At 30.9% G+C, this 144,179-nt stretch overlaps 3 protein-coding genes and 1 long non-coding RNA gene across 10 annotated transcripts in view; all 4 read right to left on the bottom strand.

The window, feature by feature from the left end:
• The window catches only part of LOC139528559 (uncharacterized), a 25,839-nt gene extending 5,701 nt beyond the window's left edge, over nt 1–20,138 (bottom strand). The window contains exons 1-17 of the mRNA XM_071324593.1: nt 19,954–20,138; nt 18,063–18,139; nt 16,396–16,529; nt 15,635–15,715; nt 13,689–13,829; nt 12,451–12,560; nt 11,468–11,568; nt 11,074–11,168; nt 9,584–9,696; nt 8,386–8,510; nt 8,022–8,108; nt 7,474–7,646; nt 6,962–7,057; nt 6,083–6,211; nt 5,110–5,259; nt 3,952–4,042; nt 811–911 (exon numbers count right to left, since the gene is read on the bottom strand). Coding sequence (XP_071180694.1) covers nt 811–911; nt 3,952–4,042; nt 5,110–5,259; nt 6,083–6,211; nt 6,962–7,057; nt 7,474–7,646; nt 8,022–8,108; nt 8,386–8,510; nt 9,584–9,696; nt 11,074–11,168; nt 11,468–11,568; nt 12,451–12,560; nt 13,689–13,829; nt 15,635–15,715; nt 16,396–16,529; nt 18,063–18,139; nt 19,954–20,075 — 1,926 coding nt within the window. The 5' untranslated portion in view covers nt 20,076–20,138. The remainder of the gene's footprint in view (nt 1–810; nt 912–3,951; nt 4,043–5,109; nt 5,260–6,082; nt 6,212–6,961; nt 7,058–7,473; nt 7,647–8,021; nt 8,109–8,385; nt 8,511–9,583; nt 9,697–11,073; nt 11,169–11,467; nt 11,569–12,450; nt 12,561–13,688; nt 13,830–15,634; nt 15,716–16,395; nt 16,530–18,062; nt 18,140–19,953) is intronic.
• A 17,254-nt stretch (nt 20,139–37,392) lies between these two features.
• Nucleotides 37,393–112,252, bottom strand: LOC139528558 (uncharacterized). Of its 7 annotated transcripts, none has more exons than XR_011665625.1 (8): nt 45,988–46,139; nt 42,652–42,746; nt 40,990–41,310; nt 40,581–40,699; nt 40,163–40,343; nt 39,434–39,523; nt 37,908–38,639; nt 37,393–37,857 (listed from the first exon to the last, which is right to left on the bottom strand). XR_011665625.1 is itself a non-coding variant. In XM_071324588.1 (8 exons), the coding sequence occupies exons 1-8, from the start codon at nt 112,165–112,167 to the stop codon at nt 38,503–38,505; spliced, it is 1,098 nt and encodes a 365-aa protein (XP_071180689.1). In that variant the 5' UTR covers nt 112,168–112,252; the 3' UTR covers nt 37,393–38,502. The 7 variants fall into 7 exon arrangements, 5 of the variants coding, with proteins under 5 accessions (XP_071180689.1, XP_071180691.1, XP_071180692.1 ...); XR_011665627.1 differs by lacking the exon at nt 45,988–46,139 and adding an exon at nt 44,309–44,536; XM_071324588.1 differs by lacking the exons at nt 40,581–40,699; nt 40,990–41,310; nt 42,652–42,746; nt 45,988–46,139 and adding exons at nt 108,641–108,759; nt 109,570–109,893; nt 110,600–110,680; nt 111,008–111,082; nt 112,077–112,252 and having other exon boundaries at nt 37,393–38,639.
• On the bottom strand, nt 84,706–86,550 carry LOC139526831 (uncharacterized). The gene is made up of 3 exons (XR_011665193.1): nt 86,370–86,550; nt 85,943–86,035; nt 84,706–85,187 (listed from the first exon to the last, which is right to left on the bottom strand). It is a non-coding gene; the product is annotated as an uncharacterized lncRNA (long non-coding RNA).
• Nucleotides 112,253–132,418: 20,166 nt separating the features above from the next.
• LOC139528556 (uncharacterized) lies at nt 132,419–139,510 on the bottom strand. Its single transcript, XM_071324587.1, has 7 exons — nt 139,386–139,510; nt 137,943–138,029; nt 137,155–137,481; nt 135,791–135,909; nt 135,380–135,560; nt 134,945–135,037; nt 132,419–133,407 (listed from the first exon to the last, which is right to left on the bottom strand). Exons 2-7 carry the CDS (start codon nt 138,004–138,006, stop codon nt 133,262–133,264), a joined length of 930 nt encoding a protein of 309 aa, XP_071180688.1. The 5' UTR covers nt 138,007–138,029; nt 139,386–139,510; the 3' UTR covers nt 132,419–133,261.
• Between the last annotated feature and the right edge of the window lie 4,669 nt (nt 139,511–144,179).

The raw sequence follows: 144,179 nt of genomic DNA, 5'->3' as shown, positions 1-144,179 counted from the left end.
AATTTTAGTAGGTGGATAATGAATTAGTGACCATTCAAATTCGTCACCGATGTTTAGAGTGTATCATTTTTAATGCGAATTGCAAGTAAAAGTAATTTTCAAAATTGAGAGTTATCTGACGATCAAATGTCAATCATCCAAAGTGACTGATTAATATTTCGAAATTTGTGAAATAGGATCAACATGGTAAATATAAAATAGAAAATGTGGTATGATTGCCAATGAGACAACTCTCCACAAGAGACCAAAATGACACAAAATTTAACAACTATAATTAACCTACATACATAATGGGGCGAGGTTAAACATGTAAGCGGGATCCTAACCCTCCCCTAACCTAGGACAGTGATATAACAGTACAACATAAGAACGAAATATAAAAATCAGTTGCAAAAGGCGGATGGACAAAAACACAATTGGAAGTTAACGCAATTTATTTTCTGTAATTGTGGGGATTTTGTTTCGTTTTGTTTTTGACAGACTTTCATTTTCTTGTCAAATATTTTTGTTTTGCACAAATAATGTTGGCTCTTCTGTCGTGTTTGCAGTCTACTGTTTTGTCAAAAGGTGAAGTCTGTATACCTTCTTTTAAAATAAATAATCTTATTTCACCCTAAAACATACACTATAACGTTTGTCTGTATTTGTTGTGTTTTAGTTTGTAACCCGGATTTCTTTTTCCTCAATCGATAATTGAATTTTTGACAGCAGTATACTATATAGTTGTCTCAATTTGTGGCTATATAACTGGCTTTTACTAACACTTTTTTATACCCAAAAAAGCTAATTAAAACGTTGCATGTTGCTTACATATATATTGTCAGCCACTAAGAACCAGTTAGATCCATATTTGTTTCCATCTATTGCTTTTATATGTTTGGAATAAAACACATTGTTCACAATAATATTATCTGTAAAACAAAGAAGGAGCAAATTTAAAGAAGAAATTAGTGTAGATGTAACATAAAATAAAATGTACCTGTATGTAAAGAAAATGGCATGCATTCACAAATAAAATAAAAAAACAGTTAAAATGATGTGGAAGAAACGAAAAGTCTTAAAGTAACATTTGATGCACATTATCGCTATTGTTCCGCCGTCACTTGACACAGCAAAGGTTCCTATAATATTTTGATTGCGAAATAGAAAATTTGACGCTACAAAGGAAAATTGGTTGTTGTATGACGTCAAATTTAGGTCAAGTGTCGCATATTCTAAAGCAGCAATAAGGTCTCTTTAAAGACGTTGATTAATGTTACAATAGTTTTCGAGATCGGGACCAATATACTTGCATAGTGCAAAACGCTACAGAAATGTTTGTTGTACTTTCCTTATCAATTGCTTTTGACTGCATTACTAAAGTTTAACTTTCAAATCATTGCTATCCATCAAGTTAAATAAAATAGAGAATGGAAAATGAGAATGTGTCAAAGAGACAACAACCCGACCATAGAAAAGACAACAGCAGAAGGTCACCAACAGGTCGAAATTCCCGCACCCGGAGGCGTCCTTCAGCTGGGTCCTAAATAAATATATACTAGTTAAGTGATAATGAACGCCATACTAAATTTCAAATTGTACACAAGAAACTAAAATTTAAAATAATACAAGACTAACAAAGGCCAGAGGTTACTGACTTGGGACAGGCGCAAAAATGCGGCGGGGTTAAACATGTTTATGAGATCTCAATCCTCCCCCTATACCTCTAGCCAATGTAGAAAAGTAAATGCATAACAATACGCACATTGAAATTCAGTTCAAGAGAAGTCCGAGTGTGATGTCAGAAGATGTAACCAAAGAAAATAAACAAAATGACAATAGTACATAAATAACAACAGACTACTAGCAGTTAACTGACATGCCAGCTCCAGACCTCAATTAAACTGATTGAAAGATTATGATTTCATCATATGAATATCAGGCACAATCCTTTCCGTTAGGGGTTAGTATTATACCATCATAACATATATGAGAAAAAAATAACCCGTGTTATGCCAACAACTGGTTTTTGAATAAATGTGTTTAGTTTCTATGCAAAGACCCTATAATTGAATCAATATTAACGCCAACATATGCAATCTTTAATGACCTGACAACAGTATCGTAACTATATCCCTTCTTGATAAGTCTATTTAAAGGTTTTGTTAGTTTCCGAGGTGAATACTGACACTTTTGTGCTTTGTAAAGAATATTTCCATAAAAAATTGGATGTGAAATACCTGAACGTATAAGAAGTCTACATGTTGAGCTATGTTTACGAATGATGTCCTTATACCGACGATAAAATTTAGTAAATGTTTTGACTAGTTTGTGATATCGAAAACCCTGGTGTAATAATTTTTCAGTAATACATACATTTCTCTCGTTAAAATCTAAAACATTGTTACATACACGGGCGAATCGTTCAAGTTGAGATATATAAACAACGTGACAAGGGAACGTCACCATCTAAAAATGAATAATTAAGGATAGGAAATAAAAATTATCTCTTTCATCATAAATTTTAGTATTAAGCTTTCCGTTAGTGATATAGATATCAAAATCGAGGAAAGGGCAGTGGTCATTGTTAGTATTAGCTTTATTTAAAGTGAGTTCAACAGGATAAATTTCTTTAGTACACATACTGAAATTGTCATTATTGAGAGCCAAAATATCATCCAAATATCTAAAAGTATTATTAAATTTGTTTATCAGATGTTGTTTCGTTGGGTTTTTGCTGATTTTTGTCATAAATTGTAACTCCTAGCAATTCAAAAACAGGTCCGAAATACGTGGTGCACAGCTAGTCCCCACTGGAATTCCGATAACCTGACGATATACGGAATCTCCAAAGCGAACAAAAATGTTATCTACTAAAAATTCAAGGGCAGATATAGTATCAAAGAATGTCCAATTGACATAGTTTTTTTGTTTATTGCTACTAAATATGACCTAAAGAGTTTGAACATATATATTCACATTCCGACTTTTTAAATGCCCATTTAATAAGGTGTGTGAATTTTTTCTTAATGAGAATGTGCGGCAATGTGGTATATAGGGTAGAAAAATCAAAACTTTGAACAGATTCAAAATCACCAATATAAGCATGCAATTTATCAAGTACTTCCAACGAGTTCTTGACACTCCAAAAGTCATTAATTCCACTATTTTCGAAGACCTTTTTTGAACAATTTATTATCAGGTTTTTGATTGTACCAAGTGTACTGGTAAGAAGAATTGATAATTTAGTAGTGGAACAATGGTTTGAAGACGAAATAAATCTATATTTGTAAGGTGTTTTGTGTAGTTTCGGAAGCCAATACATAGTTGGGACTTTCATTGTATTTGGTTCTGCTTTCAAAGCAGTAGCTAAAAGTTTATGTTTGTTACAGATGTCGTTTTCTGAAAATGGACTCAGTTGGAATGTTTGTGAATTGTTGATTTCTTATTTCAAAACCTCAATGTCAAGTTTACTTCAAACAATAATAATTTTATTGGAAGCTTTATCGGCCGGGACAAAAACAAATTCCTTGGCTAGTTCTTTTAGTTTATGTTTGATACGAGAAATAGGTTTATTGTGGTTATTGTTAATAGTAAAATGTTCTTTAAAATGTTGAATACGTATATCATTTATGTTCATTACTAAATTAAAAAAAGAGTCCAAAGATGTTTTTACAGCTTTTTTCCGTTTTATCCATTTCAAACAGTAAGTACGGAGTAGGTCGTGGATGGTATTACGACACTCATTCCAATTGATAATTGACGGGGGACAATATTTAGGTCCTTTACTGAGGCATGATTTTAACTCTAGGTCTTGAACGATGTTAAGATCTGCTGTTATAAAATGGGAAATGGGTCCATAAATGTATTCGGAATTAATACAATTACATAAAGTAGGTGTATTTCCACTGATATTTACATCTTTACACAAAATATGTTAACTACTAATAATTGTAAATCCATTTTTCTTACTTTCTGGATTACCAGGGCTACTAGTACTGTTCAGTATTGAGGCAAGTTCTGGATACCTTTTTGTCCATAACTCATTTTGATATGGTACTCTCTGAAATTGTATATAAATAAATTGATATTGTAACACTTATAACATCTTGTTAAACAATGAACCGAAAATGATAACAATGATGTTTACAATACGTGTTTCTATAAACACTTCAATCTGAAAAAAATTAATCCTTCGTCGTGCACAGAATAACGTATGTTATGTTTGCTCAATTGAATTGGGAAACATTCAAATATAAACGTGAAGTAAAAAGTGTTCGGTTTAAAAACAGTGCTAAAAATAAATATAATTTTCCGTTGCCATAGTGACATTTTTGTAAACAAGCTAGACCAAATCAGATGATAGCTATGTGAATTTCCCATTACTTTACTGTACGATATTATTACAAACGCAAATGTGAAACCAGACATTCGATATAGGCATTCAAAAGGAGCCATTAACTACATGGTAATATTTAAGACATAATGTCTTTACTATTACGTTGTTACACTTAAAAAACTTTAAAAATGTGGTTCCTATCCCAATAAGGCAAAGTTAACCTTAGTTGGATTATATTATTATCTTCAGTGCCCTTAAGTTATTAAGCTCCTTGAGTTTTCCAGTATTCATACACATTCGCTTTCACCTATGCCATTAAGTCTGTTGAAGCGTTTTTTACGCAATATGGAATTTTATAAGACTGGCATACAAGTGAGAAGTTTAGTGTCTTTTTCATTTTTAGCCATGGCGTTGTCAGTTTATTTAGATTTATGAGTTTGACTGTCCCTTTGGTATCTTTCGTCCCTCTTTTAACTAGCTATAAAACCAGGTTCGATCCACGTTTTTCTACATAAGAAAATGTTTTAGTAAAGTCAGTTATATGACAGTTCTTATCCATTCGTTTGATGTGTTTATGGTTTTGATTTTACCATTTCCGTTTTGAATTTTCCTCGGAGTTCAGTATTTCTGTGATTCTACATTTTATCATAACTTGCTATGGTCTCTGGAGCAATTTATCGAACCCCTTTGACTACACATTGGAAGCGTTTAATTTTTACTTACATTAATAATTAGTCAGGTAATGATATTAACGATAATGGTGGTACAAAATGTACAATCTCAAAAGTTACCTTGAGCAATACCAATAATGTACGTCGTGTATGTCCTCCTCCAAATTTCCCTCTGGAATCAAACTGCATAGAATACTTGGAAGCATTATAGAATATGTTTGACCTGACTATAGTGTCTCGTCCTCCTCCGATGTTACAGTGAACGTCATTCTAATATATATAATATATATATCAAAATAATAATTAACGCAATGCATCACATGAGAAATTGTATGTAAGAAAATATTCCTTTCCTATGAACGAACACGGTTTCTATATAAATGTCCCTTTTTCGCATAAAAATATCACATAATTATTGAAAAAAAATTGGGACAGTTATAGATACTGAACGACTGAGATAGACAATATGATCATGGACCAGAAAGTTGAAAATTAATACTTAATAATTGATTTATTAATATTAAATAGATTTTGATTTAAATGTTTTTCATTAAAAAAAACATACATTATCATTCTCCTTACTGCTTTATCAATAATTCCAGGTCCAAAGGATATATGAACTATAATTATTCACTAAAACTCTTTTACTTCTTTAAAATTTAGTTCTTGATCTCAAAACTTAAATTATCTTTACTTCTTGACTGTATGTATGGTAATGTCTAAAATATCGTCCATTTCTTCTATATCTTTTTTGCATCAATACTGACATATTCATGTATCACATATCAGGATATAACAATGGATTATTTGCAATGACACTTCTTATTTGCATTAAACATAAACATATCAAACACCTTTCTGAGGTTGTGGATGAGGGTCTACAACATATTGAAAAGTAGGTAAAAATATGAATAGAGAAATAGAGAATAAAGAATATTATACAAAAATTATTAAGAATGGAGAAAAATGGCGTACAAAAATAAAGATTACAGAAACGAAGGACCCTCATGTATACCCTCCCTTATACATTTTGTATAACCAAACCCTTTTATTTTTCTTGTTTACTTTTGCAATATTGATTAATAATACTTGCATTAACAAAAACATTGTGTTCAATATGTACTCCAGATAACTGGTCATCCAACATTATCCCTCGGGTGTCAGCGCCAGGTATTGTACCTTTTGTACCATGGATGTAATTGGACCTTATCTGGTTTCCTCTCTGCATCAGATACAAATAAAGGGATTATTCCATTTAGCATACATGAAATAAAGGCCACGGCGATGTATGTTATTAACAGTGGTTACGTTTCGTATGCCGTAATTATTAACTCTCATCAGTACTCTATGCAAGTGTTTTTTAGATTCAATATATACAATAACCTTTATGTACTATATTGGTTTACATTCTCCATCTGAAGGCTTTTGTATAGCTGACTATGCATTATGAATGTTACTCATTGTTGAAGGCCGTACGGTGTACTGTAATTGTTAATGTCTATGTCACGGTGGTATTTAGTTGGTGATAATCTCATTGACAATCAAATCACATCTTCTTATATTTAAAACTTACTATTCGCAAATAATAAGAAATTAACCCACCATTCGTAAATACATGAATATACTGTCACCTCATATACAAGCTGTGGACCACGAAAAACATTTTTACCAAATAGAAAATGCTGACTTTTATTTTGAAATTGAATACATGAGTTTGCAAGTCACGAAATATTCACTATAACGACCCGTTCCCTGCAAGTTTACATGTATTTTTTTTTCATTAACTATCCAAGTGTGTCAATGTTGACAGACCTATGCAGAAAGAAATACACTGTACGTATACAAATACTTTCATATCAGCTTAGGGCACGACATCTATGGCTTGTCAGTTAATTTTAGATTAATGAGTTTTACTGTCCCTCTGGTGTCTTTCAGTCCTCTTCTTCTTAAAAGAAAAAATGGAAGTACTAACCCATGTCCATTCCCGGCCTGCCATAAAAGCACCACAATCACTGGCTGTAGTACACATCTTAAAGAGGTGGTTATATTCAAACGTATGGTCATTTCCCTGAAATATCGAAACAAGCAAAATATCCTTTAACTTTTTTTTCAAAAACGTGAATTATCTTTCATGCCGCATCCATATTGATGAGTATAGAATAAAAGCACATGCAGTTAGTTGTCTCTACTTTGGTTTTAACTACATGTATGTTCGCTAAATCATTGTAAGTAAAAGTAAAATAACAAAATAACGAACTACAAGGGGAATTTAAAACGGAAAGTGTCGATATCGCAGATGTTGCTAATTTGTTATCATATTTAAATTTCATAATTGTTCTTTTCAAGAAATTTGTATAATTATACGTCAGACAATTGTTAATGGAATATGCATTGAATGCATGGTAAAGAGATATATTTTCCCAACCTTTAATTTGAACGAGAGATACAAACTTCAGCACACACGCAAATAATACGTATACGTACCGCCCAGTGAATTCCTGTGTAGGATCCTGTGTCAAAAGTATTATGATGAATATGTATACCAACTCCTCTAAGGTTGACACCGTCACTTCCGACATAACCGACTCTTCCAAACTTTGATATGACATTATTTGAGATCACATGACCTGATGGTGTCAATGTTTTGCGAATTCCACCTATTAAAAATCCAGAAATATATATAAGTTTGATTTACTGCTATTCTGGACTTTATGAAGTTGTTACCAAAATATTGTATTCTTATAAAATCTGAAACCCTTAAGGGGTTACTAAACACTTCGTCTAAAACAGATTTAGCCCGTTTAATTTTCATTATTTCTTTTTACAAAATAGGAACTTTGACCTGTTCACAAAAATATAAAATATAAAATTTTCAAGAATTTCGAACCTCATAATGAATGATTTATTAGGTATATAGCAGTTTAACAAACACTTTCTTGATCATTAAGAAGATTGATTTCTCTTTACTGATAGAATCTGATTAAAATGTTCAGTTGGTTTTCAAGAGTTAACTCCCTTATGACTTTTCTAACCTGATATATCGATCCCACCATCTGTGTTCTTAATCTCACATCGGTCAATCTTTACTTGTTTACCATCAGCTACTATACCATATGAGCCTGTAATTACATGTAAAACGAGTAATGAAATTATACATTACACAAGTTTTACTCTGACTAAAAATGCAACTTATCTGTCATTCCACAATGCGACCGTTTAACTCTCAAAATTGAAATCAAAATGCCATAGCCATTTTTGGAAGATAACCTTACCTCATTTAAGTTTTTAAATGTTAATGATTGGATTTATAAAAAAAACCCACTTATGACATAATTTGAAATAAATAACTAACCCTGCAAATGTACATGTATGTACATTTCCTTGTACAATATTTACCTAAGTTTTGAATCTTTAATTCAGAAAACACTACATTTTCAACCCTTTTCGCTTCTATTCCGTGTTTTCGACAGGCTTCAACCGTAAATCCTTTTAATAGTATGTTTGAAGAATAATCGCTTATTCTGCAAAACAAACAACAACACAGATCTATAAGTTTATGATCTACAAGTTCAACGATTGACGAAAACAAACTTAAGACTGTCACAACAGCAGGTTTTTGTACGATTTATACTGCATTTTTTTACTACTGAATAAAAGTAAGGGGTAAATTCAATAAGACAGCAACGATACAGAGAGAGGACCAAATATATCCTAGATACATATAACATGATTTTTTTTTGTATAACAAAAATGAAAAAAAACCTGGATTAAGACAAATAAGATTAGTGCCGCATAAGGTTAACATGAATGGAAGCTGTAATTACACAAATGAAGGTGATTATGGTACAATATTAATATATAAGAAGATGTGGTGTAATTGACAATGATACAACTGTCAACCAAAGTTAAAATGAATTGGATGTAGTTTAAGCATTTAAAAGCAACAAGGAGAAAAGTCCATACCGAATAGTCGGTTATTAAAGGCCATGACAATATGAAACAATGCATTCGGGGAAAACATACAGGCTTATAATTTATAACTGAAAAATTTACGAAAACCAAATTGGTAATAATGAATCAACGACAACAACTGAACAACAGGCACCTAACTTGGGACAGGCACATAAGGAATGTGGCGAGGTGAACATGTTTGTGATAGCTCAATCCGCCATCGAACATCAGACAGTGGTGTTACCGCACAACATACGAACACACTATAAAAGTCAACAAATCAATATACATGTAAAACTTTTACTGAAAACATTAGATATTCTGTCGGTGTTCTGCGTTTATAATAGGTATAGGAACACCACATTATCTCTATTTAATTCAGTTTGTCTAGCTTTTTGATTAATCAGTTTTGTTATAGTAGTATTCTTATTACTTTATAGGCTTGATATATGTTAAGTCAGTACAAGAATTCTAATGATAGCATTGCCACAACATAAAAGTAAAAGTCGCATTATATATAATAATTTACAAGTCTTTATGGTACGGTGAAAGTGTTTAAACAAATGGCCGATGATTTCTTTACATAAAAAACGTAAAACACCTTTTATTTTTCCTTCTGGACTATTTTATAGTTATTACTTACTTGATACATGTATTAATTATTGATGTCTGTATGACGTCACCAAACACATACTTAGAAGTTTTGTATGGCCATACGTATAGTATCTGGTTTATCCTATCCACAAAAAATTCACCCTATACAAAGAATGAAATACAATCATACAGAATTAATTGTTGAATCCGTGTTATTAGATATCATGAGAAATCAGATTTGTTTATTTTTCCACGATCTAAGGGTATTACCTACAATATTACCTAGGGTTTTCATTACCCACGTTTAAAATTCATGCAATATTTTTTTTACATTTTCTCTTTCTCTAGTTGTAAAATTATCTGCCTTCTTCGACTCAAGATTTTCTAGCGAAATGTACTATTGTAAGTTGTAAGAATTTAATTGTAGGTTGAAAAACCCAGTAATTTTCAGACAGGAATGTGTTTTTTTCTCTCCAAACTTGTAATGATATACAATTTATTCTTCAATATAACGTACATTAGTTTCCATTTCATGTACTTTTGACTCCGAAAAGTATCTTTAAACCGAATTAATTTCAAAAGCCAATTCAGTATATTGGGACGACAAGCAATCATGAATATTTTTAATGTTGGCATTGACAGACTGTATATATGTTCATATCAAACCATTCAACGCCCTTTTACGAAAGAGCTGGTATATAAGGTCTGCCCAAAGTTTATTCAATCTTTAATCTATCTAATGTATGCGCTGAGTTTTGAACCAGATCTTTTACAAGTAAACATGTAGTATATTGGCATCTTATAAAAAAATCAAGAATGTGTCCATAGTACACGGATGGCCCAATCGCACTGTCACTGTCTATGTTAAGTGGACCGTGAAACTGTGTCAAACTAGTAAGATTATATCATAAGGAACGTGTGTAATAAGTTTTAAGTTGATAGGACTTCAACTTTCTATAAAACTGCCTTGACCGAAAACGTTAACCAAAAACTATAACCTGAATCGGCACAGAAAAACGAACGGACGCACAGACCAGAAAATATAATGCCCATAAATGAGACATACACCAACAGTACCATGTCTTTGATAACTGTAATGTCTATTTAATATACAAACATCGTTGTAGCATCGGAGCAATTTTAGCTTAATTTATAAGGTGTTTGGTATTTTGATGTCTCTTGGTTGCTGTTCCTTTGACGCATGCCCAACATCTTGTTTTTAGCATTGACGTAACTTATTTACATGCATGCATTTTGATTACTGAATGCAGTTAGTTATGGACAGAAAGTCATGGTAAATCAAATCTATTTGATTTTCGTTAATTTTTTGTACTAATATTAGGTCGTTAGTTTCTTCGTTTGAATTGTAAATACATTATCATTTCGGGGCCTTTTATAGCTGACTATGCGGTATGGACTTTGCTCATTGTTGAAGGCCGTACGGTGACCTATAATTGTTAAGTTATGTGACATATGGTCTCTTGTGGAGAGTTGTCTCATTGGCCATCATACCACATCTTCTTTTTTATTTATACTTACAGGTGAATCAAGTTCATATAATACGTTTATAAATCTGAAGTGTCCTCCTTGTTTGTGGTAACCACCATCGGTAGGATTTGCATGATTATAATATCCTAAAAAATAAGACAATAATATACACTGCTAGGCTGTTTTTTGTTGTTTTTTTGCTTACTAAAGGCACTAGTTCGACCTTCAACAATGAGAAAAAATACAGTTTATTGTTTCCAAAATAGTTTGAAAGCCTAAAATATACAGATCATGAGAAACTACGTGTATGAACTTTGACTTCGTAGATACGAAATGGACATTTCTGTAAGTGTTATTTGCTAACGTTGTGTGTACACGATATAAACAACCATTGGCTAATTTGACTAAATTGGGAAGACATCTTTCAATAAACATATATCCTTACCTTTTCTTATTCCATACATAACTTTGTCCGAAACTACGACAGATTTCTTTTCCGCGTCCAGCTCTGTAACTTTGTAACTTCTATCAGCCCAACCCCAATACCTGTAAAACAAATATGTGCATATATTTTTTGCAACAAAACATAGTCTTAATGTGCCCTTAATCTATACAACATAAAAAGACTAATGCATAATAATAACTTAAAATTATGATTGTTATCTCTGAAATAAGCATGCAATTGGAATGAATATGACGATTTTTGAATATAAAAACACATAGCATAATATTTGATAATTATATACATGTACAAATCAATTAAGATTAACTTATGTCACGTTATGGATGAATATTAGTAACGTTATACACTCTAATGTAGTTAGTTCTATACTTTGTCAGCCAGTTTAAGTTGCAGACAGTTGAAGGGTCTTACTCTATTTGAGACATCAACCCAACCCAACGACACAAATAGGACAAGCTCCAAATGATCGCGAGTCACGTAAGGCTGTTGATTTTAACTAAAGTTTGCCTAATGCAATGTGCGTATTTTTTTAGTTCCCAGTTTTCCGTTCCGTTATTTGTAAGCTATGGAGTTTGTTTTTAGATTCTTTTTCTCATTGCGGTAAATAAAAGTTGAAAATACCATTAAAAATTAGAATATCATTTGATTTGCATGCGAACAATTTGAATAATCTAAATTAAGTACGGTCTTTGGACTAAGCTTACATATTAAACACGTGTAAGTATTAGTATCACAAGGGGCTGAACGGAATAGCCAAGCCATGTATTACCTTTAGAATACATGTAATCTTTGTTTTTTCCTTTCAACTTGAGTAACTATTAAATTGCGTCCTTTCCCACCCTTTTCATATTCTTCTTTTTTTTCAATTAAAGAAATGAAAGATTATTTTAAGAACTTTTAAAGGTGATCATCTTTTGATAAATATCTGAGTACATGAACATGCACGATTGTTGAATGCCTCTTACCAGAATCCGTGAGCCCATATATCTGTCTCGTTCTTCCATGTCTTTGGTCTGTCTGACACGTATGTGAACGATTTACCATCTCCACCTGGAGTGTCAATGTTGATATAACCCTAAAGCATAAACATGTTTGATGAAAATACTGTGTCATAGAAAACATAAAACAAGTATTGTCCGTTCATTACACATTACATCTCTTAGCTTACATATTTTTCGAAAGTGTTTTGTCAACACTTAACCGTATATTTGATTGACAATCTGACGACATACATGTACAAATAGAAACTCACACATGCCAAATCGTATGCCAAAAACAGTTACCATATTATTATGATTATATTATCATTGTTATTGTTATTGTCGTCCGGAACATGCATGAAATATTTGCCACTGGACATTAAATAACGAACAATCAATCATTTATTGTTATTGTGGCTGTTGATATTTGTTGAATCATTATTCTGTTGTATTGATACTATTGATTTGTTGATGTTAACCTAGTATAGTTACACATAATACACAAGTAAAACGTGTGAAGGTTCCAAAGATGACACAATAATTCACAAGTCGATAAAAAAAGCACGACACAATGCCAATCAGAAACGTAAAAAAGTTCTAGCAACGATACTTAAAACTTTAGTCAAAAAATCTGAAGCAAGACGACACCCACCACAAATTCGGAATGAGCATAGGTGCTCTTGCAAAGCACGTATTAATCACGCATATTTTAGATGATTTTCACATTGTATGTCCTAAATAGTACAAAAATTATCTAAACAGCAAGATATTAATGTTAATTATCATCCGTGATGTTGATTCTTATTTAATGAACATTTTCTGTGACTATTTTTTTTTCAAAAGGAGAATACAATATTGAAACGACCTGAAGTCAGCGAGATAAGTCATATCACATTGTGCTCTGCAAAAAGAAACAAAACTAACCCAAACTGTTCATTTATTCGCATACATTTTCCCCTTATATCAACAAACAAACAAACAAACAAACAAAGGAGAATACAGTATTCAGACGAGCTTAACTCAGCGAGATAAATCATATGTCATTGTGCTGAGCGAAAACAGACAAAAACAACAAAAAACAAAAAACAGAAACAGAAAACACATCAAAGACACCAATCTAACTTAAAGCCAAAACATACTCAAGTTTTCTTCGTAAACAAAACATGAAACAGTTATTACGTCCATGAAGTAAATCATAGTAATATAAAGAACTAATATTATACCTCGTTAGGATATCTTGCCAGCCTGCCGGGTATATCGTTCTCAAACATCTCAAAAAATGACGTTCGTCTAAAGTAATACCCAAAAGTTGATATTTCTCCCAGATCAGTAATACCGACATCAGGTAAGTAAACTTGAAGCACCTGTAATTAAAGTAAATAATGTAGACCATTTTACGTTGTAGGAGATCCCTAATTTACATGTCCATTTCTGGTGTCGTATCATCACAACCAAACTATCGACATAAGGCTTACACATGACGCTTTCTTTATAATTGGATCAATGTTGAACAGTTAATGTGCATGGTTCCCTTTACCATGCATGTTTCCCTTTACCATGCATTTTAATGTATACAAAGATATCAATTGTCGTCACCAATGATAAATGAAGATCGGTGCACATTAATAAATTATAGTATGCCACATGCAGATCGCGGCACAATTATAAATAGTGTATATTTATATATATATGCCCTATGAGGATAATGGAATATTTAGAAATAGTATGCAACAGGCAGATCGTGGTACAATTAGAAATAGTTAGCCTATATAGATCGAATAACATTTAGAAATAGTATATATATGCCCTATGCAAATAGCGGACCATTGAGAAATAGTATGCCCTATGCAGATAGCGGACCATTTAGAAATAGTATGCTCTATGCAGATAGCAGACCATTTAGAAATAGCATGCCCTATGCAGATAGCGAGACAATAAGAAATAGTATGCCATATGAAGATCGAGGCACAATTAGAAATAGAACGTCAAATTAAAAAAAAAATCTTCAGAGAACAATTGTAGGGCTTTCCACCTCGATAGTAAAAATGAAATTTAAAAAACGATGTTAGAAAATGTCACTCCGTGTTGCTGTAATATGGTAAATCAAACTGATATAATAAAAAAAAAAAAGATTTATAGGTGTATGCAGTAGACTTAATTGTTTTATAATGAACCAGAAATAATTTTTAGTAAAGGTCAAAATCTAGAACGTCAAGTTGACCTTTGACCTTGACCTCAATTTTGAGGTCATAGATCAGTGATCTCAAATCAAAAGACCCCAGGTCAATCACTAGTATGGTTGTGGAGAAATACGGATTTCAAATACATAAGGGGAGAAAACTCCTAATAGGGTTACCAAAACGCTGTGACTTAAATAGGTTGAAGTTGCACATTTTTATAAACAGTTATTTGGCAAACACATCATATCATTTACTGTAACAGTTTCTTTAGAATAACGATAACACACAAAATTCAAAATTTATAACATGACCTCGACCTTTGACCTTGACCTCAATTTCCTTCAAATGAACCAAGGACGTCATATCAAAAGACCGTAGACCTCCACAACTTATAACGTATGAATTGATCCAACATATCGCCTATCCTAAATTTTCAAAGGGAAATACCTCCCATAAGATGTCTTCGATTACTCCAGTCGCAATGAACCAAATCATTCTTAAGAGTAGACAAACAATTTGGTGAAAACAGTTTGTTAAAATCTTTTACGGTTTTAGAGATATAGCAATAACAAGAAAAAAATGGACGCAGGGAGATTACTCCTAAAAGAATTAGTGTTCGGTCACACAGGGTGAGTTTTGAAACCCCCATTACTGTACGACATCATTGGCCAAAAATCCATTCGATATGTTGTAAGACAAAAAAGCATCTCAGACGGCAGAAGAAGAAAAAAATAATCAGAAGAAAAACATAAGGTCTTTCCACGAAAAGTGGAAAGACCTAATTATGTTAATACGCAAACTAAAAAATTAAAAAGCCAAATCGTCACAAATCGAAGAAACCTCTTGAAGTAATCAAAATGGTAGCCAATTACATTCAACTTTAATCTGACATGTACATTTTTGTACATGTATTTGTATTGTTAAACGAATCCTTTTGTTTAGGTGTTTGTTATTTAAGTCTAGAAATGAAATTAGTAAAACGTTCTTACGTTTGGTTTTGCTACATCTTGTAGGTTTACAGAATCAGTTACTGGTTTGAATGCATACCAAGGTATTCTTGCTCCACCAGTCTGAAATATAAATGATTAAATGGCACCTCGTCTTGCAGTATTTCCGGTTATATTCCGATGATAATCGGTTCATAGCTTAAGATGAACTTTTCCAATAACCATTATAATGAGAAAGATATAATTTATTTAACAGTATACAACTGTTAAGTAAAATTGACGTTACATCATACATCTGTTAAATCATATAAAAGTTTGCATTACAGCAGATTTCAGTCAGTATGTAGCTAATGGTAATATCTTTGGTTAGCTTGCTTGTTAGCTGAACCGTGAAGTCATTGTTAGGTAAGGTAAACTTTCCTCCTTTAATAGTAGACAAGCCCAACAGATGAAAAATCTATCTCTCTGTAGGACTAAGCTACTTTAAAAGGAGGGTAGTATACCTTACCTAACAATGACTTCACGGTTCAGCTAACAAGCAAGCTAATCAAAGATATTACCCTTAGCTACATACTGACTGAAATCTGCTGTAAGGGTTCCTGTATCATAGGTTTACATACTTTCCCACTTGACCTTGCACTGTGATGTAACCGGAGTTCTAACGAGAGTTCGTGTAGTAAAGGCCACCGTTCATTTAATAAAAAGAAAGGTTTTGTAGATCTTTAAAGTAATCAGAAAAAAAAGAGAAAAAAAGGCCGTTACTGGAAAATTATATTATATGTGAATGTAAAAGGCGTACTTACAATGCGTACGTTGTCGGCTTTGTATGCTCTGATAGTAAGTGTTCTTTTTCCGGTATTTGTGATGACCAATGTCGACTTCAAGTCAAAATAGCAAGTATCGCCACATGTTCCGCACATTAATTCTATTACAATATCTGCGAAAATTATTAACGCATATTTTTATTTGCATATTAAACATCTTTTAATAAAAACCAACATTAAGAAATGTATACGTGAAATTTGTAAAAAAGAAAAGAAAAGAAAAAAGCGCATGCAATACATACACATTGTAAATGTATACTTTTAATAGCATACCATTCGTACATGTTCTCAATAGAGTCTTATTTAAGGTATATTCATGGTATATCGCCATCTTGGATTGTACTATCGCAGTATATGTTCAGTCTAATTACTTGCACACATCTGCAAATTTGTAGACAGGTGTGCAATTTTCTTGGTAAGATTGTTTATTTGTGTGACGTCAACTTGCTGATTTATTGAATTAATCGAAATATTCAAACAACTACCCAACATTTGTGTTTTAGAATAATTTTTTCCCCAACTAAGCCATTGAAGGGGGAGATAACTCTTTTAGTACAAACATTATACTGGACTGATAGGGATTTTTTAAAATTCGTAATTTTAGCACGAAAATATTGAGTTCGATGGCACCATATTTTCTTAAAACATATTATAAAACCTATCTTCTCAACAAAAAAAAATCAAAATTCTATCTCATAAATTTCTTTTTATACAAAATCATGTGTTATTTTATGATCCTTATAAGCAAATTTAGACAATTCGACGACTCGTAGCATGAAAAATAGCACGGAGACCTATCCTTTTTATGATATTTTGAAAAGAGCATACTAGTAGTTTGGCAAAGTATAAGAAAATTATTTCTGGGGAATCATATACCTATGATATACCTTAAATGGTTTGCAAATCATATACATGTATATGAAAAAATAAATTTGGAGCAGAAATGGTGAAAGTGTCAATTAAGAGACAACAACGCGACCAAAGAGCATATAACAGTCGAATACCACCAATGCGTATTCAATGCTGCGAGAAATTCCCGCACCCGAATGGGTGCTTCTGCTCGCCTCTAAACAAAAATGTATGTATATATACTAATTCATTGATTATGGATGTCATACTAAACTCCCAAATATATATAAAAAAAATCAAATATTATACAAGATTAACAAAGACCAGAGGCTCCTGACTTGGGACAGGCGCAGACAAGCGACGAGGTTATTTTTTTTTATATATCTCAACCCTCTCCCTATACCTCTAGCCATTGTAGAAGGGCACAGATTCACAACAATACGCAGGGTAAAATTCAGTTCAAAAAGTATAGCATGTATATGTGTTGTAGATTGAAAAGAAATGAACGTTTATTTAGGAAAAAAATGAAAAAAGCCCTTGTACCCAGTTCAAAGATAAGCAAATTTATCCAGACAAAGGTCCCTTTAAATGAGATTCCGAATGTTCTGTTTGAGAAAAAAAATGCATGACTTCATTAACAGAAGTTACAGTCTTACATATTTTGCTTATTTAGTACAGGGCAAGTTGAAAATGAGATACATGTTTTATCAAATGTTCCTCAAAACCCAAAATTAGATATAACTATAACTTCCTTAACCGTTACCTATGCTATGTTTGTGATTCTCTTAAATACTTACTTTTATCTCTGTTGTCGGCACTGTTTATATGCCCGAGAGCACGTGGAATAGTTTTAAGTGGATACCGTTCACTCAAACTACAAAATATCAAGAATCAAATACTAGCTGTAGTAACAATTGATAGTTCAAGTACGGCGGTTTAAAGTCATTGTCTATAAATTGTACTTAAATGTATGTGTAAAGGTCCAAATATGTGTGTAATACTTTATTGAAAACTTTTTACACATACATGCAAGATCTACATCGACTAGAGTTTAACCCAAATGATTTTGATATACAAAGTATCTTCTGTTTTTATCATTTTCAAATAATAGTAGTGCAATAACTGGTCACAAATACTAGTAGTGCAATAGCTGGTCACAAATACTAGTAGTGCAATAGCTGGTCACAAATACTAGTAATGCAATAGCTGGTCACACATACTAGTAGTTCAATAGCTGTTCACAAATACTAGTAGTGCAATAGCTGGTCCCAAATACTAGTAGTGCAATAGCTGGTCACAAATAGTTTATATTACGTTGAATTGAGTGACGTTTTTTTTTGCCTACGTGAAAAGTAAAATAACAGAAACTGAACTTCGAGTGAAATTCAAAAACAAAAATCTCTAATCAAATGACAAAAACAAAATCTCAAACACATCAAACTAAATATAATTCATATTCCTGACTTGCCACATGCATTTTATTTATGTAGACAATGGTGGATAAAACCTAGTGTAAAAGCTAGCCTAATCGCTAGCTAAACCTCTCACTTGTATGTCAGTCGTATCAAATTCCATTATATTGACAAAAATATGTAGACGAGAACAAATAAACAGTATATATATATTTTATAGTTTATATTTATTTATAGGGATTGGGGAAAGAGTGTTGCTTCTTATGTTAATCCCTTTCCATTTTGTGGGTGCGAGTGTGGCGTTGTAGCGGCATTAGCATGTTCTTTTTCGAAAATCTACAAGGGTGTCTTTAGCGTGCAAGATATGTGGCTCGCTCTAAACACGGGTCAGCCATTTATCGCCCCCTTCCGACGGACTATCACCGTTTCCTCAAGACCATACTTGGAAATGGTATCAAGGGAGAGCCGAAAATTCAGTCCCTAAAATGTTCATCCAAGAACGGGAATCGATTGTGTTTGTAGTCCGATGCACTAACCACTACGCCACGGCTCTAATTATATACATTATATATACTGTAGGTACAGACAATACAGTTCTATTATTGAGTTTTGCTGACGAGAACACTCCGCTGCCTGCACCAGGAAAAGAGTGTAAAATTGGATAGAGCGGGAAACAAAATTTAGCCTTGTAAAAGTAACAATTTTCCCCCAAAGATGTGTAACCAGGACTTGATAAAGCGTCGTTTCCTCTCTACATAGGGATTCAGATTCGATCCCCTATTATTATCGTTTATCAAGTTCGTCGTCACCATTAAAACCAAGGATGTAATACGCTTTCCAATGATACAATATTTATAAAATTTTATATAAAGTGATTGTAAGGAATAAGGACACTGGTACCAGATAGGATCAATGAATTTTGGTTAGGGGTGCACAAACTTAATTTTTTAAGGTAAAATTAGCGAAAATTTAACATTCTTCATAAAACTTAGGACAATCGTTGCTTTGCAAAATATAAGGAGGCGCACGTCCACAACGCTCCGGCAGGATACGAATTATACGAAAGGATCAACCCATATAGAATTGTCGTGCTTACTATTACCATTGATAACTATTTACTATTGAAGATACAATTTTTCACTATAATAATACAAAAATATTAAAAAAAATATGTGACCGATTGTTCACCCTTAGCATGACTGTGTTAATGACTACATTTGTACGTGTTAACATAAGCAAAACAAAGCAATCAATCATAAAAATGTATTTTTCTTACCCTGTGTATCTGTCTGATCCACATGGACTGACGTAAATATGCACAAAATAAACCCACGCTTGTGAATAATGAGCAGTGAACGTGGCGACAATTAATATAAACGCAGAAATATTCCAATTCATGTTTTGTTTTAAAGGTTATACTTGCAGACAACGACGATACGCGTGTGCTTGTTTACGATATTGTTTTCATACTATTATAGATAACAAAATGCTTACGCTAAGCCGTGGGGTACAATTAAGGTTACAAGAGCGCAATTATTCGTAATGCATTTTCCATAGGGTACCACTAGTGCTCCGTATTTTTTTTTTTTTTTGCGAAGACTACACAAACTAGGGAAAAACGGGTAGCAGTTCCTGTTACAAGAAATGCCAGTGTTCCATTACAACCAAAAATATATATAGGGTCATGCGGCTCAAATTGACTTCAAATGCAGTTGAAAAAGATCGTCTACTTTTTTCGCTTAATGAAAAAAGCACATTTTTAATGGCTCCGACGTGCAGAAATGGAAGATATTTTCTATTATACTTCGTAAAATGTGAATATGATTTTCGGCAATTTTTCAACCTAATTGGATAAGCTTTCGATTAAATTAAATTCCAATACTGTATCAACCAATCATAAGTCGTATAGGATTCTATTCTGAGTACCATGGGGTAAATAAAAACTTTCCGGTAAAATGTAAACAAATAATTGCGCTCTTGTATCCTATTAACCTTTTTGGTATACGATTCTTCTTTTCACTTATCAACCTTGAATTGGAAATTCCGAAAGTTCATTTGATTAGGGACTTTCCGTTATATGAATTCCCCTCGATGTTCAATATTTTATGATTTTACTTTTTTTTTTAGCTCCCTTGCCCCAATGGGTCAAGTGAGCTTTTCCCATCACTTGACGTCCGTCGTCCGTCGTCGTTAACTTTTACAAAAATCTTCTCCTCTGAAACTACGGACCAAACTTAACCAAACTTGGCCAAAATCATCACTAGGGTATCTAGTTGGGAAATTGAATCCGGTGACCCGGCCAACAAACCAAAATGGCCGCCATGGCTAAAAATAGAACATAGGGGTAAAATGTAGATTTTGGCTTATAACTCTGAAACCAAAGCATTCAGAGCAAATCTTACGGAGTAAAATTTTTTATCAGGTCAAGATCTATCTGCCCTGAAATTTTCTGATGAATCGGACAAATGGTTGATGGGTTGCTGCCCCTGAATTGGTAATTTTAAGGAAATTTTGCTGTTTTTGATTATTATCTTGAATATTATTATAGATAGAGATAAACTGTGAAGAAGCAATAATGATCAGCAAAGTAAGATCTACAAATAAGTCAACATGAACAACATGGTCAGTTGACCTCTTAGGGAGTTAGTGCCCTTTATAATAATTTTTTACCAATTTTTCGTAAATTTTTGTTATCTTTTACAAAAATCTTCTCCTCTGAAACTACTGGGTCTAATTTAATCAAACTTAACCACAATCATTGTTAGGGTATCTAGATGGCTGCCATGGCTAAAAATAGAACACAGGGGGTAAAATGTAGATTTTGGCTCATAACTCTGAAACCAAAGCATTTAGAGCAAATCTGATAAGGGGTTAGAGTGTTTATCAAGTCAATATCTAAAGAATTAGAAACAATTTAGAAAGAATTTAGAACAACTAGTCTATAGCTACACGTTCAATAGTCAAAATCTACATAGCACTACGTAGATGCTACGATATTGAACGTAGCCCAGGACTAAATTTTGTATATACTACATGTATAAGCCATAAAATGTGTCCTCTTTACACACAGATATACCCATTTCGTTATGAGAGAAACTAAATGTACATCTGCCTGTAACATAATCACTAAAATACGAATTTAGCCAGAAAGAGCAATTTGACGCCTCTCAAAAGTATATATGACGGAATCGTAACCAAAGTCGTAGTTCAATTGGAAGTAAATCCTGCCACAACAATTTGTAGCATTAAAAATCTTTTTGATTTTGGAAAAAAATATGCATCACATTTAAGTTTTTATCAACAGAGAAATTATACAATGAGAATAAGATTCATCTTTATGACGTACACGAACAAACGACAACCACAAAACTGCAGGCGCATAAAGAATGTGGCGAGGTTAAACATATATTGATGCTACCAGTCCCAAATTATAGCCAATAATAACAAATAACACACCATGAATTTCAGAATAAAATATCAATCAGTACACCTCCAATGGATTTAGTCTAAGATAATGTATATTCAGTGAGTTTAAGAGAATTGTATAATGACAACTATAAAATAACTCTTTTAGAAAATCTATAAGATTTTTCTCTCTTGTTTTTCATAATGAATGCAACTTGAGTACTGTTACGTTACAGAAGTCATATTAAAAAAAAATAGAATTGTGTACACGAGAAGATAAAATAAATAAACATGTAAAAAAATATTCCTCTTACCCTTCATTGTGATCTGATCCTGTAGAACTAACATAAATATAAACCGTTTGCAGATTTTCAAATTCGCAAAGTATTGCCGTTGCTTTGATAAGCAAAAAAATCAAAAAGTTGATGTGATTCATATCAATAGAGTTGTTTCAGTTTGAAAACATAAGACCCTGCATGTACATATGCTATAAGATTTAGTCCTTTAAGTCGTACATGTATCTTTAAACAATTTCGGTTTGTTTTATATGTTTTAAAAACCTTTTTTTACATTTCTTATTTTTTTCTTAAAAAAATGTTTGGGTTTGAACTGTATTTAAACCAATGTCACACAGTACAATGTATAACATATGTTGAACTTTAATAGCAAAACTGTTGATTCAATACTGAATATAAATTTGATTTGAACTCTTTTTTTTCTGCGTTTTTTTGCAATTACAATAGTTCAAAATTACCTTATACATGTAGTAACCTTCACTCGTTGAAAAATTATGACCTCTAGTAGAATCTTGAATTTGAATCGGGAACTGTAGGAATAACTACTGCTGTAGAACAGTCTGTAGAACGTTCTATAGAACATTTTGTGGAATACTCAATTGATCAGTTTGTAGAACAGTTTATAGAACATTCTACAGAACAGTTCTCCACATTTCTTTACAACCAATTCTGACAGATTTCACTATTCTACCCTAGGACGTTTTCTGACAGATATACTCTTGGACGTATTCTGGCAATTTTACCATAGGACTTTTTCTGACAGTTATAATGTAGAACTTAATATTCTGACAACATTTAACTAGAAACATTTCTTACAATCTTATTTTAGATTTTATTCTGATGTTTTACCAAAGATCTTATCTTCAAAGTACTACTTTATTACAGAATCTTGCTGTTAAACCCTAGGATATATTCTGACAGTCTCAAACTTGATGTCATTCTAAAAGTGCACCTAAAGATCTTATGCTGAACAATCCTGTTTGTTACAAGTTTGGCCGGCTAGGTTCTTCAACTTTTAAGGACAGACCTACCACAGAACAGATTCTGACATCTCTACTCATGATCTTATTATAATGAAACTTTAAATATTAAAGGTTTTGACAGTTCTACCATTTGACTTTATCCTACAATTCTACCAATAGACGTTTTCTGACAATTTTAACCCTGGATTCAGACAGTTCTTATCTTGACTTCTTTTACAAATTATGACTTGGGTAGTTGTCTCATTGTCTGACATACCACATCTTCTTACAGCAGTGTATTTTTAAAAGTTCTCCGTAAGATCTTATCATTTAAGGATATAACAAATGATAACGGTGACATATTAAAACTTATTCTGACAATTATAACGGTTCCATAACTTATTCTGACAGTTATACCTCATACCAGGATTTATCTAACGAAAACAAATCCAAGGTTAATATGATGATAGGTAAGCGTTTAGATAAAGATCATAATAAATGGCAATTAGGTAATCTGCTCCTAAATCATGTTAATGAAACCGATGAAAACAAGTATTATACCTTACATATAACAGTTCTATGTGATAACACGTTATCATATCACGTGACATGGAATCATTTAGTCAATTTTCATTTAATTGCAAGGAAGGACGATTAACCCTAAAAATTTACACCAGCGTTGAATAACCCTAATAATATTATTCGACGGTGTATAACGTTTTGAGTTTTATGTTTTACTCGAGTTACCTCCCATGAAAATGACGTCACAGACGTAAATAAACAAAATAAACAGGAAGCCATCGAGAGACAAGAAAATAAGGCTTTGAAAATGCATCTTCTAACAACGATATATATATATATATATCTGTTATCAATATTTTACAAAAAGATTCTACTTTTGTTGTAATATGAGGCAGGCATTTCCTGTGGATGGGGACGAAGTCTGTTTGATTTTTTTTTAATTCAAATATGTTAATAAAAGAAACGAAAATACCGGTACGTTTCCGATATTGGTTCTGTTGTTAGGGATTTAGTTGTGACGTTATTTAAGTTATGATGTTATATTTAATGCAAACAAAGAAACGCTGTTATCCAGGTAATGTTTTTTTTTCATATCAAACAATTATTTAAAATGATGGGGTGTTAGATTCCTTCCTATATTTGTTGATATGTTGATAAATATACATGTTATTCAAAGTCTCATGCAAACAAGACCATGAAACGGAAGTAGATCTGAAAGTTAACAATTCTAATGCAATTTGGATGTAACAATTCTTTTCATTGGCTAAAAGTTGCCGTCAAATCCACAGTTGACCAGGCGTAACTAAGGAGGGACCCGCTATTTTGAATTGATGAGTCAACAAATGTTCGATTACTGCTATATAATCGAAAATAGAATAACACCTACCTCGAATTCGCCGTTTTAATGTAATTTTATCCGAATTTGAAGCGTACAGGTAACATAATAACTTCCAGCTTGTAAGTTTTCATTTAATTGCAAGGAAGGACGATTAACCCTAAAAATTTACACCAGCGTTGAATAACCCTAATAATATAATTCGACGGTGTATAACGTTTTGAGTTTTATTTTTTACTCGAGTTACCTCCCATGAAAATGACGTCACAGACGTAAATAAACAAAATAAACAGGAAGCCATCGAGAGACAAGAAAATAAGGCTTTGAAAATGCATCTTCTAACAACGATATATATATCTGTTATCAATATTTTACAAAAAGATTCTACTTTTGTTGTAATATGAGGCAGGAATTTCCTGTGGATGGGGACGAAGTCTGTTTGATTTTTTTTTTAATTCAAATATGTTAATAAAAGAAACGAAAATACCGGTACGTTTCCGATATTGGTTCTGTTGTTAGGGATTTAGTTGTGACGTTATTTAAGTTATGACGTCATATTTAATGCAAACAAAGAAACGCTGTTATCCAGGTAATGTTTTTTTTCATATCAAACAATTATTTAAAATGATGGGGTGTTAGATTCCTTCCTATATTTGTTGATATGTTGATAAATATACATGTTATTCAAAGTCTCATGCAAATAAGACCATGAAATGGAAGTAGATCTGAAAAAAAAGTTAACGATTCTAATGCAATTTGGATGTAACAATTTTTTTCATTGGCTAAAAGTTGCCGTCAAATCCACAGTTGACCAGGCGTAACTAAGGAGGGACCCGCTATTTTGAATTGATGAATCAACAAATGTTCGATTACTGCTTTATAATCGAAAATAGAATAACACCTACCTCGAATTCGCCGTTTTAATGTAATTTTATCCGAATTTGAAGCGTACAGGTAACGTAATAACTTCCAGCTTGTAAGTTTTCATTTGTATGACGTCACGTTTAGCCAAAACGTCTTTGTGCCAAAATCATTCATGAAGTTTCGCGGATTTTTTTTTTTGGACAAATTTAGACATTTTTTCAAGTTTTATCGTATTTTTTTTGTAATGCATTAGAATCGGAATAACAGTACTGTAGTTGAAGAGTTGCCACCGTCAATTTTAATTTGCCAGTAAAACTGCATTTGCGACCGTCAAATCTACAATTGACGGTGGCAACTCTTCAACTACAGTACTGTTATTCCTTAATTGTGAGGTCATTAGTAGAATGAAAAAATCTGGAAAATTTTCCCGATTTTTTTTTTATATTGATTTTTCTTCCGTATAAATTGGGGACTTCGTCCCCATATAAACAAGAATTTCTTCCGTAATTGGGAACTTCGTCCCCATATAAACAAGAATTGCTATAATGTATATATGATCTAGATTTTATTCTGACAGTTCTATCCGCAACCTTACTCTCAAAGTTCTATTGTATTACAGGGTACAGGATGTGACAGTTTTATCTTAAAAAGAAATCTGACAGTCCTATCATCCTACTTATATGGTGAAAGTTTTCCCTAGGACTTATTCTGAAAGTTCTACCTAAGATTATATTATGAAAGTTCTACCCTTAATCATATTTTAAAAGTTCTATTATATTACAGATTCTGACAGGTACATGTATGTTTTAAAACTTATTCTAAGATTCTCATGAAAAGTTTTATATTATTTGTTTTCTTAAGCAAATGTATGTCACTTTATTGTAGAGATGAATTACAAAATTATTTGTTTCGAAACCATTCCACTGTATATGGTTTAGTATAATTGATGTAATATTCTAAGTTTAACTGATGGAGAAAATTATTGTTTCTGCTTGTTTTATAAATTGACCATAAACCCACTTATTCATGATATGGTATCAATATTTCTGACCTGACACTACGTACTTTTTATTGATTAATTCATTAGAATTTAATATGCAATGTTTCGGGTTCTTTCGGGAATAATCCCAGGTAAACCCTCATCAGAGGTCGACCTTTATATATTTATTTCGTATCTAGTATCATAGATAGATCTGTGTCTGTTTCATAACAGTTTTTTTTTCAAATTTACTACACGTGCATATAGGTCTACGTTGTAGCTAGTCTTTTTACAGACTAAAGAAACTGACTAAGTAGATCAGCACCTTTGGTTAATTATCCATATATATAATGAAAAGACTTATTGTCTTTATTCACGTGATCTAATCTATCATAAATCTACACGAGATCTAATAGAGATAGTAGTTATCAGTGCTATACTGTGGAATTCAACAGCAGACTGTCGTGTATGTTTTAACACCTATTTGATAATATACAAATGTCTCCATGTTTAACAATTGAAGAGGTTTGTGTAGATGGGTACAGATGCGCATTAGTTTTTCCATAGGCCGTAATGGTAACGTTTTCTTCTGTTGCTCAGTCCATATCGTTAACTTGGATATGTGTGATGGCTCGTTTCGAAGCTGAGACATTTTGACATATGTGGTTAAATTTTCGGGGTACGAAGTGAGATTACTTTTTCCGTAAATTAGCAAACCCCGAGTATCCTTTTGTGATGCGGCTCCTCATGGTAAATAATCCCATTTTTAACACAAAAAGTTCTTTGAAAATTTAATACTTTGAACACATTTAATAGCTCCATAGATTTTACACATTTATTCTGTGTTCCCCTACTTTCTAAATTAACTCAAATGGTTAAGCTCAGTCACTTGTTTATCATAGAAAAGTGTCAAATATCACTACACAGAGAATTTTTGTTTACACGTGACTTTTGAGTTCCTCATTTCAAGGCGCATTAGGGATCTTGTCCCAGATACCATGTCGGGTCTATACATGAATATAACAGGAACCATTCGGTTTTCCTTGTACGTGATCACTTGAAAGTAAACGGCATCACGTCTTTTTACATCTGTTTCACAGATTGTATACTAAAGCCTCCCGTGGTGGGGTATTGTGAATCAATGTCTTTGGCTTAATGATTAATTATCATGTTGCCAATATTCTTATTGTTTTTTAAATCACTATCTGGTTTGGATTTAGATAGTTTTTTTTTCATCTATTTTTGGCAATCGGATCTTTCCAGATTATATACCAAAATCTTTGTTAATACCGTGTAAAGATATTCAAAAATATTTCAGTCATTTGTTTTCTAATCTTTGGTTTGTTTGATAGTTGCTATATGCATCTATGCTAACTTAGTCTAACTGTTTCGTTAGGGTGAAATGTGCAAGACATGTATACTTTAGACCGTATATGTACGCTTTACTCATTAGTACATGTTGCTATTGTTTCTAAGAATTCTCGTACCTTCCGAAGGAATGAAAACAGTGTACTATTTCAAATAGTTGTTCACTTTGTTCACTTTGTTCACTTTCTTCATTAAATTTATTAAATCCATCAATTCTCATTCTTAAGTGGAATTTAATATTATTTTATAGCATATTTCTCTGTTTTATGTCTATAATTATGGTCAAATATAGCAATATCAGATATTTCCAGGGAGGCAACTCTGCCCATTGAAACGCCAACGATCTGTTGCTAGTATATTAATAGTATAACTTTCGTTGTAAAACCATAGACAGATTAATAATTGAAATGTTAAACTCCATTTGTAAACATTACGTATTTACGAAAAAAGAAGGTTTGGTATGGTTACCAATGAGACAACTTTCCGTTAACGTTCAAACGAAATAGATGTAAGCAACTATATGCAACCATACGACTTTTAGCAATAAGTTACGTTATGGCTATTCTATAAATTTAATCCTACATCACAAAGCATATTAAGTTCTTTTTAACATTCATATATTACGAATCGAATACGTTGCCTTTCTAAGATAAAGAATGTATAGTTATATATATTTATTCAACAGTTTGTATCACAAAAATATTTGATCTTTAATTAATATCATATGTTACATGATGCATTGTATAACATGTTCGAACTTTGACAACAAGTTAATGAACTTTTGACTCGGTACTGAAAATAACTGATATGTGAACTCGATTTTTTTGCGTTTTTTCTTTCCTTTTCTTCTTTTTTTTATGAAGGTTGCTAGCTTATCAACATATTTTTATTAAGAAATTAATTCACGTATGTCAAACCCTATTTCGTGGCGGTTATTTTTTGTTATCATTGGTAAAAGCCGGAGTGCTCAGACAGAACAAACTACCTGTGGTAGGAACACTGACTAACAATCCGTGTCAATTCAGAGTTGTAATTAGTCGAGAGTGCCTACATGATTCGAATTCGCAACCTAATTAGTGTTGGCTTCTTGAATATTGACGGATATTTGTTTCAGTTTACTAATAATTGTATTATTTAAAGCATATATAACCGAAGAAATGCAAGTTTTCCATGTTTTAAATGTTTTATTACTGCACATGATATATTTCCATTAACCTTTTGCGACAGTTGGTTCATGTCTGTCATATTTGTTTTTTGCAATTGTTGCGATAGTGATAAGTTTTTTGCGAAAGTTGGTTCATGTCTGTCATTAATAGTTTCGTTATGATTAGGTCGTTTGTTTTCTCGATTTAAATGTTTCATACTTTTGCTGTCAGATCTTTTATAGCAGACTATACCTACAGCCACTTCAATAAAACTAAAATGGATAGTAGTTGCGTTGGCAATCATAGACGATTTTGCTGATGTTTATCTTGGAATAGCTATCAACAGACAGTGATTGTCCTTTTTAGGTTTTAACAAGAACATATAATATTGAAATGATTTAGTTGTCCATGATGTGTCAAAAACATCGAGGAAATTAAAAAAAACCACTCTAATGTTCAAAACGTATTCTAAGAATACAAAGGCGCATCGTCGTATCTATCGGGTTTAAACTAGAATGGTTTATATGATGTGAAGCATTTTGTGTTCCATACATGTCTGTAACAGATTTAACTGGATTTATCTCCATCAGGGACGTTTAAACTACATATTAGAAAGCCAAAAACGCTTGTTTGAAATATTATTATGAGCTGTACGATTACGATTATCATGTAGGAATATTAATATTTAGGAAAATAGATACTTGGCCTCATTGTTTCAAACACTTAAGTTTCATTATATAAATTAAGTATAGTTCTGGTTTTGGTTTTATATTATCTATTATCATTTTTTTTCTCTAAAATATGCGATTCAGACATACATGTAATTTACTATATTTTAAAATTGAGAATGGAAATGGGGAATGTGTCACAGACACAATAACCCGACCATAGGACAGCAGAAGGTCACCAATAGGTCTTCAATGCAGCGAGAAACTCCCGCACTCGGATGCGTCCTTCAGCTGGCCCCTAATTAACTACAATTAAATCATACAAGACTAACAAAGGTCAGAGGCTCCTGAATTGGGACAGGCGCAAAATTGCAATGTTAACAATTCACACTGATTGAGCTTTATTTCATTTACAAACTTTAATATAAATACATGTATATGATACAGTAAGAGTTCAATGATCTGGTTTATGCTAAAACAAAAATTGACCAACATGATTGTGTTAAACAAGTAGGTAACGTTATAAGTTAAAATACAGAATAAATAAAATGGGTGATAAGTTTTTTTCATTGATGATAAATGATGTCCTGTTGTATTAAAACGCACTAGAACACACCCGCGAAATCGCAGACATTTAGAGCTTGGTTGAAAATATTTAATGCGGGGTTCACACATTGTCGATTATTGTTCCAGTTTGATATCAGACAGCAATACGAAACGAAAAGGGAAAAAGTCTGATTACTATCCTCAATTATCTTGAATGTCCTATCATTGTTTGAACGCAGTCGTTTAAGTTCGTAACAGATTCCTACGGGTCGGGAAGGGTCCGAATAGTTCGACGAAGCACCCCGACAGTTAGGTGCGTCCCGTAACATTCGGGGAAACTCAGCCGATTGAGTCTAGTCGGATTACAATCGTGCCTATGTCGTGACAGATTCTGATGTATCGTATTACAATCGTAACAATGTTCTGTGTATTCTGAACGGTGTCCTGTGGAACGGGAATGATCTGGAGAAATTTTTCATTGCTGTTTTTCTGCCGTTTGAGTCCAGATTGCATCCAGATCTTGTCGATTGCGAACCGTTTTTGCCGAAACCGTTCAGGAAGAGTCCCGTTATTAATACAAAATTCGTCAATAATACCCACGTCAGAGTCCCGACAATTACAGAATACAATACGACTGAGACCAGACAAAGCCGTTTGGAATGCGATAGAGCGGACCGTGATAGGATTACGTTCCGGCAGTACCAGCTGATCCCGATTATGCCGACAGTTTTCGAACGGATAACTTCCGTCAGCGTCGGTTCACTGTCTGGTCACTGTCTGATCTCTGTCGGATTACATTCGGTAGAATCGGGACGCAGTCGTAACAGACTCGGTCGAAATTTACCTGGCGAAAAATACAAATTGAACTAGAAGCGGATTGAAAACGGGATAATCGGGAAGAATTCGCTTGGAAACGGTTGAATATCGACGCTTCCTGATCAATATATGATTGTTGTCGTGATTAAATTATTTGTTTTACAAATTTTAATAAAATTTTGAATTTCCATCCACGATTCACAGGATCTTGATCAGTTTTTGACAAATTTTAATCGGGGAATGGTCCTGTCAAGGACGCGGCAGTAAAAATCGTGAATGTGTGACATCAGCTTAAAGCTGTTGTAGAGTGAAATTTTGTAAAAAAAATTAGCATGGTCTAGAGAATTTCAGAACAGGTATCAAAAGTCATAGGTACTTTAAGCCCTCTCTCTTTTGTCCAAAGTCCCGTTATTTTTTTGTCTTCTGTTAAATTCAATTATTGTCGCGTTTATGTATACTATGAACATACTTATATTATGAATAAAGTGTATTTGCTATAAACTATCAATTCTTGTTTCTTCTCTAAGCCGATCGCGCTATATTATATAGAGAGTCACTATATAATTTAGTAGTACAATCATAGTATACATGCAAATAAACGCGAAATTAATTGTCCTGTCCCAGATAACTTATATTAATTATAAGACGAAGATGTGGTATGATTGCCAATGAAACAACTCTCTACAACAGATCAACATGACACAGAAATAAACAACTATAGGTCACCATACGGCGTTCAACAATGAGCAAATCCCATACCGCATAGTCATCTACAAAAGGCCCCGAAATAACAATTTAAAACAATTCAAACTAAAAGACTATTGGCCTGATTTATATAAAAAAAAATAAAGACAAGAGTAGAATACCGCTGTTCAAAACCCATAAATCGTTAAAAAAACGAATCGCAAACTAAAACTGAGGGAAACACATCAAATATAAGAGGAGAACAGAAACACAATATTAAAATGTAACACACACAGAAACAAACTATAATATGCCAATGGCCATTTTCCTGACTTAGTACAGAACATTTTAAGAAAACAAATTTGGTTGAACCTGGTTTCGTGGCATGCCAAACCCCCCGTTTTCATGGCAATGTTAAATATAACATTAAATGACAACATTACATGACAGGACAACAATACAAATAAATGGGAGAACATATAGAACAGAGAAACACACGAATAACAAAATGGACGAAAAACAAATATGTGACACATAAACAAACGACAACCACTGAATTATAGGCTCCTGACTTGGGACAGGCACATACATACATAATGTGGCCGGGTTAAACATGTTAGCGGGATCCTAACCCTCCCCTAACCTGGGACAGTGGTAAAACAGAACAACTTAAGAACTCTGAAGTTTACGACCGGAAGTCTTGTCTATGACTTAAAAGTCGGTCTGATGACGGAAACAATATCCGGACGCCATTATTTTCCTTTTCTCCCGAAATAACCTAAACAGAATAATTATAAGAATGGATGAAAAATACCACTGTGTAATGTGCATTGTATAAAACACAGAGGCATGATGATTAATTATTTGTGGAAGCAAGAGAAGTGACACACAAAATGAGGACTTTTAAGTTTGAAAGTATCGACTCAGATCACCTGCACCTGGTAATTTAAACGACTGATTACACAACAGATATTTTGTGAACATATTAATTAAACCAGGTTATATACGAATGAACTGTTTAACACAATATGTCTCGATGATGTACATTAGTGCATAATGCCTGACCGATTTATAAATATAGATATGTAAATTATAAGGGGAAACATATTAGTCATATATTTATTAAAATATATTCCTTTTGACGACTGAGTTTTATATATATACATGTATGAGTCATGAACTTTTGGCCGACGATAAATTGCATGCATACATAGATAGTCTCATATTTTGCGATGTGACCTCCTTCAGTCTTTAATTTTTGAGAAAACAAAGTTGCAAATGACAAGTTTGTATATAGTCAGAATGCAGAATTTTTTGCAGATGCTCAATTTTGTAAGAAAGGATTGCAGAAAACTTTTTTAACGGGTACATGTTGTGATCAAAGTTAACCCTGCTGTATTCGTATTCTTAAGACTACAAAACTCAATATATATATATTAGGTTTTTCAATTTGACATAAACAATTGCAAGACAGGCGTTTCATCTAGTTTAGTTTCTCGAAAATACCAAATATGTTTGCGTCTAGAATTATTTTTTTAAAATAAGCCTATTCAGGGGAGTACAAATTTTATGCTGGACATATAGGGAAATAATCTTTTTTTTTTGCAGCAAGAAAACAAGTTTGGTGAAACCAATTTTTCTTTTTATTTTCTTAAAATATATATTATAAAACCTATTTTTTCATATTTTAATTCAAAATTCTGTCTCACATATTTCTTTTTATGCACAAAAATGCGTTTTTTCATGAACAATCTTAGCAAATTTTGGCAACATTGAACGACTCGTACTTTAAAAAATGAGCGGTAACCCATACCTTTTATAATGTTTTTCTTTAAAACACATAGTAAAATCTCAATTTTGACTATGTATAAGAAAATTCTATCATTTCTAATTCATACCTCTCAACTACCTTAAACACCAGTGAGTAACATTTCAATGTATTTTGATGTTTTTCGTAGATCTGTTATCCGTGCACATTAGTTAATATTACGAAAATAAACGATAGGAAGTGGGAATTAACCTCAAGTTTCAATTTTTGAACATGACTTTAAACTACATTTAGACCTTTACTGACGTCAACAACAATTATCTATGGGTTTTTGTGGATTTTGTATCATATGACATGTATCGTCTTGAATTGTTACACTTTGCAGGTGCACCTGTTCTAATAATAACATAAAATTACATATATAACCTACCCGATATGTGAAAAAATATGTTTTAATCTTTTTGAATAAATCATTTAAGGAATGACTGTAATATTTTTTCTGTCTATGAAGAAATAACATAAAAAAATTTGGTGCACACTTAATGACGCGCGTAGCGGGTTATTTGACAGTGTTCAACACATTTTTATGTTATTTCGAATAGACAGACAAAAATATTACAGTCATTTCTTATAATTTACTTTTCAATTCAATTTTAAACCGTAGAAAACCATGAAGAAACGTTGATGACGTCACGGTCACATCGCTAAATTATATATATGGGCTGATAACAAAATAACGTCAACCAATAAAAAGACGCGTTACATCCAAAATTAAATTATATACAAGTATTCTATAAATATTTGTTGGACAATTGTTTATCTTTCTAACCGTTTAATGGTTAAAAGTCACATTCCCAGAACGACATGCGTTTGAAATCTGATCTCAGGAACTGCATTGTTTTTGCAAAAACCTATTTTCATATTAATCTAGAAAATATATCAGGTATGATAATAAAATGTTATAGTTCCATTAGTGTAGTTGTGGATAAAACATCTTTTTATTTCGACGACGACAGTCGGCCTGTCGTCTGACAGTTCTGTTTTGTGAAATATACAGATAAAGTATAGCATGTTATAGTTCCATTAGTGTAGTTGTGGATAAAACATCTTTTTATTTCGACGACGACAGTCGGCCTGTCGTCTGACAGTTCTGTTTTGTGAAATATACAGATAAAGTATAGCAAATCCAGAAAGCATGTGTTCTAAAGCATATATTTTTTAAAAGAAAAAAAAATCACTGTTACTACACACGAAGACTTATCGTTGAAAAAGTTATATAATAGTTGAAATCAAAGTGGCAATCAATAAAGCTTAAATTAGCTGTAACCAGATTCAGTCAAAAATACATAATATCGAAAAGCATACAATGAATGAATTGTAGAATCACACAACCATTCTTGTGTCTTCGGATCTAAGACAATGAAAACCTGTCTGTTGTGAATTATTGAACAAATACATCCTGATGTTGACCGTACCACCCATAGTCGCCGTCACTTAAAATTGGCACCATGTTTTTGTCAAAAATTTTCTTAAATATCGACCGCGTTTACAAAAGATCATGTTTTTCAATAAGCGGAATCAAATATCATTCCAAAAATCATCTACCTTTTATTGTGTTTGCACTGTATAATTCTGACCTTCACATAATCATAGATTATTTTGTATGGTGGAATCCGACATTGTTATTACCGGAAGTGTTGCCGTGGAGTTCCACGTGCTCTCCATTGTTCTAGTGTCTCTCGGAACTTTTCGTCATCTTTACATAAACAGCGAGGGAAATTGTATCATCAATGACAAGGATATTACCGGAGAGTAACAAATGTTATGGAATAAGGGACCCCATAGAAACCAAGATGGCGGTTATACAATGTAAATAATCTTACAAAAAGTGAAGGTCAGGATTATACAGTGCAAACACAATAAAAGGTAGGACAGTAGTGGATATTTGGACAGCAATTTACTTCCGCTAAATGAAAAACATCATCTTGAGTAAACGCGGCTGATATTTAAAATTGTTTTGACAAAAAACATGGTGCCAGTTTTACGTGACGGCGACTACATGTAGTGACGATTTCATACACTAAGGTTGCAGATTGTTGTTCGTTTTAGAAGCGCACTTCCATATATAGATGCTATTACAATTGGTGTGTTTGCAACATATTAATTGAGTTACGAGGTATGTTTCTATTAAACACTATTGAAGCTAACAGTTCTCGTTACAATAGTCATATTCAGTATTCTAAACAGTTCGAACATTACACTACATCCATCTTTATGCTTATACAAGTACAAATTAGGAGATTAATATCATTCTATGAGGTCACACTCGGGGAAATAGAACAGGAATATGATGTAGGCAATTGGAACATAAATAAAGGCAACAGTAGTATATACCGGTGTTTGAATATTCATAAATCGACTGAGAAAAAATCCGGGTTAAAAACTAAAACTGAGGGAACACATCAAATATAAAAGAAGTTATGTGACACAATAGAAACACAACATTAAAATGTAACACACACAGAAACGAACTATACTACAACAATGGCCATTTTCCTGATATTTTAAGAATAAAATGGTGAGTTGAACCTGGTTTTGTTTATGCCAAACCTCCCGCTTTTATGGCAATGTTAAATAGAATATTTAAACATTACATGACAGGACTACAGTTAATAAATGGGAAAACACATAGGACAGAGAAACACACAAATAATAGATAACAGAAGGTACCAGGTTTAAAAATTATTACGCCAGACTTGCGCTTCGTCCAAACAAGACTAACCAGTGACGCTCTGATGAAAAAAGTTCGAAAGCCAAAACCAGTACAAAATTGAGGAAAGAAAAAAGAAATTCAAAGTCATAGGTCATGAATAAACGGACAACACTATTGTTAAAACAGAAAAAAAAGACCAACATACACACAACAGTACACAACACACTTAATTGAAAACTAAAAAAAAATGAGAAAGGAAATGGGGAATGTGTCAAAGCGACAACAACTCGACCATAGAGTATACAACAACAAAAGGCCACCAATGGGTCTTCAATATAAAGGGAAACTCCCGCACCTGGAGGCGTCCTTCAGCTGGCCCCTTAAAAAGAATGTATACTAGTACAGTGATAATGGACGTCATACTCAACTCAGAATTATGCACAAGAAACTAAAATTGTAAATCATACAAGACTAACAAAGACCAGAGGCTCCTGACTTGGGACAGGCGCAAAATTGCGGCGGGGTTTAACATGTCTATAAGATCTCAACCCTCCCCCTATGCCTCTAGCCAATGTAGAAAAGTAAAGACTACGTAGCACGAACCCCGACCAAAAACTTTGGGTGATCTAAGGTGCCCCGGAAAGAAATGGCAGATCCTGTTCCACCTTTGCAACTTTCGTTATGCTTATGTTAGTACAAAACCTGTAAAATTCCAATTCAATAGGTCACAATCGGGATAAAAAAACTCTATTTTATAAGTTCCATCATGTCATATTTCATCTTAAGTTCCTACGCATGTATTCATCCCTGATTTTCAAATGTTTGGAATGCAGAAAAGCATGTAAGCCGACTATGCTGTATGGGCTTTGCTCATTTTTGAAGGCCGTATGGCAACCTATAGTTGGTAATTTCTGTGTCATTTGGTATCTTGTGGAGAGTTGTCTCATTGGCAATCATACCACATCATTTTTTTTGCGTGCGAAATTGATAAAATTGAAAATTATTCGGTAAATTTAACTTCATTAGACACGGATAAAATATCTGGTACAAACAACAAAATATCTGGACTTGTATTTTTCTAAAGATTAAATGGTCACTCAGTATTAATAATTTAGATTAAAGCAAATTAAACACTAGCCTGGTGTATTGTTAAGTATTCATTTAAAACAGATTAACAAACATATTGAGCAATAACACAATCATACACATTCAAAACTATATGTTCGTCTTATCAAACCGACGTGCCCTACATAATGCTAATGACGCCTAGGCAATGGCTCACAGATTTCGTGTTTGTTGATTGCGTTCAATAGGACAATAACACTTTGAAATACACATATACAATAAATAATACTAACACATGATTTACAACATGATCAACCTAAAAGCTTACTTTATATTCACACTCATTTTTATAACATTTATAAAACGTTTAGCTGCACGTGAAATATGAAATAATACTTGGCATACTGAATATGAAATATTAAAAAATGATATCATTCAATGAAATGGTATGTCAAAAATGCATAGTGTGTCAGTGAATATATTATAAACAAAAGTAAAAATTTGAACTTTTTCGAAAGTATGAACTGGTATTTTGTAAAAAAAACTTGTAATGTGTTCTATTATGCAAATAAATGCTGTTACTTTTACATTAACTAGCTGTGCTTCTATTGTCTTATAAAATAAAGGCTATGAAGGATTTGAGTTTTCTCGTTAATTGTTTTACATTGTCTTATCGGGGTCTTTTATAGCTGACTATGTGGTATGGGCTTTGTTTATTGTTGAAGGCCGTACGGTGACCTTATAGTTGTTTATGTCTGTGTCATTTTGGTTTCTTGTGGACAGTTGTCTCATTGGCAATCATACCACATCTTCTTTTTATATTGGTTTTAAAATTAGGTCATTCTTTACTACCTTGAACACAAAACACAAAAGTTAACGCCACGTCTGCATGCAGTGCTGGATGCAATGAGGAATGCAATCATGCAATGATGAACAATTTTCCGCGACAATAATGAATATCATATTAGATTTAATTAATAGCAGACATTTTACATAGCAATACATTTGTACAGTGTTGATATGGTAAAAAGTTGTTTCAATTAATAAACAAATCGCCTGTTCTTTTGTATTATTGCACCCATCGTTGATGACTACATTGAGGAATTAATTGTGACTGTGATGTACTAATACAAGCATTGTGACATCAAAAATGTACGGCAAAATGGTCCCGATAACAATAAAGTATTAACTACACATTTAATATTGGTAATCTTTCCTTTTCTTGTTTCTTTGTGTCTCCATTTAATAGGGGATCTTGATTGATATTTGCACTTTGTTTCGTCTTTCCATTGGTCCAACATCGTCTAATAAACAGAACCTCGCGTCCTATCATAAAGAAAGGGGAACAAATGAATTCAAATTGTTTAAGCACTTGTTTTTATATAACTGTAACAATTGCAAATATTCTAGTGTTTCACGTAAATTTTAAAAGGAAAAACCATTTAATATAAATGTAATTGTTTTTTTCACACCTTTAATACAATTACCAGCACGATAAATTCAGTAATTGCATTTACAGTTCATATTTTAATCGTTTTTAGAGATATTCGTATATCGCCGATGTCAGAATAAAAAAGGTAATGATTAAGACTATTCGTTGACATATTTTAATCATTTCATTCTGTGACATTCTGCTGTTGTTTCGCTTTAGACAGAGAGCTCAGTATTGATTATTCGAGACAATGAATAGTAAATGCATTGAAAGCAAGTACCACGCAACACTTACATGACTTAGGACTTATAAAAAGGAACATTTGCTGTAATTGCATATATAACAACTATTACAGGTCCCTGTACCGCATTCAGCAGTAAGCAAAGCCCATTATGCATAGTCAGCACTAGAAGGCTCCAGGATGTCAGCGGATCTCACCCCCTCCTAAACTGAGACAGCGGTGATATTAGTACAACATAAGACGAACTTTTAAATCAGTTGAACGAAGTTCAACTCATCTAGTGGGTACTAATGCAAATACACATAGCAGAAACATAGTGGAATTGGATGGGTACCTGTACATCTCGGCTTTATGCTCTTTCATGCAAATATGCACTGACTAGACAGTTGCTATATTTTAAATCGTAATGTAAGATTTGAACTGACATCAACCGTATTAAAAACTTACTTTTGGCCAAGATTATGCAAATTAAAATCATAACAACCACAGCACATCCGATGGATATGGTAATCATTGCCAGCGTGCCTTCTTCTTTTTCTAAACATTTAAAACAAAATATTAATAAAGATAAAAAGGAGATATTCTGAATTCCAAAGTTCAAAGACCTTTGGAGAAAGACTTTACGGAAGAAATATAGAACACACAAAACAGGAGTTAAACTTTTATATGCGAATATTTGCAAAACAATTTTAGCAAAACGCGAGTTCCACATTATATTCACATGAAGGAAATACCACAATAACTATTTGTGCCCGTTTACATGCTGAGTTTTTGACTGTGTTAACATTTACTCTTTGCATTAAAAGTTCAAAGCTGGTTCTGGTAAAAAATCAGTAAAACATCTCACAACTATTTTTTAGAAAACTATTACCTGTGTACACTTTGAGGTAGAAAGGAAGAATCTTGAATGATCAGATTTAATTTGTTTTGTGAAATTAAGATACATCAACACAAATTTTGAGTATGCTCTCTCTCCTCACTGGCATGATCAGAAAGTTTCAATCTGTTTTATATGACGGATTTTAAACTGTATGATGAAGTCCTGTTTTCAAAGCATATTATTTTTGCCAAAGTTTTGCAATTAATCATTACAAAATATGAACAACTATGAATGCAAGACACAAAAGAAGGAACAGATACATTCTAACAAATATAAAGACATTAGATGTGTCTTACCATGACATATATCTATGTGTTCGTCAAAAATGGAAACATTACGATACACAAGGTTGCAAAGTATCTGCAGTCTCCCTTCACAACCGACACTGTCAACAGGAAAATTGTAAATCACTTTAACATCATTATGATATGTGTACCATTGTATTACAGAAATAGTTGCATCATTGATAAACCGACCCTGAAAAAAGGAGGAAGTCTCTTTATAGTCAGATTGTATATGACAATCTTTTAAAGTACAAGCAGTAAATCTCAGGTACCAGAACCATTTAAATATAAATTAATATTATTTTAATACGATGTATGCTAGCATAAGGCAATGCAATGTTTTTTAAATATTGTTTCACTGAATGAAAACTGTTTTTGGAATACAATTGAAATACAAAAACATTAGTATCAAATAGTTTTTCCTACTCACCTGAAACCATGCTGAGCAGCTCGGAACAGGGTTCACCTTATCTAGCATAATTTCTATTCCCATGCTGTCGTTGTTGATGTACTTTTTATCTTTTATTAGTTGTGTAATAGATGGTAAAGCTGAAAGGGATGTGTACAACAATTTACATTCATTGTATTTCCTAAATTCAATATTTAAAAAAACATATATGGGATAATCACTATTTCAACAATGGCAAAGGCCTATATAGTTGTTTTGTATATTTAGAGTCCATTCTAACAGCTCAATAGTATTGAGTCGAACTATTGTTTTATATGTGTGACGTTTACAAATGCATGCAAATTAGAATCCCTTTACTTACAGTACTAACTCGAAAGAAATACATGATGTTGTTAAACTCAGAAAATTATATACACCATTAAAAACTTACACATAATATGATTTCGTTTGACAAACAGATTCTTAGTGCAACCATTAAATCCACAGGTACACGTGTAGTTGTAGTTTAAATCTGATTCGCTAATATTGTGAATTAACAACTCAAAATCATTACTGGTATTTTGCGTTAACATTTCATATTTATTTGGATATTTGCAGTCACCATCCATACAAAGCATGTCGTAGTTTCGGCCTCCTGTCCATTGTCGTACTTTCAAGTTTGAATCAATGTCGACCTTTGTGCTATTTATGAAACACCGTAAAATTATGTCTTTTCCAAAGCTTACTGGCAAGGTTGTTAAATTCCATGAGGCTGAAAAAATATTTCATTTTTGATAAAGTAGAATTTTATCATAAATTCTAAACAAGAATATAAATGTATTTAATAACATGAATACACTGACTATATTCAGACAACAACTTTTCTCTAACATGTAACACTTTTGAATAATTTAGACGCAAGAGGGAAGATCACACGTTGAATACCATTATACATTTTATACTTGAATGAAGCATTGAATTGATATAACATACAATATGAAATAAAGGGTCAATTTAGATAATAAAAACTCCCCCGTACAATCAATTTGAAAAGTTGTAGATACATCTATTTCATATTGAATGCAATAAAAAAGAAATGTTATCCCTGGATTTACGAGTCCGACTGATTTACACTGAATTGGTATAGAAAATCAATCAAAATTTAAAATTATTTAAGGTGGTACCTAATACCTTTACTATAATTAATTGACTCGTTTAATTTTCATAAAATTTTGACAAAAGATTTACTTTGACCCTTTGAAAAAAATATAAAAAGTCAAAAATCAAATTACTTTCTTGGAAAACAAATGATTTGATATATAGTCGTTAAACAAACGATAATTTTAATCATTGATAAGATTAATATTTCCTTAACAATACAACGTGATTAAGACGTTTAGGTGATTTTACAGAGTGACCTCCCTGTAGTGTTAGGTACCACCTTAAACTTATGTTTGTGTCACGGAGGTTAACGGAATGTACATCACGGCACAATGATTGATGGAGTTACAATACACTATCATGTTATATACAACAACTATTCAGAAATTACTTATTACATTGTGTAAATAAATATATTTGGTGTATTTACTGTCTTCTGGTTAAAATTATTATTATGGTAACACGCCAACTCTGACGTTGTGTATTCATACGCCAACATGCGTGTACGTTGTTATTGTTAATATAAATAATTTGAAAAGTTCTTTGAGCCTTATTTTTGATAATAATTTATTTATAGTGAATGGCAATAATTTATTGTGAATTCGCGGATTATTAAATGTGAAGAGTCAAACATTAATTTTATGGTTTAATAAATTCAAAATAAATTATTGCCATTCATTAATTAAGTCATTCTACAGGTTATAATCATTTTTATTTTCGTCTAGGTTAAATAAAACAATTACACCATCAATCCATTCTTAAAACGGATGTATCTAAAAAATATTTCATTTTGAAACCAATATGAATAAAAAACGTGGTTTTGTTTCGTATCCCTTACACATGGTACAGGTCACGCTCATTTTGATGATGGAACGTACTAAAACAAAACCAATCTGCACCTTTTGATAAAGTCATCATTTTAAGTATGCAAAATATAATATAATTTTCTTACCAGACGTACAATTAGATGCTGTGCATGCTTTACCCACAACTAATACAATGAAAGCAATATAAACCAACATTCTATTCATAATGACTTTATACAATCTACAAGAAAAAACAAATTTCGTTAATGATAATTGAGTGATATGTTTAGCAATTCTTGTTATATCAAAATGATTTGTATTGTTTTTTTTCTTGTATTGAAATATTATAACAATAGTGCAAATGATATTCGATCTTTGTATCAAAAGTATTAAAACAAAAGCAGAATACTTATCAAGATGACCTTTATTTGATTTTCATAATTGCAATCTCATTCATGTTTTCTTTTAAATTTTGGGGCACACCCGTTTATCTGTTACATTAATTCAATTTATAAAGGTGCACATCAAAAATCAAACCACAAACAAAAGAAGAAACACTATCTTGTCACTTTCTTTTTATGAAAAGAACTAATTTATCTAATGTTATTATTACAATGAAATGTTTGTTGTGTATACCTTTATTTTTGATCTGATAGATTTTGATTGTCCTTTCGCTACAAAATAAAAAATAAAACAACACTTATCTAGATAACCTGTAATTTTTCACTATATCAATCTCATTTATTATTTTTATTTTGGGTTCACCCACAATTTGATACATTTATTCAATTGATTATGTTACAAATCAAACAACAAACAAAAGAAAACAATATCTTGTCACCGTCTTACAACTTGATATGACAGTAAACCTAAATCAATAGTCTTAACCCAATCCTTCGCTCATGCATTAACTTTATAACAACGATTAGTGAATTTAAAGGGGCACCCGAGCTATAAATGTATACCTTTGAACATTTGTTTCTTTTAAATGTTTGCAGTCAAGTGGTTTAATCATACATCAACCTCCACAAGCATTTAAATGATAATGAAACCACAATTTCCAATAAGCGCTTTTTAAACAAATTGCCAACGGTTAAAAAATTTAGTAGTTTACGCTTGCGGTTTGTCAAGATATACAAGAATTTGATATGCTTCAGCACAGGTATGAATCCCTAAAAGTACGACATGTTAACTAGAATGATCTGCCCCAAACTAAGTCTTAAAAATAAAAAAAACAAAATAAAAGCCAGACGATTTGGTATAATTTTTGATTGTAAGAAAGACAATCCTCACTTTGGAAAAATAAACTCATTATAGATACCAGGATAAACAGTTTGTATTTGCGCCAGACGAGCATGTCATCTTCAAAAGACTCATCAGTTAAGTTCGAATCCAAAATCCATAAAAGTACGAAGTTGAAGTGCATCGAGAACAAATTATTCCTAAATGTTTGCCAAAATGACAAGTAAGGTTGGTACTATTCAGTGCAGTATCCAACCTCCACTTACAAAATAAATGTGTTTTGTCTGTTTAATTGCTCCTGTAACCACGGACACCATATATTATTAACAGACAATACCTTACTATATTTTGAATTAAAAAAAAAAATAACAAGAACCCACTATTTTTCTTTTTATAGGTAGGTAAACACGCGTATTTTTTTGAGATGTCCACAAAAACCCAGACGGATATCATCAATGTTTTCGAGGAATATATATAAAATTTAATGAACAAAATGTTCATATATTAGACCTACTAACGTTTGCATTATGATCATTTTATTGTCGTTAGTTTAAAGCTTACCTCTGTAATCATATGTTCTGTATACAATTTATAAGTCAATCTTAATAAATGAAGCTAATTATCATTTCCGACGAACAGTTTGTAATATGTTTTGTGTCCTTATATCTTCAACGTGCCAAGTTAACTAAGTGAGGATGCAACATGCATGTAAATATAAAACTTTATATTTTTTGTCTATTTTTATACAATGACTAACGGGGCTTCACCATATCTTTATGCCGACTTAAAAAAAAAGGTTCAATAAGATTCTATAATTCATGTTCGAACTAGTGCAATTTAATAATTCTTTAAAGATATTATTGAAATATTGAATCTGTTTCACTAATTGATAAACTGTTAAATTACCATTGTCAATTCAGGGTCAATAATATCATATGCAAATTTTGACACTTCATAGACAAAAACATAACAATAATTTGATTAAACATGTATAGTTATATTTACATGGCCACTTTATCAGTTTATCAAATACCATATCTAGAACCAACATATACGTATGTAATTTTCAAAATACCAATTTTATTCATTCATTCATTCATTCATATTTGACCTCAATTATGAGCGCACCTTTTTATTTGTTATAGCACTGTTACCTTGATCCAATTTATAGAATATAAACCACAAAAACAAATATTCATTATCTTGTCTGTGAATAAAAACGATATTAAAGACATCAATAATCTACCTATAACCGTGAATTATACACGTATTTAACAGTTATATCAACTAATTTAAATAGGTATGCTAGCGTTAAATTTCTACCGATAGCCTTTAAAGTAATACATTGTGGTTGTATTAACTAATGTCTTATTTGATATTCAATAATTTCTAACTAAATATGACATTACACTGATACTCACGCCACAACTAGGTGACAATGTCACAAATGAGACAGTGATAAATATTTAAATAAAATGTTAAATGTTGCAGATTGTTCTAGTATAAAATTATAACCAACATTGTAATATGTTCGTTAAAATATGTAAGAAGATGCTATTCTCAACATTCCTGAACACAAAAAAAAAAGATCACTCACTTATATTAACTTATTTGTTGATGCTTTAGCAATGTGATTGTTATCGTCGTGTTGACAATATAAAAAAAATGAAAGTAATACTTTATCAATTGTATGCTCCTAAAATCAGTATTGTGTTTATGATTATGTATTCCATCTGTTTTGAAATGGCAAATTATTTCTTTTTTTTTTGTTTTGTTTAAATCTTGATAAATAAATTTCAGAAAGACATTTCACGCAATACTCATATTTCGGATATAAAATTGGAAAGGAAATTTATCACTTGCAAGTATCAATTACATACATTGAGTGCTGGTTAAAGTCTGTACAAATTATATTATTATGCAAAAATGTTGTTATTCGTTTAATTGTACGTGTTAAACACCTTCTTCAATAACCTCTGATGTATCATGGTGACAGTGCTTCCTTTATGCAGCTAACTGGATTATATCATCGAACTGCAACAATGTACTGGCAAATGCAGCATCGCAAACAATAATAATTAAAAAGGCAAAACAGAAATACTAATACTATAGAGCACAAGATACATGTATTTATTATCAGTCGATTTCCTTTAACGACTATATTTATCTTGTAGGTGATTTGTCTAACTTGTAACAATGATTATGCTTATCGTGCTTTTATATACTAAGTTATACATTACCACAGCAAATATACTGATGTGGTGGCACCTTCCGTTTAATCTAGTCACAAATCTTATCAATGAGGATGTTAAATGTAGGTATGTTTACAAAGAATGAAACGTTTTTTCTTATATTTTAACTATGACTAATTTGGAAATTTACAACTTCAATATTTAAAGTCTCACGCACTATAGTACACCGATCCATTCACTATCAGAAGATAACATATTTTTATATGGATGACATTAGTATTGTCAGTTTTAAACATGCATCAATGCATTTAATTTTGATATTTAAAAGTCATGCATATAACAGGATAAAACACAAGAATTTTTACTCAAGATAAGATGTACAAAGTTGATAATTACTGTAAAGACAGTATCCCGAAACGAGTAACATAATTAAAAAAATATGTACTGAATTTGATCAACTTTTTTTTTGTGAGAATTTTGAACTAAATCCATATATAGTGTTTATGTTTTTGCTACTAAATTTATTAATGCAGTCTTGTACTTCATTTTAGATTATCTATATATAGATTTCCATGCAACTTATGATTTGAACCTTACACGTCCGTATCTCCTTATACAATTCGTTTCCGCTGCGATGAAGCAATTAAGAAAAGAAAATACATTGACAGTCGCACTCGTTCCTAAAAATAGCCTTCATAAGTTTACCGAACTTCAAATTTCATAAATCCGTAAACTGTAGGTTAATCCAGAAAACACGAATTGCTCACGACATTAACTGATGAGTCTTATAAGAAGGACCTACTGTCGTGAAACACTACACTCAGTGATACGTTTGTACTTATTCTGCTTGCAGATTTTTCATCTTAAGAGTATTATCTTCAAATATTATTAACTATTATTGACTTGGTTGACTTTTCTGATTTTTTTGAAATCTACACTTTTACTCTGCACTTTGTTTATCATAAGTATGTTTTTTAAACTATAAAGGCACACCGCTTCACCTTTATAGTATTTGTTTATGTTCACACAAACTGTTTGTAATGTTTGTAATATTTACCCAGTGTAAGTGCAGTTATCTAATATTGTAAACAAACTATAATGCTTTTATCTGTTGTAAAGCCAACTGCATTAAATACTTCAATACACCACCAAATAACGAGACGTGTATTTTCCGTCGTTTTTTAGAAGATAATTTAAATTGACAACGAAATAATATCTTTCAATCCTGGTAATTATGATGAGCTTAGCATATCGACTATTCTAAAATATTTGAATATAACTCTATACACAAGGGAATGGGTTCGGGTCATAAACGGTAAAGGCAACAGTTACAGTAGTATACCGCTGTTCAAAATTCATAAATCGATAGAGAAAAAACAAATCCGGGTTACCAACTAAAACGGGGGGAAACATATCAAATATAAAAGAACTACGACACAACAGAGATAGAAAAAAATAAAATCACAAAAATACTGAACTCAGAGGAAAGTCAATTCGGAAAGTCCATAATCACATGGCAAAATCAAATAACAAAACGCATTAAAAACAAACGGACAAGAACTGTCATATTCCTGACTTGGTACAGGCATTTTCAATTGTAGAAAATGGTGGATTGAACCTGGTTTTATAGCTAGCTAAACCTCTCACTTGTATGACAGTCGTATCATATTCCATTATATTGTCACCGATGCGTGAACAAAACAAACAGACACAATACTAGTAGTTACAAATGTCAAAAATAGGGGTACAGCAGTCAACAATGTGCTATCATCTTAATCACTATAAAACAACAAATGTAACGAAGAAGCACAAAAAGGGCATACATCAAATTAACATCCTCATTTTGATTATATTATACGATTAAATTATACGATTCTATTTGTCTATGTAACATTCATCCATCAAGGAAGGAGGGTTTTGAGTACTGGTATAAAATTGCGCGTTTGAAATTCGCACAGGTAGACATGAAATAATTTTGACGTTCAAAGTATGAGGGGATGCATAAATACAGTCATGCAAAATAGATATAACAAAAACTGACTAAACAGTATACTGTAATAATAAATAAAATAGTAGTGTGGTTCAAAGTATGACGGGATACATAAGTACAGAGTCACGTCAAATGTATATCACAAACAAAGTGGGTTAACAGTAAAAGTACTATTAATAAATAAAATAATGTTGTCATTCAAAGTATGACAAGATACATAGGTACAGAGTCACATCATAAAATAATTTTGTCGTTCAAAGTATGATGGGATACATAAGCACAGAGTTACGTCAAAAAGGACATCTAAAAAAACAGACTTAACAGTAAAAGTAATATTAATAAAGACAAATAAAAGAATAATATAACACGTTATTAAGATGAAAAACAACGTCAGTACGCAAAATCTATACTTCAAGACCATCGTGTATTATTTGTGAAGTTGATACGGAATATTTATCAACAAGTTCTGGGTACCTTCCGATGAACTTTGTTTTAGAAAAAGAAGGACGAGACGTTCTTTGACATACCCCTGGTTCATCAAATTTCTGCTCAGACATTGGTGACGTTTTACAAAGTCTGAGTAGGAGCTGCAAGCTCTTGAATACCGAATAAGTTGGGAAAAGTATATTCAATATGCAGGTGAAGTTGGTATATTGCTACTAAGGTGGGGGGAATTGATAATTTCAAAATCAAAATTGTCTCGTTTGTCATAGATTCTGGTACTAAGATGACTGTGTATGTCAAATTTGAGGTATAAGTCTAAAAATGAGGCGGAGGAAGCCGTGTCTGTTGTCTCTTTAATTTCTAGTTCTGATGGATATATTAATGGAACCCAATCAGAAAAGTTCGGATTGTTAATGGAAAGAACATTATCAATATATCTGAAAGTGAAATTAAATAACCTGGCTTCTTTGATCTTCTTGTTTTTGACAAGTTTCTGCAGGAACTCCGATTCATATGAAAATAAGAAGAGGTCAGCAAGGAGAGGCGCGCAGTTCGTTCCCATAGGAATGCCGACAATTTGTTGAAAAAGTCTACCTTCAAACTCAACAAATATGTTGTCGATAAGAAACTCCAGCATACTAACCACTTGTTCTTTTGTGTAGCATGTTTTACCTTTTTGTTTGTCACTATTAACGAAATATGCCTTATGAAATTCCAAAGTAATACATTTATAGCGTATGCTACCATTTTTATGTTGAAAGGCATTGTGGATTATTTCTTTTAGGCGATTTTTCAATTTCACATGGGGAATGGTGGTATACAGGGTGGAAAAATGAAAAGTTTTGATAGAACTTACTTCAGAAAAAGACCGAGATTTGAAATTGTCTAGAAGTTCTTTAGAGGTTTTAAGAATCCACATATGGTTAATACCACTACGCGAGTAAACAGTTTCACAGTATTTCTGAAGACCCTCTTTAACTGCGGATAGAATTTTAGTCAATCTTATGGACAATTCTTTAGTAGAACATGAAGACGAGCCAGCAATATACCGTTGTTTGTACGGAATTTTATAAACAAGGTAACTCCTCCGATTTGGTGTTCCCAGTAATGTTTATTGAAGCCATGAAGGACTTATGATTTGCTAAAATCTCATCCTTGTCAAATGATATGTCTTCGTATGTTGGATTACCTGAGTGCTCCTTTATACCCAATTCTTTTACAAGACATTTGTAGTAATACTATTTACATACAAAGACAATATTATTTGAAGCTTTGTCCGCAGGAACAACAACATACTTATCATGAAGAGATGATAGACATTTCATGGCCTCTTTGTTTCTGAAAACGGACTTTGGTCGATCGTTCACACAGTTCAACTTTCGGATTTTTTAATGTTTGTATATTTAAGATTTTCAAGAATCAAGTGAAATAGGTAAATTTTAAAATCATATGATTGCAAAAAAGGTTTTTAATCAAATTGAAACTAACAAATGGAAACCTCCTTATCCAAGTGAGACAAGAAAAATAAGTGTCATTTCGTATCGTTACACTAGTTAACAATTTGACTTAATTATTCATATTTCAATCGGTTGGTCGGATTTTCCTTTGTAAACGAAATTGTCATATGTAACCTACTCTCAGCCCATATCTGCCCTTTTATCTAAATCAATATGGTGTTGTACAAGCATGCCTAAGTATACACACGTTAAAAATTACAGAGTATTATTATTCGTATCAGAAAAATTATAAAAAAAAACTTAAATTTGTAACAAGACCATCTTTAGCGTTCCAGATAGGGAAGGCAAAATAAGCGAATCTGTTTGCGCACCATTTAATTATTAACTGTTATTTTTTTTACGATCAGTATCACGCATTAGGTGACCAAAATTGTCTATTTGTGTTTAAATTATTGCATGATATATTTTACACAGTCATGTGTTTGGAGAATGACCTAATATGTTCCGACATTGGAAAATGGTCTGGACTGACATTTATTGTATCTTACATTCTAGTAATGCCTGTTTTAGGATTCAAATAACCACACGCGCATTTATATCAGAAGAAGCTTATGAACCCCTATGCAGTGCAACCTGAATAATGTGTACCTGGTTGATGTATTGTAAATGCCTTCGAAATTTTGAAAATAAGCTTCTTTTGCTACAATTTAATTTTTTACAAATATACAAATAGTGTCTTAATGAAAATACCGTTATTGTGGGGACTATTTAACAGTTAACATTATCCTACCAGAGTTGATTAAATGAAGCTTTCAAGGTTATTTTACTTAGCATAGCAGCGAAATGATGTATGCGAAAACATGATTTATAACATAATGTCCATAGACAAAATGAAATAGATGATAAGACAATGCACTTTAAAATAATTAGTATGATGAACATAAATTCATACAAAAGTAGACAACTTCTGTTCCTTCAGTTGCATCAATAATATTGTCAAAGACACGGCAGAACATTGATGATAAACCGCGTCAAGATATACCGAAATTGGCAATGTAAAGAGAAACATATTACTTATCATCTGTGTCCTTTACATTTCAAAATGTTCAATCAAAATATGGTCATCCGTAACTAGTCGAAGGAACAACTTTGTTTATATTGTTATAAACCAATGTCAAGGCGCTTTCTCGTGGATGCAAATGACCATTGTAATTAGTTGGAGATGTGCATTCTATATGCAGTTTGATCTAAGGAGAATTAACAATTTCACAACAGTTAAAAGCATAAGCTGATTAAATTGCAGGTTTTCTTACATTTTTTTTTTGCCTCTTTTGAACTATTTATTACATATAATTTGCATTGAAGAAGAGCAAATGTAAGAACTAGGAATGACATGAATCAACACAGATTGCATTTCAGTATAATAAACTCCGTGAGTTTATCTTTCAATATCAATTTTCTACAAAAGGAAAACTATAAACAACTCATCAAATACTTATTCTCAAAATCATTAATAAGTGTATGTTTAGCGTTGAAAGAAACTAAGCACTTTACGAACAAGGGACTTTTTCTTAATTCTACAGAAAAGATCCACATGTAGCTGTTCTATGATGTAGTGTAAATATTTGCTTAATATATGATATATATCATATAAATGTTAAAAAGACGATGGTGAAGTGTGGTTAGACGTAAATACATTACGGAAATTCCTATGAATGAAGTAGTAAATTCTTCTTTCAAGGCCATGCACTCCACATAAAGTGTAAAAGTAACTATCTTTAAAGGCCTCCCGTGAACATGGGAAGATCTCCAGATTTTACACTGGCTAATGTAAATACACAAACAAACTGTGAAATAGTACTTTATCTTGGCAACAAGTACGTTTTCTACAAATGATCTGTCTGGACTTTTAACTAGTTCTTTAATTGGCTTTTATAATGACGCATATTAAAATGAAATACATGGATTGTGTTCAGAGTGTCAAGATATGCTGAAGTTGATAACGGTTGTTTGTGTTGTGGTACTTTAATCGGGAATCACTTATAAAAAAGGGACGAAAGATACGAAAGGGACAGTCAAACTCAGAAATCTAAAACAAACTGACAACGCCATGGCTTAAAATGAAAAAGACTAACAAACAACTGCACACATGACACAACATAGAAAACTAAAGAATAAACAACACGAACCCCACCAAAAACCTAGGGGTGATCTCAGATGCTCCGGAAGGGTAAACAGATTCTGCGCCACATGTGGCACTCGTGTATAAATTTTCTTTCCTTTAAACTGCACTCGCACACAATCGTATCCAAGAGTTGTCTTAATATTAAAATTGTCTTTACAATCAATCTTTAAAAGAGAGACAAAGTTATCAGACAATCATTTCAACTCATCAGTCAAAAATAATCTGACAACTCCATTGCTTAATAAAAGACCAACAGACAAATACAAGTAACGATGTTCAACCTGATATAACTTAAAAACCTAAAAAAACATACCAAATTTATCTTTTATTTTGTATTTTCCTTGAAATGAATTACATTTTTTATTGAGAAATAGTATACCTGCATGTGTATATTGTCGATTTCTATCCGACGCAGTGTGAGTTTTTCACCATTCGTAGAAAGATTGAATCAAGAAAAAAGACTTCCAGCGCACCAAATTATGAAGTCTTTTTGCAATGTTTTGCTTTCTTTTAGTGTATGCATTATATATTTGCTATATAATATACCTTTGAATACGAAAAGGTTTTTATAATATATAAACCTGCAAGGTTTCCTTTATTAAATCATATACTGTGGTGGAAAGCTTTGTATTGTGTACTAGATATATCGATTAGTTAAATACAATAAAGAATTCTACAAAAAGTTGAAAATTTCGAAAAGTGTTTAATTTGACAATTAATATTCATTGGAATTTCATTTTAAGGGAAACTACCTTTATCTTACATAATGTTTTAAGGATCGAACAGTGAAAATATTTTTTTAAAAATTCGACCTTCTTCTTTTCCACCGTTTGCTCGTTACACTTGGACAACTTATTATGAAATAAATCAAACGGAATGTATTAATTCATTTAAAACATTGATATTGGTACCAGTCTTGTATTACAATTCCAGTTTCCGGTGCATGTCAAAACATGGAGGGAAACAAAATAGTGCATTTTTTCTAAAAAAAATTCTGAACTCATTTTTTTCTGTTTGATTATAGGTTTATGCTGAATTGAAACATATATATAAACTTTTAAAAAAAATCTTGCATCTTATGGAGGATACCAATCCAGGAAAGTGGAAGGATATCATGTTTACTGGAAGTGGTGCGGCCTAGTAAAAACAGCAAACAGAAAGTAGAAAAGCAATGTTTTGACTTCAGGATTACGTAACGTTTTATTCTTCGTGGCATGACCCATTTTTTTTTTTTAGATTAAATCACAATTTCACATTAGTACATACATGATATGAACATGAAATTTTTTTTTTATGTAGCATTTTTTATTTTTTTATTTTCAAAGATCAGCTGTTTTGCATGTAAGCCTATGGAGCAGTCAATTTCAAGACTGCAACCTATTAGTACAATGTGTCACATATACACGGTGATCCCTCGCAGACGAAACGTTCAGAAACAGCAGAGACGACCCTGTTTATACACAAAATCATTACGGATACAAAGCTTATAAATCAGTACTCCAGACGCATGTTTTGTATTCACACAACTCATATGTGGCGCTTGAATCAGTTGCAAAGTTGACCCTCATATTTACGAAGATATATAGCATTAAAACACTGCAATGTTTATACAATGTATATAACATCATCTAGTAAAATAGATTTATTGTCAAAAATATACAATTGAAATGGTTTTTGTTGAGATAACTTTGTCCATGTATGTCGTGCATATAGCTTATAGTATTACATTACAATAGACAAGTTATGAAAATTGCACACATGAACACTTTCAAAATACATCATTTATTCTGTTTCATAATCTCGTGTTTCTGGGGTTTATTTTCTTTTTTCGTTGCGTGCACACGTGTATATTCGATAATTATGTCTCTTAGTGCAGCTTCAGATATTTAGATTTCCCTGTGAAATAACATTTTCTGTACAAAATTAACAATGTATTTTTACTAATTGTAGCTTACAATTACAATACTCTGTTTTACTTATTAAAATGTCTGTTTGTTATCTGTTATGTTAAATATCAATGCAACATTTTGTTGATGTAGTAAAATTACAACTTTTAAAATTTTATTTTTTCAAAATACAAGTGATAAACATGATTATGTACGAATTGTGCTACGCTTTGTTCTTTGACGCTACGAACAGGTGTTCTCTGTGAATACATTACGAGCAACTACCTCCAAAGTAAAGCACGGCTTGTTGGCTTTGATATTCGTGTTGTTCTATACAGTTGACAAAACACATATAAAGAATGGACAAGAACTGCCATATTCCTGACTTGGTACAGGCATTTTAAAATGTAGAAAATGGTGGATTAAACCTGGTTTTATAACGCTAAACGTCTCACTTTGTTGACAGTCTCATCAAATTCCGTTAAATAAAATAGTCAAAATATGGGTACAGCAGTCATCATTGTGTAACAATTTTAAAAGGAACAATTTAACAAAACACAAACACATTTTTTAACCCATATTTTTTTCTCTTAATCGATTTATCTTTATAGATTGAATACAAGAAAATTGTACATGGAAAAAGGTTAAAAAAAAGAACGAAATACCGATCGCCAAGAAAAACTTACAACTAGTTCACCTGTCCATGTTGTATAAAAAAAGTCAAACACATTAAAACAAAAATGGAAACGTCTTTCTGAAAAGTATTCTTAAGATAAAATTGTGCATGGCCAAATGTGTCGAGATTGAAACAAGCCGCTGAGGATAGGTTGCATTATTTTAAACTTGTTGTGGGTAAAATGAAAAAAGTAAAATCACAAAAATACTGAACTCAGAGGAAAATCGTATTGGAGAGTCTATAATCACATGGCAAAATCAATGGACAAAACACATAAAAAAGAAAGGACAAGAACTGTCATATTCCAGACTTGGTACAGGCATTTTCAAATGTAGAAAATGGTGGATTATTATAATAAAAGAAGATGTGGTATGATTGCCAATGAGACAACTATCCACAAAAGACCAAAATGACACAGACATTAACAACTATAGGTCACCGTACGGCCTTCAACAATGAGCAAAGCCCATACCGCATAGTGAGCTATAAACCTGGTTTTATAGCGCTACATTTCTCACTTTGTTGACAGTCTCATCAACCCGTTATATTCACAATGATGCGTGAACTAAACAGACATAATAAATAGAATAGTAAAAATATGGGTACAGCAGTCATCATCGTGTAACAATTTTAAAAGGAACAATTTAACAAAACACAAAACATCTATCTACACACATATTCCATGATTCGCGTGTCTGACGTCAGAAAATTTTATACGTCACATATTTTTGTCGTTCAATGTTTATACAAACAATTTTAAAATTTCATATAGGCATTATTCATGCTGTTAGCATACAGGGTTAAAAAATCAAAAGAATGTAAGAATCATTTTCAGAAATAGACCGAGATTTAAAATAGTCCAAAAGTTCTATGGAATTTATAAGAATCCACAAATAGTTCATTCCACTGATTGAATAATTTTGACGTATGTGGTGCAACGTATTTTCTAATTCATAATAGACATATATCTTAATGACATATTATAAAACAATAACATACTGACTGGATTTTTAAAAGTACAGAGTCAGATTATAAGAACCACAAAAGTCGCATATACAAAAAACACCAGCAAAAAATGAGATATAATACAAACACATTGACGGGACAAGTACCGAGCAACGTTGAAAAGATATCGCACAATGTAACAGTAAACGTACTGTTAATAAAAGAACAAAGACTAATGAAAGAACAACATAACATGTTGTTAAGATGTCAAATTCGAGATATAAGTCAAAAATTGAGACAGAGGAAGCAGTGTCTGTTTTTTCCTTAATTTATAGTTCTATGGGATATATTAAAGGAGCCCAATCAGAAAAGTTCGGATTGTTCATGGAAAGGACATCATCCATATCTAAAAGTGAAATTAAATAGTTAATCCAACAGCATGAAATTTCAATTTTAAAAAGAAAATAATTATGTTTTTTTTATGGCTGTTATTTGGGGAAAGGCGGTTATATCATATAGTTCTGTTGATTCGCCTACTAATGTTTCCTTTTTAAGTCAAAAGGTCCGTCAACAAAGAAAAAATTAATAAATCATAAATATAATGCGTCAATATCGCTTTTATCGATACACTTTTATAAAAAACGCTTAAACTTACACATTTGAAAAACAATGCTTGCATTAAAGTTATGAACTTAATGACAAGAATGCATGATGTGGGAGATATAATCTCAGTTTCATGATATATTGTGTGTGTTGTCAAATTATCTTTTGTACTTTTTTATCTAAAATTTGTGATTCAGATGTACATTAAAAAGGGACTGCATTGGCAAATACAAATATACAATTATACATACTTTAAAATCATGATAACGTAAGAGTTGAATAGTTTGCTTTATGTTAAAACAAATATTGACCAAAATACATGTAATTGTGTGAAACAAATAGATTATGTGATAAATTTGAATACTAAAAAAGGAAATAATGTCGTAAATTTATTTTAATGATGATAAAGAGAGGTAAATGACCGGTGGATCTTTTTGTTTATCAAATGGTGTACTTAAACTTGCGTATATCATCTGATCTAAATGCTAATTTTAACGACAGATAATACACCCATTGTCTTGTAAACATGTTCTTTTAAAATAATTTAAATACAGATGCACTTTTTCACACATCTCGATTACCTCTTTGATGTCAAAACCCCAACCGAGTTATTTATATCAACAATATTATAATAATAAAGGGGAATATTACTTATGCATTTAATATATCATATAATTTATAAATTTACAAGTCGTATTTGTTTGCCGGCGATATATTGCATGCATCAATAATTAGTCCCGAGACCACAATGAATTCCTCTATCATTTCTTTATAACGTTTTATCGTATTCAAAACAATTTGCCTATTCTTTTTGTATAATTTTTTGTGTGTGTAATGTACAGTACAAGTCCAAAAATATATGCAATTTTCAGAAACATTGCATGTTTACATCATTCAAATTTCTTACACATTTGAAAAACAATGTTTGCATTAAAGTTATGAACTTAATGACAAGAATGCATGATGTGGGAGATATAATCTAAGTTTCATGATATATTTTGTGTGTTGTCAAATTATCTATTATATACTTTTTTATCTAAAATTTGTGATTCAGATGTACATTAAAAATGGACTGCATTGGCAAATACAAATATACAATTATACATACTTTAAAATCATGATAACGTAAGAGTTGAATAGTTTGCTTTATGTTAACACAAATATTGACCAAAATATATGTAATTGTGTGAAACAAATAGATTATGTGATAAATTTGAATACTAAAAAAGGAAATAATGTTGTAAATTTATTTTAATGATGATAAAGAGAGGTAAATGACCGGTGGATCTTTTGGTTTATCAAATGGTGTACTTAAACTTACGTATATCATCTGATCTAAATGCTAATTTTAACGACAGATAATACACCCATTGTCTTGTAAACATGTTCTTTTAAAATGATTTAAATACAGATGCACTTTTTCACACATCTCGATTACCTCTTTGATGTCAAAACCCCAACCGAGTTATTTATATCAACAATATTATAATAATAAAGGGGAATATTACTTATGCATTTAATATATCATATAATTGATAAATTTATAAGTCGTATTTGTTTGCCGGCGATATATTGCATGCATCAATAATTAGGCCCGAGACCACAATTAATTCCTCTATCATTTCTTTATAACGTTTTATCGTATTAAAACAATTTTGCCTATTCTTTTTGTCTAATTTTGTGTGTGTGTAATGTACAGTACAAGTCCAAAAATATATGCAATTTTCAGAAACATTGCATGTTTACATCATTCAAATTTGGCCAATACCCCTATAGGCAAGCCAAGAGATGTTCCGAAACGTGTAAATATTACCTTTTTGCACCTGGCCCAATCACTCTTTCCTAATCAGTTAAAATAAAACATCCAAAAGTTTATTTCAGCTCTCTTCTTTCATTTCCACCCCAGAAAAGCTAAGAAATGTATGGGAAAGAAAAATAAAAAAAAATAAAGAAAAAGTACACTATAATTAAAGGGAACTATATTCGAACAACGAAAACCGGGGTCATCAATGGCGCTCAGATCAAAATATTTATAAAGCCAAACAAGTACAAATTTGAAGAGCATTGAGTATTCAAAATTCCAAAACGGTTGTGCCAAATATGGCTAAGGTAATCTATGCTTGGGATTAGAAAATCCTAAGTTTTTCGAAAAATTCAAAGTTTTGTGAAGAGGAAATTTATAAAAATGACCACATTATTTATATTCATGTCAACACCAGACTGTAAGATACGACTGCAAAAAAAATGTATTTTTTTAAATGAGATTTAATTTTAGCTCTAAATCTTTCTTATTCTTAATAATGATTCGGTTGAATTGTTTCATTTTAGTTATTACTCAGCCTTATATAAATGACTATATTTTTTAATCAATTTTGAATGCTGTACTGTAATCAATGGTTTGTACCCAGACAAAATGTATTTTTTGGAATAAGTGTCTCATTTTGTATCCATCTAACGCAGTCATCTGTCCATCTGTTGTATTAAGATGTAATACAAATAAGAAATTTGGTATGATGGCAATGAGACAACTCTCCATCAGAGACCAACTGACGTAAACTATAATGAGAAGGAGTAGATCAAACGAAAGATATACACACATTAGCTATAAATGGCTCCGAAGGAACTAATAGCCTGATTTATGCATAAAAAATAGACCAAAACAATTATGAGAAACATCATTTATTATTGGAGTATATACAAAATTATTTACTACATTATTAACTATCCATGCAAAAAATATTTACAATTTAAAACCCGCACTGCCCGTGTCCGTGTTGTATCCAACCGTTAATATATAGTAGTGCGTAATACGCTTCTACACTAGTGAGGAACATTTCAATGAATTAGGAGGTTTTACGACGATTGAATATAAGTGCATATTACATGTATTCGTTGATATTACTAACACAAATGATAGGAAATTTTGGAAATCACCTGCAATTTCAAATCTTGAACATGACCTAATACTTCATGTCGACTTTTACTGACGTCAACAAATTATCTCTGGGATTTTGTGAATTTTGTATCATTTAACATGTGTTGTCTTGAATAAATACAATTTGTCTGTACCTGCTCTAATTATAACATGAACAAAACAGGTATTACCTACCTGATTTTTCGTGTTCATATTTGTAATTTACCAGTTACCACTGATGAAGCTGGCCTTGGTTATCTCTGGTTGTGTTTTTTTATGTAAGGCCCATTATATAATGTAACTCCTAAAATGTCTATCGTTTTATACATCACTAGTTTGCATATTTTGGGTCTCTTCATAAAGAAGGAAATACAGAAATTGGCCTCAAACGCACTACATTTATAAAGTATTTGTTTTCTTTTATTAGAACGGGGTCGATACCATTGATAGTGGAATGTTTGTCCAGAAGATATCACTAGTTTAAGAGTTTAGGAACATGATTTATTACTTATTTTCATTCACTAAAGTTCCCCATTGATTGATCATTAAACTAAACAATCATCAGCCAAAAACAGCCAACAGATTGCATAAGGATAAACTGACAACATCATTGCTAAAACAGATAAAGACCAATATACAAGCAATAGTACATAACACACTAAATATAACACTTAAACTGAACACCACGTACCTGATTAAAACCTTCGAGTTATCTCATGTGCTCCAGAAGAAAAATCAAATCATGTTGCACATGTGGCATCCTTCGTTTTGCTTATATTAGAACAAAACCAGTAATAAGTGGAATTCAGTAGGTCACAATCGGGAGAGGGCCCTGGATTTGTAGTTGCAACATTTGAAAAAGGTGGCTTTTCTATTTTAGTTCTATTATGCTGTATTTCATCTAAATTTCCTACGCAAGTAAGCATCCCTGATTTCAAAATGTTTGAAATGCAAAAAAGAAAGTAAGATCCGCAAAATTAATAAAGTTTAAGACTTTATTTTCGCTTATTTCTTTAGACACGAAAGAAATTCCTTGTACAAACCACAAAAGATCGGGAATGTCTTTTTTCTATGTATGAAGTGGTAAAGCAGTATAAATCATTCAGATTAAAGCAAATTAAACAATAGGTATTTTTTTTTAGTATTTATTTTAAACAGATTAAAAACAATTTTGAGCAATAACACAATCATACACATTCAAAATTATATGTTTGTCTTATCAAACTGATATGCGCTACAGAATGCAAATGACGCCTAGGTAAAAAGTAAAATCACAAAACTACTGAACTCAGAGGAAAATCAATTCGGAAAGTCCATAATCACATGGCAAAATCAAATAACAAAATGCATCAAAAACGAATGGACAAGAACTGTCATATTCCTGACTTGTTACAGGCGTTTTCAAATGTAGAAAATGTAGAAAATGGCGCAAAGTTTTCGTGTTTGTTAATTACGTTCATTTGGACAATAATACTGTCAAATACACATATACAATAAATAATACTTACACATGATTTATAACATGATCAACTTAAAAGCTAACTTTATATTCGCACACATTTTTTATAACATTTATAACACGTTTAGCTTTTTACGATTAGCTGCACGTTGAAATAAGAAATAATACTTGCTGAATATGAAATATTAACAGATGATATCATAAATTGAAATTGTATGTCAAAAATGCATAGTGTACCAGTGAATAAATTAAAATCAAAAGTGGTAATTTAAATTTTATAAAATTCCGAAGGTATGCTCTGGTATTTAGGAAAAATAACACAATAACCATCAAAATCAGGGAGTAAACAAAGACTCACAAAACCAAAAGACATATACATCAACAGTTTTAAATAATAATTAAGAAACAACTTGTAATGTGTTCTGTAATGCAAATGCTGTTACTGTTACATTAACTAGCTCTGCTTCTATTATCTTATAAAAAAAGGCTATTACCGATGGATTTAGTTTTAAAATAAGGTCATTCTTTAAAACCTTGAACACAAAACACAAGAATTCACGCTGCGTCTGAATGCAATGGTGGATGCAATGATGAATGCGATAAAGAATGCAATGATGCAATGATGGATTCAATAAGACTCATCAGTGACGCTCATATCAAAATATTATAAAGCCAACTGTATTAAAAACTTACTTTTGGCCAAGTATATGCCAATAAACAAAATCATAACAAACACAGCACATCCGATGGATATTGTAATCATTACCAGCGTGCCTCTTTCTCTTTCTAAACATTGAAAACAAAATATTAATGAATATAAAAAAGAAATATTCTGAATTCGAAAGTTCAAAGATCTTTGTATAAAGACTTTACAGAAGAACTATAGAACACACGAAACATATACATGCGAATATGTGCAAAACAGTTTTGGCAAAACGTGAGTTTGACATAGTGTGTATGCGTAGGAAATACCACGTAAACTATTTGTGGGAGGTAACATGCTAAGGTTTTGATTGTATAACCGTTTTCCATTCGCATTAAATATTTACAGTTGTACGAAAAAAAAAAACAGTAAAACATCTCTCAATTTGTTTTTAGAAAAATATTACGTCTGTACCCTTTGAGGAAGAAAGGACAAATCTTGAATGATCAGATATAATTCTGTTTTGTGAAATTTAAATACATTAACACAATTGTTTAGTATGTTCTCTTTCCTCACTGTCATGATTTAAAAGGTTAAATCTGTTTTATGTGACACTGTTCTTGTTTTATGTGACGGATTTCAAACTGTTCTTCAAGTTTCATAGTTTCGGTATGATGGAGGCTTTTTTAAAGCATATTACTTTTGCCATAATTTGATGTGTGGAGAATATTTGCCTCACCCTAGTTTTGCAATGAATCATTACAAAATATGAACAACTATGAATGCAAGACACAACAGAAGGAACAAATCCATTTGCATAAATATAAAGAAATTAGATTTAGCTTACCATGACATATATCTATGTGTTCGTCAAAAATTGTAACATTTCGGTAAATAAGGTTGCACAGTATTTGCAGTCGACCTTCACAATTGACATCAGTAACAGGTACATTAAAAATCACTTTAACATCATTATGATACGTGTACCATTTCATAACCGTAACAGTTGCATCATTGATAAACCGTCTCTGAATACGATGGAGGTCTCTTTAAAGTCTGATGTGTTGAGATAATTTTGATTTGCATGTACATAAAGTATATCTCACGTATTAGAACTATTTGAATGCACAATAATGTGTAAATAAGAACACTGCTAAAATTTAGCAATTCAATTGTTTTTTATATTTTTTTGCTGAGAGAAAACTTTTCTTTTGAATACAATTGAGATAATAAAAATATTATACAGTAGTTTTGTCCTTCTCACCTCGAACCATGCTGTGCAGTTTGGAACAGGGTTTACCTTATCAAGCATAATTTCGATTTCCATGCTGTCGTTGTTGATGTAGTTTTTATCTTTCATTAGTTTTGTCATAGTTGGTAAAGCTGCAATGAAAATATACAATTTAACATAAATATTTTTTCTTCAATACAAAACCAATCTGCACCATTCGATATCGTCACCATTTTAATTACATAAAAAAAATATGATTGTTCTTACCAGACGTACACGTAGATGTTTTACATGTTTTATTCACAACTCATATAATGAAAGCAATGCAAACCAACATTCAATTCATATGGGCTTTATACAATCTAAAAAACAAAATTTCGTAAATGATAATTGAGTGATATTTTCAGCAATCTTTATTGCTCAAAATGATTTTAATTGTCTTTCTTGTATTTAAATAGTATCATAACAGTACAACTGATACCCTATCGGTCTATCAAAAGTAACAACACAACACAAGAACACATATCTAGATAATCTTCAATTTGGTTTTCACGATAACTATATCATTCATTAGTTTAATTTTGGGGCACACCCTCATATCTATTACATAAATGCAATTCATAAGGTTACAAATCAAACTACAAACAAAAGAAAACACTATCTTGTCATTTTCATGAATAGAGCTAATTGACCTAATAATATTATTTCAATTTCAAGTTTGTATGCTATTACATTTGTGTTAAATATGACATATGTGGATTGTCCATTTGCTATCAAAATAAAAGAAAACAACACTTATCTAGATAACCTCTAATATGTTCACGATAACAATCTCTTTCATTATTTTTATTATGGGTTCACCAACAATTTGATACAATTTCTCAGAGTACAGTTTAGTCAATTGATTATGTTACGAATCAAAGAACAAACAAAAGAAAACACTATACTGTCACCGTCTTATAACTTGATATGACAGTAAACCTTTTATCAATAGTCTTAAATCAAGCCTTCAATCAAAGATCAACTTGTAACTTCGTTTAGTAAATTTAAAGGGGTACCCGCGCTATAGATATACTTTTATACCTTTGTACATTTATTTTTTACGTGTTTCAATACTAGTGGTTTGGTCATAAATTAACCCGTCAAACATTTAAATGATAAGCAAACCACAATTTTCACCAGGCGCTATTAAACCAATTTACTTCCGGTTAAAGATCAAAAGTACTTCATGCACTAGTTCAAGCCTGCGATTTAAAAAAAATATTCAATCATATACTACGCTGTAATACATGTATAAACCGCCAACAGAAAGACATCTTCAATAGGATGAGCTTAACAATCTTGATCATTAAAAGAAAAATAATAAAAAACCGGATGTTTTGGTATGATTGTAAATTAAACCATTTTCCTCTTGTGATCCAATGCTATATGAAGTTTTTATAGTAAAGCTCGGTTTTTATTGATGCTCTTGTTATTCACGAAAACAATGTATTATGAACATTTTTAAATTACTGGTTACAAACAAAAACAACAGGAAAAACTAGAATAAAAAACATAAAAAAAGAAAACAAACACTCTTCCATTGTTTTTTTTTTCTCAGGAAACCGTCGTTTTGATAGATGAATAAACCTGCCTATTTTGTGGAGATGTCTACCAATTACATGCGGATATTATAAACGTTTTGGAGGTAAATTGTACATATTTAAAACTGTGTGCTCCTTTAAACGATAGTTTTTTTAAGTAGAACTGTTTAAGTTTGCATCATAACTCCTTAATTGCAGTTATCTGAAGGCTTACCTTCGTTAACATATGTTCTGCATAAGAATTAACGTTGCACTTTTAATTAATAAAGCTACCAATTATTATCAAAGAGAAGGATATAATGATGTTTGTCTCCATGCATCTTCAATAATACATGTAAACTAAATGTGGATGCGACATGAACGTAAATATCAAATATCATAATTTTCTATTTTTATACAATGACGTACGCTCACACAGGGACTTCACCATATCTTTATGTCTACCTAAAAACAGGTATACAATCTTTCATGTTAGAACTAGTAAAATATGATAATTGGATAGAGAGAACTTTAAGATTCAATTTAAACATAGCACCTGTTTATCTCATTACAATACTGTTATAACGCATGCACGCTACAAAATCGATACTATAATGCGCACATTTTGAGACTTAAACGACAATCTTTTGAGAAAGAAAAATACAAAAAATATGATTGCTTTTTTTACCGTCCTAGAGAATCATAATAATTGTTGCAAATGGCAATTTATCGGTCTATCGTAATTACAGAAATAACCATATCCGTTTAAAAAAAAAACACTCTCATTCATATTTGACCTTAATTAAGATCGCATTTTATTTGTCTTACATGTAGCCCTGTCACCTTGATCCAATTTATGAAAAAGAAATAAACAACAAAACACACAATGTATGGATAGAGAGAACTTTAAAGATTTAATTTAAACATAGCACTTTTTTCACTCATTACGATACTGTTATAACGCATGCACGCTACAAATTCGATAGTATGATGCACACATTTTAAGACTTAAAAGACAATATTTTGAAGAAAAAAAAAATAACAAAAATTTAATTGTCTTTTTTACTGTTCTGAAGAAGCATAGAAGTTGTTGCAATTGGCAATTTATCGGTCTATCATAATTTCAGAAACAACCATATATGTTTATAAAAACAACATTCTCATTCATATTTTACCTAAATTAAGATCGCACCTTTTATTTGTTTTACATGTAGCCCTGTAACCTTGATCCTATTTAAAAAAAAAAAAAAAAATAAACCACAAATTAAAACACAAAATGTATGCATTATCTTGTCTGTGACTTAAATTGATATAAAAATATTAACAAATTACCTTTAATTGTGAATTATACACGTATTTAAAAGTTATTTCAGTTCATATAAATAATATGATAGCGTTAAATTTCTACTCGAATATAAACTGATAGCTTTTTTTATATAGATATAGATTGCGGTTGGGTTAACCGATGTCTCATTTGATATTCAATTACTTCTTCCTAAGTATGACATTTAACAGATACTCAAGTCACAAGGTAGTTGATAATGTCACAAATTAGACAGTGATTAATGTTACTTGTTTTGAAGAACTTGTTAAATGTTGCAAATAAAGTATCGTTCGGATATCAATGCAATTGTAATACTAGTACGTGATTTCCGCCTTCTAAAGTTCATCAGCAGATTATACTTTTGGTAGTCATATTTATAAATTATAAAGTGGAAGCATTACTAGTATATCAAGAACTATTCAAATACTACTCAAAAAGTCGAACGCCTTTCTCATAGAAAAATAGAAATTAAAATGATACATATAATAAGACAAATAACGATAATGACTTTCTAAATTGTGTGTGTGATTTTTATTATTCTGTAACAATAACTATGCTTATATATAATAAGTAATACATTACCACAACATCTATACTGATTTGAAAGCACTGTTTAATTTAATACTATTCTATTAAATGTTATATTTACAAAGAATTACACTTTTTTCTTAAATTTTGACTATGACTAATTTGAAAATTTACAACTTCTGTAGATAAAGGCTCATGCATATAATACACTGACATATTCACTATCTGACGGTGACATCTTTTCATATGGATTTCATATAGATATCAGTTTTAAACATGCATCAACGCATTAAGGTTTTAAATATTTTATCGTCATACATATAACATAATAGAATTTCAAATTTTCTCACGAAAGATGAGAAAGTGATAGTTAATAATTAGTGAAAAGAAGTATTTCGATAGATACAAATATACTTAATTTGATCATCGTTTTTCTTTTTGTCAGACAAATAATCAAAATCCAAACAATTAGTATGGTGTTTATGATTTCAATACTAATTTTATAAATGCAAGCTGGTGGTTATTTTAGATAATCTATTCATTGTTTGTATGTAACCTCTGATTCGAAAACATATTTGTCTACTTACTTATATATAATTTGTTTTTGCTAGAGAAATTATAGCAGCTTGCGAATTGGGTTATATGTTTTAAAACATAACACAATACCTTTTATGCAGGGTTATCACTTTAGGAATATATTGTCATTTATCTGTCCTTTGTGTAACGATCATATCAAGACAAATTAAAGTCGCTTGTATATCGGTGGCATCTTGTATTTTAAATTATGTTTTTCATTTAAATGCGGATGACACAAATATGAAATATGTATAATAGTTTTGCTTAATTGACATACATTTTAAATGTGTCTCTCTCTTATCAGCAAACATATGGTTCCTTGCGTGAATTTGGCTGTAAATTTGTAAATAATTATAGGATTTTGAATAGTTTGCCTCGGGTATCAATAGAAAGACATGTATTGTGAAAATGCACATCTGAAGTAGTAAAATTAGAACTGTAAATTTTATTACAGACTAGCTTCACGTTTTTAATGGACTTTTTCTAGAAATATAAATGATGCATATATTATGTTTAATGTTTAAAAAAAAAAGCTAACCGAACTCACCTCATCTATCGTTCGGCATTTTAAGGCTGGACATCGTTTGGTTTTCACAATTATCTATGTATACTTTTATTGGTACTTAACCAATACAAAAATAAAACTACAACCTGCATGTTTGCATTTTGCTGTTTGAGTTCATTCCATATATAATTGTTTGACTTACGAGATCATTCTGCCTAGCTTTTCTTTCTAGGTTAATTTCGATAGTTTTTTTTATTTCTTCTCTGATTAAAACCTTATTGTACTGATGTAAGTCATACATTGCTCTGGCCAGTTATATGCGTGCAAGGTCAAAATCACATGATGATAGGTCGACGCACTGAGGTCATCCACAATCAATAATGTAAAAAAAAAAACAATAGAATGCGCAACAAGAACCCCATAAAAACACCGAAGGATCTCAGGTGCTCAATAATGGTAAGAGATTCCGCTCCACATGCTGCACCAATCTACAAGCCGTTCATGTAAAGAAAAACCAGGTAAGAAGAAAAACTCGGTATGCCATTTTTAGGGGAAAGTGGAAGGAATTGTTATTCCGACAACTGGAATACACTCGTTGTCATCTGTGAAAAGTTATTCGATGAAGGTCAATTAATTGGTGACATATTGCCCGTTGAATTTACCGAGGGATAATTGTATAGTCACTTCTTGAAAAATAACTGAAATACTGACAAATGACAGTTCTGTTTTTAATATTACAATGGCTGTTTTAGAACTTTAGAAACTTTAATTGGAAATAAACCTGAACAACTAATGAACATGAATGTACTTAGTTTTGGTTAATTGGATGTTTTAACCAACCACACAGCAATACTGATTTTATGTTTGATACTAAAGTATTTGCGCTTTGCTGTCATAATTGATTAAGTTTTAAAATAATGCCAATGTATTAGCACAATGACTGACCACGTATACGTTACCCTTTGAGTTCAGTCGTTAATTGTAACTTTAAACTTTTTATTTTTCGTTTGTACAATTTACTGTTCATCTAATGATAGGGACAAGACAAAAACTGGACAGCCTCCCCCTCCCCTCTAAAATCAAAAGTCTCGTCAACAAACTTTGCAAGTTTAACAAACGTAAAATTTCATAAATCCATACCCAGGTTTGATCAATATTAATAATGCGAAATTTAGTTCACTTGTACATTTATTAAATATTTGAGATTCGTTCTGTTTTTTGAAAAGTCGTCGTTTTTTTATTTTATTATGTCCATCGACATATATTTTGTATAGTTTGCACTTAGTTTATTATAAGTATGTTTATTCTTTACTGAACACACTGATTCAACTTAATATTATTTAAAAACTTTAAATTTAATACGTGCTACATTGATATCTTTATCAGTCAATATCTGAGTAATGTTCTAACAGATTGTTTGTTATATTAATCCTCTATAAGTGCAAGTATTTAATATTGTAAAAAAATACAATACTATTATCAGTTGAAATGAATTAGATGCTTCCGTGCAACAAAAACTAAGCAAGGCATAGATATTCTGGTGTTTGTAAGGATATCATTTAAATAGACAACGAAAAGATGTATTTTATGTGAACTAACTTAAAATATTTAAATTTAACTATTAGCACTAAATTTCCAAGTTGATACACTGCATTTAGTACCATTTAATTTTTCTGCAAAACTTTTTCTTTTATAAATTCCTACAAAACAGGCAAGTAGTATGCTTAACCTGAAATTTTTAGGTGATGTGGTTTTGGCAGTCTCACGTAGAAACCTATATTTTAAATAAAAGTAATAGCACTGACAGTTGACCACGATGAGGACCATGTACAATACAAATAGAATAACAGAGAAGATTATCGCTTAGTACATAAAAAAAAGTCATACTTTTTTTACTAGAACTTGCATTGCATAAAAGGAATACAAAATCAAAATTACACGAAATAAGCACGTTGCAGAATGCAATCTAAAATGCATAAAATTTATATAAGAAAATATATTAAGAAACAGATTTTGCCGATAGCGTTTCACTGGTAGGAAGAAACTAGTATTAACCAAATGCAAGATACTATATAAAAAATTAAATAAAATACTAATAAAAATTAAAAAAAAGTTACTGACAAATTAGTTACATGGTCAAACAGAAAGCAGAAAAAAAAGAATTACCAAAGTCTTCGAACTCCAAGATTTATCCAACATGAGGGAAGTTCATACAACCGTATTGAATTGATCGGGAAAAAACCCAGTAAAAGTAAGAAGGCGGCAGGAATAATGCAATCTAAACTCACCCGAGATTGAACTCAGAGACTCAATTATTGTTTTAATTTTTTTTTGGTAAACACTTCATTCTTTTGGACTGTCATGCGTTACTCGTGGTTAATACTGGAGAAACAAAAAAATATATCCTTCTAATGTATATGTTTCAAACAGTGTGCCTTATATTTTGTAAGTATCATTTCATATTTATTGGACACAATTTGAAAAAAGAAATCTTAATATAATAAAAAATGTGTTACTATTATCTTTACTTAAATATGCAACCAGTGATTAAAAATTTCAAGGGTGCAAATATCAAATTTAATTCGATACGACCCCTTTCTTTCCTAACCTACTTAAAACAATGACTCATATTAGTACCTTTATAAATGTTAATCTAAATTTTAATAAGCACCAAACGATTTGGATCACAGATCCTTACTTAAACTTTAAAAACAGTTTTAAATGAACTGATTTGCACAGCCCAGCACAAATATCTATATGTGAATACATGACTAATGTTTACTATCATATAATGAAAAGAAAAAATTTATTTAAAAAACATCCGAATATTGTACTTTCAGAAAATCAAGATTTAATATAAATGTAGCTATTAATAATGTTTTTCTGAAACAATACTTTACGAAAAAATTACATGTTTGTACATAAAAAAGAGTCAATCAGTCCAGTTTGATTAACCATAGCTATGTAACTTAGAATTCATGCCTCATTTGTTTATTTGAGATTTGAAAGAATCAAACTTAATAGGTACATTTTAAAATCATATGATTGCAAAATAGGTTTTAAATCAAATTAAAACTTATATATGTGAATTAGTAGAACCTTTTCCAAGTCAGACAAGCAATTTCAGTGCTATTTCATATCGTGTCGTTAGGTATTTTTTTTCACTTAATTATTCATTTTAATCGGTTGGTCAGATTTTCTTATGTCAATTTTCTTTTGCTCATGAAGTAGTCACATGTTAAATATTCTGCCTTTAAATCTAAATCTATCTTGTGTGTGTGCAATAATTATCCATTATATTATAGATTCATGTTTCTTTCGTATTAGAAAACACTGCAAGAAATGTTATAAAATAAACTTAATCTGTGTTTAAGACCATATTTAGCGTTCTTGATAGCGAAGTCAAAAAAAGGTAAATCCGGAACACGCTATTTGTTAACTGTTGTTTTTTTTTTTTCATTTTACGATCACCATCCCGCGATGTTCTTTAAATGAACTAACGTTGCTTTATTTTATCATTTACAAAAGGATCAACAGGAATTAAATGAAATAGTCGTCACTATGGTGACTATTTGATAGTCAATAATATCCTAACAGAGTTACTAAAATGAAACGTACATTCCAATTTGTTTTCTTATAATTAACATGGGAGCACACTGAAAGATATCAAGGTGGATGAGAAACTTGATTTAAAAAAACGTTTCCATAAACAAAAAAATGAGAGAGTTGATAAGACGATGCACTGTGAAAAAAATTACTTCGAAGAAACATAAAATCTGTAAAAAACCGGAAATTTAAGAAAAATAATTTTCCGTTCATCTAGTTGGATCAATTATTTTGTCAAGGACACTGCAAAACATTGAACATAAGCTGCAAAATGGGATACCTAAATTCAGGATTTCTATCTAACAACGAAAAGAGAAGCATATAACATATTATCTGTTTCCATGACAGTATAACATTATTGTGTATGTTTAACTTTGACGGGAACTGTACACCTTAAAAATTAAGATTGGTCTTAAGACATGAACAGATCAGTATACTTACGATTAATCTTAGTCGTAAGTTTTTTTGTGAAATCGACTTCTGGGGTTTTCTTTATTCTCCATACAAGCTGTACATGTATCTGTTCTATGCTGAAATACAAATGTTTGCTTAAGACATATAGCATATCAAAGTTAAAAGGACGATATGTTAAAGAGTTGTATGACGTAATTACAACACTGGAATTCCTATGAAAAAAGAAGTAAAGGAGTAGGTTCAGTAAGACCCTTTTTGGCCCCATTGGCTGTTTTTGACAATACAGTGCACATATATCCGGTACTAGCACCATTAAGTCATGCTAAATTACTAAAATCTTCATAATTCTAGCATTTTAGTTAAATTTTAGACGATTTTCGTGTAAAACGAAAGTGGCCGCATTCGTGTTCATCCTTAATATTGAAATGTAAGTTGTATTTTATGATAATACATAACATAAATAAAGGTTGAGGATGAACACGGATGCGGCCACTTCCATTTTTACCAAAAACCATCTGAAAAGTGACATTTTTCGGCATAGTGGGTAGATTTTTCATATTTGAGCTTCAATCGGATCGTTTTTAATGACTAAATCTGTTAAAATCTTTCACATAAACTAATTAATTCAAATAAAATAGACACTTAAGTGTTTAAAAAGTGGTCAAAATCTCTCGTCAGATGAACCTGAAATATGAGGCCAAAGTCGGTCCTTACCGGACCTACTCCTTTTTCTTTCAAAGCCATATACTCCACAAAAAGTGTATTTGTAACTATCTCTTATGGCCTCCCATGAAGATTTGAAGATCTATGATTTTATACCGGCTACTTTATATACACTACAAAATTGCTAAATAGTAATTTATCTCGGCAACATATAAGTTTTCTACAACTGATCTGTTTTAGCAGTCAACTAGTTCTCTAATTATCTTTTATAGTGATGCGTAAAGAGATGATAGAAAAAATTGTGTTCAGAGTGTCGAGATATGTTTATGTTTAGTTGATATCGTGATTTTGTGGTACCTTTATCCGTCTCGGGTGTCACTCCTCCATTTTCTTTTCTCTGTACTGCACTCATACACAATCATTTCATCGGAGAGTTGTCTATATTTAAAAGTTTTCAAAACAATATAGCTCTTCAAATGAAAGCCGAAATATAGCAGCAGGACATTGACACATTTTGTCAAACTCATAAGTCGAAAATAAATTGACAACGCCGTGGCTTCAAAAAGACCAACAAACAAACAATATGTAACAAAACACAACAGAGACAAAGAATGAGCAACCAGATCTCCAAACAAACACCTTCCTATATCTGTCTTGTTAATGTCGGAAATGTTATTTCTAAACTAAAATAATATTTACGTTTCATGTGTTTAACCCATTTATTTATTTGACTTAATTTGCAGTATTATACCATTTAATTGTGCTTTTAGTTTGGTTTCAATGTCTCTATGATATTTGTTTATATAACAGTTATAGATTTTACTGAGCTAGTCTACATACTTATATACAGAAGCATAAGTTACATAATGATACCATTGCTTTAATTGCGTGACATGTCTGTTAGTGATTAGTCTGATTTTATATGCATGTCATGTAATAATTTCTACAGCCAATGATCATAATTACTTTGTTGGTTTTACCATATTTTAATATTCCCGATTTCAAAAACTGATTCACTAGATATATCTGAATGTTGACAGTTCGTGTACTGTAGGATTTTTTAGAGCAAAATACTGGTTGCACTAGGAATCACTACACTATATTTTGTTTCCTCTGTCAATCGGTTAATACTATTAAACCCAATCGGTAATTCAAAGTTGGCTTGTAAACATAAAACGTAAAAAAAAATAATATTGTAATTACCTACAAGACATTTACTGAGTTTGATAAATTAAAACTGTCTGCAAACTTAAAATAAGTTATAAGGTAGTATTATTTCAATGAGAAGACATATTTGCAAATAAGATTATTGTGGTATAATAACGAATGAAAATATATCAAGGGGATTGTGACATCTTTTAATAAGACTCTAGACAACAAAATGTTTGAGAGCTAAAAATTAAACACAAATGGGGCTATTGTAAAGATATATGAAAACATTATCGAATAGTATATGGCGTTGGTAAAGCTCATTACGTGTCTAAATGTCAATAAAGTATCACTTGCGTTCATATAATTGTGCTGCCTATAATAGAAATCGACTTATGATAATACATAAAAATACATCTTCATACATATTTTATGCTTTATAAGATCTGTGCAGTCTGTAACGGTGTTCAAACTGATTTATTATAAAAACCAAACATAACGACCAAATGTTTCTTTTCTTTTGTATTTGAATGTCTTGAAATGCAAACATATTTATCAAGTACTTGTACATGTGTATACTGTCGATTTGTATACGATAGAGGGCATATTTTTTTCAGTATTTCCTATTATGATTGAATCAAGAATAAATACCTCGAGCGCCAAAATAATATCATAAAATTGGGAATGGAAATGGGGAATGTGTCAAAGAGAAAACAACCCGACCATATGACAGACCATATGTTTGTTTGCAATATTTGCTTGATTTTTGTGTATTCATGAAATGTTTAATATTAAATAAATCTTTTTTCTCTAATTATATGGACATATATCCCTTTCCGAACCAATTGTATACAAAAATTTAATCAACATGTGGTTGTTGGTGATAGAAGCTGATTGACTGAGTCAAAGGGTCATAACCTTTCACAGCTCCAAAATTTTCTAACAGGTGTTAATGAAATTGACAACTTTGTGGAAAGTGGAAGGAACTCCAAGGGGATTTTTGTTTTGAAAAGAAAAAAATTCTTCTGTTAATCATTAAGAAACAGATTGTTACACAGTGACGCGTGGATTATCGGATTTATCCAATCTCGATAGTTACATTATAAATTTCAAAGTCCTCGCCGAGGAAATTGATTTTTTTAACTATCTTGATTGGATAAATCCGATAATCCACGCGTCACTGTGTAACAATCTGTTTCTCTAATAATAACATTCAAGTTGAAATTAGGCAAAGTGTTTTATTTGACAATCAAGTTGTATTCATTGGAATTTCAATTTAAGGGAATCTACTTTTATCTTACATAATGCTTGTAAAGATCAAACTGTGAGAAAAATGTTTTCAAATTTATTAATATACGACCTATCTGTGAAACGGTTATTCCGTAACGGTAAACCAACCCGTGATGGCGTCCGTAGAATTTACGAAGGGATGATTTCAACTTCGAATTCACTATTTAGAACTCTTGGTTTAATAGCTTTGTTGTGAGTAGTAATCCTCTATCAAGGAAATCATGATAGGAAATACAAGTCCGGGAATATCGTATCAATTGGGATATATACTCCGTATGCAGGCGCTGCTGGAATGTTGCTACATAGAAATGGAAAGTTCACAAGTGGAAAGATGAAATCATCTCATTTGTCATAAAGTTTTGTTTTCAACCGACTTTCATTGTCTATATGCTGTTTTGTGCTTCTTTGTTACATATTTGTTTGTTATAGTGATTAAGATTATAACACAATGTTGACTACTTTGTAGCTATTTTTGGAATTTTAACCTACTATGTCTGTTTGTTTTGTTCAAACATCGTTGTCAATATAATTGAATTTGATGCGACTGTCATACAAGTGAGAGGGTTAGCTAGCTTTAGAACCAGGTTTAATCCAACATTTTTTACATTAGAAAATGCCTGTAGTAAGTCAGGAATATGACAGTTGTTATCTATTCGTTCGATGTATTCGAGCTTTTGATTTAGTTTCATTGTATACATGTGGTGTTTTGCCAAATTATATATTAAACTTTGTTTATAAAAAAAATAAATTGTGATTTAGACTTTCATTCATCATAGACTGCACTAACAATATACATGTATACGGTGTTTAACTTTATTTTATTTGCAAACTTTACAATCAATAAATGATAACGTAAGAGTTCAATGAACTGATTTATGCTATAAAAAAATATTGACCAATATATGTGTACTTGTGCTGAACAAATAGATTATGTTATGAATTGTAATAATAAATAAGAAAAATATGGTTTTTAGTTTAGTTCATTGATGATAAAAAAAGATAAATAACCCGTACATGATTTTTTTTATATCAAATGTCCTACTAAAAATCAAATTTAGATCATCTGCACTAAAAACTACTTTAACGACAGATAATACAATAATTATCTAGTAAACAAGTCCTTTTAAAATGTTTTGAATACAAATGACCTGTTTCTCACACAATATCTAAATTATGCCTTTAATGTAAAGACCTTAACCGATTAGTTTTAACAAGATTATAAGGTAGAGTAAAATTATTACTCATACATTTTATAATATCAACTTAATTATAAACACATTAGTCATAATTTTTCGCCGCCGATATATGCTTGCATTAATAATTAGTCTTATATGTTTCAATTGGACCTTCTTTAGTTATGATTCTCAGAGTCATAGTAGTAACAAATGCCTAATTTGTATTTACTGAGCATGTACTGTTTCAACTTTGCAAGATATGATTTTCTTTGAAAGTATTTACGTTTAGCTGTTCTGCATTTGTATTTTAATAAGAAATCGTTTCAATTGTTTCATATAAGTCATTTCTCAGCCTTGTATAACTGACTATATGTTTTTTGTTTTATCTGTTTTAAGATTCAACTAGGGGCAGAAGCATTTTAGCAGAAGAAGTCAATGAACCTCTTTGCGGACCCAACTTGACTGATTTTTACTTGGTTGGTGTATTCCAAATGTATTTTTTTTCATTTTTTAAATAACAACTGTTATTCAATTTTATCATTTACAAATATAACAGTAAGGTCTAAACGAAAAAGCCGTAATTGCGGTGACTATTTAATAGTAAATAAGATCCTAAGACGCTAAAGAACCTTCCAAATTTGTTCAATTTACATGGCATTAAAATGAAAAAAAAACATTAAGATGGATGTAAATTTTCCCATCGACAAAAATAAAATAGTTGATAAAACAATGCTCTGTCAAATAATAAGATGATGAAACATAAAAATCCATATAAAAAAACCGGAAATTTCAAGAGTAAACAGTTTCTGTTCCTCCAGATGCATCAATGATGTGGTCAAAGTCACGTCAAAATTGGTGATAAGCCCCATGATGGGATACCGAAATTGAGGACTCTATTCTACCAACGAAAAGTGAAACAAATTACTTATCATATGTGGCTATGACTTTTCAAACCGTTTAATTGAAACTTGTTTTCCGTAACAAGTCGAAGGAACAACGATGGTTGAACCTTTGTCTTGCAGATTAAATTGAAAATTGCAGCAAGTTGAAGATGTGCACTACTACTCATTTCGATCTAAAGAGAAATGAAAGTTCACAACAGTTTAAAAGATAAGTTGATTTTTTCCTTTGTTGTAAAGGTCCGTTCTGCTTAGAACATCTCTGTCAATGCTTCGATATCGCGATATAGGATTACAACATGTTTACTGTATTTTGGTAAATATGTATATGGTTGACGTTTTGATCAAGTTGAATACACAGGTATTGCTAACATGGTTATGAAAAGAGCTAATCTGTTTTCTAAAATTTAGGCTCCTGGTTATAACATGTTCATAAACAGAATTTTATCTTAAATGACCTAAACATATTTTGTCAAATAGTTTACCTTTCGATATCTGCATACGAGTTTACTGTTAGCATTTTAAAGGGATGTAAGAATGCGTTGTATTACACGATTTATGTATAGGGAAAACGAACTAAATTGAATTTTTTTCTTACAGGTCTTTTGCATTAATCCGTAATCCTTTTTTTTCCATTTCAAAGCATTTAAAACATTTCAAAACATTCCCAAGAGGAAGAATAAATCTGTAGTTTTATTTCCATGTTATTAAATATGAATTGTTTTGTGAGTTTTTTCTATATCAATTTTTTTCATCAGAAAAACGATAGACAGCTCATCAAATGCTTCTTAAACTATGTCAATTACTGATAAGTGTATGTTTAGCTTTGATGGGAACTGTATAATATACGAACAAGAGAGTTTTTCTCTATTCTTCATACAAGCTGTACATGTAGCTGTTCTATGCTTAAATGCAAATTTTTGCTTCAGACATGGTAAATATCTTATCAACGTTAAAAAATTTAAAAGGACGATATGATGAAGTGTTTTATGACGTAAATACGATAAGGAAATTCCGATGAATGAAGTAATAAATTCTTCTGTCAAGGTCGTGAACCCAACAGCAAATGTAAAGGTAAACGATCTCTTACGCTTTCTCTCGTGCACATTTGAAGATCTATAATCGTATGCTGTCTATTTTGAACACAGTAATTATAACAAACTGCAAAATAGTAAATATTTCGCAACTAGAAAGGTTTCTACAAATGATCTAATTTTGCTTTCAGCTAGTTCTCTAAAAAGCTTTGATAATGACGCATATAAAATGATATAAATAAATTGTGTGCAGAGTGTCAAAATATGTTTAAGTTGATCATGTTGCTAGCGTGGTGTTTGTGATATTTTTATTGAGTATCGGTGTAACTTTTGATTTTTCTATGAACTGAACTAATATAATCGTTTACAACACCTAACAGTGGTGCTGTTCTTAGAAAGATGTATTTGCTTTTAATAACTGCTTGCTGAATAGAAGAAAAAAGCAATAAACTCGAAAACGAGACGTTTTGCCAAAAATCCATAAAATGTTTGTAAAATATATGATGTCAGAAGTAAAAATTGAAAATGGAAATTAAGAATGTGTCAAACAGACAACAATCCGACTAAAGAGCGGTAAACAGCAGAAGGTCACCAATAGGTTTTCATTAAAGTGGTTGTTTGCATCATAGAAAACTGTAGTATTTTGTAAAATTGTTAACTTATTCGTTCATGCATGTGAAGTTTTGTTTTCTAGTAATTTGTTTACATTACCTTCTTTAATACTTGTTAAAAAATTGCAATGTTTTACTTTACTCGACACATTAAAGTGTTCAATTCAAGAGATCATCATATCAAAGACCCTTCTAGGATCTGTCTTGCCGATATCTAAAATGTTATTCCTGAACTTTAATAATATCGACTTTTAATTTGTTTTTATTTCTTTATTTACAAAAAATGTAGTCCACTTATTTTTCAAGATTCTAAAATTAAATAGTGCTTTTAAACATGTTACATTGGCTTACATTTCTCTTGGTTTTTTGTTCTATGCGTGTTTGTAACTTAGATAGAATAGTATATATCTTATATGACCAATCGTAAGTTACATAATGATCAAATTGCTTTAATTGCGTAACATGTCTGTTATTTGATTAGGCTGATTTTATAATATGTATGCCATGACATACTTTCTTGAACTTATGATCATAATTACTTTCTTGGTTTTACCTTATTTCAATAATCCCGATAAAAACATATTTACTTGATATTTCTGAATGTTGACAGTTCATGTACTGTCGGATTGTTTTAAAGCAAAATACTGGTTTCACTAGGAATCACTAGGTTATAGTTTGCTTCCTCTGACAATCGGTAATTTATTAAATCCATTCGGTAATTTTAAGTTGGCCTTTAAACAGAAAACATAAAATAATAAATCAATAGTGTTATAACCTACAAGGTATTTATTGAGTTTGATAAATTAAAACTTTTTGCAAAATCAAAGTAAGTTATAAGGTAGTAATGTTTCAATGAGATGACAGGTTCACAAAGAAGATGTTTGCGGTATCAAAACGAATGAAAATATCTCAAGGGAATTGCGACATCTTTTACAAAATAATATGGACACCAAAATGTTTGGGCGCTAAATAAATAAAAATAAATGAGGCTTATTGTAAAGATATGTGTCTCTTTTCGAAACCATTTACGAATAGTATATGTCGTTGATATAGCTCATAACGTGTCTTTATTTCAATATAGTATCCTTAGCATTTATATAAAAGTGCTGCCGCGGATATAATTGCTTTATGTTAGTAATTAGAATATATCTTCAAACTTATTTTAGGTCGAAAACACTCTATGTAATCTGTAACATCGTTCAAACTGATTTATTATAAAAACCTAACATTTGAATTTGAAGGTCTTGAAATGCATTACATTCATATCAAGTACTTATATACCTGCATGTGTATAATATCTATTTCTATCCGAATCAGTGTGTGTTTTTCACTATTTCCTTTATTAGATCATATACTTCGGTGGAAAGTTTTGCGCTGTGTACTCGATACATGTATATCGATGAGTTATATGCATGAAAGTATTCCACAAAAAAGTTTAAGTTGAAATTTCGCTACGTGTTTAATTCGACAATCAAGTTGTATTCATGGGAATTTCAATTTAAGGGAAATTACCTTTATCTTACATAATGATGTAAGGATCGAACTGTGAAAAGAATGTTTTTCAAATTTAATAATATACGACCTACTTCTTTTAAAAAAAATGAACATCAATAATATATATAATAAAAAACACAAGACATCCAAAGGATAGCAGAACAATAGAATAATCGTCAATATACTTCTTTTTGCTCATTAAACTAGGACAACTTATTATAAAATTAATAAAACTGAATGTATATTAATTCACTTAACACATTGATATATGTACAATGTATCACATATAAACAAGCAAATATCTCTGGACGGTGATCCCTCAGAGATAAAACGTACAGCAACGGTAGTGTCGACCCTTTTTATACACAAACTCATCACGGAAACCAAGTTTATAAATCAGTACTCCAGACGCATGTTTTGTCTTCACACAACTCATCTGTCGCGCTCGCATCAGTTGCAAAGTCAAATCAAATATTACGAGGATATATAGCATTACGAACACAGCAATGGTAATATATAAAACCATCCTAGTGAAATGACATGGTTTTTAAATCAGCCTGTTTAGAAAACTTTGTGCATTCCCGCTTTGTAACTTATATGCTAATCAAAACAGTAAACAAATGAAAACAACATTTTGTCACTATCTAGTTTTTACAGTATCAACTTATCTATATCTAGATGCAGTGTGTGAAGCAGGTCATTTGTATTTACAAAATTTTAATCATTGTTTACTAAAGTATTGTTATATTATCTGTCGTTAAAAGGGGTATTATTTAGTGCAGGTGATCTCAGTTAGTTTAGGTCGGCCATTGATAAAACAAAAAATCCTAGGGTTATTTGCCTCTTTTATCATCAATGAAATAAATTTACAACCTTATTTCATTTAGTCAGTATTCCAGTTTATAACATAATATACTTGTAACACAAGTATATGTATATTTTGCAATATTTGTTGTAGTATAAACCAGATCATTGAATTCTTACGTTATCATTTATTGATTGTAAAGTTTGCAAATAAAATAAAGTTTAGCACATGTATACATGTATATTGTTAATGCAATCTATAGTAAACGTACGTCTGGATCACACATTTTACATTAAAAAGTGCTATAAATAATTCGGCAACACACGAAATGTATACAATGAAAGTAAGATAATAATTTTCTTATAGTAAAATGACCTCCTGTATGTTTTTTGTGTGTCATATTGTTCATAACTAAAATTCGAAACATATGTCAAGATCTTAACTTATTTGTTATTATCAAAATAAAGATTATTAGGGGGAAATACTCATACTTTTATTATCTCTGTGTATTTTTAAAGAAATTAGTCATAATTTTCGCCGCCGATATATTACATGCACTAGTGATTAGTCTTATGTATTCAAATTGGAGCTCCTATATTTAAGATTATCAGAGCCTACACAATTACAAGTGCCTACATGAATTTTGTATTTATTGCCCATTTCAACCAAGCATGATACACCTGATAGGATTACAAAATAAATTCATTTTAAGGAGGTATTTAGTTAAGCCCTACCGCATTCGTTATCTTTTTACGTACTCATTTGATGTGCTCCTATATGTATTTCGTAGCCTTAGATATCTGGCTAATTGTTTTCTAAAAATTGTTGAATGCTGAACTGTGATATATTACTTTTACCAGGACAATTGACTTTGTAATCTTTGAGACATTTCTCCACAAGAGACCAACTGACGTAAATTATAGTGAGCAGCGCTAACAGTAGGTCAATGAGCGAAACATATACATAAATCAGCTATGAAAGGCTCTGAAATACCAAATATAAAAACAACTTAAACGAGAAAACTTGCATCAAACAATAAGCAAAAACCAAATACAATATACAATATACATCTTCAATCGACAGCCTGTGAAGAAAAAATAACGCCAAACAAAACTGCCAATTCGTATTTTTTTCATCTGACTATATAAAGCAGTATTTACTTCTTACACATTCAAAAAACTATTTGCAGTTTGAAACACGCACAACCCGTATCCAACAATTTGTATGTATTTGTGCTTTTATTACCGTTAAAACACTAGTGAGTAACATTTCAATGTTCTGTAATGTTTTGCATAGATTGTATACACGCGTATGTCAGTTGATATTACGAACAAAAACTATAGGAAATGTGGAAATCACCTGCAGTTTCAAATTTTAAACCTGACCCAATACTACATGTAGACCAATACTGACGTCAACAAAATTATCTATGTGTTTTTTGTGGATTTTCTATCATTTAACATGTACTGTCTTGAATATTAACGTGAATTTAAAACTTTGCACCTGCTCTTATTATTGCATATGAGAAAATATCTGAAAAAGTCAAATTTTTGGTAATAAGAAAAAAAAAATGTCTTTAGACCCAGTATTTCAATAGCACAAATCGAAGAACACACAATGAGGATATATGAACTGTTGTCTGTAATGTACCAGTTGTTAAATGTGGTAACAATGGCAATTTTAAAAATGGTACAAACAAATCCAGTACTTTACTGTTACTAAAGTGAATCAATTTTAAAAAGGTTTCAAATGGGAATAAGGAATAAGGTTAAGACACTATTTGTGGTTTACTAATATATCCTGAAAAAGTTTATCAAATGCCAATTGATTTTAGCATTTGCAATACAAAAGGTTTACAACTATACTAAAATATAGTCAGATATGTCGGTAACATGAAAGAATCGTGAGTACCAAGACAACGGTAACAGGACAGAGTTGGTAACAGAAAAGATTTTTGTTTCAAAAAAACGCTTTATTTTATAGTTTAAGAAAAATACGTCATTTCAAATTGGTTACAATTGGAAGATAACAGCAAACAATTATGTCATTTTTCCTTTGAAACTGCATTTGAAAGATGAACAATCTACCTAGGTAATGAAAATATTACAATAAATTCCTTTCTGTTACTACCCAGTATACTATAATTGCACAATGTTCTCTGCTGTTATCAAAAGCTAAAAAAAAACTATTTTTTCATTCAATATACTGTATATTATTTTGAAATTTTTTTAATATGGTAATAATAACTTATATTAAATGAAATGGTTGGCATATAATAGATTCATCAGTGAAATTGTCTTTAACTGTTACTGATTATGTTTATGCTGTTACTGATTATGTTTATTCTGTTTCTTTTTATCAGGTAACATAACAACGTAACAGAAAGGAATTACTCAGTATTTTTTGTTCATTTACTCGAATTGTGTAGAAGTTTACTTTTATCTACATCACCTTGAAAAGTTACTATAAAAACACATGTACTGGTATAGTGCTGACAATGAAATATTCTCAGAATGTACACAAAATCGTTGTAACAGGAGAGGACAACGACATTATTTTTCTCCAAATTCTGAACTTGAGGGAGTTCAGATTTTTCTAACTGGCTGCTATATACCTTAACATTTGGAGTCATTCATTCAGGAAATGATGCTCTTCACGTTGCATAACAAGAAATAAATGTTTGGTCTTTCTAATGTGTGATGTGTTTCACAGGTGAAAAAAAAAACAGCGGTGACAGGAAGGAAACCACCCCTTGGGACAACATTTGAAGGACCCTTAAAATGCAAATTGTGTTGCATGCATTAGTTATAACACAATCATACCTGTAATGGAGAAGTTTTTTTATAATCTATAAGATTTTTGGAAAATCTGAATACTTTGCATGATTTTATTTTCAGAAAATAACAGGGGACCATACGATTTGTTTTAGGGTTGACCCTTTGAATATCAATTTTTCATTAGAAGCAATATTAAAAAGAATGTTTAGTTGCGTGCAGTTGGTGTATTTTATACTCTAGTTAATACTGAAACTTAAAATTTTCCAAAAAAGATGCCTAAATAAAAAATAATTGCTAGAGAAACATGGAACATGGAAATAACCTTTTTCAGTGGTGTCTCATATACAAAATTGATGTAGATATAACTAACCAATATTTCTTTCAAAGAGTTACTTTGAATATGTTTGTTTTTTTTAATTATTTTTAAACACACAATGTACTCGTGTTTTGTAGTTAATAGGGAGGTAGTCCATTTTCAAGAACGTTGTGCGTCTGAAATCTGATATCAAGACTACAAAATATCCATTTCTTTCCGATCAGCAACTTAAACATGTCATCATGTATCCAGCAAATCATATCAAACAAAAGAATTAGATGTTTGCTTAAAAATATAGATAAGACACGGTTTAAAGCAAAGAGTAAATGCAGAATCAGAGAGCTATTTTCATGCCTGCACTTCTAAGACAGGGACAATCTCTCTTCCGTGAGGAGATGAATATGTATCGATGCTTACTGTATAACCAATGTACAGTCTGTTTCCAGCCCCTGCATTTTATGGCTTTTTCGTAAAGCTATCCGTATTATGTTTGAAATTACCAATTGAAAGATACGTGAACCTAACTAACAGGTATCGTAACAATATTTATTTTTCATATTTGGCATATTTTTTTTCCAAAGACAGTCACTGTTAGACGCTTCATAAACAAGACCAAGTGTAATTTCTGTTTACTTAAACCTACTCGAAACCACAGATAATGAGCGGTTAGTATTAGGCTATCGTCAGCTTTAAAGTCATTGCTCTGGTATAAAACTTATTCATCTTGATTTTGATACTATTTAATTCTGGGTTGATTTATATCAAATTGCAATCACTCCAGGCAAACGACAAACACACACATTGATTAATTTAATCCCGGAAGTCCACATGTCTGGAAGTTAGTATTATATGTTTGTCTTTGGTTCGGAAATGTTTGAAATCCGAAAAAGCCCTTCAGACACATGGAATTTTTATGTTATTATTCCTTTCTATTTAAAAATTCAACAGACACGAATGTTTTCTGAATAAGACAGAAAATCACCCGGTATTGCTGTATGTCCTGTCGCTGCTGTTTGTCTTAGTCTCCACTACTCCAAGTAATAGTTTGTATCTACGAAGAATCAATATAAAATATTCCAACAAGCAATGGTTATTCTCGAAAAGCTTTAATAAAAAACATGTTTTGAAAAAAATTGAGCAATAACATAATCGTAGAGAGCACTTTACACCTTCAAAAGCATATGTTCGTTCTTGAAAACTGATACTTGTACACGCATGGTCATCAGCTTTTAAATTACGTCTTTGGTAATCGTCAACTGTCAAAAGGTTGAGATTTAACAAAATGCATTCATGACATCAAACTGTTATATTCATCAATATAATAGACAATGACATTTATACATGATTATTTGTATAATACTAACACTTTCCTTTATCTACAACAATCATAACACGTTTAGCTGCACCTTGAAATATGAAATACAACTTGCCGGAGATGAATAGTAAATGTTTACAGATGATTTCACTTAATGAAATTATATGCTCATGGATCAACGGATCGAGCAAGACCTTCGTGGTAGTCAAAGTCGTTACAAAACAAAAAACTCGTTGTCAATCAAATAAAATAGCATATTAGTGAAAATATTTTTGACAATAGACACAAAATAGAATTCTACTAATTTATTGATGATTATCATTCATAGCATATTCTTAAACTAATATTAACTACATTGATCCATAGTGATGGATGCTTTACCCTGACTGAAATGACCTCTGCTGAAACAAACAAGCACGTGCTTTAATAAGCAGTATACTTCTATCTTATAAGTGGACAACACATGTTGTTTCAATCAATACGTATATCTCGATTCCCTAAGTTGTACATAAGTTTATCCTGTTGGCTCGAGGTTAATATGCGTATATGACACAATTGATGGACCAATCAGCATTGCAACATAGGAATCGTATTGTAAAATGTTCACCAGAACAAACAAATATTGACTAGATTTTCATCATTGTTGATGTTTCCTTTTCCTAATGGTATTTTTCTGAAGGAGTAAGTAATTGCACTTGATTGACATTTATCTTTTCCACTTGTGTCTTTTTTTCATTGGTCCAACATCGCACACCAAACCGATCCTTACGTTCTTTCGAAAGAAAAAGAAATATATTGAAGTTATATTGTTAATGTATATGTTTTCTTTTATCAAACTTTATACCAATTAAGTCCAAACATTTTCAAAATTTAATTAATAATAGTTAAAAGAAATATATTTTGGTACGATTTTTTTTAAAACTAATAGTTAATTGACCATTACGGTACGATAGAGTTATCGAATTCTACGTTTAACTTTTGGTCGTTTTGAACATATAAACACCATTGTACATTGGACGCTATTTTCAATTATCTCACGTGATTTAAAAAAAAATAATTATGCTGACATCAGGCAAAATGTGCAATAAAAAAACATTTAGAATATAAGTATTTTTTTAACCCAAAGGAGACTTGATACTACAATTTATTTGGCCTCCTTTACATTTCTATTCAAGCATCAGTGTCGAGTCTTTGATAAAAAAAAAAAAAAGGCGTCTGGCGTTCCAAATTTTTATTCTATTGTCATATAGATCATTTTTTTTTCGAAATACTATAGATAAATATCCAAACAAAAGATAGCCCGGTCTGTTCTTGTCAATCCTTTCGGAATTTCGATTATAAACGCTTTGCAATTGTATACTTTGTTCAGTCTTTTTTTATTATTTGAGCGTCACTGATAAGTCTTATGTTGACGAAACACGCGTCCGTCTTACAAATATCAATGCTGGTGTCCATTGTGAGTTAATTCACATTGTATTGAACTTACTGCCATGAGAGTATCTCATTGAAATAAAATATTAAACTTACTTTTAGTCAACCATATGCAAATCGACAATATTATAACACATCCTGAAAATCCGATGACTAGTAAAGTCATTGTCAGCACGCTTGCTTCTTCTTCTATAAAACAAACAACATGAAATTAACATATTGTTTCCCAGTTAAAAAGCCATCAATAGTGAGAACAATTCAAACCTCAAATTACAAAGCACTGGTAAATGCTACGTTCACATATTCTTTTGTCTTCTCCAATTATTTGTGAGTTTAAAGTTTTAAATTTATATAATTTGCAACTGGAGAAAAACATTTTGCGACTTATAACATAGTATTAAAGCTAAACCTAGATCGCGCAATTTCACAGTTTTTGCACTGACATTATGAATTATCATAACGGTGAAATGCAAGACAAACTAAAATAAAAACAGCAAATCAGACAAAAATAGTAACAACTTACCCTGACATATATCTATGTATTCGTCAAAAATGGTAACATTACGATACACAAAGTTGCACAGTATTTGCACTCTACCTTCACAATCGACACCGTTAACAGCAAAACTATCAATCACGTTAACATCGTTATAATATGTGTACCATTTCATAACAGTAACGGTTGTCTCATTGATAAACTGACCCTGTAAAAAAAAAAAAAACAATCCGTCTTGAATAAGGTTTCCTCTCATAATATTTCATTTTATGTACAATTTTATAAATATCTCACTTATTATTTAAACACAAAATAAGATTTCGTCCTTAGAATTAATGGAAGATGTACGGTAATGTAATTGTTTCTATATTATTTTTCTGCTAAATGAAAACAGTTTTTTTTTGCTATCCAATTGAGATAAATAATAGAATTAAGTAGTGTGCCTTCTCACCTTAAACAGTGTTGAACAAACAGGAACAGGGTTCACCTTATAGAGCATAATTTCTATCTCCATTTTGCCATTGTTGATATTTTTTCCAGATGTTGTTGATGTTTCATTTGCTGGTAGAGCTTTATAGAAATTAACAAATAACAACATAAATTGAATATCTTAACATTAAGATGTGTCAATAATATTTCGCATACAATAATAAAACTATTCAAACATTGCCAATAGCTTATTTAGTTTATAAATGTCTTGGACGTCAAAATAACAAATTGCGCTAAATCGTTTCGTCTTTTATTTGTCTTTTTCAAATGTATGAAATTCAAATAAATCTTTGAATAATGTAATAAGCACATTTTAAAGACAATTGTTCTATGTCTTAATGTTTGATTGGATATTTCTGTTGTTGTCTTTTTTCGTGTTTTCGGTTTCTTTTGTTACTAAATGTAAAAAAGAATATAGGATGGTATACAACTCAATTGAAATTTGTATACATGTTTTAAAAATTAAAAGTACTTACACATGACATGGTTTGGTTCGACAGATAGATTCTTAGTGAAATCAGAAAATCCACAGGAACACGTGTATTGACAATCCAAATCTGATTCACTTAAATTGTGAATTAATAACCCAAAACTTTGACTGTTATTTCGAGTTAACATTTCATACTTAGACGGATTTCGGCATTTATTATCCATACAAAGCAAATCGTATTGTTGGCCTCCTGTCCACTGTCGAAGATCTGTTCGTTGCTTTGAAAAATTGTTTTCCTTTTTCTCACTCATGGAACACCAAAAAATAACGTCTTTTCCAAAGCTTACGGGCAAGGTTGTTAGTTTCCACGAAGCTGAAAGCAAATTAAATGTTGATAAAAGAGATGTTGATTATAACTATGAACAAGACTATGATTGTTTTAAACGTGAGAGCATTCGGGAATTTATTTTTTTCCAAATATGTGATACCTTTTCCTTTTTTTTTAAATTGTCGTTGAATATAATTACATGTAGATACATTTGTTACTATGATGAAATATGACTGTTCATAAAAAATTATACAAGAGGTTGAATTTTGTCTGGTGATAACTTTAAACATACCTTATTTACCTGGTATAGAACATTTATTTAAATCGGAAATTGCAGAAACCTTGGTTGGTGTTGTAGAGTGAAAAGGAAGGTGTAACATGCACAGAGATTCATGTAGTAAGATCACCATGTTTAATGCGATAAAAAGTCAGTTCATAAATTTTAAGATTTTACTCTCTTCTTACCTGACGGAGATACTTTATCCACAGCAAATATCATCATAACAATGTTAACTAACATTCCTTTCATACTGAATGGTTTTAACAATATTCTAGAAAAAAACAATAATGTTATCAAAAATGATGTTTTTGTCCCAGGCGGATAACCCTGGCCTCATAACTTTTTGGAACTATTGTTCTTCGGCGATCTTCACCTTCGTAGTTGTTATGGCTTTCAAACTTTTTACATCTGACCATAGTTTTGTGCGGACGTAGCGCGCGTCTGGCATATAAAAATAGTTTTTAACCTGTTACCTTTTGATGGCTATTAAAATTACATTCATGTTCTTGTTTTTTAGGTGTGGGCATACCCGTATACTTTTTACTTTAAGTCAGTGAACTATATTGCAAATCAAAAAGTGAGAAATCTTGTCACTTGTTGGCTATCAAAGTAAATACTGATCAGTAGGCTTAACTTAAATTTTAAATTTATCGATTCTTAAAGTTCACTCTGTTAAAGGGCACCAGTAATAAATGTATTACATTCTTATTTCAAAGTAAATCAATTGCGTTTTGGTCAACAATTAACCAGCCGAAACATTTAAAGTTTACCGTAATCGCAAACTTCACCCGGCGATAATTCAACCAAATAACCACAAATTAACAATATACATTTACTAATTGTGGTTTGTCAAATTATAAAATTATTCACTTCGCTGAAATTTACAAATAAAAAAATGTACAACATCTTGATTAAGACGATCAGCAACAATTGTGGTGACTGAAAGATAAGCGCATTATTATTTAACTGAGCCATTAATTAATACTCATTTTGTATGTTTCTTTGCTATTGTTTTTCATACTGACAATGAACTATTACAAAGCATTCGCTTGAAAGTGACACAACAGAAGTGTCTTACAAGGGATTGAATTAATTCAACAGTGCACTAATTGTACCATATATGAATTTTTACATGCTCACATAAAAAAAAGCCAAATAATTTTTTAAAGACGACAAAAAAAAAAAAACAACATGAGTGTTCACTGGAATTTTTCTCCAAAGTTCCGTCTCATATTATATATGTTTTCGATTTCGAGAAACATTTGTGTAATGATTAAAGGTTTTGTATATAATACTTGAGTTTGCATCTTAATTCAGTTAGTTCAAAGCTTACCTGCAAAATTATATGTTCTGCATCAAATGTGGACTGAGCTCTTACTAAATGTAGCTATAAATGCAGTGTCAATGAACAGTATGTAACGATGATTTCTGTATTTCTGAGTGCACTTTACTTTGTAACCTAAATGAGGATATAATATAATCTAAATAATAAATACCATAAATTTCTATTTTTATACAATGACGAAGGATCGTACCCGGGACTTTTCAATATCTATGTTGTCTTGTTCGACGCAGTTTAAAGTTGCATATAGGTCATTAAAGATTCAATTTAAATGTCTAACCTGTTCCATTTACTACTTTTAAAACAAATGGTCGGGGAGCAAGTCAATACATTGATATGCAAACTTTTTGCTTCTTTAAAATATGTCAAATTTATTTGATTTTTCTTTACATTCAGATGTTAAACCTCATTTAAGATGTGATTCCATAGTCCTCCTTATAAACAAAGGAAATTAAGGAAACGGCTCGTTTGAGTACAAATAGAATAATAACCCCAAACGTGTGCGTAAATGTTTAGACATTTAAGAGATTTTGTTCAAAAGTAATAATACTAGGTAATAGGAATTGTCACAATTGATATTATATCGATATACTACAATTACAAATCCAAACATAGATACAGCGCATCATGATCATGCTGATAAAATATAACCTTTCCACAATAACAATGGCATTCATATTAAACTAGATTATGATCACTCCCGTGTTTTGAAAGTGTTAAACTGATATAATTTCTGTGGAGCAAATAAAATGAAAATGACAAAGACTGTAAAAAATAAAATGATATTTAAATTATCATCATAAATCTACCTCTTACTGTAACCTATACGGTCCCGTGTTCCAAGTCATATATTAAATGGATATGAACGCTTTCAATTTCTACGTGTGTACTGTTTGCATTTAACCAATGTATTTTATGGTTTAATAGATGTCAAATTTCATACAATTTGGTCTTTAAAAAATACGACATTAAACTAATGACAGGTCCACTGTTACAATTTAGGGATTATTTAACAAAATGGTAAAAATCACAACAGTCGATTATCGAAACACACCATTCACCAAACGCAATCTTCAACGATGGACATCTTTTTGATGTGAATGTGAAACATCGATGAACTTTCATAACAGAAGGTCGTCGATTATCAAAATGATTTGCATTGCCTTTCCGGAATTGAATGATATTTCAATAGTACAATTATTACTCGATCGGTCCATCAATATTACAAAAACAATACTACTGGTCTAGTAATTCTCTTATCTTGTTCAAGACTAACATTTGCTTATTTTTGTCCGGTGTAAGCCCACCCGTATATTTGTTTCTATAGGTCAGCGTACTGTGTTGAAAATTAAAAAAAAACACTAACTTGTCACTTTGTTTAGTCATGAGAGTAAAGACATAGATCTAACATTTATATTGTACATGTATTTAAATGATACCACAATTTCTTTTTGTATATCAATCTGAAGTCTTAACTTTAACTTCAAATCATATTACTACTCTGACATTTATATCGATTATTAAATAAAGGTTCCAAAAACTATGAATGTGAACTATTAGATATATAAAGATGTGTTGTACATTTAGTTTTAAAAGTATTAAAGTTATGTTTTGATTATAAAGTTACCTAACAAAATATTTAAATGATACCGTAACCGCAACATTAACTAGGCGCTAAATAAACCAAATACCCCTAATTAAACTAACTTATACTTCCAAGAACTTTTTAAAGTTTGCGGTTTGTCAAGTTATAAAATTTGAAAATAACATCAATCTTAACCTCTTACAATGTAATATTAATCTGTTTTGTCGACAAAACGATAACAGAAGCGTTTTAAATTTTTTTTTATTAACAACAATAATTAATGTAATAAGTGCTCCCTATTTGAATATTGAAACAATGACAAAAACATATGGTTATAGCAATACAATTATAAAAAAAAAAAAAAAAAAACAAAGTACCTCTAAAACTCTTGGTGAAAATCGATAGCAAAGTAGAAGAAAATAATGCATGTTCCTTTATGTCATCTGTCTAGTATAATAAAAGTAAATTATCAAAAATGCAAAATGTCAGGGAAAATTGAAAACGGAAGGTCAATATAAACGTATTCGAGGAAAATATATGTTTATAGTTATTAATATTTTCATTTACAGGATCTACTTACATTGTATATTTGCATCATTCATCTTGAATAAGTTTTAAAAGAGTAGGTTTATCATGTTTATACTATAGCATACCCTCGAAATTATATGTTCTGCATTAAATGTACCATAAAGACTAGTCTTGTTATCTGAATCTGGTAATATCTTGTCGAAGACCAGTTTATATCGATGATTTCTGCCTCCGTGTATCTTTAATATTCTCTTTTGAACGTAATAAGGATGCGAAATGAATGTAAATGCAAATTATCATTTTTTTAATTTTTTTTTTATTAAATGACGACCGATCGGGGTTTCACCATATTTTTATCATTCTATATAAAGGTATGGAATCATTCGTATTCTATGTAGTGCAATATAATATAAAGAGGTATTTAAAGATTCAATTGTAATGTGATACACTCATAAATAAACTGTTAAAGATATACTTCTGCCAAAGTCAGAACAATGATGTTTAAATTGTTCCGATTTGAAAGACATTTTTGTTTAAACAAAACAGATCGATTTTGTGATATGCTTTTTTTGCTGTCATCAAAAGTAATAGTTTTTGTTGCAATTGATATGCTATCAGTCCATTATGATTATCGAACAAAAACAGCCCCATAACATGATGATCTTTAATGTATTTAAACTATAATTATCTCATTCATGTGTGACCCAAATTGTATTAACACCTGTGTATTTGTTATTGTTACCTTGAACCAATATATCCAACGACATAAAAACTAAAAGTAAACACAAGCTTGTCTATGACTTAAAAATATTACAATAAAGCTGTATCAGTAATCTACCTATACAGTTAAGTGAGTATGACAGCTTAATATTTTTATAGCGTACTGTAAGATATTTAGGGAGATAGATTGCTATTTGCTTATTAAATTTTGGATGTTAAAAAAAGGTACCAATGAGACAATTTTTCGGATGTCACGTAGAGTAACACAACTTCTTATCTAAATATAATAATATTGATCAATTATCAAGGTTTTTTAATCTCGTCACAAATAATACTAATTTCATTATCCACCATTAGCCACGAATTTCGCATCATTTAAAAGGCGAACATATTCACCCAATAACTCTATAAAAAAATTACATGTTCCTAGAAATTTATAAATGAACAGTATTAAAGCTAAATTGATCTCTAAATGAAGAAGCAAATTGATAATAATAAACGGTGAATACAATCTAGATTGAAGGGATCTATCAGATATGGCATACAATAATTGATAACACTGTAAACTAATCAGATGTAATTCCGTTCTTCTATAATTTTTTATAGAGCAAATTGGATTTCCGGTTAAAATAGTTGTATTACCATCGTCAAAATATACAAAAATTGGGATGTTGAATTATTGCTTGATACAGCTACATATATTCTGCACCTGAATTTTTTTTTCTTTCGTTTAAAGATAAACATTTTGTACTTACGATCTGCACAGTATTATAGACTATATTAACTAACAATTAGAATTTATATCGTTATCATCATACTCAAATTCAAAATGATATATTAAGCGATATAATAAAAGGAATATCAAACGTATGGACAAAGTGTTGCGGCTTTTTCGGGCTCGTTTACAATCGTTTGCTCGATACATACAATTCGTGAGGAACTCAATTCAATAATTTTCAATTCTTGGAAAGCTTTTAGAAAAGGTACAAAAGAAGGGCGCAACATATCTGAGGGATATTCAAACTCATATATCAAAAATAAATTGACTACGCCATGATTAAAAAAAAAAGAAAAAAAAGACATACAGAAAACCATCAGTTAACAAGACACAACATAGAAAATTAATACCAGATAACAACAACTTCAATAAAAATTGGGGATTACCTCAGATGTTCCTGAAAGAAATACAGATCCTGCGCCATGTATGGCACCCGTCGTGTTGCTCATGTTTTTACAAACCAGTCAAATAGTAATATTCGTTAATCCACATTCATGGACAGGGAAAGGGATTGTAGCAACGACATTAGGCAAACAACACATGTATCATCTGTGAAAATAACATTCCGTAACGGTCAATCAATTCGTGACTGCGTCCATAATATTAACGAAGACATGATTTCAACTTCACCATTTTGAACTTTTGGTTTAATAGCTACAATGTTTGCATTAATCCTCTATCAAGTAATTTATGATAGGATATACAAATCTGGAAATAAAGTAACATATGGGAGATATATACTCCGTATACAGGCGCTGCTGGAATGTTGCTACATAGAAATAGAAAGTTCACAAAACTGGGAAGCTATTATCATCTCTTTTGTCGTAAAGTTTTGTTTCAACCCACCCTCATTGTCAATTTCTAGACGTAAACCAAGATACTGGGCAGCTTTTAATCTCTGGTCGTTGTTGTCCTATAAACTATCATATACCTTATTTGTATCTGCCAATATTTAAATATTATACTACTGATCTCAAATTTACAAAAGTCGATATAAAACAAGAATGAGAATCGTTGCTATATATGTCGACAAAAGGGGAAACAAAAACTCCAAACATATGATTGGAATTTCAACTCTAATGTACTAATGTATCCTTATGAAGACTGAGTCTTATGATAAGTTTGATATTCAAGAAGAAATTATAAAAAATAATATCATTACTTGGTTCACACAGATAAAATCACAAGGATGCTGAACTCCGCGGAAAATTCAAAACACTTTTAAATACTAGTAAGTATTACATTACCACAGACTATACACTGAAAGGGCCCTCTGTCTTTATCAAGCAATGAATTATACACCGTCCGTCTTTATCTGGTAATGAATTATACACCGTCTGTCTTTATCTAGCAATACATTATACAATTGAGGATGTGAGATATTTCTACAAATCATGAAAATATTCTCCGTAAATTATAGCACTGTGACGAAATGGGAATTTACAACTTCCGTGTATAAAGCCTCAGGCATATTTCCTCGACCTATCCAGAATTATAATGTATTCTCTTAACGTATGGATGTCATTGATATTTTTTTATATCATTTGTAACATGCACCCATGCATCTAATTTCTAATATTTTAATGTCATTATATTACAAAAAAAGTATATCCTGGCCTACTGACGATACGATTTTGATACCGTATATCGCTAACACTTTTTACATAATTTGATGATAAAATGTTTAATTTTAAAACACATTTGTTTGCATAAAACAGTTTACTTTGCGATTCTGGACAGTTTAATGTTCACTTGGTTTAAATTCCAGTTATTGCGCAAGTTCACGCAAATACTTACTGCAATTTAAAATCACAGAGGTAAAAATCAAGAATTTGATTGACTGATAATTAATCGATGACTATTTCGAAAAATACATGTCCTTTAAACTGTATTACACATAAAACCCCCCTTTTTTTCGCTATTTTGCATTTCCGTCAATAATGATGGTTGTATTGAACATCATTCGTGCTTTTATGTAAATCGTCACTTCCTTCCTACGCTAACCGAATGGTTGTAATAGTATAATGTTTTATTGCACGAATTATTCGGCGATTTTTTTATAAAATGTATTCAGCACTGAAGTCATGAGGAAAAGGTAGCTAAATACATACGAATCAAACATTATTTTTTGTTTATCCTGCAAAAGGATTACCTCGAAGTGTCTTTTTGAATTTCAGGAAAAGTAAATGTATTAAAATGCGTATTTGTAATGCATAAAGGTTTCGTGTTATTTTCATGATGTATAAGAAAACATTTATCAAGCATATGTGACTATGCAAATATCTGTGAAGATATAACTTTTATATTTTATGCAAAATGTTTACGTTTTGACAATAATCGTGATAAACAAAAGATTGTTGCTAATTAACATTATTAAGCGTGTTCCTGATTAGTGTGTTCTAAAACAGAATAGCCTATACATGATTAGTTAGTTTAATTATTGTGAAAACAGAGATCTTGATAAAAAAAAGTACACTTTCTGTAGATCAATTCAATTTAGACAACTGATTTAGCAGAGAATAATATAATATTTTGAGACGTTATAATATAACGGAAATTTACTCACGTTCAAATTTCGCGTTTCTCTAGCTACCGTGAACAATCAAAAATAAATCTATTGGAGGAATTAAACGATATACGGTAATTAATCATTTTGTCCAAAAAATAGTTTGAAAGGTTTTGTATTTTTAAATTAAATCATTTAAGCCTTTGTCAGAGACTTGATCACAATCCCGAGAATAAGACACGCACATCAGTGAAACATTTATTCTACTACACGCATTAGTTTGCATTGGGGTTCTATCATTGTGATTCGATAAGAATAAAAGAACAAACTCATAATAATGTGCAATCTTTTAATGTAAAAATATAATCCGATTCATGAAAGCTATAAAAGTAGTAATGCTAAAACATTTTCAAAATATTTTCAAAGTTATAAAAATACGTATAGACTAGGTAATGCTTTTGGTAGCAAAATATGATCCAAAAGTAAATGAATAACTAGACACATCATTTGGAGAAGTGGAAAACGTTATGATCGAACAGCAGGAATAACAAATAACTGTCTTATTTCTGACCTTATATACACATCTCTAAACAAAATTCTTACATGTTGTACATACTTTTAGCTGTTTATGTATATAAACTGCAGTTTGACTAAAAGATGTGTGAATTGAATAAAATATTTAAATTAAATGACATCCAAACAACATCTAGATACAGGTGATTAATAAACAGCGTTTAAAGGGACTACATTACAAAAACGAACTTTTTGTTGATTTTTTTTATTAAACGTTTGACACAAGGTCAATTTCTAAATGACCAATCGAAATCGGAAATATACATTTTAAATGTATTGTTAAATTTCATGTAAAATATTTATACGCAAACAGTAGAACCGAACGCTCAACAATTTACCGTCATCTTCAAACTTTTTATACAAATCGTCATGTGCATCATTGGTACTTCCATACGGTACTTCCATTTTCAAAATTTGTGCAAGGTGCAAATACTTTAAAACTTACATAACAAATATCATGAAGTTACTGATTTTCCAGTAATTGTGGATTATTTATTGCATGTCTTATTGATAGCCTGCACCTAAATAGTCAAATCATTTTAAATCTACCTACCTTCTGAAACAACATATTTTAAAAACGATGCATACTTAAAGTCGTGTTGCCCACGATAAGCAGTTGAAACCTGTGAAGTGTTTTTTTCTTGATTGTGTATTTGTAAGAAAGTAGCTTTCAATTTGTAACAGAGCGATACCGCCTCTGCATAAAATTAACCAATAAGCATCCCTGATAATTTCATTTATATTTTTTTTTAAGCGTGCCTGATAAAAGTAGGCCCAATTCCTTTCATAATTGTACCAAATGACATAAAAACTGTAAGGGAACCTTGTGGGTCCTTTTGTATAAAAAAATATACCCATTTCCTTTAGATATTTTATGCAAAATATTCAAGAATCCCTTAAAAAGTTACACCGTGTTAACTACTGATAATCGAAAAGAACACAAGGTTCTTATAAACACAGCATTACTATTGGTCAATTTTTTCGACGGTAGTCTTATCAGAAATCATATCTAATTCAGCTGTCCTTCGATCTAATCCTTAATCATTGATGACGATAATCACAACCCATAGTACCTTTCAGTACAATATACACACAAATAATAATAAAAATAAATATTTTGCTATCTTGAGAAGATGTCATCGGTTTTGATGTGAAAGAAATTCACATCTTACAATTTCTGCAGTTGCTCTAAATGCAAACTGAGTATTCCCGTTAACGCTTGAAACTAACTGTCTTAGAGGCAGGTGTCTGAACAAAAATGCAATCTATATTACCAGGAAGTAGTATAATAATACTTATTATTGTATTGCAATATAATATTTCCCACAGAAAGTAGCCAAGAATTCCAATATTGCACTAGTGCAATAAATTTTCAAAATTCATGACGTGATCGACGACAAAATCTAAGTTTAAACACATTTTTACTTTCAAATATTACATTGCTATACAATAAAAGGGTTATTGCATGAATATCGAGGAATATTGTCCCTCGTAGAGCATATATTGCACTCGCAAGCTCGTGCAATATAAAATTCTACTCGAGACAATATTCCCCAATATTCATGAAATAACCCTATATTATTCCTTTATATGACTATAAATGAAAAAGAACTTACATCTTTCTGGAATGTAATGCTTGTAATAAATGATATAACATAATAACGTTAACGAGTGCAACTCTCAACCAGAATAATATATATATTTAACCTTTTTAATCAATCATAATATGATTCATGTTTGACCTAAACTTTGGTCATACCCATGTATTTGTCATTGTAACCTACAACCAATCTATCCAACAACAGAAAACTAAAAGTAAAAACTAGCTTGTCTATAACTAACAACTATAGTTAAGTATTACTTAATATAGTTAATCGAATATTTTTAAGGATTTGTGATTCGTTAAAACTTGATCAATGAACATTTGTATTTATTCAGTTTGCACGCCAAAACTGTTGTTTTTAGTTTTTCGTAGGTCAAATCAGCATATTGCACAGGGAATACAGCATGTTACTAAAAATACATTCTAGAAATCCCCAAATTTATATTGTTCATGCAATAGTTGTTGATTAATAATATAACAATTGTAGCCTTTGGTTGAGGTCAATACGATGTTATATCGACCTAGAGAAGCATATCGACCTCGGACTTCATCCTCAGTCAATATGCTTCTCTTAGGTCGATATAACCACGTATCGACCTCATACAAAGGTTATAATTGTATAATATCAACCTATAACCGTAGATGTATATAGACAAGATATAGTTTATTAAATTGCAGTCAGCTGTAACACTGATGCATATGATCGCACTTTTAAAACGCAGTCTGTCAGTCATTATAAAAATCACCATAAAGTATATTAATGATTGTTTTTATTGAGATCATCTGTATATCTTTATTTGATGTCTTTTAATATGTATCCTTATTTTGTTTTTGTTTTTTTGTTCATGAACATTAATAATGTGAGCCCTGATGAACGCACCTATTTATATGTCATTTGTTTTCTTGTAAATACTGTTACTCTAATATAATTATAGTCAATTTAACTTTTGTAAGTTTATTGTCTCAATACTATAAACTATAATTATTAAATGTAAATGTGTTTATACTAATAAATATTGTCTATTGTCTATTGTCTCCAATATATTCTGACAACCAATTCAATTAAGTGAATATGAGAGCTTTAAATTTTTATTTCGTACTGTAAGATATTTATGGAGATTAATTCCTATTTCCTGTATAAATAAGATATGAAAAGATGAGGCAAGAGTGTCAATGAGACAACTCTCCGAAGGTCCAAAGCAACATTACGTATTAATATATAATTATATTGGTTAATCAAAATTCCATCTCGTAACTTGTACTGCTGTTTACATTGTCGACTATAAGCTACAAATTTTCAATCATTTTATAAACATTAACTGATTGTACATTTTTCCAGAAGTTTTTAAATAAACAATATATTAAAGTCTTGCTTGATTTGTAAATTGAAGGAGCATGGTAATAAAGGAACGACTGTCAAAGGTTAATACAATTTCGATTGAATGGTTGTCTATCAGATATGACAAAGAATACATTTTTAACACTGAATCTACCGGATGTATTATCTTTTTTTTATCTATTAAGATGAAACTAAACATTGATTTCCGGTTAAAACAGTTCTATTACAATCGTCATAATTTATGTTTTATAACAAATGGGATGCCAAATGATAACATTGTTTGTAAAAAAAATTAGCTTGCAATAGCTATAGGTAACAGAGCGATACCGTCTCGAGATAAAATCAGCCAATAGCCATCCCTGGTACTACCATATAATATGTTTTTCGGTTGAGCGTATCTGATGGCCAATTCTTTTAATATATACATGTACCCAATAACATAAAAACTGTTAAGGAACCGGGTGGGTCCTTTTGTATAAAGAAAAAAACCCATTTTCTTTCAACATTTGTTTGCTAAATAATGAAGAATCCCTTTAAATGTTTCACCGTTTTAACTCCTTTTTCAATCTAATAAAATACAAGATTATGATTAAGCTAATATCTGTGAGAAAACTTATAAACGGAAAAAAGGAATACGGCCTTCATATGTTAACCCGGTCTGATATTTCGCACGATCGTGAGAGTAAGGTGATAAAATCCCTGACAGTATTATTTTCCTAAGGGAATACGATATAGATTTGATCTCACGATGATTATTTTACGAAAACGTGCATACAAGCATATATAAAAAAATACATTGATGTGCTAGATTTAGAGATGCATGGGGTCAAAATTAAATCATATGCATGTACCTATAATTTCTATTTCTTGGACATGTCTTTCCTAAACTAATTGTTTCAAAACATAAACTCCTTTAGATAATGTTTGCTGTAAATTCATTTAATTGAAAAAAATCATAGTTGAAGTCTTGATATGAATTGGAAGACATAATTTTTTACTAAATCTGGTTAAGAAAGAGGGATCGAAGCTGATACTAAATATCACATGATACTTTTCGATGTGCCATTGTTTTACATAGCAATACATAACATAGTAACGGCATTACCTGCATGTGACCTTATCTATATGCTTATAACTTGATGTTATATTACTCTTTTTTTTTAATCATTATCATGCATCGAAAATATTTCATTTCACTTACTTAAAAAAAAATAATGTTAGAAAAAGCCTAATGGACCATCTATCTTTAATCATTAATTATACAAAAATTTGAAAGACATATTAGGCCATTCAACATATTCAAAAAGGTACTTTAAATTTTCTGCTGTTATGCAAATATATTGTTTTTTGTTCAAAGACGTATTATTTTATTCAATTAGCCTTACATAAATATGATATCTAATGATCCACAGGTGTTAATTCACATTCATGTCCAGTGAAGGATGTTTATTCAATATTGTCGACATCGCGATATCTACAATGTTAACACGATATAGTGTCAACATTGTTTACATTGTTTGAACCCTTATATAATGTATACATCGTTGACATCGCGATGTATACAATGTTAAAACGATGTCGTGTTAACATCGTTTACATTGTTTGAACCCTTTTATATTGTTTACATCGTTGACACCGTTAACATTGCGATGTATACAATATAAACCAGATGTCGTGTCAACAACGTTGACATTGTCTGAACTCTTATATATTGTTTACATCGTTGACATCGTTAACATCGCGATGTTTTCAATGTTAACACGATGTCGTGTCAACATCGTTTACATTGTTTGATCCCCGTATATATTGTTTACATCGTTGACATCGTTAACATTGCGATGTATACAATGTAAACACGATGTCGTGTCAACATTGTTGACATTGTTTGAACTTTTATCTATTGTTTACATCGTTGACATCGTTAACATCGTGATGTTTACAAGGTTAAAACAATGTCGTGTGAAAATCGTTGACATTGTTTAAACTCTTATATATTGTTTACATCCTTGACATCGTTAACATCGCGATGTACACAATATTAAACCGATATCTAGTCAACTTTGTTAACATTGTTTGAACTCTTATATATATTGTTTACATCGTTGACATCGTTAACATAGCGATGTATACATATAAGAAGATGCGGTATAAGTTCAAATGAGACAACTTTTTATTTAAACTTCATCTTTTATAAGTATACCCCTATAGGTTTGACATTAATACGGAGTTTTGGTTTTTATCGAGTAGCAAGCTATGAAAGGCACAAAAAAAACACTAGTGTAAAACTATTTGAACAGGAAAAATAAAGGTCTAATGTAAAAAAAACATGAAACCAGAAACACGTATGAACAATTCAACAAACGACAACTACTGAACGACAGATTCCTGACTAAGGACAGGTGCAAACAAATGCAGTTAGTTTAACGTTTATATACATACCATAGACTCAATATAAAATATAAACACGATTTTGACACAATATTGTTAGCATTGTTATGTAAACAATTTAAACAGAAAGGTATTTATAAAAAAAGAAGTGGTATGATTGCAAATAAGTAAAATTTCCAGTACATACATACTAACTGGCACATCTATAGATAACCGTATGGCCTTTAACATTGAGCAAAGTTTATATGGCATAGTTAACAATAAAAGACGCCGACATGAAAAATGGAAAACAATTTTAACTATATAACTAACTGCTTAACCATGTTAACTTATTTTAAAAAAAAAAAGAAAAAAAATGTATATACAACAACAACAAGATGTTGACACTATATTGTTAACATTACGATGTATACGATGTGAACGATGTAAACAGAAAGGTGTAGACACTATATATACAATATAAACACGATGTTGACACACTATTGTCAACATCGCGATGTATGCGATGTGAACGATGTAAACAGAACGGTATAGACTCTATATATATAATATAAACACGATGTTGACACAATATTGTCAACATCGCGATGTATGCGATGTGAACGATGTAAACAGAAAGGTATGGACTTTATATATATAAATACAATATAAACACGATGTTGACACGATATTGTCAACATCGCAATGTATACGATGTGAACGATGTAAACAGAACGGTATAGACTATATATATATAATATAAACACGATGTTGACACAATATTGTCAACATCGCGATGTATGCGATGTGAACGATGTAAACAGAAAGGTATGGACTGTATATATATAAATACAATATAAACACGATGTTGACACGATATTGTCAACATCGCGATGTATACGATGTGAACGATGTAAACAGAAAGGTATAGACTATATATACACGATGTTGACACAATATTGTCAACATTGCGATGTATACGATGTGAACGATGTAAACAGAAAGGTATAGACTTTATATATATATATATATATACAATATAAACACGATGTTGATACAATATTGTCAACATCGCGATGTATACGATGTGAACGATGTAAACATAAAGGTATAGACTCTACATATATAATATAAATACGATGTTGACACAATATTGTCAACATCGCAATGTATACGATGTGAACGATGTAAACAGAAAGGTATAGACTTTATATATATAAATACAATATAAACACGATGTTGACATGATATTGTCAGCATCGTGATGTATACGATGTGAACGATGTAAACAGAAAGGTATAGACTCTATATATACACGTTGACACGTTATTGTCAACATCGCGATGTATACGATGTGAACGATGCGAACAGAAAGGTATAGACTTTATATATATATATACAATATAAACACGATGTTGACACGTTATTGTCAACATCGCGATGCATACGATGTGAACGATGTAAACAGAAAACTATAGACTCTATATATATACAATATAAACACGATGTCGACACGATATTGTCAACATCCCGATGTATACGATGTGAACGATGTAAACAGAAAGGTATAGAACATATTGATAGGATACAATGTAAACACAATAACGACACTATAAAGTTGACATTGCGATGTTGACAATATCGACAAAACATCGTGCACTGGACATAGTTCTTAATTCATCTAAAAAGATAATATGAGAGCCGTGATGTAGTGGTTAGTGCATCGGACTACTAACACAAGGGTTCCTGGTTTCGATCTCTGTTCCAAAGAGAAAAATTCTCAATTTTCGGTTCTATCTTGACACCATTTGTAGTATTATCTTGAGGAAACGATGCTAGTCGAAAGGGGACGATAAACGACTGACCTGTGTTACGAGAGAGTCATATATCTTGCACGTAAAATACCCCTTGTAAATTTCGAAAAAAGAAGGCTAATGCCGCTACAAGGCAGCACTCGCATCCGCAAAGTGGAAAGGGATTAATTTAATTTGCAATAACATGTTTCTCAATCCAACATTAAATAAATACGTTTAAACGAAATCGATGATGTACTCAGTTTGAAATCATTTGTTAAATATTACGACTTAATATGAATTACGCTAAAAACTGTTTATTTAAAAGTTGGAAGTGAAGAATAATGCTACATCCGCCGTTTGTTTTGTATTGAAAAAGACCACCATGATATATAAGGATTGTATTACATAGTGTCGTTAGATATGTGGATGTAAAACCAAATGTCCCTTCATTTACACAGTCAATACAAAAAAGTATTGTATCAAGTATAATTATCATCTTCTGCAATTGAAATCTTATTATGTCCTAATACTCCGCTAAATGACTTAATGTATGCAAGATATATTTGTGAATTGCTCATGAAACATTGTTATACTTAGTAGAGGCGTACAGAATGCTTCTAACATAAATACTTATATATATAATTATAATCGGAATTATCTAAAACTCAATTCATATATGATATTACATCTTTTAATTTTCATTATTAATAATGAACTATGTAACAGGATGACTGCATTATCAACCTTATTACAACAGTATTAAAAACCAATTCTTCAGAGAACATGGAGAACTATTGAAGGTCTTTCCACCTCGATAATAAGAATGAAATTTAAAAAAACGATGTTAGAAAATGTTACTCTGTGTTGATGAAATGTGGTAAATCGAACTGATATAAAAAAAAAATTAATAGGTTTATGCAGAAGACTTAATTGTTTTATAATGAACCAGAAATAATTTAGCACTTTTTGTGCTGACATGCATTGTCATTGATATTGTTATATTTATAAATTTACTGTTTACAAATTTTTGATTTTTTTGGAATACTAAGGCTTTTCTACCTCAGGCATAGATTACCTTAGCTGTATTTGGCAAAAATTTAGGAATTTTTGTTCTCAATGGTCGTCAATTTCGTACTTTATTTGGCCTTTTTAACTTTTTTGGATTCGAGCGTCACTGATGAGTCTTTTGTTGACGAAACGCGCGTCTGGTGAATATACTAAATTCAATTCTGGTATCTATGATGAGTTTATTTACAACCACTAGGTCGATGCCACTGCTGGTGGAGATTTATTTCCCCGATGGTATTACAAGCCCAGTAGTCAGCATTTTTTGTGCTGACATGAATTGTCATTGATATTGTTATATTTATAAATTTACTGTTTACAAAGTTTTTAATTATTTGAAATACTAAGGCTTTTCTACCTCAGGCATAGATTACCTTAGCTGTATTTGGCAAAACTTTTAGTAATATTTGTTCTCAATGCTCGTCAACTTCGTACTTTATTTGGCCTTTTAAACGTTTTTGGATTCGAGCGTCACTGATGAGTCTTTGGTAGACGAAACGTGCGTCTGGCGTATACACTAAATTTAATCCTGGTATCTATGATGATTTTATTTACAATAACTGGGTCGATGCCAATGCAGGTGGAGGGTTATTTCCCCAAAGGTATCACAAGCCCAGTAGTCAGCACTTTTTGTGCTGACATGAATTGTCATTGATATTGTTATATTTTTAAATTTACTGTTTACAAGTTTTTGAATTTTTTGAAATTCTAAGGCTTTACTACCTCAGGCATAGATTACCTAAGCTGTATTTGACAAAACTTTTAGGAATGTTTGTTCTCAATGCTCGTCAATTTCGTACTTTATTTGGCTTTTTTAACGTTTTTGGATTCGAGTGTCACTGACGAGTCTTTTGTAGACGAAACTCGCTTCTGGCGTATATACTAAATTTAATCCTGGTATCTATGATGAGGTTATTTATCAAAGAACAAAATCTAGAACGTCAAATTGACCTTTGAACTTGACCTCAATGTTGAGGTCATAGGTCAGTGATATCAAATCAAAATACCCCAGGTCAATCACTAATATGGTTGTTGAGAAATACTGATTTCAAATACAAAAGGGGAGACAATTCCTATAAGGGTAAACTAAAACTCTTCGACTTAAATAGGTTGAAGTTGCGCCTTTTTGTTAACAGTTACTTGGCCAACACATCATATGATTTACTGTCAAAGTTTCTTTAGAATAACGATGACAAGCAAAATTTAAAATTTATTACATGACCTTGTCCTTTGACCTTGACCTCAATTTCCTTCCAATGGACCAAAGACTTCATATCAAACGACTGTAGACCTCTCCGACTTATAACGTATGAATGTATCCAATAAATCGCCTATCTTCAATTTTAAGACTTTATTTTCGTTCAGTTTAACTTCATTATATACGAAATAAGTATCTAGTACATGTGACAAAATATCTTGAATTGGTTTATTTACGAATGAAATGGTAACTCATTAAATATAAATCAGTTTAAAGCAAATTAAACAACAGGTATTTTTTATAGCATTTATTTAAAACAGGTTAACAAAAACATTGAGCAATAACAAAATCATACACATGAAAAGTTATATGTTCGTCTTATCAAACTGATGTGCGTAAAAGATTGTAAATGATGCCCAAGCATTGGCCAAACGCTTTCAGTTTTATTGATTGCATGCATTTGGACAATAACACTACATAAACACATATACAATAAATAATAGTCGCACATGATTTATTACATAAACATTCTAACATCTTACGTTATATTCTAAAACATTTACACTTATAACACGTTTAGCTGCACATTGAAATACGAAATGATACTTGCTGATAGGAAATATTTACAGATGATATCAAGCAAGGAAATGGTATGTCAAAATTGCATAGTAAAGCAGTGAATATATTATTAACAAAAGTGCTAAACTCACTTTGAATCGGAGATCGGAGTATTCATCCGAAAGTATGATCATGTAACTATTTAGAAAATGTTTTTATTTGTTTGATATACCAATGGAATGCTGTTCCTTATATATTACCTAGCTCTGCCTCTAGTTCCTGATAAAGACTATGTTAGCTGTAAAATTCGGTAAATTAATACTTAAATCTTTTGCACAAAAAAGATTGAACTTATGTGAAATTCTACAAATGAGTTGTGATGCTAACTCTGTTTTAGCGTGTTATGGAATGCATCCGAAATGATGCTCAATGAACAGTATAAATTACATGATACTGCTGCAAACATGACAAACTCAAATCATAATTGATAGAAATTAATGTATGTCCTTTCATATAAATTGTTTTGTTTTAATTCAATCCCATGTACAATAACTGTATTTGTCTTTAACCTACATTTTTTACCTTTAATAGAGAAATAAAGGCACTTGACAATTTGTTTTTCTTTGGTCTGCATAACAAATTTAAAATACAAAAAAAGTCAATTAAAATAGCTAAATGATATATACAAAAATGATATTTGATAATACTTACTAGCCGAAATTTAATTTAGCAATTCAACTGTATTTATTTGCTAAATGTCTTGTTTCAACAAATAAACTAATCTCCTGTTCTATTTTGTGAATGCTCTACAGTGGTTGGCTGGAGTTATCAATCGTAAATATCATAATTGAATAAGTCAGTGTTACTGTGACGTTATAACGCAAGCATTGTGTAATCGGAAATGTACGGGTTAACGTCCCGAAAGCAACATTTCGTGTAGTGATTTTTCAGTTTCATGATTATTATCGTCTGCAATTATTGATTGATCTTGATTGGTTATTGCACTTTGTTTCGTCTTTTCATTGGTCAAACATTATCTGCCAAATGGTACATCGTGTCATTTCCTGAGGACGAGAAAAATGAATGAATTCAAATTATTTAAGTAATTACTTTTATCAAACTGCAAAAATTGTAAACATTTTAGTGTTTTAACTTTCAAGTAATTATTCAAGAAAATATTCAACTAATACAATGACCAGAACGATAGATTCAGTAATTGAATTTACATCTCAACTTTTAATCGTTTTTATCATATATTCGAATGACGCCGATATCATTTCACTTCACGATTAAAACAAGTACTCATTTGGACTCTTGGCATGGAGTAAATACATACAATGCAAATTTTACTGTCCAGTTTATACAAATCAAAATAGCGCTATCCAGAAAAAAACAGGTTTTGTTTTTACCAAAAAGAGCTGTAAACGATGCAGCATGCATACAATCTACACACACTTAAGACATTCGACGGCAAAGTGTTAGATATCATTTTATTATTTTGTTTTCTTATTTGAGTCTTTTTTTTTTTATTATATATTTTGATATTGTTTATGAATGTATTAACCTAAAGTCGTTGATGAATTTTATGCATTTAATTCATTGACAATCTTATATTGCTTCTGTTTTGATATTAATAATTTAGACAGAAAACTCTGTAATTCATATAAGAATCAATATATAGTAAAGACATTTAAATCAAAATTCACGGAACAATTATGATGTGGCAATTTTGCTTTTCATGAGAATTTAGAGAGACAAGACACTTGTTATATTTTTCATTGTGAGGTAAGATTCGAACGATATCGAAATATAAAAAGTACTTTAAAACTTACTTTTAACCAAATATATGCAAATCAACAAAATCATAACAAACACACAACACCCGATGGCTGGTAAAACCATTGTCCGCATGCTCAATTTGTTTTCTAAAAATTAGAAACAAAAATAGAATAAACATAAAAAAGAGTTTTATTTCAATATAGAACAAACGAAATAAGACTTTTTCATACACGCGTTAGGGGTCTCGTTTGCCAAGTGGTCTATGTAGTTCTACTACAGTAATCACTGGCTAACAATGAGGTTGTGAGTTCGAACCCCCCTTTTGCAGGTGCACTCGACACCTATCTTAAATTTAGATACATTAATACAAATTTTGAGTATGATATCTTTCCTCACTGTTGTATGTGAATTCACACCATCCTTCAAAAAAAAGAATAGTATACATGTAGAAATGATCAAGTCCTGTTTTACAAAGCAGATTACTTTTTGCTGAAGTTAGTGTTTGGACGATGCTTGCTACACCTCAGTTTCACACTGAATCTTTACAAAATATGAACCATCACGATCCTATTCAAGACATAATAGAAGGAAGATCGAATTAGAAAACTGTAGAAATTAAATTAAGCTTACCTTGACATATATCTATGTATTCGTCAAAAATTGTGACATTACTATACACAAGGTTGCAAAGTATTTGCAGTCTACCTTCACAACCGACACTGTCTACAGGAAAATCATAAACCACCTTAACATCGTTGTAATACGTGTACCATTTCATAACAGTAACAGTTGCATTATTGATAAACCGACCCTGCAAAAAAAAGAGGAGGTCTCTTCAATTTTTTTCTGTGCATACAGTGTATCTAACGTATCAGAACTATCTAAATAAACAAAATTATTGTTGATAAGATGTATCTTCAAATAAGGCAATGCAATTGAATTGTGATATATATCTTTTACTTGTGACAATGAAATCAGATTTTCAGGATGCATTTGAAATGAAATAAAAACATAAAGTAGTTATGCCTTCTCACCTTAAGCAATGCTGAGCAGTTTGGAACAGGGTTCACCTTGTGAAGAATTATTTCTATTGCCATGTTGTCGTTGTTGATATTGTTTTTATCTTTTATTGTTTTTGTAATTGATTGTAACGCTGCAACAGAAATAAAAAGTAGTAAATATAAATGGTATTTCTTTAATTTCAATACATGAAAACAAGTATTTCTTATGGGGTAATCAACATATTTAACCTACGAGAAATGCCCGTTTTCTTGATAGATGTGTCTAGAGTTATTACCATAAGACTCATTAGTATTGCCAAAATGAAGTTTTTACAATGCATTTTTAAAGATATGATAAAAAGTATGGGTCACCGTGCTATTTTCCAAGCTATGAGTCGTTGAAAATTGTATACATTTGGTTTGTTTGTTCAGAAAAAAACAACACATTTGTGTGCATAAAAAAAATCTATGAAATAGAAATTTGAAATGAATTGTGAGAATATAGGTTTTATAATCATGATAATATATTATTTACAATAAGAAAATATAAATAAAAATGGTGTCACCGAACTTATTTTCGTGCTACGATAAAAAACAAAAAACAAATCCTATTTTACTAAAAACATGATCTATCTTTAAATGGTTTATTTGAAAAGACAGATTCTAAAAACACAAAATTTGAAATTTGTTTAAATATTTTGAGTTATACAAGAAATCACCAAGCTTTTTTATATCAATAAACAGTCTAACCAGTAAATTGCAAATCTGTCTCCAAATAACTAGACCGATTTTGTACGGAATTGTCGATCTAAGATGGCGGTATACCACGAATCTTTCTAAAGATATTTGATATAATCTTCAGAGTTTGATATCTATACTGTTAGACTTCCTGCTTACATGTATTTTACGTAAAAAAAAAAACTCCAAATGATATACATTTTTATTACTTAACAAGTACTTACATATAACTTGTTTTGGTTCAATAGAAAGATTTCCATGGAAATCATTGAATCCACAGGAACACGTGTATGAGTGGTTTATATCTGATTCACTAAAATTGTGTATCAATAATCCAAAATTTAGACTGGTACTTTGTGTAATCATTTCATACTTAGATGAGTTTCGACAATCACCGTCCATACACAGTAATTGGTATTGTGGACCCCCTGTCCAACCTCTAGGGTCTGGTTCTTGTTTGGAAGTATTACATTCAACTTCATCAAGAAGGCACATCAGATAAACATCTTTTCCAAATGTTACTCTAGTGTTAGTCAGTTTCCACGTACCTGAAAGCAATTTTTAATTATAACTGTTAAAAAGTATATACATGTATGCATTAGAAGAATAAACTGATTATGTTCGGAAAACGAATTTTCCCAAATATGTTACACTTTTTTGTTAAATTATATTTTAGAAACAATAGGAGGTAGATTCAAAGAAAATTTTATAGAAAATAAATGATTTGAAATGATGTTATCAAAACCTGTATCGGTGTCGTAGTGGTAAAAGGAAATACATTATGAAACAATTAATGGAGTTGCATCACACTGATATATTTCATGCAACACTTATTGAGCACTTGCTAATTATATTGCATCAGTTAAACGAATGTTTGAACGTTTGCACTAGTCATACATTTAAACAGAACCAAAATGCTTACGTTGAACCTTTAAAAAAAAGATACTTACAGTTCAAAATATGAATCTATAGTTTGGCATGGTTAAGACATTTATGCCGTATACCTACATGTGGAAGTCGTTCTTCCTGTTATAATTCTTTATATTGGCGTCGACTTTATATGAAACAATCACAAGATCATTTCATTATGCTAACGTATGTACTCAACTTATTGAAATAAGGAACTTGGTTTGATCTGTGTGTCTCTTCCGGGTGACGCTTGTGTTGTTAATGGACCGTATTTAAACAAAACCACTCAGCACCGTGGAATATCGTCGCCTTTTTATATGTGTGAAATATTAATGAAATACTTACCAGACGTAGATGCTTTACCAGCAACTAATACAACCATAACAATGTGAACCAACATTCTATTCATATGGTCTTTAAAGCAATCTAGAAAAAAAGTAGAATTTGTTGATTATAGATGCGTGATATGTTCAACAATCTGTTTTTGACAAAACGATTTTTTTTAATGTTTAAGTGTTTAAATAATATCATAACAGTACGATTGATATTCGATCGCTCTATCAAAATAAACTATACATAAACACATATCTAGATAACCTTCAATTTTTGTTCACAATTACTATCTCGTTCATTATTTAGATTTTGGTGCACGCCCTTATATCTATTACATAAATTCAATTCATAATATTGCAAATCAAACCACAAACAAAAGAAAACACTATCTTGTCACTTTCATGAAAAGAGCTACCTTACCTAATAATAAAATTTCTTTGTTTTCTATGCTTTTACATTGTGTGTTAGGTCTGATATATTTTGATTGTCCATATGCTACAAAACATAACAACAGTACTTATCTAGATAACCTTTAATATTTTCCAGATATCAATCTCATTATTTATTTTTATTTTGACCTCACCCAGAATTTGATACATTTATTCAATTGATTATGTTGCAAATCAAACAACAAACAAAATAAAACACTATACTGTCACCGTCTTACAACTTGATATGACAGTAAATCCTTATCAATAGTATTAAAATCAAGCCTTCAATCATATTTTTATTCTTTAACTTCAATTAGTAAATTTAAAGGGGTACCCACGCTATAAATATATACCTTTGTACTTTTTTTTTTAAAGTGTTTCAATACTAGCGGTTTGGTCATAATTTAACCCGTCAAAACATTTAAACTATGATATAACCACAAATATCACCAGGCGCTATTAAAACCATTTGCTTTCGGTTAAAAATCAAAAGTATTTCATGCACTAGTTCAAGCTTGCAGTTCTTCAATATTCAATCATATGCTACGATTCAGTACATGTATAAACCGCCAACAGTACGACATGTTAAATAGGATGAGCTTACCAATCGTCATCATTAAAAGAAAATTGATACAAACCAAGATGTTTTGGTACGATTGTAAATGATATATGAAGTTTTAATGTTTAATGTTTTCGTCTCGTTGCTCCTGTTATTCACGAAAACAATGTATTTTGAAGATTCAATTACTGGTTATTTGACTAAAATTATAATAATTAGCAAAAAACAACAGGAAAAGCTAACGTAGAAAATGTATAAAAAAGAAAACAAACACACTTTCATTGGGTTTTTTTTCTTCTCAGGAAATCGTCGTTTTAATAGATGAGTAAACATGCCCATTTTATGGAGATGTTAACGTATTACATGCGGATATCATGAACGTTTTTGAGGTACATTGTACATGTATAAAATTGCGTGCCCCGTAGAACGATAGTTTTATTTAGTAGTACTGCCTAAGTTTGCATCAAAAATCCTTTATTGCAGTTATCTTAAGGCTTACCTTCGTTAATATATGTTCTGCATAAGAATAAATGTTTAATAAAGCTACCAATTATTATCGAAGAGAAGGTTATAATGATTTGTGTATCCATGCATCTTTAATAATCTATGTTAACTAAATGAGGATGCGACATGAACGTAAATATTAAATATCATAATTTTCTATTTTTATACAATGACGTAAGCTTGTACAGGGACTTCACCATATTTTTATGTCTACCTAAAACAGGTATACCATCTTTTATGTTAGAACCAGTGCAATATGATAATTGGACAGAGAGAACTTTAAAGATTCAATTAAAATATAGCACCTGTTTCACTCCATACGATACTGCTACATGTGCTATAACGCATTCACATTGCAAATTCGATACTATAATGCGCACCTTTTTTAGGCTTAAAAGACAATCGTTTGAAAATAACATGACAAAAATATGATTGCCTTTGAAATACCATAAAGAATCATAATAATTGTTGAAATATTTATCGGTCTATCATAATTACAGAAAAAACACATACGTTTAAAATTTAAATAAAAACAAAAAAAAACAATCTCATTCATATGTGACCTAAATTATGAGCGCACCTTTTATTTGTTTTACATGTAGCCCTTTAACCTTGATCTAATATAAAAAAAAAAAAACAACACAAAAACAAATATACACTGTCCCGTCCGTGACTTAAAACGACATTAAAGATTAACAATATATCTTTTACCGTGAATTATACACCTATTTTAAAGTTATATCAATTCCTTTAAATGGGTATGATAGCGTTAAATTTCTACTTACATATATACTGATAGCTTCTTTATAGATATAGATTGCGGTTTGGTTAACCGATGTCTCATTTGATATTCAATTACTTCTTACCAAATATGACATTAAACAGATACTCAAGCCACAACTATCTGATAACATCACAAATAAGACAGTGATTTATGTTTAAATAAAGTGTTAAATTTTTACAAATTGTTCCGCTATCAAGTTTTGTGTGAACTAATGTTATCTCCTGCTTTCCTATATAAAAAGGCCCATTCGCCTATACTAATTTCATTTTTTGATGCTTTTAATATGTCATCTAATCGTCGTGTTGACCATATAGAAATCTAATATAAAACTTTATAAATTGTATGTTCCAAAGAACTGATTATTCATTACATCTCGTTATGGCACATTACTATTTTATTTTAGGTTTATATCTTGCGTGATTTCGGCGTTTTAAATTGATCAGCAAACTATATTTGTAGAAGTCATCTTTATAAAGTATAAAGTGTAAGCAATACTAATAGATCAAGAACTATTTAAATACTATCAAAATTTTGACGCCTTCCTAAAACAAATAATATAGAAAAAACAGAAATGAATACGGTAGAGAGAAAAAGCTATATATGAGAAGTCAATCCACACTAATGACTATAATAATCTTGAGCGTAATTTTTGTTTTTTTACAATGATTATCTTATACATACTAATTAATACATTACCATATCATACATACTGGTGTGAATGCACCTTCCGTTTAATCTAGTGATATTCTATAAATGAAGATGAACAATGTTATATTTACAAAATATGACACTTTTTTCTTTAATTTGGACTATGACTAATTTGAAAATTTACAATTTCTTTGAATAAAGGCTCATGCATATAATACACCGACATATTCGTTATCAGAGGGTAACATCTTGTCATGTCAAAGTTCATATAGTTATCAGTTTTAAACATGCATCACTGCATTTATTTTTTTAAATATTTTAAAGTCATACGTATAACAGAATAGAATGCAACATTTCTCACGGAAGATGAAAAAGTGATAGTTCATAATTAATGTAGACAAGTGTTCCGAAACAAGTAACGTAATTAGATGAAAATATACTTAATTTGATCATTTTTTTTGTCAGACACAAAATCAAAATCAAAATACTTTGTTTTGTGTTTATGATTTCACTACTAATTTATAAATGCAATCAACTGGTGGTTTATTTTAGATAATCTATTCATTGTTTTGTATGCAACCTCTGATTCGAAAACTTATTTGTCTACTTATTTACATATGATTTGTTTTTCCTTGAGAAATATTATCTGCTTGGGTTATATGTTTTAAAACATGATAAAAACAATGCTTTGCAGGGTGTTGACTTTAGGAATACATTGCCATTTATCTATCTTTTGCGTAACGATCATATCAAGAAAAATTAAATTCGCTTGCATTTCGGTGGCATCTTGTATTTTTATAAGTTATGTTTTTTTTATCTAAATGCGGGTGACAGAAATATGAAATATCCATACTAGTTTTTGCCTGATTGATATACTTTCTAAAATATATTTCCCTATAAGCAAATGTCTGATTCCTTGCCTGAATTAGGCTTTACATTTTGTCCTTTTAAGCTTGTATCTTTCAATTTGTTTCTAGGATTTTCAAATAGTTTGCCTCGAGTATCAATAGAGAGACATTTATTATCGTAATGCGCATTTGAAGTAGTAAAATTAGAACAGTAAAGTTGATTACAGACTAGCTTTACGTTTTTGATGGATTTTTTCTAGCAATATCAATGATTCATGTATTATATTTAACGTTGAAAAACAACCTTACCAAACTCACCTCATCTATCGTTCAGCATTTTAAGGCATCTTTGGGTTTTCACAATTATCTATGTATACTTTTTTGTACCGATGACAAAAACCTATAACCTGCAATTTCAAATTTTGCTGTTTGAGATTGTCTCACAGATGTTTCTCTTACATAGCTTACGATCTCATTCTGCCTAGCTTTTCTTTCTAGGTTAATTCCAAAGTTTCTGATTTTTCCCAAGTTAAACTTTAATGTACTAATGTTATTCACCCATAGTTCCGGCTAGAAAAACGCGTGCAAGGTCAGTCCACACGACGGTGAGTCTACGCACTTAGATCATCGACAATCACTAGTGGCAAAAAAAAACATAGAATGAGCATAAACAAATAGAAGGATGTCAGGTGCTCAGTTATGGTAAAGATATTCCGCTCCACATGTGACACCCATTATGCTATTTATGTATGTAAAAACCAGGTGAGCAGAATAACTCGGTATGTCACATTCAGGCGAAAGTGAAAGGAATTGTAGTTCCGATAATTGGAACATACTCATTGTCATCTGTGAAAAGACATTTTATAACGGTCAAATAATTGGTGACATGTCGTCCGTTAAAATAACCAAGGGATGATTTCATAGTCACTAATTGAAAATTGACTGGAATACTGACAAATGAAAAAGTTTTTGATATTACAATGACTATTTCAGATTAAACAGAAAAATTAGTATCGTTAATGTTATTAGTTCACTTTTACCTTGGTTTTATTAAATAGTTGGTATTCGTTCTGTTTTTACAGAGTCATCATTTCTTTTTATTTCGTTATGTCCAATGACATATATTTTGAATATTTTCATAGTGTATTCACTTTTATTTTGCACTTGATTTATCATAAGTATGTTTATTATTTACTTCACACACTGATTCAACTTAATATTATTAAAAATACTTTAAATTTAAAACGCGCTACAGTTATATCTTTATCAGTCAAAATCTGATTAATGTTCTAACAGACTGTTTGTTATATTAACCCTCTATAAGTGCTTGTATTTAATATTGCACAATAAACAAAATAACATTTTTATCAGTTCAAATGAATTAGATAATTCCGTGACATAAAAACTAAGCGAGGCATGGATCTTCTGGTGTTTGTAAGGACATAATTTAAATTGACAACAAAAGATGTCCTTTATCATGTTTATGTGAACTAACTTAAAATATTTGAATTTAACTTTTAGCAGTAAATTTTCAAAATAATCCACTGCCTTTGCTACCGTTTAATACATTTTGGTGGTACAGTTTTGAAGTCTCACGTGGTAGCCTTTATTTTCACAAAAGTGATAGTACTGGCAGTTGACCACGGAGATGACTAAGTACAATGAAAATAAGGTAATACAGAGGATAATGGCTTATAACACGGAATAAGCACGTTGCCGAATACACTGTCTAAATTGCTAAAATATATAAGAAAGTCTAGTATGACCAGCAAGGAAACAGATTTTGTTAATATAGTAATACTTGTAAGAAAAAAATAATATTAACCAAATATATGATACAAGATAAAATACATGAAAATGCCAATAACAGAATTATGTCTTGACAAATTCAAAACAATTGTGAAACACAAATTAGAAAACAATGTAATATCAATATATCCTATCCGAACTCCAAGATTCATCCTAAATGAGGGAAGTAATTTACTTAACCGATCCCCCCCCCAAAAAAACCCAACAACAACAACCCCCCCCCCCCCCCCCCCCGAAAAAAAACAAGAAAAATGCAAAAAAACAGAAATCATGCAAAACTTATAATTGGGATTGAACTCAGAGGCTCTGGAATTACCATCAACACTTTATTTGAATTGTCATGTGTTACTTGCAGTTTGTACCCGAATTTACATCATTCTAATGTATTGTATAAACAATGGTTGACCTTAAGTATTCAAGAATGAATGAGTTTCATATTTTGTAAGTATAATCTCATGTTTATTGGAAATCTTTATAAATAAAAAAAATCTCAAAAAAAGGAAATGTGGTGCTATTATCATTATAATTCCATTAGCCATCAGTGATTAATAATTTGCAGGATGCGAATATTAAATTTTATTCGATTCCCTTTCCTGACCTACTTATAAAAGTCGACTCCTATCAAAACCTATACAAATGCTTATTTAAACTACATATTAAGCACTAATCGTTTTGATCACAGGTCCTTACTTAAAATTAAAAAAAAACATTTCGATATGAACTACATTTGTAAGTGCACAATACGGCACACATATCTACATACGAATACATGACTAATCATATTATTGAAAGAATAAATGCAACTTAAAAATTTTTAATCTTAATATTGTCCTTTCGGAAAACCAAATTTTTAATTTAGATATAAGACATTCATTTTCTGTCACAACAAATAACGAATATTTGGATGCATGTACGTATATTGAAATCAATCAGTTCAATTTGATTGAACCTTTGCTCTGTTACGTATATTATAGACTTTAAAGAATCAAATTAAATATGTTCATTTTAAAATCATATGATTTCAAAATAGGTTTTAAATCAAATTTTAACTAATAAACATGTGATAAATGTGAATCATAAGAACTTTTTCCAAATGAAAAATGAAATATTAGTGTCACTTCATGTCGTTACATTAGTTTATATTTTCTATTAAATCCGTTGGTCGGATTTTCCTTTGTCGGCTTTCTATTCCTCACGAAGAAGTCAAATGTAACCTTTCATCTGCAATATCTGCCTTTATAACTTAAATAATGATTTGTGTACGAGTATGCTAAACATAAAGACAATACAAGTATACCGCTGTTCAAAATTCATCAAACAATTAAGAGAAAACAAATCCGGGTAACTAATTAAAACAGAGGGAAACAATTCAACTTTTAGAGGAAAACAAGACAAGACAAGACAAGACAATTTATTACAACTTAGGCACACGTATGGTGCTACAAGAGGATAACAATTATACATTAAAAATTACATACATACTTATACATTTACAAGAAAGTCACACAATAGATTAATAATTGATATCATACAATAAAACTGAAATATATTTGGTTGATTTGTTTGCAAAATTCTTAATTGCAACGTGGTTAGAAATTATTGTAACATGCTATGAATTATGAAAATATTTTTTCAATATGTCTTAGAAACATGCACACTTTTGTTAGCACTGGCACGTTACAGTGTGATAATAGACCAATAAATTTCAATTGGGAAGGATTTTTTATGTAATATGTAGGTATATACCTTTCTCTTAAAGACATAATTTGTTTATTGGAACATACAAAAAAATAATGATATTCGTCACCAATGGTATTTGAATCGCAGTGACAGCATATACGATTTTCTCTTGGTGTATTTTTCCACCGACCAACTTCTATAGGGATTTTGATGTTTGAACATCTAAATTTACTGTAGATGTATCGATCTGCCACTTTAAGATTGAGTAAATATGGCTCTAAACAAAACATTGTTTTGTATGAAGCATAAAACACACCTCTAGATGAGTTTGTCATATCAGCAGATAGGCTCTGTCCGAATTGGTCAACCAATCTCTGTTTTATTTCTTTTTTAATATCCGAACTTTTGATATCACCCTGTGCATTCCAGACAAAAGAAAATCCTGTATCATCTAAAATTTGTTTCACGGAAGATAACCATTTAAATGAGTATTGGCCTGAGTTATGTAAGTTATACATTAACTGATACAAGATCCCAGATAATTTGTTACTACTGCTTTGCACTAGCCTTGACCAAAAGCATAGTAATTTAGTTTTGATATTAATTTTTAATGGAAATCTGCCAGTTTCCCCATAGACCATATAGTTTGGTGTTGTTGATCTAACATTCAGGACTCTTTTTAGGAAACTCAAGTGCACCTTTTCAATCATGTCAACATTTTCGTGACCCCAGATTTCCGACCCATAAAGCAAAATTGGAGCGACCATACAATCAAATAGTCGAAACTGCAGATCTGAAGGGATGTTTACATTTCTTAACTTATAGTATAATGCATACAGTGCTTTTTGTGATTGTTCAACAAGTTTTTTCTTTGATAAATTAAAATTACAATTGTATCTTATTAATAATCCCAGGTAATTATAACTGTCGGTGAGCTGTAACTCCTCGCCCCTTAGCATGAATCTCATATTTCTTTTACGCTTCGCCTTCTCAAACACCATTACTTTTGTCTTATCAATGTTTACATTTAGTTTCCAGTCAGTACAGTATTCATCAAACTTGTTTAACATTATTTGTAAATCGTTAGCTGATTCTGCTAATAATATTGTATCATCAGCATATAATAACAAGAAAATTCGAATATAAATGCCTAGTTCATTTAGACAGTATTCATTTACCTTTTCTAAACCTGTTATATCATGCTGAATAAAATAGCTTTCAAGATCATTAAGGAAAATAGAAAAAAGAAAGGGTGATAAGTTTTCACCTTGCCTAACTCCAACTTCGCACGGAAAGAAATTTGAACAACTCGAGTTATGTCTTACACATGATTTGACATTAGAATAGAGGTTATAAATAGACTTAAATATTTTGCCGGTTATATTACTAGAAATAAGCTTTTGCCACAGTCCTACCCTCCATACAGTATCAAAGGCTTTCTTGAAATCTACAAATGTGCAGAATAAACGTTTTCCAGAGAGTAAATAAAGTTGAATCAAACAGTATAAACTAAATATATTATCAAGTGTGGAGTACCCTTTCCTAAATCCCGCTTGGCATTTTGAGAGTAATTCTACTTCTTGGGCAAACTTGTCTAGTCTGTTATTTAGTATAGCTGTAAATACTTTACCTAAACATGATACCAGTGTAATACCTCGATACGAGTCTGGATCGTTAAGAGCTCCCTTATTCTTATAAATGGAATTAATTATTCCCATTGACCAGATTTCGGGTATAATCCCTGTGTCGAATACAAAATTGAACAGTTTTACATAAAGAGGTAAACATACAGACATGGAATTTTTAATAAACTCGTTTCTTATTCCATCATATCCAGCGGCTTTGTTATTTTTTAATTTTTTAATGACTTTGATAATTTCTTCCTCGGTAATAGGCCCATTTAAAATTTCGTCGAACTCATTTAACTCTAGGTTAGGTAATTTAAACTCTTCCTCCTCATTTGCCACACTTTCGTTAAGCTTCTTAAAATGTGCATACATTACTTCTAGTGAAATTGGACTTTCCTTTTTTTGTTTCGGAGAGAATTTATTTAAAACTTTCCAAAATTCAGCAGACCTAAAAGATGTATCTGTACTTAAACCTATAAGTGATACATGTTATACATTAGAAAAAATTGTCTAGACTGACTTTATTATATCTTACATTCTAGTGATGGCTTATTTATGATTCAAATAGTGGCAGAAGAATTTTAGCAGAAGAAGTCAATGAACCTCTCTGCTGCGGACCTAACTTGGCTAATTGGTACTTGATTAGTGTATTCCAAATGCATTTATATCATTTTTAAATTAAACTGTTATTCAATTTTATCATTTACACATATATCAATAAGGTCTAAACGAAATAGCTGTTAGTGTGGTGACTATTTGATAGTAAATAGTATCATAAGATGCTAAAGAGCCTTCTAGATTTGTTTAATCAACAGGGAAATAAATGAATAACATTAAAGTGGATGCAACCTTTCCATGGACAAAAAAATGAAATAATGGATAACACAATGCACTGTCAAATGAGAAGATGAGGAAACATAAATCCATAAAAAAGCAGTAATTTCAAGAGGAAACAGTTTCTGTTCCTCTAGTTGCATCCATGATGTTTTCAAAGTCATGGCAAGCATGGATGATAAGTACAATGATTCGATACCGAAATTGAGGACTTTATTGTACCAACAAAACGAGAAACGTATTACTTATCATTTGTGTCTATGACTTTTCAAAACGTTCAATCATAATATACTTTCCGTAAGAAGTCGAAGGAACAACCATGGTTGAACATTTTTCTTGCAGATGAAATCGAATATTGCATTTGGATATGTGCACTAGTACACCACATGCAGTTAGATCGAAAGAGAAAAGAAAAGTTCACAATCGTTTAAAATATAAGTTGAACAATTTCTTTGGTTGTAAAGGTTCTTTCTGCATAGAAAATTTTTGTCAATGTCTAGACATCGTGATATAGGATTGGAACATATTTACTGTATGTTTGGTATATATGGTTAACTTTTTTTCACGTTCAATAGACAGGCATTGCTAAGATAGTTATGAGCCAATCTGTTTTCTAAAATTTAGGCTCGTTTATATTTAATAACATGTTCATAAACGGAATGTTATCTTAGCTGACTTAAACATATTTTTTCAATTAGTCTTCACTTTCGATTTCTGAATACGAGTTTATTCTAAGCATAGTTTACTGCTAGCAATTCAAAGATATTTGAGAATGCGTTGTATTACATGTTTTATTGATAGAGAAAAAGAATTTAAATTGCATGTTTTCTTACAGGTCTTTACCATTAATCCCTTTTAAAGCATTTAGAACATTTCAAATATTTGCAAAGAAGACGAACGCATTATGTAGTTAAAATAATAAAATGAATCAAAACAGATTTTATTTCACAATATTTAAATATGAATTATTCCGTGAGCTTTTTTCTTCTATATCAATTTTCTACAACAGGAAAACGTTAAACAACTCATCAAATGCTTCTCAGAATAATTATACTACTGATAAAAGTATGTTTAGCTTTGAAGGGAAATGTATACTTTATTAACAAATGACTGTATCTCTATTACAAGATCTACATGCTGAATTGCAAATATTTGCTTAAGATATGTTATATATCATACATGTCATATCAATATAAAAAGGACGAGACGATGAAATATTTTATGACGTAAATACAATTCGAAAATTCCTATGAATGAAGTAATACATCATTCTGTCAAGGTCGTGCACCCAGTAGCAAATGTAAAGGTTAACTATCTATTACGACCTCCCGTGAACAAATCTGATACTGTCTATTTTGAATGCACAAAAAACTGCAAAATAGTAAATTATAGAAAGGTTTCTACAAATGATCTGCCTTAGCTTTCTACTGGTTTTCTAAAATAAATTATAATGACATATACTAGTACATAAATTGTGTGCAGAGTGTCAAGATATATTTAAATTGATATCGATTTGACTGGGGTACTTTTATCGAGTATCGGTGTAACTTTTTCTTTTTTTCTTTTCTGTCAAGTGAACTAATATAACCGTTTACAACACCTTACAATTTTGGCTGTCCCTAGAAAGGTGTTTTTACTTTCAATAACTGCTTGTTGAATAGAAAAAAAATGCAATATATTTGAAAACGAGGCGTTTTGCAAAAATTCCATATTTTTTTGGTAAAATATATGATGGCAGAAATAAAATTGGAGAATGGATATGGAGAATGTGTCACAGAGACAAAAATCCAACTAAAGAGTGGTAAACAACAGAAGGTCACTAATAGGTTTTCATTACAGTGGTTGTTTGAATCATAGAAAACTGTAGTATTTACTTAAACTTATTCGTTCATGCAGATGCAGTTTTGTTTACTAGTAATACGTCTAAATTACTCTTTTTTACTTTACTCGATCAATTAAACATGTAAAAATGTGCAATTTAAGGGACCAATATATCAAAGACCGTTCTAGAATTTTATTCCTACACTTGAAAAATATCGACTTTTCATTTTTTTTTTCTTCAATTACAAAACATTTAGTCCACTTTTTTTGCAATATTATACAATTGAATAGTGCTTTTACACATGTTACATTGGCTTACATGTCTCTTTGTGTTTTGTTCTATGCGTGTCTGTAACTTTAACAGAATAGTATATATACTAAATGGCCAAGCGTAAGTTACATAATGATAAAATTGTTTTAATTGCATGACATGTCTGTTATTGATTAGGCTGATTTTATAATATGTATACCAAAGAATAATTTCTGGAAATTATGATCATAATTACTCTCTTGGTTTTACCTTATTTCAATAATACCGATAGAAACATATTTACTAGATATTACTGAATGTTGACAGTTCATGGACTGTAGGATTGTTTTAAAGCAAATACTGGTTGCACTAGGAATCAATAGGTTATATTTTGCTTCCTCTGTCAATCGCGGTAAATATTAGTAAACCCAATCGGTAATTTTGAGTTGGCTTTTAAACATAAAACGAAAAAGAATAAATCAATATTGTAACTATCTACAAGGTATTTATTTGAGTTTGATTAATTACAATTTTCTGATTAGTTAATTATAAGGTAGTAATGTTTCAATGAGATGATACGTTTACAAAAACACTTCTACCACACTAAACTAGAAAGTCTTAATTTCACTGATTAGTTCGATATAAGTTTTATTGATGAATATTAAATATATTGATCAAATGATTGGTTAGTATGTAACGCCAATTTTAACACTACTGTGCTACCTGTGGCGGCATGTTTTATTGGTGTAGGTGGCCAGATTACCAATAGAAAACCATCGACCTTCGGTAGAATAATATTAAGTACATGTTTTGTCTGACTGTTTAGGACCCTTTATTTTTAATTCATTTGCTATTTGATGTGTATTGATTTGTAAGTTTGTCTTCGATGCATGATTTCTTTAATAAGATGTTATTGACTTCGAACTAGTTGTCCGTGACTGCGAGTACTCTCAGATTTGTAATTACTGGCTTTTTGTTAATGTTGGGATTTACAAGTACCCGACCACGTCCTCTCAAATATACTTTATTTTAGTGCAGATATGTTAAGCTTACACCATGCATCGTCTAATTCATTTTGTGTAAAGTTTTTCTATGAAATTAACTTTTCTACACAAATTGGACGATGTACTAGTAGTAATCGTAATTAACAATTACGGAGAAGATTTCTGTCGCCGTTAGTCTGCAATATTGTTAGTCATACTGAATAAGGATGTAAAATACATGTTATTATGAAAATTACAAATCGTCTAATTTTATACCATAACAAACATAAACGATTGGACTCGGGTCTTTACTGCCAATATCTGTCAAGAAACAACTATAAGTATATACAACATCTGTTAACAAGTGCAATATAATAATTGAATAACACTTTTTGTCCTTTTAAGTCTTGCACCTGTGTACTTATTGCTAAATGGAAGTTAAAACCTTAGTTTGATTATATATAACTTTTTTTAGGAGTTGCTAAATTAGATCATTTTATACTATTTTTTTTTATTCAGATGTACATTTACTATAGCCTGCAAAAATAATATACAAATGTTTTAACTTCACTTTAATAACAAACCTGAAAATCGATACATGGTAACGTAAGAGTTCAATGATCTGTTTGATGCTAAACTAAATATTGACCAACATGACTGTGTTAAACGAGTAGATTATGTTATAAGTTGGAATACCGATTATATGAAATAGGGTTGTTAGTTTACTCCATTTGTGATAAAAGAGACAAATGACCCATGGGAGATTTTTTTATCATAATAGTTCAATCCAAAAAAAATATAGATCATCTTCTCTAAATACCCATTTAAACGAAAGATAATACAATAATTATCTATTACACATGTCCTTTAAAAATGTGTTGAATCCAAATGCACTGTTTTACACATCTCGATTATATCTAAGATGTCAAGACCTTTACCGATTTATTTTTATCAAGATTAAGAGTATTACTCGTACATTTATTATCGCAACGTATTTTTAAAGATATTAGTCATAATTTTTCGCCGCCGATATATGGCATGCATCAATTATTAGTCTCATATATTTTCAATAGCAGATCTATCAGTTCCTATTTTGTGGAACCAACACAATTACAAATGCCTAATTTGTATTTACTGAACTTTGCAATTAGTTATCAAAAGTACCAGGATTATAATTTTATATAGATATTATAAAGATACTAATAAAGAAATGATTTCCTGACAAATTCCAAACAAGGCCAAATTAAAAGCAGATGAAAACATGTGCTATCAAAATATCTTCAAGATTTATCCGAAATGAGGGAAGTAAAGGCAACCTAACTAAACTAATGGCAAATAAGAATAAAAACAGTTAAATGAAGAAAGCAGGACTCGTTTAATAACCAACACTTACAACCGATCAGAAGCTCCGGGATAACCCTCAATTCTTGTTTTCCTTTTTTTTTTTTTTTTTGGTGAACACATTTTATTAATTGTCATGTATTACTCACAGTTTGAAACGGAGTTATAAATTTATATCATTATAATGTATTTAATAAGCACTGGTTGACCTTTAGTATTAAAGAATTAATTTAAAACATATTGATCATAAACAATTTTATAAACAAAATAATATAAAAACAATAGAATACTATTATCATTATTTAATTCGTCATCAGTGATTAAAAGAATTTCCAGGATGCAAATAATACATTTAATTCGATACAACTCCTGCCCTTTCTGACCTTCTCAAAACAACGACTCATATTAGTACATTTATCAATGGTAACGTTAACTACACAATAACCACCAAACGATTTGGATCACTGATCCTTACTTAAAATTTAAAAACAGTTCTACATGAACTGATTAGCACAGCCCAGCACAAAAATAAAAAGATTTATTTAAAATACATCTGAATGTTGTACTTTCAGAAAGCCAAGATTTAAAATAAATGTAGGTATTGATCATTTTTTCCGTCACAATACTACGAAAATACTAACGAAAAATCACATGTTTGTACATATATTAGAGTTAATCAGTCCAAATTGATTAACCATTGCTCAGTTACTTGAAATACATGTCGCATACACAGTTACAAATGCCTCATTTGTATATTTTAGATTTAAAAAAATGTTTAAATAAAATTGAAAGTTATAAATATGAATCCTTTCAACCTTTGTCAAGTGAGACAAGAATATTAAATGAAAACTTTCTGCAAAATCAAAGTAAGTCATAAGGTAGTAATATTTCAATGAGAAAACATATTTACAAATAAGATGTTTGGGGTATAATAACGAGAGAAAATATCTCAAGGTAATTATGACATCTTTTAACAAGGCTCTAGTCAACAAAATATTTGAGAGCTTAAAAAATAAACATCGTTGTTATAGCTCCTAACGTGTCTTAAGTTCAATATAGTGGCATTAGCATTGATATAATTGAGCTTCAAATGATAGACATTTCATCTTTTGTTTATCAATAAAATGCAATTTCAAACTTATTTTAGGTTGATCAACCTCTTTGCAGTCTGTAATGGTGTTCAAACTGATTTATTATAAAAACCTAACACTTGAATTTGAATGTCTTGAAATGCATTAAATTCTTATCAAGTTCTTGTACACCTGGATGTGTATAATATTCTATTTCTATCCGACTCAGTGTGTGTTTTTCAGCATTCGCAGTAAGATTGAATCAAGTTGAAACACTTTCAGCGCACCAAAATATAAAGTTTCTTTGCAACGTTTTGCTAGCTTTTAGTGTATTCATGAAATATTTAATATTAATTATATATCTTTGTATACGAAATTTTGGTTTGATATAACCTGCAAGGTTTCCTTTATTAAATCATATATCTGGTTGAAAGCTTTGTATTGTGGACTCGATATATCTATTCGTTAAATGCAATAAAGAATTCCACGAAGAAGTTCAAGTTGCATTTTCGAAAAGTGTTTAATTTGACAACCAAGTTGTATTCATGGGAATTTCAATTTAAGGGAAACTACCTTTATCTTACATAATGAGGTAAGGATCGAACTGTGAGAAGAATGGTTTTTTTTTCAAATTTGATAATATACGACCTACTTCTTTTAAAAAATTAAAACATCAATAATATATGTAATAAGAAACACAAGACATCCAAAGGATAGTAGAACAATAGAATAATCATCAATATACTTCTTTTTGCTCCTAAAATTAGAACAATTTAGTATACAATAAATAAAGCTGAATGTATATTAATTCATTTAACACATTGATATAGGTGCATTATACTATGTATCACATATACACAAGCAAACATCTTAGAATGGTGATCTCTCAGAGACGAAACGTCCAGCAACAGTAGAGTCGACCTTGTTTATACACAAAATCATTAAGTATACAAACTTATAAATCAGTACTCAAGACGAATTTTTTGCCTTTACACAACTCATCTGTGGCGCTCAAATCGGTTGCAAAGACAAATAAAATATTACGAAGATATATAGCATTAAGAACACAGCAATGATAACATATAACATTACTCTAGTCAAATGAATTCCGGTCGTTTATCAACAATTTACAGATGAAACGGTTTTCAATCAGTCTGTTTAGAATACTTTGTATATATTAACTAGAGCAAAAAAAGGACGTGTTTTGGTCTTTTTCATTTTATTTTTCATTTTCAGTGATTCAGTTGTTCCGTTGTTTTGCTCTCATAGTAACATGTAATTTTGAAAAGACTTTAGCTGTATTATTTCTTTGTTTTTGGTCTTGATTTCATATAGTTCTTTTGCGTCACCTACATGTCAATGTAATAATGTTTTCTTTTAAATTTAACAGGTCCATCGACATAGATGAAATTAATACTTTTTAAATCTCGTGCGTCCACATCGTTTTTTCTGGATATTCTCATCATTAACGCTATAAACATTTGAAAATCACGGAAAAACAAAGTTTGCATTTAGGTTAATAACTATATGACAAACAAAGGGACATGATTAAAACTTACATGTATTATAGACTGCATTGACAAAATCCAAGTATACAAACTTTAAAATCATAATAACAAGAGAGTTCAATAATGTGGTTTATGCTAAAACAAATATTGACCAATATACATGTACTTGTGTTAATCAAATAAATTATGTTGATAAATTGTAATACTGAATAAATAAAATAGGGTTTTTAGTTTATTTCATTGATGATAAAAGAGATAAATAACCCGTGGATGTTTTGTTTTATCAAATTACCTTCTAAACAATTAGATCATCTGCACTAAATACCCTTTTAAACGACAAATAGTACACAAAGTATCTAGTAAACATGTCCTTTAACCCTCTTTCAAATATATATGACCTGTTTCAAACACTACATCTCAATTATGCCTTTGATGTAAAGACCTTTACCGGTTTATTTTCATCAAAATGATAAGTTAGAGTAACATTATTACTCATAGATTTATTATTGTTAACTATTTATAAAAATATTAGTCATAATTTTTCGCCGCCGATATATGCATGCATCAATATTTCGTCTTATATGTTTCAATTGGAGCTCCTTTAGTTATGATTCTCAGAGTCATAGTAGTAACACGTGCCTAATTTGTATTTACTGAGCATGAACAGTTTCAACTTTGCAAGATAGGATTTTCATTAAAAGTATTAACGTTTAAAATTAGTTCTACCGCATTCGTAATTCAATTAGAACTCGTTTGAGTTGTTTCATATATGCCATTTCGCGTATATAACTGACTTTATGTGGGGTTTTTTAAGCATTGGTGTACTGTGACCGTTGACTCATATTTTCTTTACTTTGCACCAGTTGTCCGTCGTACAGCTGCTAAGGGAATTTAATATATAGGATAGAACTCTTGTAAGAAATTCGGTATGATTTTCAATGAGACAACCTTGGCCAGACACCAATTAAATGACACAGATTATAGTGACAAGCAAAATTCAACGAGCGACAAATATACAAACATTAACTATGAAAGACTCTGTAATAGCAAACACACAAAAATGTTCATACGAGAAAACTTTCAGCCTGGTTTATGCATAAAACTATAAACAAAAACAAACGACAACCGGCAAACTTTGAAGAACAAATCACGCTAACCGAAACTGCTAATTCGTTTTGTTGTATCTGAGTATATACAAAAATATGTACACAGAAATATTTTCAGTTTAAAACATGCACAACCCGCAACTAGTATATATTTGTACTTTTTACGACCGCACAAAGACTAGTTAGTAACATTTCAATGTACTTTGATATTTTCGTTGATTTGATATTCGTGCACATCAGTTAATATTACAAACATAAACGATAGGACATTGGGGGAAATCACCTCCAGTTTCAAATTATCAACGTGACCTAATAATACATGTAATACACGTATACCTTTATTGACGTCAATAACAACAATTATCTATGGGTTTTTACGGATTTTGTATCACTTAACATGTTTTGTCTTGAATAGTAATTTTAATGTTACACTTTGCTCTAATAATAACGCGCGTACGTATACAAACACCATAAGATATAGTAAGTAAGTAATTATTTATATAGTGACATGTGTATTACAACATACATTTATACAATTATATACATAACAATTTGATATTTACACCCGGCCCATTGGACCTATATGTCACTTAAGCAATATAAAATCATATCCAAAAACGTAAAAGTTTACAAAATAAAAATACAGAATTAGACGTAAAGTTGTTTTTTTCTATGAATGGAAGCTGAATTTAAACATTTTGCAGTTTGAATTTGATAGTATTTCAATAAAAGGATAAGTTTTTCGCTATTGTCACTAAAATTGTCTAATGCGGCCATAGGTAGAAACCTTTGTCTAAGTTTGTCATAACATGGACAGTTTAACATAAAATGTTTTTCATCTTCGACCTCTTGCTTTTCACACAGTACACATATTCGGTCTGGTAGCGCTTCGTTACGGAACCTTCCAGTCTCAATGCGTATAGGAACAATCCCACATCTTAATTGGGAAAGAGCCGATCGTTCTTGTTTAGACGTGATGTGATATACTGTTCTAGTTCGTAATTTTCTTTGAAGGTCACAAATGTTCGTAGTTTCGGTGATAAAGCAGATTTGTATTTCCATTCACTTTCAGTATAACATAAAAGTTTTTCTTAAGCTTCTGGTATGTCCACTATTTGTTTTGTTTCATAGAGGTAACTTAAACCAAGTTTATTAAAGATGTCCATAGCTTGTGTAAACCATAATCAATTACTAGTAATCTTATACTCCCACTCGAAAACTTTTTTCGTGAGTCTCTCGTCGTCCATAAGAATGACACGGTTTCATAGGCGTGCCATATTTAACAATTTTTTCTGCATTGGTGGTAACCAGCCAAATTAACTGTTTAATGATATAATGGGTGCAAACCGATGTAAACCACAGACATAACGTACTGCTCTGTTTTGTATCATATCAATGCCATTATAAGTATTGTAGCCCCAAACACCAGAAAAATAATCTAAAACAGGGCTGACACAGAAGTTAAACACAGTTTCAAAGGTTTTAAATCCAATTCCTTTGTATGAATGAACTTTTAAAATAGCAGCACCAAGTCCTCTACCACCGGCTTTGACAAATGCATCCGCTGCAGCAGTATATTTAAGTTTCTCGCTAAAAATAACGCCCAGGTACTTGTTTTGCTCAACGATTTGTAGTTGTTCATTTCCAATTCCAATACAAACACCATTAGATATAACATTACCGGTATTTCTTGCAAAGAGTAACTTTTAAAATATTTTAATTCGTTTTGAATACTAAAAGTATTATATAAATAATATCATTTTATGAGCATAGGTTTTGTAAATATAACAGTTAAACAAAAATTATCAAAATTTCATGAAATCTGATCTCAAAACTTGTATTTTTCTGAAATACTCCCTTCTATCAGAAACAAATTAACGTCATTTTGTATCTTGAATATAATATAAGATATGATAATGAGATGCTATAACTCTATACAATTAGCTGTGAACATTTGTTTTGTATTTCTCACAGACGTGAACCGTGTTATCATCTGACAGTTTGTATGTTTGAAAATACAGATTAGTCACTGGTTACAACAAAACGTGCTTTGTAGGATCAGAGGAATATTATTGTGTCGTCATATCTAAGACAAAGACAACCTTGGGTGTGTACTGATTGATAATTTAGCCTTAGATGCATGATTGCTGTTATTAGTTGTTAGTTGCTTTGAACTAACTGTGACAATATCTGAAAGAACTCTTAGATCTTACCTTAGTGTGTTTTTGTTGTTGGGAAATACAAGTATATGTTTAGTACCCGGCCAGGTCCACTCTGTTTTTGTTAATTGTATTTTTATTTGTATCTATCTGATGAGTTAATATAAAAAAAGAAGATGTGGTAGGATTGCCAATGAGACAACTGTTCACAAGAAACCAAAATGACACAGACATTAACAACTATAGGTCACTGTACGGCCTTCAACAATGAACTAAGGCCATAGTCAGCTATAAAAGGCCCCGATATGACAATGTAAAACAATTCAAACCAGAAAACTAACGGCATAATTATATATAAAAAAAAATGAACTAAAAACAAATATGTTACGCATAAACAAACGACCACTGAATAACAAGCTCCTGACTTCAGACAGGCAGATACATAAATAATGTGGCGGGATTTAACATGTTCGCGGTATCCCAACCCTTCCCTAAGCCTTTTTCTACTGATGTATATAGTTCGTTCTTATGTTGTACTGTTAAACCTATGTCCCAGGTGAGGATGAGGGTTTGGATCCCACTGACATGATTGACCGCACCACATTATTTGTGCATGTGCCTGTCCCAAGTCAGAAGTCTGTAAAAAGTAAAATCACAAAAATACTGAACTCCGAAGAAAATTCAAAACAGAAAGACCCTAATGAAATAGCCAAATAATTCCTTGGTTGTCGTTTGATGATGTGTTACCTATTTGTGATTCGTTCATTTTTTGTGCTTGAATGAGGCCGTTAATTTTCTAGTTGAATTGTTTTCCATTTGTCATTCCGGGGACTTTTATAGCTGATGAAGCGGTATTGTTGAAGACTGTATCATGACTAATAGATAAACATTTCTGTGTCATTTGGTCTGTTGTAGTGGGTTGCCTCAATTGCCAACATACTACAACTTCTTGTTTTATTCGAAATTTTCCTCAAAATATTATACGAGTAGAATAGGTCATACGTCGTGAGCATTTCAGTATAACTTACGCCACAGTTCTATATGTTGGAGCAAGTGTTGTGCTGTTACAAAAATCCGAATATGAGGCTCCATGTATTACTCCCCAATCAAAGAAGAGAAAACAGGATTGCGGTTTTATAATTTGAACATCATCGTTATACGAAATCAGGACAATTCGTTGACAGGAAATCATCTATATAAGATGTCTCGTGTACAATGTTATATAATTTGCTGGTTTTTTTTCTGTATTACAATAAGATGTGGTATGATTGCCAATAAGACAACTATCTACCAAAATTTAAACGAAGTACATGTAAGGCAATCATACCTCCTTTAACATTGATACAAACTCAACCGGTCGGCTATAAATGTCCCAAAATGACAAACATAATTTCGTTCCTCTATTTAACATGTCCTTTTGCGCTATAAGTTAGCAATGCATCCCTGGTTCGGAAATGATTGAAATCATGAAAAGCCCTTCTGACGCACTAAATGTATTGTGTCATTTCCTTTTATTCCTTAATTCAACACACATAAACACAATATACAATAAGCAAGGAACCTGGAATTTGATGCAACTGTCATACAAGTGAGAGGTTTAGCGCTATAAAACCAGGTCCAATTCAACATTTTCTACATTTGAAAATGCCTGTTCCAAGTCAGAAATATGACAGTTGTTGTCCTTTCGTTTGATGTTTTACTCATTTGATTTTGCCATTTGATTAGGGAATTTCCCTTTTGAATTTTTGCGATTTAACATTATATCTGTTATTTAAATTTTCCGGTCATTGATGAATGGATGATCATTACCGCTTTAACTATTTGGTATGAAGAAGAAAAGCAGTATAAAATATTCAACGTAACCTATATAGTTCTCAATAGGCTTTATTTAAAACATATTTTATAAAAAAAAATTATTAATATCATAATTGTTGAAAGCACTTAACAAGTTCACAATGTTATGTTCGTCTTCGAAAACTGATACCTGTACTTGTCTAATCTAAATCTTGTAAATGAAGCCTTTCAAATTGGTTATCAGCAATTGCCAAAGGCTAAGGACTTCATGAAATGCATCCATTTTCACAATCACACTTTTGAATTCATTATTACAATAAATAATACCAATTATACACGACTTATCAATGAATCTTAACACTTTCCTTTATCTACAACACATAAAACAATTATAACACGTTTAGCTGCACCTTGAAATATGAAATAATACTTGCTGGTCATGAATAGGACATATTTACAGATGACTTCACATAATGAAATGGTACTCTCAAAAAACTGATTGTGAAAGACCTTCATGGTAGTCATATCATATTAGAAAATTGATTTAATACAATAAATACAAAATACAATTCTGCTTAGATACTGATAAAATTCATTGATAGGACCTTCTTACGCTAAAATGCACTATCTTGATTCATAGTAATGGATGGTGTTTCCTGACTTTGATATCTTCTGTTTAATCAACAATCATAAGCAGTACATTAGTATTTAATTGGTGGACAAATCATGTTTTTATCAATGTACGTATCTCTAGTTCTCTTGTTAATAAAGAGTTAAACCGGTTGGTCCGGGGTCATTTCACAGAATGACATCATTGAACTGCCAAATGTTACTGTGTCGTGATAACACAAGCATCAGTACAGTACACTTGAAACGTATTGCAAATGTTCACAATCATGATGATAAACAAATATTGACTAGACGTCTATCATTGTTGATGTTTCTTTTTCATGATGATATTTTTCTGAAGGAGTCAGTAATTGCACTTGATTGACAATTGTACTGTCCATTTGTTTCTTCTTTCCGTTGGTCCAGCATCGTAAATCAAACTGGTCCTTACGTCCTTTCAAAAAGAAAAAGTTGAAATTATATTGTGAGTGTTGATCATGTTTATGTTAAGATAAAACTTTATACCTGTCAAGTCCAAACATTTTAGACTTTCAACTATATGTTAAAAACAAAACTATTTGGTACGAAATATTTTTAAAACTACTAATAAATTGAACAATACAATACGATTGAGTAATCGAATTCTACGTTCATCTTTTGATCGTTTGAAACGTATCAACGTAGGCTGCTTATTTCTATTCATCTCAACTGATTTAAAGAGCTATTAAAACAATGAATATAGTTTGTATTAATCCAAGCAGCCGTAAATTTGATTCTGCGTATGCTGGCCTTTTTAACGTTTATATTCAAGCGTTACTGTTGACATGGTTGAGTCTTTGGTTAACAAAACGAGCATTTGGCGTAAAAAAAATTCATTCAGGTGATTATATATATATGATAAGTTTTCTTTGCCGTCAGGATCACTATCCCTTTGGTCAGCACTTCTGTTTTGACATGAATAATAATGATATAGCATCCTTATATATAAACCGTTTGGAATAATAACCAAGGAATACACATGAAGATAAAAGAGGGACGAAAGATACCAGAGGGACAGTCAAACTCATAAATCGGAAATAAACTCATTACGCCATGGCTAAAAATGAAAAAGACAAACAGACAAACAATAGTACACATGACACAACATAGAAAACTAAAGAATAAAGGACACGAACCCCACCCTATCGGTATTTGACAAAAAATTCTCTACAATGTTATACTGTATTTAATCGTTGCTACTTTTTGTTATTCTGATAAAGTTTTGTGTAGAATTATCACCCGTCCGGCACACAAAATATTACGCTGGTGTCTATGGGGAGTAAATTTACATTGTATTTGACTAAACGAAGTGTCATAAGACAACAACAATCAAAACCAAGGAGTAAACAAAGACTCACAAAACCAAAGGACATCTACATAAACAGTTATAAATAATGAATAAGAAACAACAAGAACTCCACTAAAACCCGGGAGTTAAATTAGGTGCCCCGGAAGGGTAAGCATTTACTGCACCGTATACGGCACCCGTCGTGTTATTTCTTCTTTTAGTTCGGTATATTATTATGACTGAGTAAGAATATCAGATATGATTTCTGACACACTTTTGTCACAGTGGCCAATCAGCTGATGATGGCGTCCGTAAAATTTCTTGAGTAATGACCTCAATTTGTTTGATTCATAGCCCTGTCTTAGCAACTTTTGAGAAAGCAGTATTCCTCGTTCATCAAAATCAACGTACTTAGCTTTTGGTGCCGCTGGGATGTTGCTACACAGAAATGGAAAGTTGACTATAGGAAAATTAAAATCATCACGATTGTCATCAATTTTGGTATTCAACCTACAATCAGTGGTCATTTCGAGAAAAAGGTCTAAATATGAAGCAGATTTATCTGTGTCTATAATATCTTTAATTTCAAGTTCACTTTGATATATAAGATGTAAGTGATCACTAAATCTATTATGTGTCTCATTAAATAGAATATTAAACTTACTTTTAGTCAACCATATGCAAATCGACAATATTATAACACATCCTGAAAATCCGATGGCTAGTGAAGTCATTATCAGCATGCTTGCTTCCTCTTCTATAAATTAAAAACAATCATAAGATTAATGAAAAGAGACACATTTTCAAAAGCCATTAAGAATGAGAATATATTTAAATACACATTAAAAAGCCCTGTTTAATGTTACGTTCACATTGTCTTTGTCTTCTCCAATGTTACATGATAGTCAACTGGAGAAAACGCCGTGTTAAATTTTTGACTTATTACATGCAAGGTACTAACTATGAAAGTTAAATAAAATATTAGATACAAGTTTACTGCACAACTTTACAGTGTTTGCATTGACATTTTTTACTACTGTACAATGCAAGACGAAACAGAAGTAACAGCAATTCAGACCAAAAAAAAGTATAAACTTACTTAGACACATGTCTATGTCTTCGTCAAAAATTGTAACATTACGATACACAAGTGTGCACAGTATTTGCAGTCTCCCTTCACATCCGATATCGTCAACAGGAAAATTATAAATCACTCTGACATCGTTATGATATGTGTACCACCTCATCACAGTAACAGTTGTCTCATTGATAAACTGACCCTGCAAAAAAGAGGAATGGTCTGTTTTGAGTACCTTACTTAATTATTGATTTAATGTAAATTTTTATATCTCACTACCTCAAACATAACATAATATTACTTCATTAAAATGAATGGAAAATGTACCATTCGGTACTGTATTTGTTTCTACATTATTTTTATGCTGAATGTAAAAAGTGTTTCGGTATGTAATTGAATTAATTAGTAATATTAAGTAATTTGCCTTCTCACCTTAAATAGTGCTGAACAATGCGGAACAGGATTCACCTTATCAAGCATGATTTCTATTTTCAAGTTGCCATTGTTGATATTTTTTCCATTTGTTATTGTTGTTTGATTAGCTGGTAGAGCTATAATGGAAATTAACAAAATATTAACATAGAACAATATGTCAATTATAATATATCACATTCGATAATAAAATTATTCAAACAATGCTAATTGCTCATTCAATTAATAAATATCTTTGACGTCAATATCATATGGGTTAACAAATCGCGCTAAAAAAATCTTTTATTTGTCTTTTTCAAATGTATGAAATTCAAATAAATCTTTAAATTATGGAATTGCCACATTTTTAAAGACATTTTGTCTATGTCTGAATGTTTGATTGGATATACAGTGGTTGCAGGGTTTCCCCTGGGTCAATTATTTTTTTCGCCACCTCTTTCGCCAAAACAATATATTTTTCGCCACTTTATTATTTTTTTCGCCAAGTAACATAAATATATTTTTCCTGTTGTGCCCTTTTGTACTAAGTAGTAATTTTTACAACAAAACAAAAGCTTTTATCACATGAAATTGATCCCTCATTTCATGTGTAGTCATTACATTGAAGGGTTACTCTCATTCGAGGGGTTGTTCCCAGCCTTTTGGATAGATTTTTTCATAACGACAGTTTTCTTTTCTTGACCATCGTAAATTCAAAAGTTGAGACGTACAACTATGCTTGAAACACGTGCATGTGTCACTCAAACGCCTTTATTAAAGTCAAAGGATAAAAGAATTAAAGTTTTAAATCGGAGATTTTTCTTGCTTTTGAACAATTTTCGTCACAACAACAGCTTTCTTTTCAAAACTATCTTTAAAGGGACTTGCTTCAAACACGTGCGTCGCAAAGATGTAAATAAATTCTGTATGTGACATTTATAGCGGAAGCCATTTGACCATATCATTTTGTGAAACAATTCAATCAACACCTTTATTAATTAGTCCTTTGTTGCCGATAGCTATAAAATGCAATCAGCTGATTATTGATTTTCTGTGTAAATCTTAATGAGGTCAAGGTGAATTCCGAGTATTGTCTGATCGGGTAAAGTCCGAGAAACTCGAAAAAAAGTAAATAAACAAGATGGAGGAAAATAAATCGGTTTATATATTTCTTTCGCCAAATTCTTTCGCAAATGACGAATTTTTATCGCCACTATTATTATTTTTTCGCAAATTGCGAAAATGGCGACCGCCAGCGGAAACCCTGAGTGGTTGTCATTTTTCGTATTTCCGGTCTCTTTTGTTACTAAATGTAAACAAAATGTAGGATGATATACAACTCAATTAAACTTTTTATGCATGTTTTAAAACTTACAAGTACTTACACATAACATGGTTTGGTTCGACAGATAGTTTCTTAGTGAAATCAGAAAATCCACAGGAACACGTGTATTGACAATCCAAATCTGATTCACTTAAATTGTGAATCAATAACCCAAAATCTTGACTGTTATTTCGTGTTAACATTTCATACTTAAATGGATTTAGGCATTTATTATCCATACAAAGCAAATCGTATTGTTGGCCTCCTGTCCACTGTCGAAGATCTGTTTGTTGTTTTGAAAAATTGTTTTCCTTTTTCTCACCCATGTAGCACCACAAAATAACGTCTTTTCCAAAGCTAACGGGCAAGGTTGTTAGATTCCACGAAGCTGAAAGCAAATTAAATTTGATAAAAGATATCTTTATTATAATTATGGACAAGTCTTTGATTGCATTTTTTAGACTAATAAAAGTGGCAACATTCGGAAAAACAGCTTTTCCAAAGTATGTGATACATTTGTACTATATTTTTAAATTAAGAGGATAAGTGTATCGTTTAATATCATTATACACATTTGTTACTATGATAAAATATATGAGTGTTCATAAAAATCATTGTACAAGAGGTACAATTTTTTCTGGTGATAACTTAAAACATACCTTATTTACTTGGTATAGAAAATTATTTAAATACATTTTGTAGGAAATTGCATAAACGTTGGTTGGTGACGTAGAGCATGTAGAGGGAAAATGAAGGTGTACCATGTACAAAAAGTCATGTAGTAATATCACCATGTGTAATGCGATAAAAAATTAGTTCAGAATTTATGTGATTTTATTTTCTTCTTACCTGACGTAGATACTTTATCCACAGCGAATACCATCATAAAAATGTAAACAAACATTCTATTCATATTGGATGGTCTATAAAAAAAATCTAAAATGAACGAAAAATGTCGTTGATTGATAAATGAATGATATTTTCAATAAAATTGTGATAAAAAAAGATTTGCATTGTCTTTTTTGTATTTAAAAATGTTTAACAGTACAAGTAATACTCGATTGTTGTATCAAAATTGACACATAATAAGAATGTGTCATTAGTACAAGGATGCCCCATCCCCGCTATCATTTTGTACGTTCAGTGGACTGTGAAAATGAGATAAAAACTCTAATTTGGCATACAAATTAGAAAGATCATATCATAGGGAACATGTGTACAAAGTTTCAAGTTGATTGGACTTCAACTTCTTAAAAAAATACCTCGACCAAGAACTTTAACCTGATGCGGGACAGACGGACAAACGAACAAACAGACGGACACACGGACAAACGGACACACAGACCAGAAAATATAATGTCCATAAATGGGGCATAAAAAGAACACAAAATATCTTATTTTGATACCATGTTTACGATTTAAATACATTCATGTTGTTGGTTTTTAGGTGTGGGCATACCCGTATACCTTTTACGTTAAGTCAGTGAACTATATTGCAAACAAAAAGGTGAGAAATATTGTCACTTGTTTGCTATCAAAGTAAATGCTGATCAGTAGGCCAAACTTAAACTTTAAATATATCGATTTTAAAGTTCGCTCTGTTAATTTAAAGGGCACCAGTAATAAATGTATTACATTCTTTTTTCAAAGTATATCAATTGCGTTTTGATCAATAATTAACCAGCTGAAACATTTAAATAATACCGTAACCGCACAACTCACCCGGCGATAATTCAACAAAATAACCACAAATAAACAATATATATTTACTAATTGTGGTTTGTCAAATTATCAAATTATTCACTTCGCTGAAATTTACAAATAAAATGTACAACATCTGTTTTAAGACGATCAGCACCAATCGTGATGATTGAATGATAAGCGCATTAATTTATTATTTTACTGAGCCGTTAAAAAATACCCTGTTTTGTATGTTTCTTTGCTATTGTTTTTCATACTGGCAATGAACTTTTACAAATCATTCGCGTAAATATTCAACATAACAAAAGCGTCTTCAAGGGAGTTCAATTACTTCAATAGTGCACTAAATGTACCCTATTTGAATTTCAAAACAATAACAAACTCACATAGAAAAGCAAAATATTAAAAAAAATCATCGTTTTGATAGATGACAAAAACATGAATGTTCCCTGGAATTTTCTCCAAAGTTCTGTCTCAAATTCTATATGTTTTAGATTTTGAAATAAGGGGGAAACATTTGTATAATTTCAATGTTTTCTTTATACTTGGGTTTGCATCGTGAAATCTTATTTCAGTTAGTTCAAAGCTTACCTGCAATATTGTATGTTCTGCATCAAATGTGGACTGAACTCTTACTAAATGTAGCTATCAATGCAGTGCCGACGAATAGTATGTAACGATGATTTCTGTTTTTTGTCTGCACTATACTATCTAAACTAAACGGGGATAAAATATAATCTTAATACTTTATATCATAAATTTCTATTTTTATACAACGACGAATGTTCGTACCCGGGACTTCCCAATATCTATGTTATCTTGTTCAAGTGCAGTAAAAATTGGTATATAGGTCTTTAAAGATTCAAATTAAATGTTGAACCTATTTAACTTACTACTGAACTGTTAAAACACATGGTCGGGGAGAATGTCAATACAAGTATATGCAAATCTTGAGACTAAAGAAAATATCTGTATCACAATAATTTGGTAACATTTGTCCTTCCCCTAAACATTGCCACTTTTTTTTCTTTAAAAAAAGTCATTTTTTCCCATTCAGATCTCAAACCTCAATCCATAGTCCTCTTTATAAACAAAGTAGATTAATGGAACTACCAGTTTGAGTACAAATAGAATAATGACCCCAAACGTGTATGTAATTTTTTTGGGCATTTAGGAGATTTTGAAGTATTAAAACAACACTAACTTTAAATCAAATGGTTGTATGCATAACTCTTACAAATGCTTGATTTTACTTTTGTGTAACCAAATATTACAAAAAACAATACTACTGGTCTGGATATTCTATTATCTTGTTCACGATTAAAATATGATTGAAAATTTCGGGTATAGTCACACCCGTATATTTGTTACTTTAGGGCAGCGTATTGTGTTAAAAATCAAAAATGTAAACAAAACAAAGCACTATCTTGTCACGTTGTTTAGTCATAAGAGTAAAGACTAAGATTTTATATTAATATTGGATGTAAATGATACCACAATTTCTTTTTTTATATTAATAAAAAATCTTAACTTAAATTTTAAATCATATTACGACTCTAACATTTCTATCGATTATTATTAAAGGTACCAAAACTATTAATTTTACCTATTGTACAGTTAGTTTTTTTTAAATATTTCAATTACGTTTTGATCATAAATTAACCTGACAATATGTTTAAATGATATTGTAACCGCAACCTTAACCAGGCGCTAAGTAAACCAAATACCCATAGTTGAACAAACTTATAATTCCAAGAACTTTTTAAAGTTTGCGGTTTGTCAAGTTATAAAATTTACAAATAACAAAGTCCGAATAGTAAAATCAGAACATCGGAACTTATCTAAGTTGCCAATTATTATAAATCTCAACCTCTTAATATTAATCTGCTTTGTTGACGTAACGATCACGGAAGTGTTTTAATAATGGATTAGCAAATCGATAACAAAGTAAAAAGAAATCAATGCATGTTCCTTGTGTAATCTGACTAGTATAATAAAAGTAAAACTACAAAAATACCGAACTCCAAGGAAAAGTCGAACCAGAAAGTCCTATAAATGAATTCGTGGAAAATATATTGAAACTATATCGGGAAAAATAGCTTCATGTTATAGAGCTACTTTTATATGCATCATTATTTCATAATAAGTTTAAAAGTAAGTTTATAGCATACCTTTGAAATTATATTTTCTGCACATATTGTTCGATCAACTCTAATGAACTTTACCCTTTCGAAAAACAGTTTATATCAATAGTGCTGCCCTCGTATACCTTCAATATTCTATTTAAAATAATTGAGGATACAAAAGTTTTGCTAATATAAGATATAAAAAGATCGTTCTATTTTTATTAAATCAAAAACGATCGGGGTTTCACCATATCTTTATCAACCTAAATTAAGCTTTGAATCATTCATATGCTAACTTGTACAATACAATATAATATAGAGGTATTTAAAAATTTAAGTGTTACATGTATACCTGTTTCAATAATAAACGAACTGTTAAAATTATGGTCTTGCCAAAGTCAAAACAATAGTCTGCAACTTTTTTAGACTTGATAAACATTTTTTTTAGCAAAACAGAGTGATTATGTTCTGACCTATGTGCTGTCCTCAAAAGTAAAGGATCTTGATGTAACTCTTACATTATCAGTCTATTATGATTACCGAACAAAAACAACCCTATATCATAATGATCTTTAACCTTTTTAAACAATACAAATCACATTCATATTTGACCTAATTTCTGGTAACACCCGAGTTTTTAGTATTGTAACCTTGAACCTATCTGTGTAACAAATAAAAAAAATAATCAATATCTTGTCTTTGACTTTAATATATAGTTTAGTATTACCTATAACCGTAGATGTGTTCAAATTATTCTGACTACCAACTCATTGTTTAATAAGTTAGTACGAGAGCTTTACATGTTTATTTTGTACTGTAAGATATTTATGGAGTTTGATTTTTATTTGGATGTTAGATCTTAAATATATGGTTTAGAAAATGTGGTACGAGTGTTAGAAATAGCAACATAACCTATTAATATTTAATTATATTGCTTAAATAAAAAATCATTCTTGTAACTTGTACAACTGTTTTCATTGTCGACTATAAGCCACAAATTTCGCATCATTTTATTGGCGATAATATTCACCCAATATCAATAATTAACTGAACATCTTTCCAGAAGCTTTTCAAATAAAAACTATTACAGTTGTGGTTGATATATTAATTGAAGGAGCACGATAGTAGAGAAACGACTGTAAACTATTAATACAATCTCTATTGAAAGGTTGTCTATCAGGTATGACATAGAATGCATTCAGAATTTTAATCGGAAGTATTTCCTTTTTCTATGGATTTAGACGGAGATAAAAATGGATTTCCGGTTAAGAAAGTTTTATTACAGACGTCAGAATAATACAAAACTTCTGTTATAAAAAAATTGGGATTCGAAATGACAGTTAGATACAACTAGATAACAGTTATTTTTTTTTATTTTGTTGATAGTTACACATGTTGTAATTTGTGAATGTATAAGATCCGCAAATTATTAGTGACTTTATTCTAACTGACAATAAGACTATATAAGGTTCATCTAGTATACGTTTAACAGAATGTAAGCTATACGATTAAAAGGGACTTCAAACGAAAAGCCAACAAGTTGCTTGTTTACAATCGTCAGCTCATTTACAACGGCCTTGATGAAAACAAGTTCGTGAGCATTTCTGTTCAATATTTTACAGTTCTTTAATAGCTTCGAAAAATGAATAAAAAAAACGATTATGTTTGATATTTCTTCAAAAATCAAAAAGATATTTAACGAAAAAAATAAAAAATGTATCACTGTTAGTTAAAAAAAAGTTCGTATCACAGTAGGTAAACAACGTTTTGTGAAAAGTTTCAGAAATAATTAACAATAAATATATTAATTCTAAGAATTGCAAATATTAAACAACTTTAAAGTGTTACATTACAAATATTAAAAAATGCTTAAGAAGAATCCTATATCGCTACTCATTCCAGTGTGGCTTCATATATTTTCTAAATTCTTTATGAAGTCAAAATTTTACGAACACTTTTGTGATTTTTCACTGTTGATTTCTACTTTTTTCTTCTACAGCAGATTCGTAACATTCTCAATTTCTTTTCATTGTGTTCAACTTGTTTACAAATAGTCTTTGATTGACAGGTTACCGGAAGTTAAACTCGGGGGCTTGATATGGATTTCGAGGGCTGATAACCAACATTGACTTCCGGCTATTATTGGCCATGCAAAAACGTACATATCAGTACAAAATATGTGATAAATCAATTTATCAATAATATTCAAATATTATATTTATATATTGATCACATATTAGCAACAATTAATATGAAACTAGAATAACAATCATTGTTATATTTATCTCCAAAGAGGAAACAAAAACGTTTTTATAATTAATTGGGATTTTAGACATAAAAACTGTAGTGTGCCCTTATAGAGACTCAGTCGAATGATGAGGTGTATAATATACTAGAAAGAGTTAGAAAAAAGTCTTTACTTTACTTTATATACTTTTAGTTTATAGGTCAATTGATTTAAATGGTTTTACCTTGACACATTGCACATGCTAACCACTATGTATATGTAAGTCGTCTTGTTGAAAGATGCAATTGTGGTAAATAAAATACATGAAAATGGGAATAAACAGTCTAAAAGCACAAAACATGTTAAAGGCAGTCACTAATTCAACATGTCAAAACAAAAGGAAAAAAATGAGACTATTAATATATGTATGCATATATTTGTAAAAAATGTCTGAATATATATCCAACGATATACTAGTATATAACATGTACTTATATCTTAAATACATATATCTGAATAGCATTTTTTTGTCTTCTTTTTTGGTTTTATTTTGGAAGAGGGGGGATTCAACAAAGATATCAACTTATTCCATAAAATTGATTTTATATAAATAACATATTACAGTCACCCTTTTGTAGAATTACCGGGAAAAATGTAAATGAAGTATCAATAGCATCTTAATTAAAATGTGTTTTTGAAATAATATGTTTTATAACATTTAAAAAATCATCAGCTGATTTCTACATTTTAGAAGTCATATAAAAGTAGAATAAAGAAAAGTAATAGTTTTGTTTTTTTAATTTCCATTCAATTACAGGTAACAAGATTGAAATAGTATACTAGAGGTTTCTGATCACATTATCCACCCAAGAAAATAAATAAATTAATAATGAATACGTCAAAGAGAATGAAATATATACTCTAAGTAAATCCCCGCTATCAACTGTATTAATCTTGTATGTGATTTGTTAATGATGTTATGATTATTATTCTTTTACATACTAAGTAATACATTACCACATACTATATACC

Source organism: Mytilus edulis, chromosome 6 (assembly GCF_963676685.1).
Source record: "Mytilus edulis chromosome 6, xbMytEdul2.2, whole genome shotgun sequence".
Classification (NCBI taxonomy): Eukaryota; Metazoa; Mollusca; class Bivalvia; order Mytilida; family Mytilidae; genus Mytilus; species Mytilus edulis.
The sequence above is the reverse complement of the archived record's forward strand: the minus strand, read 5'-3'. Positions and strand labels throughout refer to the sequence as shown.

Coding starts and splice junctions, on each gene's coding strand:
- LOC139528558 (XM_071324588.1), bottom strand. CDS start 112,167: ATGGATACACAAATCATTATAACCTTCTCTTCGATAATAATTGGTAGC. Junction 108,760..109,569: donor TGAACCAAAACAAGTTATAT/GTAAGTACTTGT, acceptor TTTCTGTTGCAG/CGTTACAATCAATTACAAAA. Junction 39,524..40,162: donor ACACATAGATATATGTCATG/GTAAGACACATC, acceptor TTAAATGTTTAG/AAAAAGAAGAAGGCACGCTG.
- LOC139528556 (XM_071324587.1), bottom strand. CDS start 138,006: ATGAATAGAATGTTTGTTTACATTTTTATGATGGTATTCGCTGTGGAT. Junction 135,910..137,154: donor CGAACCAAACCATGTTATGT/GTAAGTACTTGT, acceptor TTTCCATTATAG/CTCTACCAGCTAATCAAACA. Junction 133,408..134,944: donor TTGCATATGGTTGACTAAAA/GTAAGTTTAATA, acceptor TCTTTTTGAAAG/GACGTAAGGACCAGTTTGAT.